Source organism: Phasianus colchicus, chromosome 29 (genome assembly GCF_987193195.1).
Source record: "Phasianus colchicus chromosome 29, bPhaCol1.hap1.1, whole genome shotgun sequence".
NCBI lineage: Eukaryota > Metazoa > Chordata > Aves > Galliformes > Phasianidae > Phasianus > Phasianus colchicus.
In genome coordinates this window covers 2,895,420-3,015,569 of record NC_143464.1, presented here as the reverse complement: position 1 = coordinate 3,015,569, position 120,150 = coordinate 2,895,420, and the positions used below count along the sequence as shown (strand labels likewise).

The 120,150-nt window shown below is 50.6% G+C and overlaps 11 protein-coding genes and 1 pseudogene across 11 annotated transcripts; 4 read left to right on the top strand and 8 right to left on the bottom strand.

The window, feature by feature from the left end:
* Window positions 1–7,503: 7,503 nt before the first annotated feature.
* LOC149914635 (olfactory receptor 14J1-like) lies at window positions 7,504–8,460 on the bottom strand. Its single transcript, XM_090126557.1, has one exon. It carries the CDS (start codon window positions 8,458–8,460, stop codon window positions 7,504–7,506), a length of 957 nt encoding a protein of 318 aa, XP_089982683.1.
* Window positions 8,461–14,929: 6,469 nt separating this feature from the next.
* LOC149914634 (olfactory receptor 14J1-like) lies at window positions 14,930–15,916 on the top strand. The gene has a single exon (XM_090126465.1). The coding sequence runs from the start codon at window positions 14,960–14,962 to the stop codon at window positions 15,914–15,916; it is 957 nt and encodes a 318-aa protein (XP_089982591.1). The 5' UTR covers window positions 14,930–14,959.
* Window positions 15,917–21,495: 5,579 nt separating this feature from the next.
* On the bottom strand, window positions 21,496–24,503 carry LOC149914633 (uncharacterized). Its single transcript, XM_090126464.1, has 5 exons — window positions 24,299–24,503; window positions 22,872–23,549; window positions 22,703–22,774; window positions 22,532–22,603; window positions 21,496–22,432 (listed from the first exon to the last, which is right to left on the bottom strand). The coding sequence occupies exons 1-5, from the start codon at window positions 24,501–24,503 to the stop codon at window positions 21,825–21,827; spliced, it is 1,635 nt and encodes a 544-aa protein (XP_089982590.1). The 3' UTR covers window positions 21,496–21,824.
* A 6,527-nt stretch (window positions 24,504–31,030) lies between these two features.
* Window positions 31,031–31,987, bottom strand: LOC149914632 (olfactory receptor 14C36-like). Its single transcript, XM_090126697.1, has one exon. The coding sequence runs from the start codon at window positions 31,985–31,987 to the stop codon at window positions 31,031–31,033; it is 957 nt and encodes a 318-aa protein (XP_089982823.1).
* A 6,922-nt stretch (window positions 31,988–38,909) lies between these two features.
* Window positions 38,910–40,167, top strand: LOC149914631 (olfactory receptor 14J1-like). The gene is made up of 2 exons (XM_090126463.1): window positions 38,910–39,803; window positions 40,129–40,167. Exons 1-2 carry the CDS (start codon window positions 38,910–38,912, stop codon window positions 40,165–40,167), a joined length of 933 nt encoding a protein of 310 aa, XP_089982589.1.
* Window positions 40,168–45,671: 5,504 nt separating this feature from the next.
* On the bottom strand, window positions 45,672–46,604 carry LOC149914630 (olfactory receptor 14J1-like). Its single transcript, XM_090126462.1, has one exon. It carries the CDS (start codon window positions 46,602–46,604, stop codon window positions 45,672–45,674), a length of 933 nt encoding a protein of 310 aa, XP_089982588.1.
* Window positions 46,605–55,989: 9,385 nt separating this feature from the next.
* LOC149914629 (olfactory receptor 14C36-like) lies at window positions 55,990–56,946 on the bottom strand. The gene has a single exon (XM_090126699.1). It carries the CDS (start codon window positions 56,944–56,946, stop codon window positions 55,990–55,992), a length of 957 nt encoding a protein of 318 aa, XP_089982825.1.
* A 6,872-nt stretch (window positions 56,947–63,818) lies between these two features.
* LOC149914628 (olfactory receptor 14J1-like) lies at window positions 63,819–64,781 on the top strand. The gene has a single exon (XM_031602827.2). The coding sequence runs from the start codon at window positions 63,819–63,821 to the stop codon at window positions 64,779–64,781; it is 963 nt and encodes a 320-aa protein (XP_031458687.2).
* Window positions 64,782–85,688: 20,907 nt separating this feature from the next.
* LOC149914627 (uncharacterized) lies at window positions 85,689–87,398 on the bottom strand (annotated as a pseudogene).
* A 4,281-nt stretch (window positions 87,399–91,679) lies between these two features.
* On the bottom strand, window positions 91,680–92,639 carry LOC149914626 (olfactory receptor 14C36-like). Its single transcript, XM_090126691.1, has one exon. It carries the CDS (start codon window positions 92,637–92,639, stop codon window positions 91,680–91,682), a length of 960 nt encoding a protein of 319 aa, XP_089982817.1.
* A 6,875-nt stretch (window positions 92,640–99,514) lies between these two features.
* On the top strand, window positions 99,515–100,432 carry LOC149914625 (olfactory receptor 14J1-like). Its single transcript, XM_090126710.1, has one exon. It carries the CDS (start codon window positions 99,515–99,517, stop codon window positions 100,430–100,432), a length of 918 nt encoding a protein of 305 aa, XP_089982836.1.
* A 5,765-nt stretch (window positions 100,433–106,197) lies between these two features.
* Window positions 106,198–107,154, bottom strand: LOC149914624 (olfactory receptor 14C36-like). The gene has a single exon (XM_090126701.1). It carries the CDS (start codon window positions 107,152–107,154, stop codon window positions 106,198–106,200), a length of 957 nt encoding a protein of 318 aa, XP_089982827.1.
* Between the last annotated feature and the right edge of the window lie 12,996 nt (window positions 107,155–120,150).

The window sequence follows — 120,150 nt, the reverse complement described above, 5'->3', positions numbered from 1 at the left end:
AAAACCAAGCTTTAATTGCTAGCATTATAGTATTGTATTTAACAATTCTTAAATACCCTCACTGCAGCCCAAAACAGAACGCTAATCCGTAATGCTTACCTGTACCCTAACACTGTCCTGAAAACCTTAGCAAAACACCAAGCCCTTTCACTAAACCTTTGCTTACTTGCTGCCCCAAAAGGTGACGTCTAACCCCTAATCCCTATCCTGAACACCCAACACCCACAGACCCTGCTCCTGCGCTCTGCCCTCTTGAACATCAACCCCTCCCCTAACCCTAAACTTTGGGTACTTGGCTCTTCAGGGAAGAGCAGGAATGGTGGAGTCTTAGAGCAAATCCATGTAATGCAGTGATGAATGTGAGGCGATGTCTGTACAGGAGGTGACGTGTGACTGATCAGCTTGAGGCCATAAGGAGGAGGTGGGTAGGAATGCGGCCATGAGCTCAGCTCTACCTCAGGACCTCATGGGCCTGCAGGTGGCACGAGGCTGTGAAGGTGGCTGTGAGGTCACTTCTGTGTGTGCAGTTGACAGGCCAGCCCCAGGAGCGTGTCCCAGAAAGGAATGGTGTGCTGCCTTCTGCCTGAAGCAGCTGGTGGTCAGCCCTTGACTTCTGGCTGGGATCTGTGCACACAGGATCACATATGCAGTGTCCCTGAGAGGCCGACAGAAAGTGCCAGGTTGTCGTGTTGACTGTGGGATTCTCTCTGCCTGAGCACCTGGCAGGGCCCATGGAGGAAGAAGGAGGTTTGTGTAAGGGATTGTGATGGCTCTTCTGTGTGAGGACACAGCTCCATAGCAGGAGGGACGTGACTTGGTCGTGTCTGTCCATGAAGCTGGCACGTGCCTTGGAAGATGATGGTGAGGTTCCATCTTCTCAATGGCTGACAGGCCACAAGAAAGCTGATGGGTGGCGTTTCCATGAGGAAGTGATTTCCAACATGATGGAGTTGACCTTGGTAGTGGAAATGAGCAAAGGGGGAAAAAACTCCCTCAAAGTGCAGCTTGAAAGCTCGAGACTGTGCATGAGGAGGAGGAAATGGTTATGATGTGGGGCCATGCTGAGGGATCACTCCATGGCTTTGTGTTTCAAGGGACGTTCAGAGGGGCTTGAGAGACATCAGTGACATGACTGCAGTGCCAGGGTCAGAGCGGAGCAGAGAGGAGAGGTGGGTGTCTGCAGACCACAGGGAAATAGGGGCTGGGCTGGAGCAGCATTGGAAATCCTGCAGAGAAGGCAGTGGGTGCTGGTGAGGATGGAAGGCCCAAAAGCAGTGAAATCTTTGTCCCCTTGGCCATGGTTTGTGAGGAGATTTATTATGGTTATGGTAATGGGGCCTCAATGCCTCCTTGCATCCCTGTGCAGAGGCTGGGAGGTGTCACACTGCTGTCCTTCACATGGAGTACAATCTGCCCCACCACACCAACCTCAGGATGAGCCCTGAGCTCATTCCCTCACATACGATGGATCTCCCCTCTGGGGTCTGGATGTCAGGCCTTGTCTTTCTTCATCAAACAAACCAGAAGATTTCTCAGCACAATGCTTTACCTAACTATAATCATTGCCTCCAATTCCCTGCTCTAACAAGTCCAAGGGAGGCTGTGTTGGTAATGTCCCTCAGTGGGCCCCATTAGTACGCCAAGATCCCTCCTCTTTTTCTTCCAACTTTACTTTCTCAAGTGCTTACAGCATTCTCCTCTCAGTACCTGAAGTTGATAGACCTGGCATCAAATGTACCATGCGTCTCTCTGAAGTGCAGAAAGTTGCAGTGAGCCATGTCTGTTTCATAATATGCTTAAAGTCAAGATTTATACAGCTAGGTGGAGAGGTTTCATAATGTAGTAAAGGAAGAAGATTTCAAAGGCCACCCAATAATTTATTTTTTTTTCTGATTTAAAGTAGTGCATCTTGTTGCTTTTGGAGCATCATTCACCAACTGATGTTGATCCAGAGAGTCTCCTAAGGAGAGCTGCATAGGCAGGAAAAGCAATTGCTTCAGGTCTGACTCAGTACGGACAACCTGACTGCTCACCTCCCCAGGCCTGACGTGTCTGCTGTATGCCACCTGGCACTTGCATCACTTTTCCCGACAGCAGAATTCTCCACTGAAGTCTGCAGCTGGATGTTACAGTTCCTTCAGACCACTCCTTTACCTGCTTTCCTTAGAGAACTGTCTGCGCACAGGCACAGGACAGGTTTCCAACTTTAAATCAAGCAACAATAAAATACAATACAACTTCCCTAAAAACAGAGCATGCTCCTCAGCCATATCCCACCAGTGTGGTTCACCTTCCCAATAGGAGAAGTACTTTACATAGGTAGATAGGAAATGATAAATGTTAATAGGAAACACATTAATTGAAGGATAAATGATAAGGAGCAAAACCCCACTGTGTGATCACAAGCATCCCACGCCATCTCCAGAGGCCTCAGAGGTCCTTTCTGGAACAGGCAGCTTTCCGATAGGACCTGCAGGAGACCAGAGCCCCCTCGAAACTGCAGCAGGAGGGCAAGTAGAGCATGTTCCTTCTCATCCATCCTCTAACTCAGAGCAATTCTCCATAGCCCTTCTTCACAGAATCACAGAATCACAGAGTCATAGGGGTTGGAAGGGACCTCCAGAGATCGTGGAGTCAACCCCCCTGCCAAAGCAGGTTCCCTACACCAGGTTGCACAGGTAGGCGTCCAGGCAGGTCTTGAATATCTCCAGAGAAGGAGACTCCACAACCTCCCTGGGCAGCCTGTTCCAGTGCTCTGTCACCTCGCCGTAAAGAAGTCCTTGTGCACATTGGTGCGGAACTTCCTATGCTCCAGCTTCTGGCCGTTTCCCCTCGTCCTGTCTCCACATACTACTGAAAAGAGTCTGGCCTCGACACTCTGCCTCCCACACCTTAGATATTTATAGACCTGGATCAGGTCCCCTCTCAGTCTTCTTTTCTCAAGGCTAAACAGACCCAGCTCACTCAACCTTTCTTCACAGGGGAGATGCTCCAGGCCCTTGGGGTCAGAATGGGGGATGTGGGCCATGTTGGAGTGCATGTATTGATTTCTTCCTGAGAGGGGACTGGGGTTCCCTGTGGTCCAAAGGTGGAGACGTGATCCATAACCCCACAGGACCCCATAACCCCATAGAACTCGGCGTGACCCCAAGGCTCCACGTGACCCATAGCCCTATGAGCACCATCAGCCCATATGAGGCTGTGGACAGTGATGGGTCAGTTCTTGGGTTCTTCAGGGTGTACTGTAGGGTGGCTGTAGGGCTGCTGTAGAACAGCAGTCTCTATCTGCCCCTGACCCTCATCTTACCTACATCTTGGGGGGCAAAATGGGGGTCAAAAGGGCAATGGGGGGCTATGGAGGGGGTCCCATGATCAGAGCAGATTCCCCACCAGCTGCGTGTGAGGGAACATCAGCCCCACTGAGCTGTGGGTGTGTCCCATAGCTGCCCCATAGCAGCCCCAGAGCCAACCTAGAGCAGCCCCAGAACAGCCCCATCACTGCCCACAGCCCGTGGCCAGCAGCAGTTCCACCACAGCGGTGTGTTGGGTAAAGGCAGCTCCTAGGTGTGGCTCTGCCCCATAGCTGCCCCAGAGTGCCCCTATAGCCCTCCCATAGGCGTCCTTTAACTGTCCCACAACCCTGTACGACTTACCCACATCCCAGCAGATCCCCCAGGTGCCTTTGGGATGTGCAAGAAACGCTCTCATCTGATGTTCCATTAGGCACAGTTCTCGGTGCAGCAGCAAAGCTCATTTCTTATTGCTCAGATGATTTCCAGCAGCACACAGCTGACACACACAGCCATGCTGACCACGGCAGGGTGCAGCTTCTTGTTGCAGAGTCCCATAGTGCTGGGTGACCGTGCAAAAGGGGAATCCCACCGCTGATGTTCTCCATCCTTCTCCTTCTGCACCACCATGCATTCCTTCCTCCTCGTGCTGCGCTGCCATCAGAGTTCTTTGTCCATTCCTGCTCCAACAGCCCCAATCTGGGATACCTTTTTTTTTGTAAGGAGTTCTGCTGTTTGTTCTGCAGCTGACTTGGATTTCTTCTCCCACTGTCTTGTGAAGGAGTTGATTTGCTTCAGTCCATCCCAGCTCCATTCCTGGTTCAAGTCTCCCTCATTGCCACGCAGCACTGCAGGTCCTGTCCCTTCCCCAGTCTCAGTGGGATCAGTTTGTTCTGTTCTCGTCCACTTAGAGGAACAGAAGCTACCAACCCACCAACCCTTGTGACAGGTATTTCCCTGCAGAAGCATTCCTGTCCTTCTTGTGGCCCCTTTATCCAGTTCCCAGTTCTCCAAACTGAGACGTATGGCTGCAACCCGCCCCATGTCTTCCTTGGGGCAACTCTGGGGCAGCCCCACTCTGAGGAAGGAGGAGATGCCTTTTCCCCACACACAGCTGGTTCTATGGCCACATGGGGTGAGGACACGGGGTCGTGGGTCACATGAGGGTCCTGGAGGGTCACAGGGTTATGGGGTTACGTCGGGTTATGGGGTGGCTCAGTGTTATGGGGTCAGATGAGATTGTGGGTCACAGTGATGGGGTCATATGGGATGGTAGGGGCATTTGGGGTGACATGGGGTTATGGGCCACATGGGGTTATATAGTCAAGGTGAGGTGGAGGCAAGGATCCCAGAGTTCTGGGGCCACATGTCAGGGGTTGCAGCGTGATGGGGGCAGGCAGGGTGAGGGAGTCACAGTGTGGTGTGGGGAGTATGGTTCACACAGGGCTGTGGGTCACGTGCAGCCATGGGGTCACACACATACAGGGTTATGTGGTCCTCTTGGGTTCTGGCTCATGTGGGGTTATGGCTCAGGGCCCCACCTTTGGGTCCAGGGACCCCCTGTACAGTCTCACAAAATAAGAAGTGCGCTCCAACACTGCCCCACATCCCCTCTTTTTACCCCAAAATGCTCCCCACATCCCCCCGTTCCCCCCGTGTCCCCATACAACTCCATACCCCTGTGTCCTACCTGCAGCCAACATCCTGCCTACTTGAGAGCAGCATTCTGCCCCCGCAGGCTGTGTTTTCATATCCAGCCCATGTCCCTATATCCCCCATAGCACCCCACAGAGCCCCAGATCTCCTCAAGGACTTTCTCAGACCCAGTACACCTCCCCCAAAGTCTGCCTGGTACCTCACAGAGCCCCACAGTCCCCAGCAGCACCCCATGTCCCCCACTGGGCTCACTTTCAACCCCCCTATTTCCTCCCTCACATCGTCCTTACCCATTCCAGCTCCCCCCAGGGATCTCACAGCCCCCCACAGTCCCTGACAGGACCCCCATCACCGTCCCAGGCCCCCCATAGCCCACCCAGGGCTCTGGTGCTGAACCCGGCGTCCTCGGGGAGCTGTGCCGCAGTGCTGCGCCCTGAGCCCTTGTGCAGTGCTGCAGATCCCAGGGCAGTGGGCGCTGCTCTGCATTTCCCGCCCGGCCCAGGAACGCCACCCCTGCGCTGTCTGTGAAAGTCTTGTCTTGGCTCCTGGCACATCTTCCATCTGCAGAGCACATGAGGAGTGTCCCTCAGACTGCGGCTCCGGGTTAACCCCGCAGCGTCCAAACGAGGAATCCCACAGCAACCCGCATCTCGGGATGGGGCTGCAGCTGTGCCCCAGTGCCTTCATTACAGGTGTCCTTGCACACGTGCGTGCGTTTGCACAAAGGGTGTGTGCGGGTGTGTGGATACACATGTGTGTGCATGCACAGGGGTGCAGCAGCTCTGCCTCAGAGCCTTGTGGGCCCGCAGGAGGCACGTGGCTGTGGAGGTGGCTGGGAGCGCACTGCTGGCTGCAGAGCTGCTGGGCGGTGACAGTTTGAAGGGTGAGCGGGGAAGGGGGCCCCTTCCATAGCATCACAGAATCACTCAGGCTGGAAAAGACCTTCAAGATCATCGAGTCCAACCTAACCATCCTACCCTAACTCTAACATCCCTCAGCTACATCACGTCCCTGAGCACCACATCCAAACTGTTTTTAAACACATCCAGGGATGGTGACTCTAAGACTCCACCATTCCTGCTCTGCCCTGAAGAGCCAAGTACCCAAAGTTTAGGGTTAGGGGAGGAGTTGAAGGTGAGGAGGGCAGAGCACAAGAGCAGGGTCTGTGGGTGTTGGGTGTTCAGGATAGGGATTAGGGGTTAGAACTCACCATTTGGGGGCAGAGATTAAGCAAAAGTTTAGTGAGAGGGCGTGGTGTTCTGCTGAATTTTTCAGAACACTGGGTACAGGTAAGCATTACGGATAGGTGTTTTGTTTTGGGCTGCAGGGAAGGCTAGAATTAAATACAATATTTTAATGCTACCAATTAAAGCTTGGTTTTAGCGTGAGTGGGAGAGTACTTGTGGGAATCTGAGCAGTCCATTCCTTGGGAATGTTCTTGGCAGCAACTTTTAAAGAAGCCCGGAGCCTTCAGGCACTGCCATGAGGAGATCTCCATTGACAATGGACTTGCTGTGGTGGAAACTGTGTGACACAAGTGCTCACTGCGTGTCCTTGCTTGTGTTTGCAGCCACACAGCAGCACTGTCACCAAGCCACAGGAGCTGCACGGCTAAGGGTCAATGGGGCTGAGTTTCAGCTCAACACACCACCACCACACCACTGAATTCTGTCTCTCATGCAACCCTGAGCCTTTTCTTGAAAAGTTTCTGTCTCACCTCTGTTGGCTGTTCCATTCCTGAGATGGAAGTGGCACCTGACTCAGGAAGGAGAAGGACACAGAGCTCTGCAGGAGGACCTGCACCACCTGCCCAGCAGCTCTGTGCTACCCCACAGTTGCACTTCCCACCTACAAATTCATGCTCCAGAATGTCTCCTGAGAGTCCTGGGCAACCTTTCCTGGGCTCTCATGTGTGCTTCAGCAACCCTAGGGCATCGTGGAGGCAGTGCCCACCTCTGTGTGGCAAATGGAAAGAAGACTGAAGGGAGACTTCAGGGAAAAGTTTAAGCCTCTGAGATGGAAACCCATATCCAAGACATTTTCATACACAAGGTCTCACAGGGACTGAGGAAGAGGGGATCTGACAACCAACGTGCAAACCAGGTGCTGCTGCTGGCCTGTCAGAGGCACTGACAGATGTGAGCCTGAAAGCACAGACCCCAGCCAGGCGCCAAGGGATGGCCCGTCAGCTATTGCAGGCTGCAGTCACCGCACAGTTTGATTAACAGCTGTATGCTTCGTGCTGGATTATGGGGTGCTGAGAACAGCTGACCCTGGCAGCTCCATAAATGTCCCACAGGAAGTGAGACAGAAAAAGTCATTGCATTCCCGATGTTTGGATAAGCTTCACAGAGATCCTGGTTTATAATGTACTCTGTGACTGGGCAACACTGCACAGGTACAAACAGAGTAGTACTTGATGTGGATAATGACATTTAAGTGAAAAACATTACAATAATTAAAACACAGAATAAAACATTCAATAAATTACACTTAGGAAACTAATACATAAACCAAGTAAGACAGTTTGATTCTGTTAAAATCTGTATTAAAACTCTTAGATAGAAAAAGGTGGGCAGTTCACTGCTTTCGAAACACATTTGGTCATCAGTTTCCGAAGAGCATCTTTGAGCTCCTGGTTCCTCATGCTGTAGATGAGGGGGTTCAGTGTTGGAGGCAGCACCGAGTACAGAAATGACACCACCAGGTCCAGAGATGGGGAGGAGATGGAGGGTGACTTCAAATAGGCAACCATGGCAGTGCTGAGAAAGAGGAAGACCACGGCCAGGTGAGGGAGGCACGTGGAGAAGGCTTTGTGCCGTCCCTGCTCAGAGGGCATCTTCAGCACAGCCCTGAAGATCTGCACATAGGACACAACAATGAATACAAAGCACCCAAAAAACACAAGGATACCAACCACAATAAGCCCAACTTCCCTGAGGTAGGCATCTGAGCAGGAGAGCTTGAGGATGTGGGGAATTTCACAGAAGAACTGATCCACAGCATTGCCTTGGCAGAGAGGCAGGGAAAATGTGCTGGCAGTGTGCAGCAAAGCATTGAGAACCCCAGTGCCCCAGGCAGCTGCTGCCATGGTGGCACAAGCTCTGCTGTCCATCAGGCTCCAATAGTGCAGGGGCTTGCAGATGGCAACGTAGCGGTCATAGGACATGATGGTGAGAATGCAATACTCTGCTGAAAAGAAAAAGAAAAAGAAAAAGACCTGTGCAGCACATCCTGTGTAAGAGATGTGCCTGGTGTCCCAGAGGGCATTGGCCATGGCTTTGGGGAGAGTGGTGGAGATGCAGCCCAGGTCGAGGAGGGCGAGGTTGAGGAGGAAGAAGTACATGGGGGTGTGCAGGCGGTGGTGGCAGGCTACGGCTGTGCTGATGAGGCCGTTGCCCAGGAGGGCAGCCAGGTAGATGCCCAGCAAGAGCCAGAAGTGCAGGAGCTGCAGCTGCCGCGTGTCTGCCAACGCCAGCAGGAGGAACTCGCTGATGGAGCTGCTGTTGGGCATCTGCAGTTCCTGGGCATGGAGTCCTGTGCGGAGTGCAGAAAATAATGACAGAAGTCAAGATAACTTGCAGACACTCTCCTCCTGCTATACTATAGAAATGTTTCTTTCTCTTTGAAAAATGTTCATTTAACTCCATAACTTCAATTTCCTTGCATGAGCTTTAGTGTACCTTAAGAAGTAGAAGCTGAAAGAGCTCTTACTTTCCTCTCATTTCCTAATCATATCTCAGCTTCCTAGATAATTTCCTCTTACACTCAATTTCCATCCCTCATATCTTTATGCTGTCTGCACTCACAGTGCCCATCCCTACCTCTTTTCTGCCCTTAAATTTCTGTTAGAGAAAGCTGTCTGTTTTCAGGATAAGAGCATTATTCATGTCAGCAGAAAACGATAGCAATTTCAGCTGAAAGCACTTTAGGAGAATGTTCATATAAGGGCAAATTGTGAATGGTACAATTCAGGATTCTCAGAGATGTGTTCATATTTCACATCTCCTTTCAGAATTCTGCCTCCAACTCATTCTCCTTCCCTAAGAACAGGTGTTGGAAAATCCCTGCCTTGTCTCTCCTCCTGCAAAGCACCCTTGGAAAAAAAAACACCCAGTGGTGCAGTGTAGCTGTTATCCCCCTGCCCCAGGCAGCAGCTGTAGCAGCAGAAGACCTCTGCCCTGCCCTGCCGTGGGACTCCTTCCCCCCACACGTCTCCCCGCAGCGCCCTGGGCAGCTCCCCGGGCAGGCTGAGTGCTGAGTGCTGAGTGCTGAGTGCTGAGTGCTGAGTGCTGAGTGCTGAGCCTGGCAGGCGGCAGAGTCAAAGCCTGCAGTGAGACTTACCTTGTCAAAGGCTGTGAGCAGTGCTCCTGCAGTGAACTCAACACCTGCTCAAACCATACACATCCTATAAGCTCTCTGCCCTTTCTCTCCTCTCCTCCTGTCACCTGCAGGCTGTGCTGTGCAGAAGAGCTGCTCCTGGGCACAGCTGTCTCTCTGCAGCGCTGCCCACTTGTAGGAGCTCCCTGAGTCCCAGGAGCCCAGCCCAGCCCAGCAGAGGATGTCATTTTCTCTTCCTCACTGCTCTCCCTGGAGATGCCTTTGGGGCTGCAGGGCTGGCAGCTCCTGATAGACAACAGGGTCATCTCTGCAAAACGTACTTTGAAGTCAGATGAATTAATCACCAGTAGCCAAGCTGATTTCGGAAGCATTGTTTGTCCTAACAGATTGTGTGTGCCGAGCAAAGCTGCCAATGCCCCATCTGGTGTCATGGTTTTATGATTCTTGTTATCAGTATTCCACATCATAACATCATGTAAAGCACCGGGAATGAAAGAGTTAATACTCCAGTTCTGTGGACGGACAACTTTCTGGATACCTGGTTCTCAGAAGAGAAGAAGAACCGCATATCCCAGGGGACTCTGAGTTCAGAGGGGAAGATAAGCCGTGGGAGGAAGACCTGGGATCTCTCACTTGCTCGCTGCCTGGCAGTGTGTGGCTGCGCGCCCCAGCCGTGCGCCTTCAGTTCAAAGTAAGGCTTTTGGTTTCAGACACTTGCTCTCTCATTATATTTCAGTTATTACCCTAAATTCCAATTTTATTTTATAACATTGTGTTATCTTACATTCCAGTATCATGTTTAGTAAAAATAAGTTTCCTTCTTCAATCATTGATGCTGTTTTTTATTATTTTTATTATTATAATTTTTTTTATATTTTATTTTATTTTATTTTATTTTATTTTATTTTATTTTATTTTATTTTATTTTATTTTTTGGCCAGTGGGACTGCCAAGCCTTCAGCCCTCTGTCACGGACACACATTGATCCAGATAACTCCGTAACAAGACAACACACTCAGTCATATGCTCTGCTTTTAGGACGGGTGTGTGGAGCCAAACGTTGGACCTGATGATCACTATGGGTCCTTCCCATTGTGGGTTGTCCTAGGATTCTGTGACAGTGGGTACAAGCACGGTGATGTTGGATCACTGTGCTGTCACAGTGGGTAGGAGTTCAGTGGCAGCACAGTCACGGTGTTGTCTCGGTAGTGTGGAGAGGGGTGATGTCATAATTACTGGGTTGTGGCAGTGGTCAGTATTGCAGTGATGTCAGAGTCACTGTGCTGGAAAGGGGAGACAAGCTCAGTGATTTCAGCTCCACTGTGTCGTCACAGCTGATATGAGCACAGTGGTGTTGCAGTGAGACAGGAGCTCTGCATGTGGGTGAGCATCAAACACGGCATCCCCAGAACCAAATGCTACCAGTGAGGAAATGGTGCCTCCACCTTGGGCCTGGGAGTTCAAAGTTCTGTTGTGATTGACTGCTTGTTCAGACTGAGCCCCTCTCACATCCCACATCCTGGCATGAGACACACTGCCCACATGGGACTTGGGCCTCACGGCATCCTTGCACCCCATGCAGAGTCTGGCAGCTGCTGTGCCCTGGTCTTTCATTTGACATCAGACAAACCTCCATCCCACTGCCCCAGGAAGGGCCCTGAGCCAGCAGGAGGGAGGGACACGATCTCCCTGCCAAGGCTCTGGGGATCAGGCCTTGGCCTTTCTGCTTCAGAAGACAAAGGAGGCTTTGCTCAGCATCACAGCCACCATCCCAGTGCCTTGGTCTGCCTGCAATCATGGCTTCCAATTATCTGCTCTAACAAGTCCCTGGGGAAGCTTGCTTGTCCATGGCCCTCAGTGGGGCCCATTAATACTCCAGGAAACTTCACTGTTCCTTCTGACTTTGTACTCTTGAGCACTTTGTGTAATCTTCTCTGTGCACTGGAGGTTGATGGACTCAGCAGCAAATGCCCCGTGGGGCCCATTACAACCTGAAGAGCCCTCCTGTGCCTTGTGCCTTCCTGTCATCTTCTTCAGCTGTTCAGAACTTGTGCAGCAAACTGGACAGGTACCTGGAGACATCTAAAAGAGGAAGAGAACAACAGGCATTAATGAAGTCTATTTATTTATTTATTTATAGTTGAGTTTAATCAAGAAGTTGCAGCAGCACTTGGCAATTGATATTGACCCAGGATGTTCCCTAATGAGATTTGTTCTGTCACTGTATGGACAAATGTCCTCCTCTGCTACCCCTCTCCATTTCTATTCACATTGGCTCCGTGGGACTTCCATCACTTTTCCTCCCATCACACTTCTCCTCTGCAGTCCCCAACTCAGTGTTAAAACTCCTTTGCACCAAATCCAACTGGCTTTTTCAAAGAATAAGCTGCACATGGATAATGAAAGATTTCTCTCTTTTTTTTTTTTTTTTTTTTTCCAACAAACAGTTGTAAACATGATGCAATTGAATGAACAATGGCATGCCTTGTCCAAGCCACATCTAATGAGGTTTGTCTTTCACAGAGAATAGTTGTACAAAAAATGAGTTCAGCAGAGAGAGGAAGGGATAGATATAATCACAGTTAAGGAGCAGATCAAAGAGTCCATCGGAGTTTGGACAGATGGAGCAAGTTCCAGAAATCTTCCTAAAGGTGACAGATCAGCCAGATAGTTCGGAGGTATCAGAGTGAACAAAGATCAAGGGATGGGAAATCTGGAGAGCAATGTCCAGATGGCCTGCTGAAAACATGCCCTGAACCATGGTCATTGATTTATAAGAGCTGGAGACACCTGGAGGATGAGGGACATCAAATACGCAGCAGGGTAGAGCAGCAGTGGACGCTGGGCATTGGTCACAGGGCATTGGCACTGGCACCACTGTCTGTCTCCCTGTACGTGAAGGCATCTATGTCCTGCAAACACAGTTCTGGAAAACACTGTATTTAAGAAAAAATAAAAACATAGAAGACCAAAGATCTTCTCAAAGACTTGTGTTTCCAACGTCAAAAGAGAGAGGACTCCTGAGGATACAAGTGAGAATCTTGTTAACTTATTTTCACTGATTTCTATCTTAGTCTTCAATTCTTTTTATTTCAATTTTACTGACATTAATGAACATCTTTAAGGCTTACAGCTTAGAAAAGAAGATCCATTTGTGTCTTGCACGGTGCCTGTTTCTCCCCAGAATTTCCCTGCCCAGAGCTGTCCGTGACATCTCTCAGTCTTTGTATAAATGGAGTTACACTGTGGTAATGAGCTTTTTTCTTCTTTCTCAGTTGTTGTTTTAGATGGTCCCATGCAGCACAGGACTCATCATGCCCTTCATGCCCTTCATGCCCTTCATGCCAGGTACCCTGCCCCATTCTACTGTTGGTACACACTGGCCACAGTGTTCCTTGAGCTGCCCATGTATTTCTACAAATCTTTATTGTGTTTGATATGCCTGGGCAGATTCAGCTGTGTTTGAACTTTGGCCTTCTTAAACACATCTCAGCAGGTACAATAGTGCAGACACTCTGCACTGCTCCCAGCTGACCACTTCTTGTTTACACTTCCTACATGCTTTCTTTCTGTACTGTACACCACAGACTTGAAGAAGAAGCCAAAGTGTGCTCTCCTGAAGTCCAAAGATGTGAGTTTGTCCTTTTCCCTCCCCTCAGACTCCTCAGCTCCACCATCCCATGGCCACTGCAGATCAGGTTCTCTTTGACCATCACATTCCCCATGGGTCCTTGCTGCTGGTGAGTATGAGATCTAGCAAAGCACCTCTCCTCTTCCGATCCTCTATGTCTTGGTCAAGAAGCTGCCGGCTGTGCTCTCCAGAGATTTTCTGGATGGTGCATGCCCTGCTGTGTTGTCCCTGCTGCAGATACTGCAGTGAAAAAGGCCCCCACCGGGGATAAGGGCCTGACAACATGAGGCTCCCATCTGTCTGCAGAGGGCACCTTCCACTTGCTCTTCCTGATCAGGAAGCCAGGAACAGACACTGTTGGTCTCCTCTGTTTGCCATTTCAATTTGCTCTGTCCTCTCTGCTCTGCCATCCCCAGGAAGAGCTCAGTGCACTCTCACAGAGAGCAGTCGCCCTTCCTTGTCTCCTCATCCATCCATCGTAAAGACTCTGTATCCCCTGGTGCTACAGTCCAGTTGTGGAAGCCATTTAACCACGTCCCTGTGGTCCAAACAAGAGCAACTCTACCAGCATTTCTAGCTCAGCATGTGTTGCTGTTCTCATTAGTGTAAAAACACATAAGACAACAAACCTACCCAGGATGGATCATTGGATTTAGTGCATCTATGTTATTTTTGTTCAGAAGGTGGCACACATGCGTTAGACCCATTGTAAGGCTCAGAGCTGTCCAAGCAGCACGGACTCTGCTAGGGCATGGCTTTCCTGAAGGCCCTGAGTTGCATTTGCAGCTGCATGTGAGTTTGCTGGACAACTAAGGAAATCAGCACAACACTAGGCTGCTTCTGATGCCATTCACATGGGTTTTCATCAGCTGAGGAATAAAGATGCATATTAGCTTTGCAGTGCCTTGTGATACAGAATGTGCAGCAGAAGGAGAACAAAGATCTGGCTCTTCTTTTGGGAGCCCAGCCATTTAGTCACCTGCAAAATTCTCCATGCTCCATGGAGACGGGTGAAAAAGACACTTTGAGATGCCATAAATGCAGGAAGTTTGTTCTCATTCAGGATTGCCACAAGTATTCCTAATCTTTCTCTGGTCTCATCTAGGGATGAGATGCCTGCACTGCTTCAGCTGGATCGCTGCCCTGCCCAGGGAAAGTCCACCCCTCCCTGTCCAGGTCTGTGTGCCCTTTTTGTTTTAGCAAACACTCTCTGGCAGGACTAACCACATGTATGCAATTGGTCACTGTCCAGTGGACATTTGGTGGTTAACGCAGCAGATTTCAGAGTACAATCATGATGCTGTTGTTTTTCAGGAGCTGTTGGCCACAGAGACCCAGGATCATCTCCGGGGGGATCAGTGGATAAAAATGAAATCCTCCGCTGCTGAGCTGTTCTGAGCTCCTGGGACACAGGGAGCTCCTACAAGTGGGCAGTGCTGCAGAGACACAGCTCTGACTAAGAGCAGCTCCCGTGTACTGTGCATCAGTACTAGGGGCACATTCTGCAGGTGACATGAAGATGGAAGAGAAAGGAGAGAGGGATTACAGGATATAAGGGGTGTGAGCGGGCTGCGACCTCACTGCAGGAGCATTGCCAGTCAGCTCCCCTTACTCTGCACTAAGCAGCAGTGAATCCCTTTGCCTCTCAGGTCTTACAGCTGTTCAGACTTCAGCAAACACTCCTTAGGCATACTGAGCAGGGTGAGAATTTGTAGGAAAAAGCAATCCCTATAATTCCAATTTTTGACCCACATATTTTTGGCATTAAGGTTCAGATGCCAACCAGCACTTCTGTACTAGAAGTGATTTTATCTGATACACTCTGAAAAGAAAGCCTGACCCCACACCATCACCACATTCCCATGTACCCATAGGGACAAGTCTGCTTATCTGCACAGAGATAAGTGCAGAGTCCCTCGTGGCAAACCGGACCCCATGAAATGTAGACCACATCAGGGAGCTGAATGAACCCTCCCCACATAGAAAGACTTGTCCTTGATTTATTCCTCCTTGAACAGGTACTGATGCCCAGAAGAACCAAATGCCCAACAGCAGCTCCACCAGCGAGTTCCTCCTGCTGGCGTTGGCAGACACGCGGCAGCTGCAGCTCCTGCACTTCTGGCTCTTGCTGGGCATCTACCTGGCTGCCCTCCTGGGCAACGGCCTCATCAGCACAGCCGTAGCCTGCCACCACCGCCTGCACACCCCCATGTACTTCTTCCTCCTCAACCTCGCCCTCCTCGACCTGGGCTGCATCTCCACCACTCTCCCCAAAGCCATGGCCAATGCCCTCTGGGACACCAGGCACATCTCCTACTCAGGATGTGCTGCACAGGTCTTTTTCTTTTTCTTTTTGTTTTCTGCAGAGTATTGCGTTCTCACCATCATGTCCTATGACCGCTACGTTGCCATCTGCAAGCCCCTGCACTACAGGACCTTGATGGACAGCAGAGCTTGTGCCACCATGGCAGCAGCTGCCTGGGGCACTGGGGTTCTCTATTCCCTGCTGCACACTGCCAATACATTTTCAATGCCTCTCTGCCAAGGCAATGCTGTGGATCAGTTCTTCTGTGAAGTCCCCCAGATCCTCAAGCTCTCATGCTCACACTCCTACCTCAGGGAATTTGGGTTTCTCCTTGTTAGTGTCTGTTTAGCCTTCGGGTGCTTTGTTTTCATTGTGCTGTCCTATGTGCAGATTTTCAGGTCCGTGTTGAGGATGTCCTCTGAGCAGGGACGGCACAAAGCCTTCTCCACGTGCCTCCCTCACCTGGCGGTGGTCTGCCTGTTTCTCAGCACAGGCATGGTTGCCTATTTGAAACCACCCTCCATCTCTTCCCCATCCCTGGACCTGGTGCTGTCATTTCTGTACTCGGTGGTGCCTCCAGCAGTGAACCCCCTCATCTACAGCATGAGGAACCAGGAGCTCAAGGATGCTCTTTGGAAACTGATGACCAAATGCGTTTCGAAAGCAGTGAACTACCCACATTTTTCTACCTAAGCATTGTAATGCAGATTTTAACGGAATACAACTGCCTTTTTTTTTTGGTTTGTATATTCATCTGCTAAGTGTAATTTATTGAAAGTTTTTTTGTGTGTGTTTTATGTATTCTAATGTTTTCTGCTGAAACATCACTATCCACATCCAGTAGTACTCAGTTTGTACCTATTCAGTGTTGCCCAGACACGCTGTACATGAGTGACCAGCATTTCTGTGAAGTTTAACAAAACAAAGGACATGTAATGGCTTCATTTCTCTTCCTTCCTATGAAACATTTCTGGAGCTGCTGGCGTAAACTGTTCTCAGAAACCCAAAATCCTACAGGAAGCATACAACTGTTAATCAAACTGTGCATGAAAATGCACAATGTTGTGCTAAGAGACAGAATTCAGTGGTGTGGTGGAGGTGTGTTGAGCTGAAACTCAATCCCATTGACCCTTAGCATTGCAGCTCCTGTGGCTTGGTGACAGTGCTGCTGTGTGGCTGCAAACACAAGCAAGGACACGCAGTAGGCAATTGTGTCAGACAGTTTCCACCACAGCAAGTCCATCGTTAGTGGAGATCTCCTCATGGCAGTGCCTGAAGGCTCCAGGCTTCTTTAAACGTTGCTGCCAAGAACATTCCCAAGGAACGGACTGCACAGATTCCCACACTTACTCTCCCACTCATTCTAAAACCAAGCTTTAGTTGCTAGCATTAAAATGTTATATTTAACGCTAGCCCAAACTGCAGCCCAAAACAAAACACCTATCTGTAATGCTTACCTGTACCCTAACACTGCCCTGAAAACCTTAGCAGAACACCAAACTCTCTCACTAAATCTTTGCATCATCTATGCCCCACAAGGTGACTTTTAACCCTTAATCCCTATCCTGAACTCCCAACACCCACAGACCCTGCTCCTGCGCTCTGCCCTCCTCACCTTCAACCCCTCCCCTAACCCTAAACTTTGGGTACTTGGTTATGCAGGGCAGAGCAGGTCATCCTGGATGACATGCTTGATCACATGAGGAAAGGGCGTGTGATCCGTGACAGCCAGCACAGCTTCACCAGAGGAAGGTCATGCTTGACCAATCTGGTGGCCTTTTATGATGGAGTGACAGCATCGGTGGACAAGGGAAAGGCGACCGATGTCATTTACCTGGACTTGAGCAAGGCCTTTGACATGGTCCCCCACCACATCCTTATCTCCAAACTGGAGGGATGTGGATTTGATGGATGGACCACTCAATGGATAAGAAACTGGTTGAAAGGCCGCAGACAGAGAGTGGTCATCAATGGCTCTATGTCCAGGTGGAGGCTGGTAACGAGCGGCGTCCCCCAGGGGTCTGTCTTGGGACCGGTGCTCTTTAACATCTTTATCAATGACATCGATGACGGAATTGAGTGCACCCTCAGCAAGTTTGCTGACGACACCAAGCTGAGTGGTGTGGTCGACACGGTTGAAGGAAGGGATGCCATTCAGAGGGACCTCGAGAGGCTAGAAAGGTGGGCCCGGGTGAACCTGATGAGGTTCAACACGGCAAAGTGCAGAGTTTTGCACTTGGGCCGGAGGAATCCCAAGCATCCCTACAGACTGGAAGGAGAGGTCCTTGAGAGCAGCCCTGTGGAGAAGGACCTGGGGGTCTTGGTAGACGAAAAACTTAACATGAGCCAGCAGTGTGCCCTTGCGGCTCGGAAGGCAAATGGGATCCTGGGCTCCATCAAAAGAGGGGTGGCCAGCAGGGACAGAGAGGTGATTGTTCCCCTCTACTCTGCTCTTATGAGGCCCCATCTGGAATACTGCGTCCAGGTCTGGAGCCCCCAGTACAAGAAAGACAGGGAGCTGTTGGAGAGGGTCCAGAGGAGGGCCACGAAGATGATCAGGGGACTGGAGCACCTCCCCTATGAGGACAGGTTGAGGGAGCTGGGCTTGTTCAGCCTGGAGAAAAGAAGGCTGCGGGGTGACCTCATTGCAGCCTTTCAGTACCTAAAGGGAGCCTACAAAGAGGAGGGGAATCAACTCTTTGAAAGGGTGAGTGACAGCAGGACAAGGGGAAATGGTTTTAAGCTGAGGGAAGGGAGATTTAGGTTGGACGTCAGGGGGAAATTCTTTACGGAGAGAGTGGTGAGGTACTGGAACAGGCTGCCCAGGGAGGTTGTGGATGCCCCGTCAATACCTGGAGGTGTTCAAAGCCAGATTGGATGGGGCATCCTGGGCAGTCTGGTCTAGCATTAGGTGGAATGGTTGGTGGCCCTGCATGTGGCAGGGGGGTTGGAGATTCATGATCCTTGAGGTCCCTTCCAACCCTGCCAATTCTGTGATTCTGTGAAGTGTCAGAGGAAGCTGAAGTTCCGAGGGCTCTCTCCGCAGGAACTTCCCCCACTCTTGGAAAGAGCTGGCTTCACTCTTCCTCAGACTGCCTCGATCCCCAGACTCTCCTTTTGGACAGGAATCCTGCAGAAAGTACCAACAAGCGACAAATGGTGAGGAAGAAGCATTCTCCCACCTTTCTTCTGCCACGCAATTCAGTCTCTTGAGGAGGGCGATGTCTGCAAATCAGCTGGCTGCAAGAGCTGCCCAACCCTAGCTCCAGCTTGTGTCTGACTGCATGGCTGGTGTCAGCAAGTGCTCTTCTGCATCTCCTCAGCAGCTCTGCACCCAGCCATCTGTGGGGCAGCAAGGCACGACTTGAACTCTACGATGTTTGTGCTCTCCTTCCTTGTCAGGGTCTGACATGAAGGCGGGGGCCCGGCAGCAACTGACCAGGGGAGGAATGACATTTCATCATCCTCACCAAAACGTGGGATGGAATCACAACAAGAACCCATTTCCCCTGGAAACAGCCGTGCTGAGGGGCACTGCTGGAGCTGGGAACTCCTCCCCAGCCCAGCCTTCCTGCTGAGACAGCTCCCGGCAAGCAGCCGGCACCAAACCCAGCTCACCTGGTCCCTGCTCAGCCGGAGCTGTGCCCAGCTCACACACACGCCGCAGCGGTGCTTCTGACGGGCTCTCACAGGTGATCTGCTCCAAGGAAGGCTCACAGCTCAGTCTGCGTGCAGCACGCTCACCAGAGCACCAGCTCTGCTCACCAGCTGTGGCACAAACGCTCCCAGCCCAGCAACCACTGTGACCTCAGCGAGTGCCCGCATCGCTTCTGTGCCTTCATCACAAGGGAAGGAAACGGACGCCTCCCAGATCCAGCTTTTGGGAAATAAACACTGGGGTCACCCAATGGGGTTATGTGCAGTAAAGTAACGGAGAAGCGAGGATGACTTTGTGCAGCCCAATAGAAACCAGGAAAGACCAATACGGCCTCGTGGTGGTCAGTGGAGTCCTAGGGAACCAGCAGCAGCACTAGGAATGCACATCTCTATGCCCCAGGGCCAGTGCTGGCCTTTGGCTGTGGCTTCAGGCCCTGGGGCTGATGTCGGCCTCCCGGGCTGTGGCTTCAGGCCCTGTGGCCAGTGCCGGCCTCGCTGGCTGTGGCTGTGGCTTTCGGTCCCTGGTCTGGTTCCAGCCTCTCGCGCTGTGTCTCTGGTCCCCAGGGCTGGTGCCGGCCTTTCTGGCTGTCGATGTGGCTTTAGGCCCCAGGGCTGCTGTCGGCCTCTGTGGCTGTAACTGTGGCTGCACAACCCAGGGCTGGTGCTGGCCTCTCGAGCTGCGGCTGTGGCTTCAGGCCCTTGGCCTGGCTCTGGTCAGCATGCCATGACTAAACCTTCCATGCTAAGACTTGTCTCTTGATAGGGATGTTCCCTTAACCTCACACCTTTAGCACAACACCTTCTGTTGAGATTCCCACCAGTGAAGAAGTATTAGTGCCACTCCTCGCTCCTTGCTGCTAGGACGGGCTGTTTGAAGACTGACGCACGTGCCGTGATTAGATCCCTCTTGCACGAATAAAGTGCTGAGCAAAAGGAACGTTTGGGCCAGGTGACCTCAGAAATCTGGCTGTTCTGGATGATGGCTGCTGATGGAAACAGGTATTCTTGTGGCTGTTCAGCTTTTAACGTGAGTCAGGTGTGCTGTAGCAAGAACCATTGGGCTCTAAAATGCCTTTAAACACGCACACTACCTATTTCTGTCCTGCATGCCATCTTTGCTGCTTTTTGGTGCAGGAGTTTTTAATAGCATGTATTGGGCTTGTTTGCTTGCGGAAGGAACATTATGTGTAGTTTTCACAGAGAACTTCTGTTATGATTTCTTTATGCTTTTAATTCTAAATATCAGGAGTGGTGCTGCAAGAAAGGGCCCTGCCAGTGCCAGTAAGTTCCTACCCAGCTCTGTGTGACAGACCCCACTGTGGAGGGAAGCGTAAAGGATGGCAGTTCAGAATCCTCTCTTGCCAGCCTGACGTGTTGGATTTTGAGCATATGAAGTGTGCTCTGTCTTTCTAAGGTGTTCCCTTCTGCTTTAAAGGAGAAGGCTGCAGGGTGATATTTCCCTTTTGTCTTGCAGATGCGCTCCTTGGCACAGACCTCTCTCGGCCTTCAGCATTGTTTCCTCGTGCCAGACTATTTTGCAGACTGTGGGTGTCCCAGATTCAGCCTTCTATTTCTCTAGTCTGACAAATATTTTATTTGGAGGAGGAAAGAAAGAATGTAGTTTAATGAGAATAACATCTGAGTGCTAGCGCAGTGAGGTGAATGAGGGCCACAGAGGCAACTTGGTGCTGCTGAAGCACTGCCCAGTGACGAGGTCGGGGGTAACACCTGCTGGCAGATGAGGATAATGCTTTTGGACCGAGTGAGGAGAGAATGAAACACGATGACTGAGCTGCCTGCAAAGAGCTGCTGGGGGAAGCTTGGTGCCAACTTTGTGTTTGACCTGATAACCTCCTGTGCATGTTCTACGTTTATCCCACTCTCCATCTTTCCCACAGCCACACACGGGGCTCTGGGCAGCGGACGCTTCCGTTGCTGGGGGTCCTGCTGCCACCTCGAGGTGCTGAGCCAAACTGCCACCTTCTGTGTGAAACATGAGGAAAAAACGCAATTCTGAACCCGCAGCACCTCAAAGTCCCTTCTAGAGCCCCCACCTACTGTCCTCAGCCCTCCGGTTTTCCCTGCTGTCCCTTAGAAGCCTCAGGAGTGCCAGCAGCACCTCATGCCTTAGGATGCCTGGTGGATTTCACGAAGATGCACTCATCTCCTGCATTGTGATCATTGGCAAAAATATTCAGTGGCGCTGACCCAAGCTGGGGGCTCAGTGGTGACATACAGGGAAACCTGCTGTGCTGCAGTGCGAGCCTCCGGTCCTGCTGCTGGGCACTGCTGGGTGCAGCCCGGCTCCGTCCTCTCTGCACCTCCCTGCAGGGTTTGATGGCTGTGCCCGGGATCCACCGAGCCTCCTCTTCTGCAGGCTGAGCCGCCCCAGCTCTCCCAGAATCCCACCCCAACCATTCCCCATCCTTACATTCTCAGGCAGTGCTGACTGAGGAAGAGAGGGGATTTTGGAGGGGTGGAATTGGGCCGGTGAGGGCAGGCCTGGGACACGGCCCTTTGTGCTGCCCCATCCTGCCCCATAGGTGTCTGCAGGGGGCCTTGGGGGGTTTTGGAGCTGCATGAACAACTGCAGGTGGAGACGTAGGAAAGTGAATGCAAAACATTTAATGATATAACGTAATGTAAAGTAAAATAATTGATCATAACTGAACAGAATCTAACAGGATTTAACATAATTTAACACAGTCCCACATCATCCTAGTCCAAGATGACAGTTGTGGACAGCCCAGGTTTGGAGGAGTAGGGCTGGGCCGGTGCTGGTGCCCCTGGAGCAAAGCTGCTGCTCTCTGTGTGCCACTGGGGCCGGCAAGGAGCCCAGGGCTACAGGTAGGCTTCTTTGTTGGCTATGGCCGTGCCTCCTGCTGCACCATGTGGGCCGGTTTCTGCGGATGCTCCCGCTCGTGCTGAGCCCACCCAGCTTCACCTAGCGCCGGCGTTTCTGTCCTGGAGCGTCCTGGCCCAGGGGCAGCTCCCTCTTTCTGGTTGGGACGCTGCCAGTGCGCTGCTCGTGCCCTCTGCTCTTGCCTTTCCCGGTGGTGCAGGCGGGCGCTGGGCACTCGGCCGGCTCGGTGCCATCCCCGTGGGGGTCGTCTGGCACGTGGCAGGAGATGCAGCCGGGTGGCAGCGCCAGGCGGGTGAGAACCACCCGGGGCTGCCTCTGCCGCGCCTCTTCCGTCAGATGCCCAAAGGGCAGTGACTCGGAGAGCTGCCCACAGCATGCTGGCTGCCTCCAGAACAGGTCGCTGATGGGCCTGGCATCAGCCTCTGCCTCTCCGCTGAGCTCCGTGCCGGCCCAGGGAAAGTCAGGGAGCGCTGTGATGAAAGGAGCGCTGTCGAGGCTGCTGGGGACAGCTGGGCTCGGTGGCTGCGTGGCATCGATCCACCGCAGCAGCTCTGCCCTTTCCTGGACGTTCAGTTCTGGCAGCAGCTCACTGTGACCATTTTCCACAGTCTCAGTGCAATCGGTCCCCTCTGCTTGGACATCAACGAGGTCCTGGTTCTGCTGGGGGATCTCCAGAGGGCTCGTCACTTCTGAAAAAGCAAGAACATCCCCCAGAATGATGATCACAGCATTCCCACAGCCACCCAATGCAGACACCCCCCCACCAGCTCTGCAGCCCCCAGACTCACCGTTGTTGACCCACGCCAGGAGGTCATCCATGTCCGGGATGTCGTCCGGGATCTCTGTGCTGGATGTCACTTCTGGAAAAGGGAAGAAAATCCCCACACGGGCAATTCCAGCTTTCCCACACCCGCTCAATGCAAACAGCTCCCTGCCAGCTCTGCTGCCCCCAAACTCACCGCTGTTCATCCACGTCAGGAGGTCATCGATGTCCATGGTGTCCTGCGAGACGTCTGCGTTCGTTGTCGCTGCTGGAAAAGCAAGAAAATCCCCAGTGGGGCAATGCCAGCTTTCCCACAGCCAGCCGGTGCGGACAGCCTGCCGCCCGCTCTGCAGCCCCAAACTCACCACCTGATTCCAGCGCTGCGGTGCTGCAGGTGAGCGGAGCCGTGGTGGGATGGGGGCACACGTCGGTGGGCGCTGGGTGCCCCTGGTCCTCCGTGAGCACCACGGCATCTCCAAAGGGCCCCACCGCCTGCTCCCAGCTGGCGGGCAGCGTGCAGGGCACGGGGAGCACCTGCTGCCGCACTGAAGGTGCTGGCAGAAGGACGGGGCTGCCGGAGGCCTGCAGCGGGCAGCTGCCTGTGGGCTGCGGGGGCTCCCCATGGAACACGGCCCCAGGCCACAGCCCCATCGGCTGCTGGGGCTGCGGCGTCCCTGCCAGCAGGGGATGTCCCCAGCAGTGGGCAGGGGCCGTGGGGGGAGCCATGCCTGGGTGCTGATCCCAGGGTAGCAGCTGCAGCAGCGGTAAGTGCTGCCCCCTGGGTGGCAGCTGAACCATGGCTGGAGGCAGCCCCCCAGGTGGGAGCTGCGCTCCCTGTCCCTGGACAACTGGTAGCCCAGGCCAGACGGAGGCCTGAGGCACCACGTGGGTGACACTGGGGACAGGGAGGGGTTGCGGTGACACCGGCACTGCTCCGCCAATGCTGGGCTGCATTGCAGCAGTGGCCGGTGGTGGCACAAGGGATCCAAAGAAAGCAGCGTCGGGTGTCGGAAGCACCGTCAGCGTCCCTGAAGGGATTCTCTCTGTGGGGAAATGCCCAAATGGGCGCCGGGCTGAGATCTGGGGCACTGGGATCACCCGGAGGGCCGCAGTGCCAGGAGCAGAGCAGCCTGCTGCCTTACCTGCCGCGGGAGCTCAAGAGTGGCAGCGGGGGGTTCCGTGACCGCTGAGGTCAGCCCCTCTCCCCTGAGCTCACAAGGATTCTCTGTGACACTGTCACAGGCATTGCTCTCTGCCTGCCCCGTCACCAACACTCGCTGTGGCTGCTCACTGTGGCCTTCCATTGTTTCAGTGGAGATGATAAACTTGATGGAAATGAACTTTTTACGTGTCGAGATGGTGATGGGACAAAGGGGAATGGTTTTAACATAAAGGGGGCAGATTTGGATTAGATGTCAGGGAAGTTCATCCCAGAGGCAGCCGAGGCCCTGGCACTGCTGCCCAGACAGGCCGTGGGTGCCCCAGCCCTGCAGCTGCACACAACTCAGCTCCCATTGCAGTGAAGGGAGACAAAGGGAGGGACGTGGCTGATGACGCTCAGACACGCGGTGGCATCGCAGGGCTGCAGTGCTCTGACTCTGCAAAGCCACCAAACTTCCACCTGCTGGCCGTCTCCCTTCACACATCCGCCTGTCACAGAAGCACAGGGGCTGGAAGGGACCTCTGCAGATGAGCGCAGTACAACCTTCCCCCAGAGCAGCTTCCCTGCAGCGCTTCCACAGGAGAGGCTGCCTGGAGCTGCGGAGCCCAGAACTGACCCAGAGCTCCATACGTGCCCAGCGCTTCCTGCGGCCCTCCACAGCCTCCCAGGGCCACCAGTCCTGCCCAGTGCCCCCACTGGGGCCAACACACCCGACGCTCAGTACGTGACCATCTCCTTCCCCGGGCACAAAGCAGGGCGACGGGGGCACTGGCGGCAGCAGCGAGGAGGAGCTGGAGGAGCCGCAGCTCTCGGCCCGCTGCAACCACCCCAACATCCCCCACTCCGCGCCTCCCTGCGGGGACCGACGGCCGTGCCCGGGATCCCCCCGAGCCTCCTCTTCTGCGGGCTGAGCCGCCCCGGCTCTCCCAGAATCCCAGCCCAGCCATTTCCCACGCGGTGCCGAGGACGGCAGGGGATGCGGGGGGAGCGACGGGGCCGGCGCTCGCATCCTATGACGCGGCCGTTCGCGCCGCCCCGTCCTCACCCGGCGCCGGGCGCGGGGACGGGGCGGGTTATCGGAGCCGCAGAAACGACCGCGGGCAGAAGCGCCGGGAAACGAAGCTCCGACGTTTAATCGACGAACGCGCAGAGCGATCAACGGAAACGACCGCGTTCCCGACCGGCTCCCGTCCGAACGGCGACTCCGGAGGACGGCTCGGCGCCGACGGGGGACGGACGGCCCCGCGCCGCCTTCCCCTGACCGCCCGGCGTCCCCCGGACGGGGCCGCAGCCGCGGCCGCCATTGGCGGAGAGCCCGCGCTCGGCCCGCCCCCGTCGCGCTGCCATTGGTCGGGCCGCGGAACGGGGCGGGCTCTGCGCGCGGGGTCCTTTCTGTGGGCGGTCGCGCGGTTTTTTGCGTCATCACCGCGCGCGACTCGGCTGGCCGCGGCCCGGCTGCCCGTGGCGATGCCTGTCGCCGCGCGCCCGCTCCGCTTCCACGGCCCCTGGGAGCGTGTGTATGCGCGTGTGTGCAGAACCGTGCACACGAGTGCAAAGAGGCACTCACACGCACCCCTCTGCATTCACACACGCGGGCACCGATGTGCACGCACCACCGACGAGCGTGCAGCCGTGTGCAAAACCACGCAGCCACGTGCAAAGACCCCGATGCTCCCAGCCGTGGTTATGCAGGCACACACGCGCGTGCAGACACGTGTGCAACGCAGCCCTTTTGCACGCTCACACGCAGATGCCGTCGAGGAAACATCCTCGTGCGCGTGCACGCGTGCAATCCCACCGCTCTGCACCGCCTTTGGCTGTCTGTCCGTCTGTCCGTCCCAGGGTACGTTTGGAGCTGACAGACAGGCTGTCTCAGGAGCAGAGGCGAGCAAACCACGCACCCAGAGCAGCACACGGCCCTGTGAGTTTCGTTCAGCACGCTCACACGGACACACACACAGGCACCCCTTGCAGGTGCTGGAAACATCCCAGTGATTTTTGTCAGGACGGGATCTCTGAGAAAAGCAGATTTTAGTCGCGATTGCAACGGCGGGCGTCCCACGGGCAGGAGCACCTCTGGACACAACACAACAGTCTGCATACCCTGTTCTTCCCCCCTTGCCTCCCCCGTTTCCCCGCTGGCTGGGTACTCCAGGTTCAGAATCGTATCAAAGGTTCACATTTGTTAATTACTGTTAATTTGTTTGTTATCTGGTGTCAGCCCTGAAGATGTCTCAACTCTTCTTGTTCATACTGATATGGTGATTTTCTTCAGAGTCCTTGTTAAACAAAGGGTACGGAGGGGACGTGCCCCATCTTCCTCAATACCTTCTTCAGGCACTCCCTGAGCCATGTAACAAATTGTCCTTTTAATTTGGGCAGGATACTCTTGCAGTGCGTGACATCTATTTTCAATGCTGGCTATACATAAGTTGTCACTGGCCTATCTGTATGTTTTAAATTATTTATTACCTCTAGCTTGCCTTGGATACTGTCTCCCACAACATCCTTATAACAAAGCTGAGGAAGTGTGGGATAGATGAGTGGACAGTGAGGTGGGTTGAGAACTGGCTGACTGGCAGAGCGCAGAGGGTCGTCGTTGGCGCTGCAGAGTCCGGTTGCAGACCTGTAACCAGCGGTGTTCCTCAGGGGTCGGTGCTGGGTCCGGTCTCATTCAACATCTTCATCCGTGACCTCGATGAGGGGACGGTGGCCACCCTCAGCAAGTTTGCTGATGATACGAAGTTGGGAGGATCGGCTGACACGCCTGAAGGCTGTGCTGCCATTCAGCGAGACCTGGACAGGCTGGAGAGCTGGGCAGTAAGAGACCAGATGAGGTTTAACAAAAGCAAGTGTCGAGTCTTGCATTTGGGGAGGAATAATCGCATGCACCGGTACAGGTTGGGGGATGAGCTGCTGGAGAGGAGCTCTGCAGAAAGGGACCTGGGTGTCCTGGTGGATGACAGTTTGGCCATAAGCCAGCAGTGTGCCCTTGTGGCCAAAAAGCCCAATGGCATTCTGGGGTGCATTAAAAAGAGCATGGCAAATGGGTCGAGGGAGGCGATCCTCCCTCTCTAATCTGCCCTGGTAAGGCCTCATCTGGAGTACTGTGTCCAGTTCTGGGCTCCCCAGTACAAGAAAGACTGGGATCGCTTGGAAAGAGTCCAGCGGAGGGCCAAAAAGATGGTGAAGGGCCTGGAGCATCTCCCCTGTGAAGAAAGGTTGAGTGAGCTGGGTCTGTTTAGCCTTGAGAAAAGAAGACTGAGAGGGGACCTGAATCAAGTCTATAAATATCTAAGGTGTGGGGGGCAGAGTGTCGAGGCCAGACTCTTTTCAGTAGTATGTGGAGACAGGACGAGGGGAAACGGCCAGAAACTGGAGCATAGGAAGTTCCGCACCAATGTGCACAAGGACTTCTTTACGGCGAGGTGACGGAGCACTGGAACAGGCTGCCCAGGGAGGTTGGTGGAGTCTCCTTCTCTGGAGATATTCAAGACCTGCCAGGACATCTACCTGTGCGACCTGGTGTAGGGAACCTGCTTTGGCAGGGGGGTTGACTCCATGATCTCTGGAGGTCCCTTCCAACCCCTACAACTCTGTGATTCTGTGACTCTGTGAAGAAGGGCTATGGAGAATTGCTCTGAGTTAAAGGATGGATGAGAAGGAACATGCTCTGCTTGCCCTCCTGCTGCAGTTTCGAGGGGGCTCTGGTCTCCTGCAGGTCCTATCGGAAAGCTGCCTGTTCCAGACAGGACCTCTGAGGCCTCTGGAGATGGCGTGGGATGCTTGTGATCACACAGTGGGGTTTTGCTCCTTATCATTTATCCTTTAATTAATGTGTTTCCTATTAACATTTATCATTTCCTATCTACCTATGTAAAGTACTTCTCCTATTGGGAAGGTGAACCACACTGGTGGGATATGGCTGAGGAGCGTGCTCTGTTTTTAGGGAAGTTGTATTGTATTTTATTGTTGCTTGTTTTAAAGTTGGAAACCTGTCCTGTGCCCGTGCGGAGACAGTTCTCTAAGGAAAGCAGGTAAAGGAATGGTCTGAAGGAAATGTAACATCCAGCTGCAGACTTCAGTGGAGAATTCTGCTGTCGGGAAAAGTGATGCAAGTGCCAGGTGGCATACAGCAGACACGTCAGGCCTGGGGAGGTGAGCAGTCAGGTTGTCCGTACTCTGTCAGACCTCAAGCAATTGCTTTTCCTGCCTATGCAGCTCTCCTTAGGAGACTCTCTGGATCAACATCAGTTGGTGAATGATGCTCCAAAAGCAACAAGATGCACTACTTTAAATCAGAAAAAAATATATATATATATTGGGTGCCCTTTGAAATCTTCTTCCTTTACTACATTATGAAACCTCTCCACCTAGCTGTATAAATCTCGACTTTAAGCATATTATGAAACAGACATGGCTCACTGCAACTTTCTGCACTTCAGAGAGACGCGTGGTACATTTGATGCCAGGTCTATCAACTTCAGGTACTGAGAGGAGAATGCTGTAAGCACTTGAGAAAGTAAAGTTGGAAGAAAAAGAGGAGGGATCTTGGCGTACTAATGGGGCCCACTGAGGGACATTACCAACACAGCCTCCCCTTGGACTTGTTAGAGCAGGGAATTGCAGGCAATGATTATAGTTAGGTAAAGCATTGTGCTGAGAAATCTTCTGGTTTGTTTGATGAAGAAAGACAAGGCCTGACATCCAGAGCCTGGAGGGGAGATCCATCGTATGTGAGGGAATGAGCTCAGGGCTCATCCTGGGGTTGGTGTGGTGGGGCAGATTGTACTCCATGTGAAGGACAGCAGTGTGACACCTCCCAGCCTCTGCACAGGGATGCAAGGAGGCATTGAGGCCCCATTACCATGACCATAATAAATCTCCTCACAAACCATGGCCAAGGGGACAAAGATTTCACTGCTTTTGGGCCTTCCATCCTCACCAGCACCCACTGCCTTCTCTGCAGGATTTCCAATGCTGCTCCAGCCCAGCCCCTATTTCCCTGTGGTCTGCAGACACCCACCTCTCCTCTCTGCCCCACTCTGACCCTGGCACTGCAGTCATGTCACTGATGTCTCTCAAGCCCCTCTGAACGCCCCTTGAAACACAAAGCCATGGAGTGATCCCCCAGCATGGCCCCACATCATAACCATTTCCTCCTTCTCATGCACAGTCTCGAGCTTTCAAGCTGCACTTTGAGGGAGTTTTTTCCCCCTTTGCTCATTTCCACTACCAAGGTCAACTCCATCATGTTGGAAATCACTTCCTCATGGAAACGCCACCCATCAGCTTTCTTGTGGCCTGTCAGCCATTGAGAAGAAGGAACCTCACCATCATCTTCCAAGGCACGTGCCAGCTTCATGGACAGACACGACCAAGTCACGTCCCTCCTGCTATCGAGTTGTGTCCTCACACAGAAGAGCCATCACAATCCCTTACACAAACCTCCTTCTTCCTCCATGGGCCCTGCCAGGTGCTCAGGCAGACAGGATCCCACTGGCAACACGTCAACCTGGCACTTTCTGTCGGCCTCTCAGGGACACTGCAGATGTGATCCTGTGTGCACAGATCCCAGCCAGAAGTCAAGGGCTGACCACCAGCTGCTTCAGGCAGAAGGCAGCACACCATTCCTTTCTGGGACACGCTCCTGGGGCTGGCCTGTCAACTGCACACACAGAAGTGACCTCACAGCCACCTTCACAGCCTCGTGCCACCTGCAGGCCCATGAGGGCCTGAGGTAGAGCTGAGCTCATGGCAGCATTCCTACCCACCTCCTCCTTATGGCCTCAAGCTGATCAGTCACACGTCACCTCCTGTACAGACATCGCCTCACATTCATCACTGCATTACATGGATTTGCTCTAAGACTCCACCAGTCCTGCTCTGCCCTGAAGGGCCAAGTACCCAAAGTTTAGGGTTAGGGGAGGGGTTGATGTTCAAGAGGGCAGAGCGCAGGAGCAGGGTCTGTGGGTGTTGGGTGTTCAGGATAGGGATTAAGGCTTAGAACTCACCATTTTGGGGCAGCAAGTAAGCAAAGGTTTAGTGAAAGGGCTTGGTGTTCTGCTAAAGTTTTCAGAACACTGGGTACAGGTAAGCATTACAGATAGGTGTTTTGTTTTGGGCTGCAGGGAAGGCTAGAGTTAAATACAATATTTTAATGCTAGCAATTAAAGCTTGGTTTTAGCATGAGTGGGAGAGTAAGGGTGGGAATCTGTGCAGTCCATTCCTTGGGAATGTTCTTGGCAGCAACTTTTAAAGAAGCCCAGAGCCTTCAGGCACTGCCATGAGGAGATCTCCATTAGCAATAGACTTGCTGTGGTGGAAACTGTCTGACAGAAGTGCCCACTGCGTGTCCTTGCTTGTATTTGCAGCCACACAGCAGCACTGTCACCAAGCCACAGGAGCTGCAAGGCTAAGGGGCTATGGGGCTGAGTTTCAGCTCAACACACCGCCAACACATCACTGAATTCTGTCTCTTAGAGCAACCCTGAGCCTTTTCTTGAAAAGTTTCTGTCTCACCTCTGTTGGCTGTTCCATTCCTGAGATGGAAGTGGCACCTGACTCAGGAAGGAGAAGGACACAGAGCTCTGCAGGAGGACCTGCACCACCTGCCCAGCAGCTCTGTGCTACCCCACAGTTGCACTTCCTACCTACAAATTCATGCTCCAGAATGTCTCCTGAGAGTCCTGGGCAACCTTTCCTGGGCTCTCATGTGTGCTTCAGCTACCCTCGGTCATCATGGAGGCAGTGCCCACCTCTGTGTGGCAAATGGAAAGAAGACTGAAGGGAGACTTCAGGGAAAAGTCTAAGCCTCTGAGATGAAAACCCATATCCAAGACATTTTCTTACACAAGGTCTCACAGGGACTGAGGAAGAGGGGATCTGACAACCAACGTGCAAACCAGGTGCTGCTGCTGGCCTGTCAGAGGCACTGACAGATGTGAGCCTGAAAGCACAGACCCCAGCCAGGCGCCAAGGGATGGCCCGTCAGCTATTGCAGGCTGCAGTCACCACACAGTTTGATTAACAGCTGTATGCTTCGTGCTGGATTATGGGGTGCTGAGAACAGCTGACCCCGAAAGCTCCATAAATGTCCCACAGGAAGTAAGACAGAAAAAGTCATTGCATTCCCGATGTTTGGATAAGCTTCACAGAGATCCTGGTTCCTTATGTACCCTGTGACTGGGCAACACTGCACAGGTACAAACAGAGTAGTACTTGATGTGGATAATGACATTTAAGTGAAAAACATTACAATAAATAAAACACAGAATAAAACATTCAATAAATTACACTTAGGAAACTAATACATAAACCAAGTAAGACAGTTTGATTCCGTTAAAATCTGTATTACAACTCTTAGATAGAAAAAGGTGGGCAGTTCACTGCTTTCGAAAAACATTTGGTCATCAGTTTCCGAAGAGCATCCTTGAGCTCCTGGTTCCTCATGCTGTAGATGAGGGGGTTCATTGCTGGAGGTATCACCGAGTACAGAAATGACACCACCAGGTCCAGGGATGGGAAGGAAATGGAGGGTGGCTTCAAATAGGCAACCATGGCAGTGCTGAGAAACAGGGAGACCACGGCCAGGTGAGGGAGGCACGTGGAGAAGGCTTTGTGCTGTCCCTGCTCAGAGGGCATCCTCAGCACGGCCCTGAAGATCTGCACATAGGACACAACAATGAATACAAAGCACCCAAAATACACAAGGATACCAACCACAATAAGCCCAACTTCCCTGAGGTAGGCATCTGAGCAGGAGAGCTTGAGGATCTGGGGAATTTCACAGAAGAATTGGTCCACAGCATTGCCTTGGCAGAGAGGCAGTGAAAATGTATTGGCAGTGTGCAGCAGGGAATAGAGAACCCCACTGCCCCAGGCAGCTGCTGCCATGGTGGCACAAGCTCTGCTGTCCATCAAGGTCCCGTAGTGCAGGGGCTTGCAGATGGCAACGTAGCGGTCATAGGACATGATGGTGAGAATGCAATACTCTGCGGAAAACAAAAACAAAAAGAAAAAGACTTGTGCAGCACATCCAGCGTAGGAGATGTGCCTGGTGTCCCAGAGGGCATTGGCCATGGCTTTGGGCAGAGTGGTGGAGATGCAGCCCAGGTCGAGGAGGGCGAGGTTGAGGAGGAAGAAGTACATGGGGGTGTGCAGGCGGTGGTGGCAGGCTACGGCTGTGCTGATGAGGCCGTTGCCCAGGAGGGCAGCCAGGTAGATGCCCAGCAAGAGCCAGAAGTGCAGGAGCTGCAGCTGCCGCGTGTCTGCCAACGCCAGCAGGAGGAACTCGCTGATGGAGCTGCTGTTGGGCATCTGCAGTTCCCGGGCATGGAGTCCTGTGCAGAGTGCAGAAAATAATGACAGAAGTCAAGATAACTTGCAGACACTCTCCTCCTGCTATACTATAGAAATGTTTCGTTCTCTTTGAAAAATGTTCATTTAACTCCATAACTTCAATTTCCTTGCATGAGCTTTAGTGTACCTTAAGAAGTAGAAGCTGAAAGAGCTCTTACTTTCCTCTCATTTCCTAATCATATCTCAGCTTCCTAGATAATTTCCTCTTACAATCAATTTCCATCCCTCATATCTTTATGCTGTCTGCACTCACAGTGCCCATCCCTACCTCTTTTCTGCACTTAAATTTCTGTTAGAGAAAGCTGTCTGTTTTCAGGATAAGAGCATTATTCATGTCAGCAGAAAACGATAGCAATTTCAGCTGAAAGCACTTTAGGAGAATGTTCATATAAGGGCAAATTGTGAATGGTACAATTCAGGATTCTCAGAGATGTGTTCATATTTCACATCTCCTTTCAGAATTCTGCCTCCAACTCATTCTCCTTCCCTAAGAACAGGTGTTGGAAAATCCCTGCCTTGTCTCTCCTCCTGCAAAGCACCCTTGGAAAAAAAACACCCAGTGGTGAGTGTAGCTGTTATCCCCCTGCCCCAGGCAGCAGCTGTAGCAGCAGAAGACCTCTGCCCTGCCCTGCCGTGGGACTCCTTCCCCCCACACATCTCCCTGCAGCGCCCTGGGCAGCTCCCCGGGCAGGCTGAGTGCTGAGTGCTGAGTGCTGAGTGCTGAGTGCTGAGTGCTGAGTGCTGAGCCTGGCAGGCGGCAGAGTCACAGCCTGCAGTGAGACTTACCTTGTCAAAGGCTGTGAGCAGTGCTCCTGCAGTGAACTCAACACCTGCTCAAACCATACACATCCTATAAGCTCTCTGCCCTTTCTCTCCTCTCCTCCTGTCACCTGCAGGCTGTGCTGTGCAGAAGAGCTGCTCCTGGGCACAGCTGTCTCTCTGCAGTGCTGCCCACTTGTAGGAGCTCCCTGAGTCCCAGGAGCCCAGCCCAGCCCAGCCCAGCAGAGGATGTCATTTTCTCTTCCTCACTGCTCTCCCTGGAGATGACTTGGGGGCTGCAGGGCTGGCAGCTCCCGATAGACAACAGGGTCATCTCTGCAAAACGTACTTTGAAGTCAGATGAATTAATCACCAGTAGCCAAGCTGATTTCGGAAGCATTGTTTGTCCTAACAGATTGTGTGTGCCGAGCAAAGCTGCCAATGCCCCATCTGGTGTCATGGTTTTATGATTCTTGTTATCAGTATTCCACATCATAACATCATGTAAAGCACCGGGAATTAAAGAGTTAATACTCCAGTTCTGTGGACGGACAACTTTCTGGATACCTGGTTCTCAGAAGAGAAGAAGAACCGCATATCCCAGGGGACTCTGAGTTCAGAGGGGAAGATAAGCCGTGGGAGGAAGACCTGGGATCTCTCACTTGCTCGCTGCCTGGCCGTGTGTGGCTGCGCGCCCCAGCCGTGCGCCTTCAGTTCAAAGTAAGGCTTTTGGTTTCAGACACTTGCTCTCTCATTATATTTCAGTTATTACCCTAAATTCCAATTTTATTTTATAACATTGTGTTATCTTACATTCCAGTATCATGTTTAGTAAAAATAAGTTTCCTTCTTCAATCATTGATGCTGTTTTTTATTATTTTTATTATTATAATTTTTTTTATATTTTATTTTATTTTATTTTGTTTTATTTTATTTTGTTTATTTTATTTTATTTTTTGGCCAGTGGGACTGCCAAGCCTTCAGCCCTCTGTCATGGACACACATTGATCCAGATAACTCCGTAACAAGACAACACACTCAGTCATATGCTCTGCTTTTAGGACGGGTGTGTGGAGCCAAACGTTGGACCTGGTGATCACTATGGGTCCTTCCCATTGTGGGTTGTCCTAGGATTCCATGACAAGCTGGATACAAGCACGGTGGGTTGAAATGACTGTGGTGTCACTGTGGGTAGGAGTTCAGTAACACAGTCACGATGTTCTCTCAAAAGTGTGGAGAGCAGTGCTGTCAGAATTACTGAGTTATGGCAGTGATCATTATTACAGTGATGTCAGAGTCACTGTGCTGGAAAGGGGAGACAAGCTCAGTGATTTCAGCTCCACTGTGTCGTCACAGCTGATATGAGCACAGTGGTGTTGCAGTCAGACAGGAGCTCTGCATGTGGGTGAGCATCAAACACGGCATCCCCAGAACCAAATGCTACCAGTGAGGAAATGGTGCCTCCACCTTGGGCCTGGGAGTTCAAAGTTCTGTTGTGATTGACTGCTTGTTCAGACTGGGCCCCTCTCACATCCCACATCCTGGCATGAGACACACTGCCCACATGGGACTTGGGCCTCACGGCATCCTTGCACCCCATGCAGAGTCTGGCAGCTGCTGTGCCCTGGTCTTTCATTTGACATCAGACAAACCTCCATCCCACTGCCCCAGGAAGGGCCCTGAGCCAGCACGAGGGACACGATCTCCCTGCCGAGGCTCTGGGGATCAGGGCTTGGCCTTTCTGCTTCAGAAGACAAAGGAGGCTTTGCTCAGCATCACAGCCACCATCCCAGTGCCTTGGTCTGCCTGCAATCATGGCTTCCAATTATCTGCTCTAACAAGTCCCTGGGGAAGCTGGCTTGTCCATGGCCCTCAGTGGGGCCCATTAATACTCCAAGAAACTTCACCTTTCCTTCTGACTTTGTCTTCTTGAGCACTTTGTGCAAACTCCTCTGTGCACTGGAGGTTGATGGACACTGCAGTAAATGTCCCCTGGGGCCCATTATAACCTGAAGAGCCCTCCTGTGCCTTGTGCCTTCCTGTCATCTTCTTCAGGTGTTCAGAACTTGTGCAGCAAACTGGACAGGTATCTGGAGACATCTAAAAGAGAAAGAGAACAACAGGCATTAATGAAGTCTATTTATTTATTTATTTATAGGTGAGTTTAAACAAGAATTTAAAGCAACACTTTGCAACTGATATTGACCCAGGATGTCCCCTAATGAGCTCTGCTCTGTCACTGTGTGGACAGATCCCCATCAGGCTTCCGTTTTCCTTGCTGGACAAGCCCAGCTCCATCAGTCTCTCCTCACATGTGAAGTGCTCCATCCCCAGTCACCTTGAGTGAACCTTCCCAAACTCACTTTGTCTTGCTCTCATCAGCCTTGTGTTGGGGATCTGAACTGTAGAGGCAATGCTCTGGATAATGCCTTCCCTCCATCTTCCACCCATTATCTTCTTCATATTAAAAAACTGGAAACTTGATTTCTTACCAGATTTCCAAATTCTGAAACAAGGAAGAATAGTTATTGATTACAGGAGATACTAACATTAAACATTTGGAAGGAATTCTTAACATTTCTAAGATCATGATTGTGAGGCATGGAACAGCTGTGGAACAGGTAGCCCAGAGAAGTGGTGGATGCCCCATCCCTGGCAAAGTTCAAGATGTCAAGGGCCCCAAGCATCCTCATGTACTGGATGACAGCGCTGCCCACAGCAAGGGAGCTGAAACTGGATGGTCTTTTAGGTCCTTCCGATCCAAGCCATTCAAGGATTCTGTGGTTCCTGTCAGTCTCGTCCAACTCAGAATCCTGTTTGCTTAGGTATTCCCTCATCACCTCTTTTTTCACCAAGGACACATCTGCCATACACCAACAATTCCCACCTGTCTCTGCCTCCTAGGATTCCAAGAAGACCAGACAAACTAATAAACCGTGAGGTCAGGAAGGAAATGAGTATCAGAGACTTTTCCATGTCCTGTCTCACCATGTTCCCTACACCATTCTACTGTGGGCCCACATTCTCGCTAGCCTTTCTTTTGTAGACTACATATTTCTACAAGCCCTTCTTGTCTGTGATATGCCTGGGCACATTCAATTGCAGTTGAACTCTGACTTTCCTAGACTCATCTCAGGAACACTGGACAAAGTCTCTGCATTGCTGCCAGGTGCTCACTTCTTGTTTCCATTTCCTGTACGCTTCCTTTCTGTGTTTGGGTTAGAGCAACACAATCAATTCACAATAATGCAGGGTTAGAGCAACACAATCAATTCGCAATAATGCAGGATTTCTGACATCTTAACTTGCCTTCCTCTTCCTCGGAATGGAAATATTCTGCTTGGAAGCCAAGTTGCTTAGATAGTTGCCACATTTTTTGACCCTATTCCCTCAGTGCCTTTCCCTGCTGCTCTGTACACCACAGACACTTGAAGAAGCCAAGGTGTGCTCTCCTGAAGCCCAAAGGTGTGAGCTTCTCATTTGCCCTCCCTTCAGATTCCTCAGCTCCACCATCCCATGGCCACTGCAGACCAGCTTCTCTTTCACATTCACATTCCCCATCAACCCTTCCTTGGCAGTATGAGATGCAGCAGAGCACCTCTGCTCTTTGGTTCCTCTATGGCTTGGTCAAGAAGCTGCCAGCTGTGCTCTCCAGGGTTCTTCTGGATGGTGCATGCCCTGCTCTGCTGTCCCTGCAGCAGACACTGCAGTGGAAAAAGCCCCCAAATGGGACAAGGGCCTGACAACACGAGGCTCCCATCTGCATGTAAAGGGCACCTTCCACTTGCTCTTCCTGATCAGGAAGCCAGGAACAGACACCGTTGGTCTCCTCTGTTTGCCATTGCCATTGCCATTCACTCTCACCTGGCTGCTCTGCCTCCCCCAAGATGAGCTCAGTGCACTCTCTGAAAGGGCAGTTGCCCTTCCTTGTCTCTTTTGGAAGCCATTTCACCACATCCCTGAGATCCAAACAAGACCTCCGGTCTGCAACTCTTCAAAGCTTTCTAGCCCAGCATGTGCTGGTGTTCTCATTAGTGAAAAAGCACAGAAGAAAACAACCTATTCAGGATGGGTCATTGGATTCAGTGCATCCATGGTATTTATGAAGATGGCACAAAGGCATTGGATCCACTGTGGGGCGTCAAGTTGACTAAGCAGCACAGACACTCCTGGATCTGTCTTTCCTGAAGGCCCTGTGCTGCATTTGCAGCTGCATGTGAGTGTGCTGGACAGCCTGGAGAACTGGCATGACATGACATGACGTGGCTGCTTCTGACACCGTTTACTTGAGAGCCCATAGAAAACTGAAGTGTTTTCTGTTAAACAATACAGATGTGTTAGCTCTGTCGTGCCTTGAGCTCCAGAATATTCAGCAGATGTAGAACAGAGAAAGATCTGCCTCTTCTTTGGAGAGCTCATCCATTTAGTCAGCTGCACACCTCTGCATGTTCCATGGAGAAAAGTGAAAAAAGACACACAAGTGCCATAAAATGCCATAAATGCAAGGGTCTGATATCATTTAGGATGGCCAAGAATATCTCCATCCCCTCTCTGGCCCTCAGCTGATGCTCAGGAAGGAAAGGAGGTGTCTAAGTCAGGGATTTCCCACGCACTTCCCAAGCACTAGCACACATCCAGGAGCACCCCAGGCACCTTGGTCATCACCCAGGGCCTGTGTGTGGGCAACTGACTCCCCGCTGAAGGACCAAGGACTCGGAGCAGGAGCTCACATGCAGGCAACTCCTTGTGCACATCTGAACTGAACCAGAGGAATCCCTGAAACTCCAGTTGGTCCGTGGGGAGCAGAATCTGATTTCAGCCCCAGAGTTTCCAACTAGCGATGAAATGCCTGCACTACCTCAGCTGGATCAGTGCCCTGCCCAGGGGAAGTCCACCCTTCCTGACCTTCTCAGTGTGTCCTTTTTGTTTCAGCAAACACTCTCTAATCATATGTCTGGAATTAGTCACTGTCCACTGGACGTCTGGTGGTTAACTAAGCAGATTTCAAAGTAAAGTCACGTCACTGTTGTTTTTCAGGAGCTGTTGGCCATGGATATGCAGGGACATCTCAAGGGAGATTACCTGGGGAAAAAAAAATCACATCCTCTGTTGCTGAGTTGGGCCAGGCTCCTGGGACACAGGAAGCTCCTACAAGGGGGCAGTGCTGCAGAGAGACAGCTGTGCCCAGGAGCAGCTCTTCTGCACAGCACAGCAGGGCTGGGGGCATGATCCGCAGGTGACATGAGGATAGAAGAGAGAGGAAGGAGAGTTACAGTCTATGTGGAGTGTGAGCAGGCTGTGAGCTCACTGAAGGAACACTGCTCACAGCCATAGACACGGTAAGTCTCTGGCTGCAGGCAGTGCTGCTGCTTTTACTGGAGGGAGCACTAAATCAGGGACTTCCCATTGCAGATCAGGATGCAGGGAGTCTGTGTTTCTTTATTATGAAAATGACTTGTTCCATATGAGGGCTTTCCCCCTCAGGGCAGGGGCCTTCAGCTGCCACAGCTTCTGCCTGGGGCAGGGGACTCACAGATTCACTGCATGCCAGAATGTTTCTAAGGACACTGTGCAAGAGGAGAGACAAGGCAGGGGAAGGGAGAGGACTGGAGGCAGAAATTTAGATGGGGCTGTTCACTTAGAACACATCTCTGAGACTCCTGATTCACACTATTCTCACTCATTCTGTGAACAGTCACACAATGTGCATTCAGCCTCTCCTCTCTTGAAGGATAGAACAAAATTACCATACTGTCGTATTCTCCAGACATGAATAATGAAATTAACCTGCAGTCGGGCAGCTTTCTCTAACAGAAATGTAATGGCACATAGGATGGGACTGGGTGCTTTAAAAGCAGTTGGGTTAAAGACAGGGAAAGAGATGAAAATATCCAGGGAGATGGGATAAGATTAAAAAATGAGAAAAATATATAAGCTGCATACTTGTCTTCTGCTTATGGAATGCTAAACTTCATGAAATTAAATTGAAGTTATGGAGCTAAATGAACATTGTGCAGAGAGAAAGAAAAAAAAAAAAATTATAGCAGAAGGAGTGCCTCTGAGAATGATCTTGACATTATCTTCTGCACTCTGCACAGGACTGCATGCCCAGGAACTGCAGATGCCCAACAGCAGCTCCATCAGCGAGTTCCTCCTGCTGGCGTTGGCAGACACGCGGCCGCTGCAGCTCCTGCACTTCTGGCTCTTGCTGGGCATCTACCTGGCTGCCCTCCTGGGCAACGGCCTCATCAGCACAGCCGTAGCCTGCCACCACCGCCTGCACACCCCCATGGACTTCTTCCTCCTCAACCTCGCCCTCCTCGACCTGGGCTGCATCTCCACCACTCTCCCCAAAGCCATGGCCAATGCCCTCCGGGACACCAGGCACATCTCCTATGCAGGATGTGTTGCCCAGACATTTCTGTTTGTCTTTCTGCTATCAGCAGATTATTCTCTTCTCACCATCATGTCCTATGACCGCTACGTTGCCATCTGCAAGCCCCTGCACTATGGGACCTTGATGGACAGCAGAGCTTGTGCCAGCATGGCAGCAGCTGCCTGGGGCACTGGGGTTCTCAATGCTTTGCTGCACACTGCCAGCACATTTTCTCTGCCTTTTTGCCAAGGCAATGCAGTGGATCAGTTCTTCTGTGAAATCCCCCACATCCTCAAGCTCTCCTGCTCAGATGCCTACCTCAGGGAAGTTGGGCTTATTGTGGTTGGTATTCTTGCCTTATTTGGGTGCTTTGTATTCATTGTTGTGTCCTATGTGCAGATCTTCAGGGCCGTGCTGAGGATGCCCTCTGAGCAGGGACAGCACAAAGCCTTCTCCACGTGCCTCCCTCACCTGGTCGTGGTCTCCCTGTTTCTCAGCACAGGCATGGTTGCCTACCTGAAGCTCCCCTCCATCTCCTCCCCATCCCTGGACCTGGTGGTGTCATTTCTGTACTCGGTGGTGCCTCCAGCAGTGAACCCCCTCATTTACAGCATGAGGAACCAGGAGCTCAAGAATGCGGTGAGGAAAATGATGCCCTGGTCACATTTTAGCAGGCATAAACTTCACATGTCTCAACAAGTGACTCAGTTTGTACAATAACATACTTACGTTCCTTACTGATTATAATATTTATTTATGTTTATCACTTCTTTTTTCTTTGCTGTTCATATATATGTGTGTGTGTGTAATTATCATTAGTGGTTATCACGGTCCTACACATATGTTTGGCTTCCTTCCACTTGTACTGAGGCATCACCGTGCTCTCTTTCTCCTGGAGCCCATAGGAACTCTGGCTCAGTGCTGACTTTCTCACAGCCTCCATGTTGCACCTCTGTGTCTGCAGGCAAATGAGATGCCAGCAGGCACCGTGGAGCTGATATAGGCTTGATTAGGAAATGGGATCAATGTATTAGCCGGTTGAACAATATATTACTTTAGCAGAAGGAATCAGTATGTGCTCGTCGTAAAACTTCTGTGTTTAGCTTTGACTGGTGTGTGAACAGCCCTGTTTTTATCAATGATCCTGTTTCACAGAAGCTCTGAAATCACTTTTTTGCCTCCACCAGGTGCAAGGACTTGTTCTTGGGTTTGATATACCTGTTGCACTTACACCAGACCAAGATAGAAAGTTGTTGATTGTGGCAAAACAGGCCCCCAAATTGGGGGGAAAGAGCTAAAAGGTGAGCCAGGGTGCACCGTGATGAAGAGGAAGATGAACTAAAGGGGAGGAAGTAGGTGCTGTGAGAAGGAGGACATGTGGTGTCAGGGGCTGTGCTGGGGGCCCATCTCTGCACCACTGCACGCATGCTGCCCCACACAGTGCCTGCACTGAGCTGCCAGGGGCTGCCTGTGGGGCGGTGGGGCCGGGCTGTCCTGCAAAGGGGAAGGCACACGGAGCCTCATGCTGCGGGGCTGGGACCCCAAAATCAGCCTGGAACTCAGCGCCCAGCTGCGCTGTGCTCACCTTGCCTGGCTCCCAGGTGCCCCCTGTGCTGCTCTGTCACTGCCCCTCTACAGGACAGGGGAGAGAACACATCTCAGCAATTCCTGGGTTGAGGCACAAAGCGTTTTATTCTTTCTTTGCTTAAAACCCAAAGACAACAAACTGTGTGTGTCAATGGCTACATATCAATACAGGGTTTTTTGTTGTTGTTGTTTGTTTGTTTTTTTCTGCACACTTGGGATCAGCTATTGAATTCTGCGTCCCTTTCACGTTAATATATTATTTGAAACTGCACCTAACCCACAACACATGTTACTGATATTCTATATAATATAAATTATTTCCAACACATACATCTGCTCACTGTTAGTTAGGATTTCACATCCTCTTCTTCCTTACCTATTTACTCTAATCCAAGTGATATGCCATGTTTCTATTTAATCTTTATTGTCTCATGTCCTGACTTTTTTTCCCTAATATTTAATAATAACTTCCCAAATTACCCCTGTGTACAAGTTGTTATTTCTGTTCTTGTTGTCAGACCCAGTCTGTTGTGTCACTGCAGCTCTGGTAATGATTCCTTTGCTGAACTCCAGACCATTCCAATAACAGCTCTCTGGGTACTGAAGGGAAGGTTGCTAAGTTACAGAAACACACTTATCTACCAGGTGCCACTTGTAAGCAAAGAATCAATCTAATAAACAATTTCTTCGTGTGTGCTGCAAAAAGATGTGTTTTACTATAACACAGCCTTAGTCCTAGGATCTACAATGCTTTCTTTAGCTCAATATTACAAGGATCTAAATGAGAAATCAGTATTTTCCCCACAGTTCAATACATGTCCTGGTTCTTTATGGTCAGAATGATAATGTGGATGCTTTGTCAGTACATCAGTTACACAGAGTGGTACAGAAATCTCCCTGCACTTTTGGAAGTCCTTTGGCATGGTCCCACATCACTTCCTTATCTCTGTGGAGAGATGTCTGAGATGGATTTGAAGGGTAGAGTGTTCATTGGATAAGAAATTGGTTGGAAGGTCGCAGCCAAAGGACTGTGGTAAATGGCTCTCTGGGAAATCGGCTCCACCGGGTGGAGGCTGATCACAAGTTATGTCCACAGGGGTCAGCCTTGGGACCAGAGCTGTTCAACGTCTATCAGTGGCATGGATGATGAGACAGAGAGCACCCTCAGCAAGTGTGCTGATGTCACCAAGCTGTGTGGTGCAGTTGGCATGACAGAATGAAGGGGTGCCATCCAGAGGGACCTGGCCAGGCTTGAAAAGTGGGCCCAAAGAAACAGCATGAGGTTCAACAAGATCAAATGCCAGTTTTTGCACTTGTGTCGGGACAATCCCAGGCATGAGGGTTGAATTCCTAGAGAGCAGCCCTGAGGGGAAGGACTTCAAGATGGTAGATGAAAAGCTGAACAGGAGCCAGAAGTGTGTGCTTGCAGCCTGAGAGGCCAACTGCACCCTGGGCTGCATCAACAGAGAGGTGGTCATCAGAGCAAGGGAGGGCACTGTCCTTCTCTACTCAGCCCTCAGAAGGCCCCATCTGGAGCATGATGTAAAGCTTTTAGAGAAGGTCCAGAGGAAAGCCACGAGGGTGATCAGAGGGCTGGAGGACCTCTCCTGGAAAGACAGGCTGAGGGAGATGGGAGAAGAAACAGCCTGGAGGAGAACACATTGCAGCCTTCCAGTACTCACCGAGAGCTCAGAAACAAGATGGAAATCAACTTTTAACATGGGCACATATCACAAGGTACAAATGTTTTAAATTACAAGAGTTGAGATTTAGATTAGAGACTGGGAGGATCTTTTCAGAGAGAGGGTGGTGAGGTCCTGGCTGTTGTGGTGTTGTGATTTTTTTTTATGTCAGTATTCCACACCAAAACATCATGTGAAGCAGTGGGAGTTAAAGAGTTAGCGTTCTGGTTCCACTTGCTGCTTTTTATGGGCATTTTGAGCATTCTGATGGGAGGGGAGGGGCAGAATTCCCTTGAGCACATGGTGTGAAGAGGAAGATAGGTGGAGATCCAGACCGCACCACAGTGGCTCTCCCTCAGGCCCCACTCAGTTTGCAGCAGAGAAGGGCATGTGCTTCCCTTGTACTATCGTGGGGACTCACACTTTGGGCACACTTTGGTTCAGTAGGATTTAGTAAATTACCATTCCTCCTCAGATCGTTGCTGTTGTGATCCATTTGTTAAACCCATCTACTAGCTCTCGGCCCTTCCACCTCTCTCAGAGTGCGTGGCCTCCCTGGGGCCTCCCTGCACCACCAGCATCACCAGAAAAGTCCCAGGTCTGGTTCGCTCCTCTGATTACTACCCATTCTTGATAGTTCAGGTAAGCAGTGATGAAATTGTTCAGGGAAGCCTGCGACCGATTCAAAAGGATTTCAGGGGTTAGGGCGAATGGCTGAGAGAGTGGCTTCACAAGTGGTATTTTTCTCTCTCCTTCTTCTGGGGTGGTGAGGGATGCAGAGCAGTCTAGGAAATGGCAGGCTTTGAATAAGTGGCAGAAAGGTTGGTGCCACCACAGAACTATGGGTTCGTTGCCCATGGGGAGGACGGAAGAGAAAACTGGATGTGAATTGAGAGCAAATCTAAAGAAATGTGTGTGTAAAAACCAGAGTGAAGTATGGGTAAAGCACGTAGAGAAGTGTGAATAAAGCTGGACTAAAGTGTGAATAAACTTGAAGTGTGAGCAAGACCAGGAGCAAAGTGTGGGTAGACCAGGAGTAGAGCGTGAGTACACCCGGAGCAGGGTGTCAGTAAAAATCGGAGAAAAGTTTGAGTAAACCCAGAGTGAAGTGTGAGTAAACTTGAAGAAATGTTTCAGTAAACGCTGAGGAAATGTGAGTAAAACACACACACACACAAAATGTGAATAAACTCAGAGTAATGTGTGAGAGAACTTGGAGTAAAGAGTGAGGTGGGCATTTCAAGGATCCCTGCATTACATTTGTGATACTGTTGTGTGGGGAGGTGCAGCAGAAGTCACCTTCACAAAAGGAGAGCGAATAATCCAAATTCTTCTGCAAGCTGGTTTTGCTATTAAGCGAGGCAAAGTGAATGGACCTGCCCAGGAGATTCAGTTCCTAGGTATAAAGTGGCAAGATGGGCGTCATCACATTCCAGCAGATGTGACCAACAACATCACTGCTATGTCTCCACCCACTAGCAAGAGAGAGACACAGTCTTTTCTGGGTGTAGTGGGCTTTTGGAGACTGCATGTTCCAAACTATGGCCTTATTGTGCACTTCCTTCATCAGGTGACGTGGATGAAAAATGACTTCACATTTCAAAAGCAGCAGGCTTTTGAACAGATTAAAGAGGACATAGCCCGTGCCATGGCCCTAGGGCCAGTATGGCTGGGACAGGATGTAAAGAACATCCTGTACACTGCTGCTGGAGAGAAAGGTCCCACTTGGAGTTTGTGGTAAAGATCCTCAGGAGAGACCCGAGGATGCTGCCTGGGATTTTGGAGGCGAGTATAATGAGGGTCCAAAGAGTGCTACACTGCAACTGAGAAGGAGATCTTAGCTGCATATGAGGGGATTCGGGCTGCTTCTGAAGTGGTCGGTACTGAAACACAGCTCCTCTGGCACCTCGACTGCCAGTGCTGAACTGGATGTTTAAACGAAAGGTTCCCTCCACCCATCATGCAACTGATGCCACTTGGAGTAAGTGGGTTGCACTGATTACACAACGAGCGCGGATGGGGAACCTCAGCTGATTTGCAACCCCTGGTTGGATAACAGTGAAACTGACACTCAGTGTCCAGACACAGGCATCAGTTTAATGTGAATCTGTGCACTACAGTTATCTGTAAGGTACTGGCACTTCTACACTTATTTCCATGTGCAGCTACACCTTGTGATGTTATAAGAAATCAAAGTAAGCCTTGTGTTACTTGACAACTTTGTGAGAGGAAAAGAAAGAAAAGGGAGTGACAGAGTTGGGGTGGGGGGGGTGGGGGGGGGGGGAAGACAGAGAAAGAGATCACAGGTCCTGGTTCCAGCTTTGATCCAGCAGAGAGAGGTGGGGGGTCCTTGACTTGTAAGCGTGCTTGTCCCATAGTTTTGAAGCAGTACAGTCTCCAAACAGGACCTCAAGGATCTCTCTGGTGTCCTTCTGTGGCTCCTAGGTTTACAGGTGTGCCATCCAGGGCTGTGAGTGAGGTGGCAATAAACAAGCCCATCAAAAACAAGTTTGCAGTCAGAACATCCTACAGCATGATGGGAACGTTTTGGGCAGAGCAAGGCTGTCTCATTTTTCACAGGATTCCCTCCTCCCCAAGTGTCCAGCCTTCAGTCTGTTGACATGGCAATGCTCTTCCAAGCCTTTGAGACAACTCCAGGCACACAGCAGGCAAAGTGTTTTTTGTTGGTCTGCTACGTAATGCAGGACCTGAGGGCTGACACAAGTGCAAGGAGAAAGGAGAACAGCGTGCAAAGGTGGTGCAAAGAGAGCAGCACTGAAAAGTGCACGTCCTGCTGCTGCCCATGGCCGTGGCTCCAGGGAAGCAGCAGCACAACTCCAAGGCAGCAGAGAGGGAGCGCCCAGCGGGCGGTGAGGGGCAGCCCCACAGACACCAGGGCTGCTGCAACGTGTGGCATTGGGCCCTTGGTTCCTGCAGCCCTCTGTGTGCAGGGCTGCTCTCTGAGATACAGATGATAATCTACATTTTATTTTTATTATTATTTTTTTAAATCTACTCAAACAGCCAAGTGCTTGAAGAATAGTAAAGATTTCAGGAGTAAGAAAAAAAAAATGCACATGGGAAATATAAATTAATAATATTATTTAAGTGGAGTAAAAACTATTGCAAGAATTAAAAAAATTAAAACCAAAAAAAAAATAAAAAAGAAATATTACATGATGCCATTCCCAGCTTTTTTTGAGTTTGTGGTAATCATGTGAAGATGATGAAGATATAATTAATGCTGAAAAAACATACATAGAAATAGTTTCTTGAGGACATCCTTGAGCTCGCGGTTCCTCATGCTGTAGATGAGGGGGTTGACTACAGGAGGTACCACTGTGTATAACAGTGCCAGCACCAGGTCCAGAAATGGGGAAGAAAGTGATGGGGGTTTCAGGTAGGCAAATGTGGCAGTGCTGAGAAACAGGGAGACCACGGCCAGGTGAGGGAGGCACGTGGAGAAGGCTTTGTGCCGTCCCTGCTCAGAGGGCATCCTCAGCACGGCCCTGAAGATCTGCACATAGGACACAACAATGGAAACAAAACATCCAAATAAGACAAGGACACTACACATAATAAGTCCAAATTCCCTGAGGTAGGACTGTGAGCAGGAGAGCTTGAGGATCTGGGCAATTTCACAGAAGAACTGATTGATGGCATTGCCTTGGCAGAGAGGCAGTGAAAATGTATTGGCAGTGTGCAGCAGGGAATAGAGAACCCCAGAGCCCCAGGCAGCTGCTGCCATGGTGGCACAAGCTCTGCTGTCCATCAAGGTCCCATAATGAAGCGGCTTGCAGATGGCAACGTAGCGGTCATAGGACATGATGGTGAGAATGAAATACTCTGCCGATATCAGAAAGACAAACAGAAAGGTCTGGGCAACACATCCAGCATAGGAGATGTGCCTGGTGTCCCAGAGGGCATTGGCCATGGCTTTGGGGAGAGTGGTGGAGATGCAGCCCAGGTCGAGGAGGGCGAGGTTGAGGAGGAAGAAGTACATGGGGGTGTGCAGGCGGTGGTGGCAGGCTACGGCTGTGCTGATGAGGCCGTTGCCCAGGAGGGCAGCCAGGTAGATGCCCAGCAAGAGCCAGAAGTGCAGGAGCTGCAGCTGCCGCGTGTCTGCCAACGCCAGCAGGAGGAACTCGCTGATGGAGCTGCTGTTGGGCATCTGCTGCCTCAAGGCATAGTCACCTGTTTGAGGAGGGAAAAAAGGGAAAATGTTACTCCAGATTTCTCCAAGCAAACCGTACTCAGTGACTTCTGAAACCTCCTACACTGCCTCCGTCCTTTCTGCAAGACCTCTCAACTCTGGCTGCTGCTGGCTGACGGTGCCACAGAGTACGAGGAACTCTGCTGCAGGCTGTGGATGAGTCAGCTCTGTTCTACAGCAATAAAACAATTTAAAAACAGAGTAATCTCAGATTAAAAACCTGAGGTATCAAGGAGCTTTCCACAAATTTCTCAAAACTGGACAGCAGAGCTCTGTCAATATATTTTCTTCAGTTGCCCCAGCATTCATGAAAAGTGTTTTTAAGGTAGAAATCCTTGATCACTGTGAGACACTTCAGGTGTCAGTGTCACTTTTGATGTCAGAGAGGCAAAGAGCATACCCTGCACTTCCAAATGATTGGTCCACCTGATCTGCTCTGTGTTTGCACCACTGGAGGATGGTCACACTCTAGGAGTTAACCTGACAAGACTCTGGTTGCCAGTAAGAGCAAAGGTTAGCTGTGCAGAACTCCAAGTCTCTCGTCTTCCTTACTGTACCAGAGGAAGATCTCAGCTCTCCCTTTCTCTCCTGGGACACTGCCGTCCAGCAGCATTTCCATGGCCTTAGCACTGAGGCATCTTCTCCATGGTGCTGCTGGAGAACACAGAGCTGCCGTGGCAGAGCTGCAATATTTTGCAGGGCTGACTTCAGCCCAGGAGGAACCACAGGAGCAGAGTCAAAAGCCCAGAACGTGGGGTGTCCTAGAAAGAGAGTCAGCTCATTCCTCGCCCTAAAGTCAGCATTTATCAGAGAGTTGAGCCCTTAATGCAACTCTTAATCAAGTTCTCATGCACTAGGAATGGATGCACAGGCTGACTGTGAAAACAGGCCAGGGGGTTGCTGTAGGGAAGCTATGTGCACTGCAGGGATGGCAGTGAGGTGCCCATTTTCCTCTCCCAGCCTTTGCAGTCAGCACTCTTCTCTCCCTCCCTGTCCATGTCTCTGCCGCCTGCAGCTGTCCCTGCCTGCAGCTGCTTCTCTGTCCCCACGTACCCTACCTGGGGCTCACAGGTACATTACAGACGCTGTGTGCACAGCTCTGCCCTGCCAACCCCTCTTGGCCCACGGGAATCTCAGTGTTTGCAGGTGCCAAGGGTCAGGTCACACACATCCTGGTGACACTGGACACAGGGCAATGGTGATTTGTATGGATGCAGGGGCAATAAAGAAATTTGCTGCGAGGCCTGGTAACTCTCAGTGTGATAGTATTGGAGTCTCAGTCTCTTCTCTGAAATCACAAACTCCATTCCCACAAGGCCAAGTGAAGAGAAAACAGAAAGCACAGGGTCAGGAAAGCCCACCCTGAAGCATAACAACTGCCTTATTCTCCCTCTTGCAAAGTGCCCTCAGAAGTGCCCTGGAGTTCTAAGCCTCTGCAACAGGGAGCAGCTGTGGCAGCAGAAGGCACATGCCCTGCCCTGCCCTGCTTCCCCCCACACATCTCCCCGCAGCGCTCTGGGCAGCTCCCCGGGCAGGCTGAGTGCTGAGTGCTGAGTGCTGAGTGCTGAGTGCTGAGTGCTGAGTGCTGAGTGCTGAGCCTGGCAGGCGGCAGAGTCCCTGGCCCGGCACACAGCCCCTGGGGCACAGCAGGGACCTGCTCTGCAGGACAGCCCTGGGCACCCGGCTGCAGCCCCGGCTGCACAGCCTGCAGCCGTCCTGGGACACGCAGCCCTCTGGGCTGTGCTCTGATGCTGCAGCATGGAAGCCCTCAACTAGAGTGGGTCCTTTTCACTGATAAAGAAACAGTGTCAGCTGCCTCATCTGCAATGGAATGTCCCAAATTTAGTGATCCTTGCAATAAAAGCCACTGCACTGCCTGTAATGAGAGACTTACCTTGTCAAGGGCTGTGAGAAATGCTCCTCCAGTGGACTCTCAGCCTGTTCAGATGCTATGCAGGCTGCAAGCTCTCCTGCTCCTTCTCTCTGTCACCTGCAGATCATGCTCCCAGTCCTGCTGTGTGCTGCACAGGAGCTGCTCCTGGGCACAGCTGTTTCACTGCAGCACTGACGACTTGTAGGAGCTCCCTCTGTCCCAGGAGCCCAGCACAGCTCAGCAGCAGATGATGCCATTTCTATCCAACCCACTGATCTCCCCTGAGATGTCCCTGGGTCTCCATGGCCAACAGCTCCTGAAAGACAACAGCACCGTGACTGTACTTTGAAATCTTTGTACTGTACTCTAAATTAACCACCAAACGTCCAGTGGACAGTGGCCAACTCCAGACATACTTAGTCCTACCAGAGTGTGATTGCTAAAACAAAAAGGGCACACAGACCAGGACGGGGAGGGGTGGACTAACCCTGGGCAGGGCACTGATACAGCTGAGGCAGTGCAAGCACCTCATCCCTACATGGAAACCCAGCAATGGAAATGGGATTCTGCTCCCCACGGACCAACAGGAGCTGGGATTCCTCTGGTTGAGTTCAGGCATGATCAAGGAGTTGCCTGCATGTGAGCTCCTGCTCTGAGTCCTTGGTCCTTCAACAGGGAGTCAGTTGCTCACACACAGGCCCTGGGTGATGACCAAGGTGCCTGGGGTGCTCCTGGATGTGTGCTAGTGCTTGGGAAGTGTGTGGGAAATCCCTGAGACAGACACCTCCTTCCTGAGCATCAGCTGAGAGCCAGAGAGGGGATGGAGATATACTTGGCCATCTTGTACGACAACAGACCCCTTTGTTTAGGGCACCTGAGTGTGCCTTTTTCACTTGTCTCCATGGAGCATGCAGTTATGCAGCTGGCAAAAGGGATGAGCTCTCAAAAGAAGAGGCAGATCATCGCTGTTCTCCATCTGCTGCCTGTTCTGGAGCTCAAGGCACTACAGAGCTGACACACATCTTTGTTCTTCATCTGATGAAACCTCAGTTTTCTATGGGCTCTCATGTGACTGGCCTCAGAAGTCATGGCAGTGTCCTGGGCTGTCCTGCACACTCACATGCAGCTGCAAATGCAGCACAGAGCCTTTAGGAAAGCCATGCCCTCAGAGTGTCTGTGCTGCTTGGACAACTCCAAGCCTCACAATGGGTCCGATGCCTGTGTGCCACCTTCTGAACACAAATACCATAGATGCGCTCCTCAGCCGTGCTAAATCTAATGATGTTTCCCAATTGGCATGTGTTTTGCACTGTTGAAAACACCCAAATATGATGAGGCGGAAATTTTTGTGCAGTTTCAGGCTTGAGCTCTTGTTTGGACCACAGAGACACAATTATATGGCTTCCACAACTGGACTGCAGCACAAGGGGGATACAGAGTCTTTACAGTGGATGGGTGAGGAGACAAGGAAGGACGACTGCCCTCTGTGAGAGTGCACTGAGCTCTTCCTGGGGATGGCAGGGCAGGTCAGAGCGAATGGAAATGGCAAAGAGAGGAACCACAGAATCACAGAATTACCAAGGTTGGATAAGACCTTCAAGATCATCCAGTCCAACCATCATCTATCACCAACAGTTCTCACTAAACCATGTCTCTCAACACAACATCCAAACGTTCCTTGAACACCTCCAGGGTTGGTGACTCCACCACCTCCCTGGGCAGCCCATTCCAGTGCCTGACCACTATTTCAGAATAGTACTATTTCCTAACGTCAGGCCTAAATCTCCCCTGGCACTGCTTGAAGCCATTCCCTCTAGTCCTATCACCAGTTACACGAGAGAAGAGGCCTTAGCCGAGCTCACTAGAACTTCCCTTCAGGTAGTTATAGAGAGCAATAATGACTCCCCTGAGCCTCCTCTTCTCCAGACTGAACAATCCCAGCTCCTTCAGCCTCTCCTCATCAGGCCTGTGCTCCAGACCCCTCACCAGCTTTGTCGATGAGGTCATCGAGCCCAACCCAGGACGTGCCATGCCATGGAAGTCCCTCACCTGCTCCCCAGCAGCACAGGCTCAGGGCCCAGCAGGGTGACACAGCACAGATCTGGTGACAGGTCACAGCTATGGGTTTAGCCGTGGATTTGATGATGCTGAATTAACAGTTGGATGACCTGAGAGGTCATTTCTAACCTCAATGATGCCATGATGCCATGATGGGGAGATCACTGCAGGGGGAGATCACAGCCTGAGAACTCAGACCTCATACATTTTACTTGTTCAGTGTTGTGCTGTTACAAAAGCCTGAGTATTTCTTTGTAGATGTCCTCAAACCAGCCAAGGGGTTTTCCTGAGGAGAACCTTTCACGTGGAATTGCTATCAAGTGTCATCCACCTGCTTTGTGTTTATCACAAAAACAGCCCGTTCCTCAACTCGGTCAATATTCCTCAGTGATGCAGCATGGGCAGTTCATTGGTTCTTTCCAAATTAACTCCAGAGCAGGAATAATGCCACGCTGTATTTAAATATAGTGAATAAGGCAGCACTGCTAAGCTCTGACAAAGATTGTGCAGAGCAGAATCAGCCCAAAGGAAGCTCTTCCAGCTGGCTGCTCTCTGGGCAATTTCCAAAGCAAACACTGAACTGCTGTTTTCAGAGAGGACCCACAACAGCTCTCTTATTTATGGGAAATGCCCCGTGAAGCTGTGACCAGCTGGCTGTTCTGTCGGATGGAGCACTTCACATTGGCTTATCATCTTTCCTTGAAGAATCCTTGAGCTGTTTGCAGTTCTAAGCCATTTATCAGTGCTCTATTATTTCCTTCCTTTCATCTGGATAAAACAAGCTTCACTTACAGCCGTGACAGGAGGCTGTATCATGATGACACAAAGCCCATAGGACACCTTTGTTCTGCTGAAGCTGAGGCACACAGCCCAGTGACTTCAGAACTTAATGCCAATTTTCACCCCCAGCCTTGGATTCCCTGCCTGGGTGTCCTCATGACAATCTCTCCTCATGGACAGAGGCAGCACTACTGCCATGTCAGACATGCGGCACAGATTTCTGGATGAAACGTGGGGACTTCTGAGGCTGGCTATTTAAGAGAGCAGAAAATACATGACACATCTCCTGACGTGACCTTAGGGGTCTCGGCCCTCCTAAATGATTCCATGATTCGATAATTCTATGGTACTGTGATTCTGTGGTTCTGTGCTTCCATGACTCATTGATTCTATGAGTCTGTGACTTCTGTGGTTCAGGTATTCCATGATTCTGAGATTCCATGATTCTAAAAGTCATGGTCTTCAGGTTTGGTAAGGAGGAAACGTGTCTGCCATAGCCTGTTATTCACTCCTGACCTCCTGCATGACCACAAAGGCACTGAGTGGACACTGCCAGCCTCCCTGTGCTTATGTGTCCCCATCACCCACCTGTCCCCACAGACTTCCAGGTCTGTGTCACAACCAGCTCCCATTTGGCCGCATGTCCCCATATCCCCATATCTTCATGATTTCCCCATATTGTCATGATATTCTCATGTTCCAATGATGCCCCCATATCTCCATGATGCTCCCATATCTTCGTGTCCCCATATCCCTATGTCTCCTTGCTTTCCAAATATCTCCCTAATTTCCTCACTGCCCACATCCCAGTTGCCCTCTCACCTTCCCCAAATGCTATATCCCCAGTTCCCCAAACTATCAGCCCAACAACTTGCATCACAGGACTCAAGAGAAGTCAGGGATGAATCCTTGGATAAAGCCTTGATATGGGGACGGTGGTCCTGGGGACAGAAAGGCTGGGGTGTGCTAGGTGCTGGTATCTGGGAGCTTTGGGCTCAATGCCATGGGGATCCCAGCACTCAATGTTCTTCCTCTGATCCCTGGTTGCCTCCTGTGCCCCGGGGCTGGGGCAGGGGATGGCTGCATGCCAGGTCAGTCTGTGCCAACGGAGCCTGCCAAACCCAGGGGCACTTGGGGGTTGTGGGAGGGACAGTGGGAGGATAAATGCAGCCCTTGCTTCCTGCAGCCTCACCCAGCTCCCAGAGCACAGAGGAAGATGAAGGCAGCTGCGCTCAGCCTCGTGATGCTCCTCGCTGCCCTGTGCTGCACAGTGGAAGCTCAGGTGAAGCATCCATGGGGGATGTGGGCTAGGGCTGGAGGGGATTGGCCATGGGGGTCCCTGATGCCAAGGTCTCTCTCACTCCCTCTCCTACTCCTCTCCCCACAGCCACTTGTGCAAGCACCGGAAGTTGTTGTGGTGAGTGCCCGGGCAGCCACACAGATTGTGTCCAAGGGTTGCCCTGCAGGGAGCTCCGCAGGGACAGGTGGAGTCTGCCCCTGCCTGGCAGAGGCCACCCCTCAACTTGGAACATCCAAATTCCTTCCATTTGCACTCTAGTCCCCTTTTCATTGGGTCCCCAAATGCCTTCTCTTTGGAGCTCCAAATGCCCTCTCTTTGGGTCCCCATATCCCATCCTTTTGGCACCAACAAATCTCCTTCCTTTGGCATCCCAATTCTCATCTGTTTAGGTCCCCAGTCCCCTCTCTTTCATTTTCCCCCATTCACCTCTCTTTGATATCCTCGTTCCTCTTCATTTGGTACTCCCAAGTCTCATCTCTTTGTCATCCCTATTCCCCATGATTTGGGCCCCCCAAGCTCCTGTCCTGTCCCTATGTCCTACCCCAACCCTGGGTTTCTCCATGCGCAGAAGTGCCGACAGAACTTGGCAGCCATGGGGTTGGGGGCAGCCCTAGGGCCAAACTGGGGGCTTGGGTGGGGACACCCAATCTCACAGTTCCCTCATGGCTGCCCCTTGGCTCTTCTTCCCCAGGAACCACCACCTGTCGTCGTTGACATTCCTGGTCCTGTAAGTTGAGGGGTGACCCTGGGATAAGAACGGGGGTGCGATGTGTTGCTGTCCTCTCTCTTTTCCTGGGACTTGGAGACACCCCTGGGCCCCAAGGCCTCTGTTTGGCTCCCTCCTGCAGCGGGCGATCAATGGGCAGGGGAAGGAGGCAATGGAGGGCAGTTGGGGCTGAGCAGGGTACAGGACCTTGCCTTGGCCATGGTATTCTAGTGCCCACAATGGGTCCCTGCGCCGTCAGGGCCTCTCAGTGTGTCCCATTTTCCTTGGTGTTCCCAGTGTGTTCCAGCATTTCCCATTGTCCCTCGTTGTGTCCCTACACCTCCTTTCTCCCCAGGTCGTGCTCAGCAGAGCAGAGGAGAATCCCCCACGTGAGAAACGCGCGGTCCTGGATCTGCATGTCTAGGTGAGCAGCACGGGGACACCTGCAACCCCACAGGGCACTTGGGGACCTTGGGTGTCCCGTAGCCCTGAGGACCAGGGATCAGGGGCTGGGGATGGATGGTATGGTGGGGACTGACTCTGGCCTGCTCCAGGGGGACCTGGGCACTGTCACCTCCATACCTTCCCTTGCACTCTATGGGGCAGTGCAGAGGAGGGGATTTGGAAGGGGCAAGCTCAGGCTGCCCTATGGATAGCCAAGGGTCAGCGTGCAGGTGGGACAGGAGCTGTGGCTGCTGTCCCAAGGGGACCCACATCCTGCCCTGGGCCTGTTGGCTGCTGCCAGCCCTTCTTCTCTTGCCCTAAGACCTTGGGAACAAACCCTGCAGGGACAAGGATTCTCCTCACCTCTGATGCCCTCTGACATCCTCTGATGACCTGCGCTGCCCTCTGACGACCAATGAAGACCCTGATGATTAATGACACCCTCTGATGATCAATAAATCCCTCAGCAAAGCTACACTCTGTGTCTGTGTCCTTGTTCTCATGCTCAGCAGGGACTGCTTGGACCTGTTCCTGCCCGGCAGCGGCCACCCTGAAGTGCTGGGAGGGGTCCCCAGCTCCATGCCATGCACACAGTGACCTACACCCCTGTGGGCTTCCACACTCTCTCATCATCTGCTCCAAAGTCCTGAAGGTTGGAGCTCCTCATGCTGCCATGCAGCCTCAATACCCTGCCTCTGTTTTCTCCCAGATCCTCCTTCCAGTTTGTCACAGAATTAACTAGATCAGTTTATGCCCGTGACAGGGGGCAGTAGGCCCCTGCCCTCCCCACCCCCCACCTGGGCCCACAAAATGGGAAGGAAGGGGGAAAAGGAAAAAAAACAGCGGCAACAATCTATGGAGGTAAACTTATTTTACTAACTATGATATCGGAATGCAAAATAATACAATATAATACAATCTAATTGAAATTGAGAGTAATAAATCAAATAAGATATGAGAGAGAGTTCCCGAGACCGAGTCAAACCCGAAAAAAGCTTGGAACGGCCAGGAAAGCACCTCCAGCACCCACTGCCAGGCAGTAAGAGACCGTCCCCCCCGGAAGGGTCAGATCCCGTGACTTCCGTAATGTATAGGGATAGGTACGTAGAATTAGAGCATTAACACTTCCAGTACATGATGTTTTGATGTGGAATATTGAAAATCAAATAAGCAAAAACCACAACCATGACAGCTTGGTTTTAGCATGAGTGGGAGAGTAAGTGTGGGAATCTGTGCAGTCCATTCCTTGGTAATGTTCTTGTCAGCAACAACACTGCCACCACACCACTGAATTCTGTCTCAGTGCAACCCTGAGCCTTTTCTTGAAAAGTTTCTGTCTCACCTCTGTTGGCTGTTCCATTCCTGAGATGGAAGTGGCACCTGACTCAGGAAGGAGAAGGACACAGAGCTCTGCAGGAGGACCTGCACCACCTGCCCAGCAGCTCTGCGCTACCCCACAGTTGCACTTCCTACCTACAAATTCATGCTCTAGAATGTCTCCTGAGAGTCCTGGGCAACCTTTCCTGGGCTCTCATGTGTGCTTCAGCTACCCTCGGTCATCGTGGAGGCAGTGCTCACCTCTGTGTGGCAAATGGAAAGAAGACTGAAGGGAGACTTCAGGGAAAATGTTAAGTCTCTGAGATGAGAACCCATAACCAAGACATTTCCTTACACAAGGCCTCACAGGAACTGAGGAAGAGGGGATCTGACAACTGACGTGCAAACCAGGTGCTGCTGCTGGCCTGTCAGAGGCACTGACAGATGTGAGCCTGAAAGCACAGACCCCAGCCAGGCGCCAAGGGATGGCCCGTCAGCTATTGCAGGCTGCAGTCACTGCACAGTTTGATTAACAGCTGTATGCTTCGTGCTGGATTATGGGGTGCTGAGAACAGCTGACCCTGGCAGCTCCGTAAATGTCCCACAAGAAGGAAGACAGACAAACTCATTGCATGCCTTTTGTTTTGATAAGATTCACAGAGATCCTGGTTCCTTATGTACTGTGTGACTGGGCAACACTGCATAGGTACAAACTGAGTAGTAATTGATGTGGATAATGACATTTAAGTGAAAAACATTACAATAAATAAAACACGGAATAAAACAATCAATAAATTACACTTAGAAAACTAATATATAAACCAAGTAAGACAGTTTGATTCTGTTAATATCTGTATTACAACTCTTAGATAAAAAAAGGTGGGCAGTTCACTGCTTTCGAAACACTTTTGGTCATCAGTTTCCAAAGAGCATCTTTGAGCTCCCGGTTCCTCATGCTGTAGATGAGGGGGTTCACTGCTGGAGGCAGCACCGAGTACAGAAATGACACCAACAGGTCCAGAGATGGGAAGGAAATGGAGGGTGGCTTCAAATAGGCAACCATGCCTGTGCTGAGAAACAGGGAGACCACGGCCAGGTGAGGGAGGCACGTGGAGAAGGCTTTGTGCCGTCCCTGCTCAGAGGGCATCCTCAGCACGGCCCTGAAGATCTGCACATAGGACACAAGAATGAATACAAAGCACCCAAAAAACACAAGGATACCAACCACAATAAGCACAACTTCCCTGAGGTTGGCATCTGAGCAGGAGAGCTTGAGGATGTGGGGAATTTCACAGAAGAACTGATCCACAGCATTGCCTTGGCAGAGAGGCAGGGAAAATGTATTGGCAGTGTGCAGCAGGGAATAGAGAACCCCAGAGCCCCAGGCAGCTGCTGCCATGGTGGCACAAGCTCTGCTGTCCATCAAGGTCCCGTAGTGCAGGGGCTTGCAGATGGCAACGTAGCGGTCATAGGACATGATGGTGAGAATGCAATACTCTGCTGAGATGAAGAAGAGAAAGAAAAAGAGCTGTGCAGCACATCCTGCGTAGGAGATGTGCCTGGTGTCCCAGAGGGCATTGGCCATGGCTTTGGGGAGAGTGGTGGAGATGCAGCCCAGGTCGAGGAGGGCGAGGTTGAGGAGGAAGAAGTACATGGGGGTGTGCAGGCGGTGGTGGCAGGCTACGGCTGTGCTGATGAGGCCGTTGCCCAGGAGGGCAGCCAGGTAGATGCCCAGCAAGAGCCAGAAGTGCAGGAGCTGCAGCTGCCGCGTGTCTGCCAACGCCAGCAGGAGGAACTCGCTGATGGAGCTGCTGTTGGGCATCTGCAGTTCCTGGGCATGGAGTCCTGTGCACAGTGCAGAAGATAATGTCAAGATCATTCTCAGAGGCACTCCTTCTGCTATAATTTTTTTTTTTTTCTTTCTCTCTGCACAATGTTCATTTAGCTCCATAACTTCAATTTAATTTCATGAAGTTTAGCATTCCATAAGCAGAAGACGAGTATGCAGCTTATAGATTTTTCTCATTTTTTAATCTTATCCCATCTCCCTGGATATTTTCATCTCTTTCCCTGTCTTTAACCCAACTGCTTTTAAAGCACCCAGTCCCATCCTATGTGCCATTACATTTCTGTTAGAGAAAGCTGCCCGACTGCAGGTTAATTTCATTATTCATGTCTGGAGAATACGACAGTATTGGAATTTTGTTCTATCCTTCAAGAGAGGAGAGGCTGAATGCACATTGTGTGACTGTTCACAGAATGAGTGAGAATAGTGTGAATCAGGAGTCTCAGAGATGTGTTCCAAGTGAACAGCCCATCTAGATTTCTGCCTCCAGTCCTTTCCCTTCCCCTGCCTTGTCTCTCCTCTTGCACAGTGTCCTTAGAAACATTCTGGCATGCAGTGAATCTGTGAGTCCCCCGCCCCAGGCAGAAGCTGTGGCAGCTGAAGGCCCCTGCCCTGAGGGGGGAAGCCCTCATATGGAACAAGTCATTTTCATAATAAAGAAACACAGACTCTCTGCATCCTGATCTGCAATGGGAAGTCCCTGATTTAGTGATCCCTCCAGTAAAAGCAGCAGCACTGCCTGCAGCCAGAGACTTACCGTGTCTATGGCTGTGAGCAGTGTTCCTTCCGTGAGCTCACAGCCTGCTCACACTCCACATAGACTGTAACTCTCCTTCCTCTCTCTTCTATCCTCATGTCACCTGCGGATCATGCCCCCAGCCCTGCTGTGCTGTGCAGAAGAGCTGCTCCTGGGCACAGCTGTCTCTCTGCAGCACTGCCCCCTTGTAGGAGCTTCCTGTGTCCCAGGAGCCTGGCCCAACTCAGCAACAGAGGGTGTGATTTTTTTTTCCCCAGGTAATCTCCCTTGAGATGTCCCTGCATCTCCATGGCCAACAGCACCTGAAAAACTACCGTGTCATGACTTTACTTTGAAATCTGCTTAGTTAACCACCAAACGCCCAGTGGACAGTGACTAATTCCAGACATGTGATTAGAGAGTTTTTGCTGAAACAAAAAGGACACACTGAGAAGGTCAGGAAGGGTGGACTTCCCCTGGGCAGGGCACTGATCCAGCTGAGGTAGTGCAGGCATTTCATCGCTAGTTGGAAACTCTGGGGCTGAAATCAGATTCTGCTCCCCACGGACCAACAGGAGTTTCAGGGATTCCTCTGGTTCAGTTCAGATGTGCACAAGGAGTTGCCTGCATGTGAGCTCCTGCTCCGAGTCCTTGGTCCTTCAGCGGGGAGTCAGTTGCCCACACACAGGCCCTGGGTGATGACCAAGGTGCCTGGGGTGCTCCTGGATGTGTGCTAGTGCTTGGGAAGTGCGTGGGAAATCCCTGACTTAGACACCTCCTTCCTGAGCATCAGCTGAGGGCCAGAGAGGGGATGGAGATATTCTTGGCCATCCTAAATGATATCAGACCCTTGCATTTATGGCAATTTATGGCACTTGTGTGTCTTTTTTCACTTTTCTCCATGGAGCATGCAGAGGTATGCAGCTGACTAAATGGATGAGCTCTCAAAAGAAGAGGCAGATCTTTCTCTGTTCTACATCTGCTGAATATTCGGGAGCTCAAGGCACGACAGAGCTGACACACATCTGTATCATTTAACAGAAAACACTTCAGTTTTCTATGGGCTCACAAGCAAACGGTGTCAGAAGCAGCCACGTCATGGCATGTCATGCCAGTTCTCCAGGCTGTCCAGCACACTCACATGCAGCTGCAAATGCAGCACAGGGCCTTCAGGAAAGACAGATCCAGGAGTGTCTGTGCGGCTTAGTCAACTTGACGCCCCACAGTGGATCCAATGCCTTTGTGCCATCTTCATAAAGACCATGGATGCACTGAATCCAATGACCCATCCTGAATAGGTTGTTTTCTTCTGTGCTTTTTCACTAATGAGAACACCAGCACATGCTGGGCTAGAAAGCTTTGAAGAGTTGCAGACCTGAGGTCTTGTTTGGATCTCAGGGATGTGGTGAAATGGCTTCCAAAAGAGACAAGGAAGGGCAACTGCCCTTTCAGAGAGTGCACTGAGCTCATCTTGGGGGAGGCAGAGCAGCCAGGTCAGAGTGAATGGCAATGGCAATGGCAAACAGAGGAGACCAACGGTGTCTGTTCCTGGCTTCCTGATCAGGAAGAGCAAGTGGAAGGTGCCCTTTACATGCAGATGGGAGCCTCGTGTTGTCAGGCCCTTGTCCCATTTGGGGGCTTTTTCCACTGCAGTATCTGCTGCAGGGACAGCAGAGCAGGGCATGCACCATCCAGAAGAACCCTGGAGAGCACAGCTGGCAGCTTCTTGACCAAGCCATAGAGGAACCAAAGAGCAGAGGTGCTCTGCTGCATCTCATACTGCCAAGGAAGGGTTGATGGGGAATGTGAATGTGAAAGAGAAGCTGGTCTGCAGTGGCCATGGGATGGTGGAGCTGAGGAATCTGAAGGGAGGGCTCACACCTTTGGGCTTCAGGAGAGCACACCTTGGCTTCTTCAAGTGTCTGTGGTGTACAGAACAGCAGGGAAAGGCACTGAGGGAATAGGGTCAAAAAATGTGGCAACTATCTAAGCAACTTGGCTTCCAAGCAGAATATTTCCATTCCGAGGAAGAGGAAGGCAAGTTAAGATGTCAGAAATCCTGCATTATTGTGAATTGATTGTGTTGCTCTAACCCAAACACAGAAAGGAAGCGTACAGGAAATGGAAACAAGAAGTGAGCACCTGGCAGCAATGCAGAGACTTTGTCCAGTGTTCCTGAGATGAGTCTAGGAAAGTCAGAGTTCAACTGCAATTGAATGTGCCCAGGCATATCACAGACAAGAAGGGCTTGTAGAAATATGTAGTCTACAAAAGAAAGGCTAGCGAGAATGTGGGCCCACAGTAGAATGGTGTAGGGAACATGGTGAGACAGGACATGGAAAAGTCTCTGATACTCATTTCCTTCCTGACCTCACGGTTTATTAGTTTGTCTGGTCTTCTTGGAATCCTAGGAGGCAGAGACAGGTGGGAATTGTTGGTGTATGGCAGATGTGTCCTTGGTGAAAAAAGAGGTGATCAGGGAATACCTAAGCAAACAGGATTCTGAGTTGGACGAGACTGACAGGAACCCCAGAATCCTTGAATGGCTTGGATCGGAAGGACCTAAAAGACCATCCAGTTTCAGCTCCCTTGCTGTGGGCAGCGCTGTCATCCAGTACATGAGGATGCTTGGGGCCCTTGACATCTTAAACTTTGCCAGGGATGGGGCATCCACCACTTCTCTGGGCTACCTGTTCCACAGCTGTTCCATGCCTCACAATCATGATCTTAGAAATGTTAAGAATTCCTTCCAAATGTTTAATGTTAGTATCTCCTGTAATTAATAACTATTCTTCCTTGTTTCAGAATTTGGAAATCTGGTAAGAAATCAAGTTTCCAGTTTTTTAATATGAAGAAGATAATGGGTGTATGATGGAGGGAAGGCATTATCCAGAGCATTGCCTCTACAGTTCAGATCCCCAACACAAGGCTGATGAGAGCAAGACAAAGTGAGTTTGGGAAGGTTCACTCAAGGTGACTGGGGATGGAGCACTTCACATGTGAGGAGAGACTGATGGAGCTGGGCTTGTCCAGCAAGGAAAACGGAAGCCTGATGGGGAGCTGTCCACACAGTGACAGAGTAGAGCTCATTAGGGGACATCCTGGGTCAATATCAGTTGCAAAGTGTTGCTTTAAATTCTTGTTTAAACTGAACCATAACTAACTAACTAAATAGACTTCATTAATGCCTGTTGTTCTCTTCCTCTTTTAGATGTCTCCAGATACCTGTCCAGTTTGCTGTACAAGTTCTGAACACCTGAAGAAGATGACAGGAAGGCACAAGGCACAGGAAAGCTCTTCAGGTTGTCATGGGCCCCAGGGGGCATTTGCTGCTGAGTCCATCACCTCCAGTGCAGAAAGAAGATTGCACGAAGTGCTCAAGAGTACAAAGTCAGAAGGAACAGTGAAGTTTCTTGGAGTAGTAATGGGCCCCACTGAGGGCCATGGACAAGCCAGCTTCCCCAGGGACTTGTTAGAGCAGATAATTGGAAGCCATGATTGCAGGCAGACCAAGGCACTGGGATGGTGGCTGTGATGCTGAGCAAAGCCTCCTTTGTCTTCTGAAGCAGAAAGGCCAAGGCCTGATCCCCAGAGCCTTGGCAGGGAGATCGTGTCCCTCCCTCGTGCTGGCTCAGGGCCCTTCCTGGGGCAGTGGGATGGAGGTTTGTCTGATGTCAAATGAAAGACCAGGGCACAGCAGCTGCCAGACTCTGCATGGGGTGCAAGGATGCCGTGAGGCCCAAGTCCCATGTGGGCAGTGTGTCTCATGCCAGGATGTGGGATGTGAGAGGGGCTCAGTCTGAACAAGCAGTCAATCACAACAGAACTTTGAACTCCCAGGCCCAAGGTGGAGGCACCATTTCCTCACTGGTAGCATTTGGTTCTGGGGATGCCATGTTTGATGCTCACCCACATGCAGAGCTCCTGTCTGACTGCAACACCACTGTGCTCATATCAGCTGTGACGACACAGTGGAGCTGAAATCACTGAGCTTGTCTCCCCTTTACAGCACAGTGACTCTGACATCACTGTAATAATGATCACTGCCATAACTCAGTAATTCTGACAGCACTGCTCCCAACACTTTTGAGAGAACATCGTGACTGTGTTACTGAACTCCTACCCACAGTGACACCACAGTCATTCCAACCCACCGTGCTTGTATCCAGCTTGTCATGGAATCCTAGCACAACCCACAATGGGAAGGACCCATAGTGATCATCAGGTCCAACGTTTGGCTCCACACACCCGTCCTAAAAGCAGAGCATATGACTGAGTGTGTTGTCTTGTTACGGAGTTATCTGGATCAATGTGTGTCCGTGACAGAGGGCTGAAGGCTTGGCAGTCCCACTGGCCAAAAAATAAAATAAAATAAAATAAAATAAAATAAAATAAAATAAAATAAAATATTAAGAAAATTATACTAATAAAAATATTAAAGAACAGCATCAATGATTGAAGAAGGAAACTTATTTTTACTAAACATGATACTGGAATGTAAGATAACACAATGTTATAAAATAAAATTGGAATTTAGGGTAATAACTCAAATATAATGAGAGAGCAAGTGTCTGAAACCAAAAGCCTTACTTTGAACTGAAGGCGCACGGCTGGGGCGCGCAGCCACACACTGCCAGGCAGCGAGCAAGTGAGAGATCCCAGGTCTTCCTCCCACGGCTTATCTTCCCCTCTGAACTCAGAGTCCCCTGGGATATGCGGTTCTTCTTCTCTTCTGAGAACCAGGTATCCAGAAAGTTGTCCGTCCACAGAACTGGAGTATTAACTCTTTCATTCCCGGTGCTTTACATGATGTTATGATGTGGAATACTGATAACAAGAATCATAAAACCATGACACCAGATGGGGCATTGGCAGCTTTGCTCAGCACACACAATCTGTTAGGACAAACAATGCTTCCGAAAACAGCTTGGCTACTGGTGATTAATTCATCTGACTTCAAAGTACGTTTTGCAGAGATGACCCTGTTGTCTATCAGGAGCTGCCAGCCCTGCAGCCCCCAAGGGCATCTCCAGGGAGAGCAGTGAGGAAGAGAAAATGACATCCTCTGCTGCTGAGCTGGGCTGGGCTCCTGGGACTCAGGGAGCTCCTACAAGTGGGCAGCGCTGCAGAGAGACAGCTGTGCCCAGGAGCAGCTCTTCTGCACAGCACAGCCTGCAGGTGACAGGAGGAGAGGAGAGAAAGGGCAGAGAGCTTATAGGATATGTATGGTTTGAGCAGGTGTTGAGTTCACTGCAGGAGCACTGCTCACAGCCTTTGACAAGGTAAGTCTCACTGCAGGCTTTGACTCTGCCGCCTGCCAGGCTCAGCACTCAGCACTCAGCACTCAGCACTCAGCACTCAGCACTCAGCACTCAGCCTGCCCGGGGAGCTGCCCAGGGCGCTGCGGGGAGATGTGTGGGGGGAAGGAGTCCCACGGCAGGGCAGGGCAGAGGTCTTCTGCTGCTACAGCTGCTGCCTGGGGCAGGGGGATAACAGCTACACTCACCACTGGGTGTTTTTTTTTCCAAGGGTGCTTTGCAGGAGGAGAGACAAGGCAGGGATTTTCCAACACCTGTTCTTAGGGAAGGAGAATGAGTTGGAGGCAGAATTCTGAAAGGAGATGTGAAATATGAACACATCTCTGAGAATCCTGAATTGTACCATTCACAATTTGCCCTTATATGAACATTCTCCTAAAGTGCTTTCAGCTGAAATTGCTATCGTTTTCTGCTGACATGAATAATGCTCTTATCCTGAAAACAGACAGCTTTCTCTAACAGAAATTTAAGGGCAGAAAAGAGGTAGGGATGGGCACTGTGAGTGCAGACAGCATAAAGATATGAGGGATGGAAATTGATTGTAAGAGGAAATTATCTAGGAAGCTGAGATATGATTAGGAAACGAGAGGAAAGTAAGAGCTCTTTCAGCTTCTACTTCTTAAGGTACACTAAAGCTCATGCAAGGAAATTGAAGTTATGGAGTTAAATGAACATTTTTCAAAGAAAGAAACATTTCTATAGCATTGCAGGAGGAGGAGAGTGTCTGCAAGTTATCTTGATTTCTGTCATTATTTTCTGCACTCTGCACAGGACTCCATGCCCAGGAACTGCAGATGCCCAACAGCAGCTCCATCAGCGAGTTCCTCCTGCTGGTGTTGGCAGACACGCAGCAGCTGCAGCTCCTGCACTTCTGGCTCTTGCTGGGCATCTACCTGGCTGCCCTCCTGGGCAGCGGCCTCATCAGCACAGCCGTAGCCTGCCACCACCGCCTGCACACCCCCATGTACTTCTTCCTCCTCAACCTCGCCCTCCTCGACCTGGGCTGCATCTCCACCACTCTCCCCAAAGCCATGGCCAATGCCCTCTGGGGCACCTGGCATATCTCCTACTCAGGATGTGCTGCACAGGTCTTTTGCTTTTTGTTTTTGTTTTCCGCAGAGTATTGCATTCTCACCATCATGTCCTATGACCGCTATGTTGCCATCTGCAAGCCCCTGCACTATGGGACCTTGATGGACAGCAGAGCTTGTGCCAGCATGGCAGCAGCTGCCTGGGGCACTGGGGTTCTCTATTCCCTGCTGCACACTGCCAATACATTTTCAATGCCACTCTGCCAAGGCAATGCCATCAACCAGTTCTTCTGTGAAATCCCCCAGATTCTCAAGCTCTCCTGCTCAGAATTAGACTACCTCAGGGAAATTGGTTTTATTATGTTTAGTGTTCTTGCCGTATTTGTGTGTTTTGTTTTCATTGTTATGTCCTATGTGCAGATCTTCAGGGCCGTGCTGAGGATGCCCTCTGAGCAGGGACGGCACAAAGCTTTCTCCACCTGCCTCCCTCACCTGGCCGTGGTCTCTCTCTTTGTCAGCACTGACTTTTTGGCCTACCTGAAGCCCCCCTCCATCTCCTCCCCATCCCTGGACCTGGTGGTGTCATTTTTGTACTCGGTGGTGCCTCCCACACTGAACCCCCTCATCTACAGCATGAGGAACCAGGAGCTCAAGGATGCAGTTCGGAAAATGATATCATGGACAAATTTCAGCAGGGATTGTCTTCTCATCTGTCTCAACAAATGACTCACAGCCTTTTCCGCAAGATGCCTATGTTATCACAGAGTCATTGAATGGCCTGTATTGAAAAGGATCACAATGATCATCTGGTTTCAACCCCCCTGCCACAGGCTGGGTTGCCAACCAGCAGACCAGGCTGCTCAGAGTCACATCCAGAGTGGCCTTGAATGCCTCCAAGATGGGGCATCCTCAACCTCCTTGGGCAAGCTCTTCCAGTGCCTCACCACCCTCTGAGTGATAAACTTCCTTTTAATATCTAACTTAAGCCTCCCCAGACTCCGTTTAAAACCATTGCCCCTTGTCCTATCAACATTCACCCTTGTACACAGTCGTTCTCCCTCCTGTTTATCCGCTCCCTTCAAGTATTGGAAGGCCACAATAAGGTCTCCCTGCAGCCTTCTCTTCTCCAAGCTAAACAAGCCCAGTTCCCTCAACCTTTCATCATAGGAGAGGTTCTCCAGCCTTCTTAGCACCTTAGTGGCCCTCCTCAGGACCCGCCCCAAGAGCTCCACGTCCTTCCTGTACTGGGGGCCCCAGGCGTGGATGCAGCACTGCAGATGGGGCCTCACAAGAGCTGAGTAGAGGGGGACAATCACCTCCCTCTCCCTGCTGGCCACCCCTTTTTTAATGCAGCTCAGAACACAGTTGGACTTCTGGGCTGCAAGCGCACACTGCTGGCTCGTGTCCACCTTCTCATCCACCAGGACCCCCAAGTCCTTCTCCGCAGGGCTGCTCTCAAGTGTTTCTTTGCCCAGTCTGTATAAACACCTTGCATTGCTCCAGCCAAAGTGCAGCACCTTGCGCTTAGCCTTCTTGAACCTCTTTAGGTTCACATGGTCGCACTTCTTCAGCCTGTCCAGGTCCCTCTGCATAGCTTCCCTTCCCTCCAATGGATCAACTGCACTGCTCAGCTTGGTGTCATTTTCAAACTTGCTGAGGGTGCACTCGATGCCATCATCTGTGTCACTGATGAAGATGTTGAAGAGCATCCATGTCAAGACTGACCCTTGAGGGACACCACCTTCTTTCTTCCTCACGTTATGTCATAAACCAGTGTCCTTCACTCTGACAGTGTTTGTATCAGCTCATGGATTAAATGAATTAGACCTCCTTTAGTTCTTTGAGTCACAATTCAATGCCTTCTGCTCTCCGCCTCTGTAGCAGATAAATTTTTACTCATCTGAGGACTGACCTGGTGGGTCTTTTCACACTGTTCCTTTTTCATGTCCATAGTTGGGTGGGGACGTTTTTCCAATGTGATGGGTTTCACCACAGTGACTGTGACCCATACTTGAGACTTTTGGGCAGAGCTTGACACCAATGACCCATAGTGGTTCACGGATGTTTGTGTTTATTGAGAATAAATCAGAGTTTCTTGGCTTCCCAGTGGCCATTTCAGCGCTGAGTCACCCCCAGGGCTCCACTGACTTGTCTGGGGGGCATTGAGTGCGCTGGGTTGGGCTGCAGCTACAGGGACAAAGACAACAGTTGGCAGTTACTTCCCGGAGACCCTCTTCCCAAGTTCCATCTGCAGCTTCCAGGGGCTCTGGTCTCCTGTAGGTCCTCTTGGAAAGCTGCCTGTCCCTGGGGCCTCCGGAGATGGCATGGGATGCTTGTGATCACATAGTGGAGCTTTGCTCCCCACTCATTTATCCTTCAATTAATCATAATCCTCACTCATTTATCCTTCAATTAATATGTGTTTCCTATTAATATTTATCGTTTCCTATCTACCTATGTAAAGTACTTATCCTTTTGGTTAGGCGAACCACGCTGGTGGGATATGGCTGAGGAGTATGCTCTGTTTTTAGGGAAGTTGTATTGTATTTTACTGTTGCTTGTTTCAAAGTAGGAAGCAACATCCTGTGCTTGTTGCAAACAGTTCTCTAAGAAAAGCAGGTGAAGGAATGGTGTAAAGGAACTGTAACATCCAGACTTCAGTGGAGAATTCTGCTGTCGGGAAAAGTGATGCAAGTGCCAGGTGGCATACAGCAGACACGTCAGGCCTGGGGAGGTGAGCAGTCAGGTTGTCCGTACTGAGTCAGACCTCAAGCAATTGCTTTTCCTGCCTATGCAGATCTCCTTAGGAGACTCTCTGGATCAACATCAATTGGAGAATCACAGAATCACAAAATGGCCTGGGTTTGAAGGGGCCTCAAGGATCGTGGATCTCCAACCCTCCTGCCACATGCAGGGCCACCAACCTCCACGTTTAATACCATCCCAGGATGCCCAGGGCCCCATCCAACCTGGCCTTGAACACCTCCAAGGATGAATGGGGCATCCACAGCCTCTCTGGGAAGTGCTCCAGCTCCTCACCACTCTCTCTGTAAAGAACTTCCCCCTGACAGCCAACCTAAATCTTCCCTCCCTCAACTTCAAACCATTTTCCTTTGTCCTGCTGTTACCTACCCCTTCAAAGAGTTGATTCCCCTCCTGCTTGTAGGCTCCCTTTAGGTACTGAAAGGCTGCAATGAGGTCACCCTGCAGCCTTCTTTTCTCCAGGCTGAACAAGCCCAGCTCCCTCAGCCTGTCTTAGTAGAGGAGGTGTTCCAACACCCTGATCATTTCCATGGCTCTCCTCTGGATCCTCTCCAACAGAATGATGCTCCAAAAGCAACAAGATGCACTACTTTAAAACACAAAACATTTTTATTGGGTGCCCTTTGAAGTCTTTTTTCTTTACTACATTATGAAACCTCTCCACCTAGATGTATAAATCTTGACTTCAAACACATTATGGAACAGACATGGCTCATTGCAACTTGCTGTACTTCAGAGAGACCCGTGGTACATTTGATGTCAGGTCTAAGAACCTCAGGTATTGAGTGGATAATGTTGTAAGCACTTGAGAAAGTAAAGTTGGAAGAAAAAGAGGAGGGATCTTGGCGTACTAATGGGGCCCACTGAGGGACATTACCAACACAGCCTCCCTTGGACTTGTTAGAGCAGGGAATTGGAGGCAATGATTATAGTTACGTAAAGCATTGTGCTGAGAAATCTTCTGGTTTGTTTGATGAAGAAAGACAAGGCCTGACATCCAGACCCCAGAGGGGAGATCCATCGTATGTGAGGGAATGAGCTCAGGGCTCATCCTGGGGTTGGTGTGGTGGGGCAGATTGTACTCCATGTGAAGGACAGCAGTGTGACACCTCCCAGTCTCTGCACAGGGATGCCAGGAGGCATTGAGGCCCCATTACCATAACCATAGCAAATCTCCTCACAAACCATGGCCAAGGGGACAAAGATTTCATTGCTTTTGGGCCCTCCATCCTCACCAGCACCCACTGCCTTCTCCTCTGCAGGATTTCCAATGCTGCTCCAGCCCAGCCCCTATTTCCCTGTGGTCTGCAGACACCCACATCTCCTCTCTGCCCCACTCTGACCCTGGCACTGCAGTCATGTCACTGATGTCTCTCAAGCCCCTCTGAACGTCCCTTGAAACACAAAGCCATGGAGTGATCCCCCAGCATGGCCCCACATCATAACCCTTCCAGTGACATTTCTTCCTCCTCATGCCCAGTCTCTAGTGTTCAAGCTGCACTGTGAGGGAGTTTTTTCCCCCCTTTGCTCATTTCCACTACCAAGGTCAACTCCATCATATTGGAAATCACTTCCTCATTGAAATGCCACTTATCATCTTTCTTGTGGCCTGTCAGCCATTGAGAAGAAGGAACCTCACCATCATCTTCCAAGGCACGTGCCAGCTTCATGGACAGACACAACCAAGTCACGTCCCTCCTGCTATCGAGTTGTGTCCTCAAACAGAAGAGCCATCACAATCCCTTACACAAACCTCCTTCTTCCTCCATGGGCCCTGCCAGGTGCTCAGGCAGACAGGATCCCACTGGCAACACGTGTTGCCGCTCTCTCTGCATCATTCGTTTTCCACCCCATAAGATGCTGCTTTGCCAGCGAAACCGACCCCTAACCAGGTCGGGGCCAAATGCTCACACAGACCCCAAGTATAGGTGAAGCAAAATGGCGTTTATTAAAATGTGGCAGGCACTTAAATATTCTTGTCCCGCTTTGTCTACACCCCTTGCATACACGCTGTCCTATTATGGGACAGCACCTGGCAAGCCCTGAGCATAGGGAACCTGACCCCGTCACACACCGTCTCCTCGCCACGCCTACTACATCTCCCCCTCCCTATGCTCAGTAATATCCCGTAACAGCGCGAACGCAAACGCTACAATTGTTCCCGATACCTGTGATACTCTATACTCTATGCATTGGTCCATAAGCTACTACACAATCCTTAGCAAGCAATTCTGAAAGCACATAATCACACACGGCAGAATAGCGGCAATACACACAATTACTAAGAGTGCTAATACTATGTCCTTAACGATCTTCGCAGTCCAACTCCCGAAGTTGCCAAACGTCTTCTTGAACCAGTCTCCGATGGGGTCGTCGTCCACCTGGATCCTCTCCGTATGGTCTCGCAGGGCTTTCAGCGCTTTATGGATGGATACGCTGTGGTTGCTAAGATTGAAGCAACACATTCCTTCTAGGTCTTCACATTCATGCCCCTGTGCCAGGAGCAAGAAGTCGATGGCTGTTCTGTTTTGCAGCACCGCATGCCGAATGCTGTTTGTGTCTTCTAGCATCGCATTCAATACTAATGTTGTTAAATTCGCCTGCTTAACTGACCAACATGCTAGATGTTCTATCTGAGCCAAGCTCTGTGCTGCAGCAACCCCAGGGTCGTTCAGAGATTTTATCAAACATGCCGTTTGGCTAGCTAGATTGGTGTTGTTACGGCAGCTGGAATGGTTTGTAGTGTACCTCGCAAAGGCTTCTAACGTGTATTGAGGGATGCCCATTAGGCAAGTGCAAAAGAGTGAGGTTGCCGATTGCAAGCTAAAGCAAAAGTCGTTTTGGCTCGTCTTATTTACCTAAGTAACCCGTAAATTCCCTGACAGTGACGAAAGGTGAATTCCCTCGCTCCCTGTGATAAAGCAATAACCACCACACACACTAAACATAGCATTTGCCTGTTAGAAACGCGTTTTCTCGTTGGCAGCAACGGTTGAGTTTCCTCCACGCTTCTCCCGGCCTTCTTTTGGGGTTCCTGGGCTGTCTCCTTCTTCGGCGTTCACAGGAGCCATACCTGCAAAACTCAGAGTCCCTCGTTACTGTTCTCTTTCATCAGATCTGGTTTGACCTTTCTCGCCGGGATCCACATGACACTTCCCGTATTGACATGTTTTACAGCAGCATACCCTCTACCCCATACTAGAATCCTCCATCCTGGCTCCCATATTCCTGCCTCCTTTCTTATTTTGACTAGAGGGCCTTCCTCTAGAATTCTGGGTTGCCAGTGCTTTTCTACTGGTGCCCTGCTGGCATCCCCTCTTTCATAGTGATTTAAGGCAAACTGAGCTTTGGCCAGTATCTCTCCTTGTCTTGCTATTGGGATTCTGTCGTTATATCCCTCCCCCTCCCCAAGAACATAGATCTTTTCTTTGAGGAGGCGGTTAGCCCTTTCAACAATGGCCTGCCCTTGTGAGTTTCCCGGAATACCCGTAGTATGCTGAATTCCCCAGGCCTCTAACCAATCCTTGGTGGACCGTGATGTAAAACATGAGCCGTTGTCCGTTTTAATTTGCACTGGCAAGCCGAGGACCGCAATAGCCACAGCCCAGTGGGCCTGGGCCGAGGTAGAATTAGCTTTTCCGTGTTGGGTAGCCACGATCATCGTGGAGGCTGTGTCAACAGTAACTGCCAACCACGACCGAGGTGACATTCGCGGCTCCCACGTAAAGTCCGTCTGCCATATCTGCAGCGGCCCTAAACCGCGGGGGTTGACCCCCGCCCCAATAGCAGGAGCTGAATTACAGTGAGGGCAGGCCTGCACCACATCCCTTGCAGCTGTAATGGAAATACCACAGGCTCGAGCGAGTGCCCGGGCGCCTATGTGAAGCGTGGAGTGGAGGTCTCTGGCCTTTCGGATCGTCAGGACACGGGACCCTGCAGCCGCATCTGCGGCTGCGTTGCCCTCTGAAAAGAATCCTGGTACATCCGAATGACTTCTTACATGTAAAATTGCTATAGGCTCTACTCGGGTGCACAAAGCATCTTCTAAGATAAGCGCTGCTTCCGTACTAGGGATGCCTTCTTGGCCCATTTTCAAAGCGAGCTTAGCTGCAAAAGCAGAATCTGTGACTATGTTACAGGGAAGGGAGGGCCAATAAACAATCGCCATCGCAACAGCCCTGACCTCGAGCATCTGAACGCTGGCGCCCGGATCTGTGAAGATTATGGAATCCCAGCGACCATTTGTTTCCCACACTACTGCCCCTTGCCCCGTTGATGATGATGCATCGGTAAACAGGGTAGGCCCTTCCACGGGCGAGTCTTGCACCCTGCACCGTAACGACAGCTGCAATGGTCTCGCCAGTTCGAAAATAGGGGGCGAGTCCGCAAATGTGAGGGAAGCTGACGTCCCTTCCAAAGCAAGCAAGATGGGCTCTGGGAGCGGTAAAGAATCACAAAATGATGTAGGGAGATAGATAATGGAAGGTTCTTGTCCAAAGGTTCTGACAGCCGTATGACGGCACTTACGAAGAAGCCTAGCCAATATTTCCAGCCAGGAGGAGTACGCACGCGTGGGCTGAACGGAAAAATGCCACCACAATGGTTGCGGTTTGGCTCCCAAGTCATGGCCTATAACAGCAGCCGCCCCACTCTCGCATTTACAGGCAGCTACTTCTAGCTCCCTTCCAGGATCATATCGAGACAGAGCCGAATGACAACAGGATTCTGTTATTTCCTTCCATGCCTCTGCCATTTCGGGCGTGATGGAACGCGCCTCGTTCGGATCTGAGCCCTTAAGCTGCTCATAAAATGGCTGCATGAGGCGAGGAGGGATCCCCAGTGCCCCTCAAACCCATTGTAGGGCTCCTACTAGCTTCTGCACATCCCATAGCGTGCGTATCCGGGGTTTGATGTCAACCCCGACTGGGTGGACAGTTTTGTCTCCCAGCTGATATCCTAAAAACTGGACCCCCGATCCTCTCTGGATCTTTTCAGCAGAAATAGTGAAGCCGGCTGATGTCAGGAGCGTCACCACTTGGGCTTCTAATGACTGGAGCCCCGATGGGGTCGGGGATGATAGCAGTAGATCATCCATATAGTGCAGCAGGAGGAACTGCCTAGGGGACTGTCGGACCGGACTCAGGACTCTGTCAATCACTATCTGACAGATCGTGGGAGAGCACGCCATCCCTTGTGGGAGCACTCGCCAGTGATACCGACGAGCCGGGCCTTGGTTATTACGGACAGGAACCGTAAAGGCAAAAGCCTCCCTATCTTGCTCAGCCAGGGGTATGGAGAAAAAGCAATCCTTCAAATCGATAACAACAACCCCCCAGCCTGCGGGCACGGCGGATAGTACGGGCGCACCCTGCTGAACTACACCAAAAGGCACTAACTGAGCGTTAACTGCGCACAAGTCGTGCAGCAAGCGATAGGATCCTGACCGCTTCTTTATCACAAATACAGGAGTGTTCCATTGACTAAGAGAGGGTTCTATATGACCTAAACGAAGCTCTTGCTGTACTAATGCGTGAAGCGCTACAAGCTTTTCCGTCGGTAAGGGCCACTGATCTACCCAGACAGGTCGCACTTCCTGTCTCCAGCGCAGTGGGATCGCATACTGCGCTGACAATTGGCAGATCGTGGCCCCCACTATAAATTTGTTATGCGTGCTGCCACACCCCGCAGAAAGTTCCTCCCCAAGAGGGTTCCCGGCACCTGCGCCACCAACGGGGTAAGCAGAACAGGCCTTTCCAGGGAACCATCCCTGTTGATTACGATAATCTCAATCTTCTGGGCGGACCTCCGGGTGGGTGTTGTTCCTCCCACTCCCGCTATCATCTGTGCCGCCCCTGTAGGCCATGTAGAGGGCCAATCGGATTCCGCAATAACCCGATGTGATAGAGAAAGCGCCCGTGTTTGTAGGGCTAACTATAAACGCGGCTGGATTCGCTAGGCCCTTTTCTTTCGCTTTCTCTTTAACTTTAGCCCAGTCAGTAACCGGGCCCCCCCCCGGCCGCGGGCTCCCCCGCCCCGCTCCGCCCACCACCCTATCGCGTTCTTCAAGGGGCGGTTCTGGCTGAGACGTTTTGTCCAAAGAAGGGCATAAAGACGGGACAGGGTAAGGTGGGGGCGGAGCTGTCGGCTCACACGACTGACTCGGCGACTCCTTCTTCTCCGTCTCTCCGCCTCCGCTCTCTGCCGTCGCCGCCATCTTGGCCTCGTCAGATCTATGAGAAAGCAAAGACCCGCTCCCGGCAGCCCCCGTCACGCTCCAGTCCTCCCCGAACCCTCCTTCTGCCTTTGCCGCTTTAAGAGCCCCAAGTATCAAGCCCCACGTTTTAAGCTCTGAGGCTTTTTGGTCAGACATGGCGCGCTGGCACAGCGCCGAAGTAAGTGAGTCCCACTTATTTGAATCGAGCACCTGTTGAGGGGAGTCCAGCTCACCCTCCTTTTCTAGCCGCGATAACACGGCCGCGATCTCCTTCTTAGAAGGAACGGTCTTACCGCAATAACTTTTACAAAAATATAAAAGTACCTTAATTACTTGATCCATAGTTACACACGCGACCTGCCAATACCCCACAGGTTCCACCGCAGTGTGTCTTCCGTAGGCGACCTGCCAACACCCCACAGGTTCCACCGCCTTACGGGCACGCCGGGCAGCTACTACTCACAGGGTAGATCACGTCGGGGTCACCACTTGTTGCCGCTCTCTCTGCATCATTCGTTTTCCACCCCATAAGATGCTGCTTTGCCAGCGAAACCGACCCCTAACCAGGTCGGGGCCAAATGCTCACACAGACCCCAAGTATAGGTGAAGCAAAATGGCGTTTATTAAAATGTAGCAGGCACTTAAATATTCTTGTCCCGCTTTGTCTACACCCCTTGCATACACGCTGTCCTATTATGGGACAGCACCTGGCAAGCCCTGAGCATAGGGAACCTGACCCCGTCACACACCGTCTCCTCGCCACGCCTACTACAAGAGGCAGCACTACTGCCATGTCAGACACGCGGCACAGATTTCCGGATGAAACGTGGGGACTTGTGAGGCAGGCTATTTAAGAGAGCAGAAAATACATGACACATCTCCTGACGTGACCTTAGGGGTCTCGGCCCTCCTAAATGATTCCATGATTCGATAATTCTATGGTACTGTGATTCTGTGGTTCTGTGCTTCCATGACTCATTGATTCTATGAGTCTGTGACTTCTGTGGTTCAGGTATTCCGTGATTCTGAGATTCCATGATTCTAAAAGTCATGGTCTTCAGGTTTGGTAAGGAGGAAACGTGTCTGCCATAGCCCAGGCCTGTTATTCACTCCTGACCTCCTGCATGATCACAAAGGCACTGAGTGGACACTGCCAGCCTCCCTGTGCTTATGTGTCCCCATCACCCACCTGTCCCCACAGACTTCCAGGTCCCTGTCACCAACCAGCTCCCATTTGGCTGCATGTCCCCATATCCCCATATCTTCATGATTTCCCCATATCGTCATGATATTCTTATGTTCCCATGATGCCCCCATATCTCTATGATGCTCCCATATCTTCGTGTCCCCATATCCCTATGTCTCCTTGCTTTCCAAATATCTCCCTAATTTCCTCACTGCCCACATCCCAGTTGCCCTCTCACCTCCCCCAAATGCTATATCCCCAGTTCCCCAAACTATCAGCCCAACAACTTGCATCACAGGACTCAAGAGAAGTCAGGGATGAATCCTTGGACAAAGCCTTGATATGGGGACGGTGGTCCTGGGGACAGAAAGGCTGGGGTGTGCTAGGTGCTGGTATCTGGGAGCTTTGGGCTCAATGCCATGGGGATCCCAGCACTCAATGTTCTTCCTCTGATCCCTGGTTGCCTCCTGTGCCCCGGGGCTGGGGCAGGGGATGGCTGCATGCCAGGTCAGTCTGTGCCAACGGAGCCTGCCAAACCCAGGGGCACTTGGGGGTTGTGGGAGGGACAGTGGGAGGATAAATGCAGCCCTTGCTTCCTGCAGCCTCACCCAGCTCCCAGAGCACAGAGGAAGATGAAGGCAGCTGCGCTCAGCCTCGTGATGCTCCTCGCTGCCCTGTGCTGCACAGTGGAAGCTCAGGTGAAGCATCCATGGGGGATGTGGGCTGGGGCTGGAGGGGATTGGCCATGGGGTTCCCTGATGCCAAGGTCTCTCTCACTCCCTCTCCTACTCCTCTCCCCACAGCCACTTGTGCAAGCACCGGAAGTTGTTGTGGTGAGTGCCCGGGCAGCCACACAGATTGTGTCCAAGGGTTGCCCTGCAGGGAGCTCCGCAGGGACAGGTGGAGTCTGCCCCTGCCTGGCAGAGGCCACCCCTCAACTTGGAACATCCAAATTCCTTCCATTTGCACTCTAGTCCCCTTTTCATTGGGTCCCCAAATGCCTTCTCTTTGGAGCTCCAAATGCCCTCTCTTTGGGTCCCCATATCCCGTGCTTTTGGCACCAACAAATCTCCTTCCTTTGGCATCCCAATTCTCATCTGTTTAGGTCCCCAGTCCCCTCTCTTTCATTTTCCCCCATTCACCTCTCTTTGATATCCTCGTTCCTCTTCATTTGGTACTCCCAAGTCTCATCTCTTTGCAATCCCTATTCCCCTCTCTAGGACCCCCCAAGCTCCTGTCCTGTCCCTATGTCCTACCCCAACCCTGGGTTTCTCCATGGGCAGAAGTGCAGACAGAACTTGGCAGCCACGGGGTTGGGGGCAGCCCTAGGGCCAAACTGGGGGCTTGGATGGGGACACCCAATCTCACAGTTCCCTCATGGCTGCCCCTTGGCTCTTCTTCCCCAGGAACCACCACCTGTCCTCGTTGAAATTCCTGGTCCTGTAAGTTGAGGGGTGACCCTGGGATAAGAACGGGGGTGCGATGTGTTGCTGTCCTCTCTGTTTTCCTGGGACTTGGAGACACCCCTGGGCCCCAAGGCCTCTGTTTGGCTCCCTCCTGCGGTGGGCGATCAATGGGCAGGGGAAGGAGGCAATGGAGGGCAGTTGGGGCTGAGCAGGCTACAGGACCTTGCCTTGGACACGGTGTTCTAGAACCCACAATGGGTCCCTGCGCCTTCAGGGCCTCTCAGTGTGTCCCATTTTCCTTGGTTTTCCCAGTGTGTTCCAGCATTTCCCATTGTCCCTCGGTGTGTCCCTACACCTCCTTTCTCCCCAGGTCGTGCTCAGCAGAGCAGAGGAGAATCCCCCACGTGAGAAACGCGCGGTCCTGGATCTGCATGTCTAGGTGAGCAGCACGGGGACACCTGCAACCCCACAGGGCACTTGGGGACCTTGGGTGTCCCGTAGCCCTGAGGACCAGGGATCAGGGGCTGGGGATGGATGGTATGGAGGGGACTGTCTCTGGCCTGCTCCAGGGGGACCTGGGCACTGTCACCTCCATACCTTCCCTTGCACTCTATGGGGCAGTGCAGAGGAGGGGATTTGGAAGGGGCAAGCTCAGGCTGCCCTATGGATAGCCAAGGGTCACCGTGCAGGTGGGACAGGAGCTGTGGCTGCTGTCCCAAGGGGACCCACATCCTGCCCTGGGCCTGTTGGCTGCTGCCAGCCCTTCTTCTCCTGCCCTAAGTCCTTGGGGACAAACCCTGCAGGGACAAGGATTCTCCTCACCTCTGATGCCCTCTGACATCCTCTGATGACCAAGGTTGCCCTCTGACGACCAATGGAGACCCAGATGATTAATGACACCCTCTGATGATCAATAAATCCCTCAGCAAAGCTACACTCTGTGTCTGTGTCCTTGTTCTCATGCTCAGCAGGGACTGCTTGGACCTGTTCCTGCCTGGCAGTGGCCACCCTGAAGTGCTGGGAGGGGTCCCCAGCTCCATGCCATGCACACAGTGACCTACAACCCTGTGGGCTTCCACACTCTCTCATCATCTGCTCCAAAGTCCTGAAGGATGGAGCTCCTCATGCTGCCATGCAGCCTCAATACCCTGCCTCTGTTTTCTCCCAGATCCTCCTTCCAGTTTCTCCAAACTCTTCACCCTTTGCTCTACCTCTGTATGGCCACAGTGCGATCACATCACTCTCCTTTAGCCCCCTCTTTTATTGCAGCTACCTGTCCCTCCTCTGGGTCTGCTTTATTCATCTTCCTTCAGTCCCCCTATCCCCTACCCTGCCACCTAAAACAAGGTCTGCATATCCACACCCATGGACTCCTCAAATATCCTGATGATCAGTGACGCCCTCTGATGACCAGTGACACCCGCTCTTGATTAATGAGGCCTTTGATGGTTAATGAACACCTCTGACAATCAATGGAACACTCTGACAACCAACAAAGCCTTCAGATGACCACAGTCATCTTCTGATGGCAAAATAAGCCCTCTGACGATCAGCAGATTGCTGCTTCACGCGCAGGGAAGGGAACAGTGGTAAAGAAAGATTCTGACATCATACTGGGAGATAGCATGGTTTGCTCATCATAGCATAATGGTTTGCTTCTGATTTAATCAGAGAATCTGGAGAGGAGAGAGGGGCTGCATCTGACTTCCCTGAGAGACACGACTGTAGTTGAAGAGATGAGGCAGGTGATAATCTGCAGACAAAGCAGTACTGCCTGATGTTGGTCAGGGTGAGCTCCTTCGACCAGTTTGATGACCAGGGGTCTGGAGATCATAGAATCCTAGAATCACCAAGGTTGGAAAAGACCTTCGAGATCATCCAGTCCAACCATCCACCCATCACCAACAGTTCTCACTCAACCATGTCCATCAAAACCACGTTTTCACATTCCTTACACACCTCCAGGGTCGGTGACTCCACCACCTCCCTGGGCTGCCCATTCCAGTGCCTGACCACCCTTTTGGTAATGTAGTATTTCCTAAAGTCCAGCCTGAATCTCCCTTGGAGCAACTTGAGGCCATTCCCTCTAGTCCTATCACCAGTTACATGAGAGTAGAGGCTGACTCCCAGCTCACTGCAACCTCCCTTCAGGTAGTTACAGTGAGCAATAAGGTCTTCTCTGAGCCTCCTCTTCTCCATGCCCAGATTCAGAGCTCCTGGTTAGATAACAGTGAAACACACCCGGTGTCCAGGTACAGTCATCAGCTTTAACGCTAATATGTGCACTACAATTATCTGCAGGCACACCGCAGGCAAAGTGTTTTTTGTTGGTCTGCAGGACCAGAGGGCTGACACACGTGCAAGGAGAAAGGAGAACAGCGTGCAAAGGTGGTGCAAAGAGAGCAGCACTGAAAAGAGCACGTCCTGCTGCTGCCCATGGCCGTGGCTCCAGGGAAGCAGCAGCACAACTCCAAGGCAGCAGAGAGGGAGCGCCCAGCGGGCGGTGAGGGGCAGCCCCACAGGCACCAGGGCTGCTGCAACGTGTGGCATTGGGCTCTTGGTTCCTGCAGCCCTCCTGTGTGCAGGGCTGCTCTCTGAGATACAGATGATAGTCTAATTTCATTCTTATTATTATTATTATTTTTAATCTACTCAAACAGCCATGTGCTTGAAGAATATTAAAGATTTCAGGAGTAAGAAAAAAAAACAAATGTACATGGGAAATATCAATTAATAATATTATTTAAGTGGAGTAAAAACTATTGCAAGAATTAAAAAAATTAAAACCAAAAAAAATAAAAAAGAAATATTACATGATGCCATTCCCAGCTTTTCTTGAGTTTGTGGTAATCATGTGAAGATGATGAAGATATAATTAATGCTGAAAAAACATACATAGAAATAGTTTCTTGAGGACAACCTTGAGCTCCCGGTTCCTCATGCTGTAGATGAGGGGGTTCACTACAGGAGGTACCACTGTGTATAACAGTGCCAGCACCAGGTCCAGAAATGGGGAAGAAAGTGATGGGGGTTTCAGGTAGGCAAATGTGGCAGTGCTGAGAAACAGGGAGACCACGGCCAGGTGAGGGAGGCACGTGGAGAAGGCTTTGTGCCGTCCCTGCTCAGAGGGCATCCTCAGCACGGCCCTGAAGATCTGCACATAGGACAGCACAACGAAAACAAAACAAGCAAGAAAGATTAAGGCACTAAATATGATAAGCCCAACTTCTCTGAGGTAAGAACCAGAGCAGGAGAGCTTGAGGATCTGGGGGATTTCACAGAAGAACTGATTGATGGCATTGCCTTGGCAGAGAGGCAGGGAAAATGTGTTGGCAGTGTGCAGCAGGGAATAGAGAACCCCAGTGCCTGGTGTCCCAGAGGGCATTGGCCATGGCTTTGGGGAGAGTGGTGGAGATGCAGCCCAGGTCGAGGAGGGCGAGGTTGAGGAGGAAGAAGTACATGGGGGTGTGCAGGCGGTGGTGGCAGGCTACGGCTGTGCTGATGAGGCCGTTGCCCAGGAGGGCAGCCAGGTAGATGCCCAGCAAGAGCCAGAAGTGCAGGAGCTGCAGCTGCCGCGTGTCTGCCAACGCCAGCAGGAGGAACTCGCTGATGGAGCTGCTGTTGGGCATCTGCTGCCTCAAGGCATAGTCACCTGTTTGAGGAGGGAAAAAAGGGAAAATGTTACTCCAGATTTCTCCAAGCAAACCGTACTCAGTGACTTCTGAAACCTCCTACACTGCCTCCGTCCTTTCTGCAAGACCTCTCAACTCTGGCTGCTGCTGGCTGACGGTGCCACAGAGTACGAGGAACTCTGCTGCAGGCTGTGGATGAGTCAGCTCTGTTCTACAGCAATAAAACAATTTAAAAACAGAGTAATCTCAGATTAAAAACCTGAGGTATCAAGGAGCTTTCCACAAATTTCTCAAAACTGGACAGCAGAGCTCTGTCAATATATTTTCTTCAGTTGCCCCAGCATTCATGAAAAGTGTTTTTAAGGTAGAAATCCTTGATCACTGTGAGACACTTCAGGTGTCAGTGTCACTTTTGATGTCAGAGAGGCAAAGAGCATACCCTGCACTTCCAAATGATTGGTCCACCTGATCTGCTCTGTGTTTGCACCACTGGAGGATGGTCACACTCTAGGAGTTAACCTGACAAGACTCTGGTTGCCAGTAAGAGCAAAGGTTAGCTGTGCAGAACTCCAAGTCTCTCGTCTTCCTTACTGTACCAGAGGAAGATCTCAGCTCTCCCTTTCTCTCCTGGGACACTGCCGTCCAGCAGCATTTCCATGGCCTTAGCACTGAGGCATCTTCTCCATGGTGCTGCTGGAGAACACAGAGCTGCCGTGGCAGAGCTGCAATATTTTGCAGGGCTGACTTCAGCCCAGGAGGAACCACAGGAGCAGAGTCAAAAGCCCAGAACGTGGGGTGTCCTAGAAAGAGAGTCAGCTCATTCCTCGCCCTAAAGTCAGCATTTATCAGAGAGTTGAGCCCTTAATGCAACTCTTAATCAAGTTCTCATGCACTAGGAATGGATGCACAGGCTGACTGTGAAAACAGGCCAGGGGGTTGCTGTAGGGAAGCTATGTGCACTGCAGGGATGGCAGTGAGGTGCCCATTTTCCTCTCCCAGCCTTTGCAGTCAGCACTCTTCTCTCCCTCCCTGTCCATGTCTCTGCCGCCTGCAGCTGTCCCTGCCTGCAGCTGCTTCTCTGTCCCCACGTACCCTACCTGGGGCTCACAGGTACATTACAGACGCTGTGTGCACAGCTCTGCCCTGCCAACCCCTCTTGGCCCACGGGAATCTCAGTGTTTGCAGGTGCCAAGGGTCAGGTCACACACATCCTGGTGACACTGGACACAGGGCAATGGTGATTTGTATGGATGCAGGGGCAATAAAGAAATTTGCTGCGAGGCCTGGTAACTCTCAGTGTGATAGTATTGGAGTCTCAGTCTCTTCTCTGAAATCACAAACTCCATTCCCACAAGGCCAAGTGAAGAGAAAACAGAAAGCACAGGGTCAGGAAAGCCCACCCTGAAGCATAACAACTGCCTTATTCTCCCTCTTGCAAAGTGCCCTCAGAAGTGCCCTGGAGTTCTAAGCCCCTGCAACAGGGAGCAGCTGTGGCAGCAGAAGGCCCCTGCCCTGCCCTGCCCTGCTTCCCCCCACACGTCTCCCTGCAGCGTCCTGGGCAGCTCCCCGGGCAGGCTGAGTGCTGAGTGCTGAGTGCTGAGTGCTGAGTGCTGAGTGCTGAGTGCTGAGTGCTGAGCCTGGCAGGCGGCAGAGTCCCTGCCCCGGCACACAGCCCCTGGGGCACAGCAGGGACCTGCTCTGCAGGACAGCCCTGGGCACCCGGCTGCAGCCCCGGCTGCACAGCCTGCAGCCGTCCTGGGACACGCAGCCCTCAGGGCTGTGCTCTGATGCTGCAGCACAGAAGCCCTCAGCTGGAGCAGGTCTTTTTCCATGATAAAGAAACAGAGTTTGCAGCCTGATCTGCAATGGGATGTCACCAGCATAGTGATCCCCGCAGAAAAAGCCACAACATTGCCTGCAATGAGAAATTACCTTGTCAAGGGCTGTGAGAAATGCTCCTCCAGTGGACTCTCAGCCTGTTAAGATGCCATGCAGGCTGCAAGCTCTCCCCCTCCTTCTCTCTGTCACCTGCAGATCATGCTCCCAGTCCTGCTGTGTGCTGCACAGGAGCTGCTCCTGGGCACAGCTGTTTCACTGCAGCACTGACGACTTGTAGGAGCTCCCTCTGTCCCAGGAGCCCAGCACAGCTCAGCAGCAGATGATGCCATTTCTATCCAACCCACTGATCTCCCCTGAGATGTCCCTGGGTCTCCATGGCCAACAGCTCCTGAAAGACAACAGCACCATGACTGTACTTTGAAATCTTTGTACTGTACTCTAAATTAACCACCAAACGTCCAGTGGACAGTGGCCAACTCCAGACATACTTAGTCCTACCAGAGTGTGATTGCTAAAACAAAAAGGGCACACAGACCAGGACAGGGAGTGGTGGACTAACCCTGGGCAGGGCAGTGATACAGCTGAGGCAGTGCAAGCACCTCATCCCTACATGGAAACCCAGCAATGGAAATGGGATTCTGCTCCCCACAGACCAACAGGAGCTAGGATTCCTCTGATTGAGTTCAGGCATGCACAAGGAGTTGCCTGCATGTGAGCTCCTGCTCTGAGTCCTTGGTCCTTCAGCAGGGAGTCAGTTGCTCACACACAGACCCTGGGTGATGACCAAGGTGCCTGGGGTGCTCCTGGATGTGTGCTAGTGCTTGGGAAGTGTGTGGGAAATCCCTGAGACAGACACCTCCTTCCTGAGCATCAGCTGAGAGCCAGAGAGGGGATGGAGATATACTTGGCCATCTTGTACGACAACAGACCCCTTTGTTTAGGGCACCTGAGTGTGCCTTTTTCACTTGTCTCCATGGAGCATGCAGTTATGCAGCTGGCGAAAGGGATGAGCTCTCAAAAGAAGAGGCAGATCTTCCTCTGTTCTCCATCTGCTGCCTGTTCTGGAGCTCAAGGCACTACAGAGCTGACACACATCTTTGTTCTTCATCTGATGAAACCTCAGTTTTCTATGGGCTCCCATGTGACGGGCCTCAGAAGTCATGGCAGTGTCCCGGGCTGTCCTGCACACTCACATGCAGCTGCAAATGCAGCACAGAGCCTTTAGGAAAGCCATGCCCTCAGAGTGTCTGTGCTGCTTGGACAACTCCAAGCCTCACAATGGGTCCGATGCCTGTGTGCCACCTTCTGAACACAAATACCATAGATGCGCTCCTCAGCCATGCTAAATCTAATGATGTTTCCCAATTGGCATGTGTTTTGCACTGTTGAAAACACCCAAATATGATGAGCCGGAAATTTTTGTGCAGTTTCAGGCTTGAGCTCTTGTTTGGACCACAGAGACACAATTATATGGCTTCCACAACTGGACTGCAGCACAAGGGGGATACAGAGTCTTTACAGTGGATGGGTGAGGAGACAAGGAAGGACGACTGCCCTCTGTGAGAGTGCACTGAGCTCTTCCTGGGGATGGCAGAGCAGGTCAGAGCGAATGGAAATGGCAAAGAGAGGAACCACAGAATCACAGAATTACCAAGGTTGGATAAGACCTTCAAGATCATCCAGTCCAACCATCATCTATCACCAACAGTTCTCACTAAACCGTGTCTCTCAACACAACATCCAAACGTTCCTTGAACACCTCCAGGGTTGGTGACTCCACCACCTCCCTGGGCAGCCCATTCCAGTGCCTGACCACTATTTCAGAATAGTACTATTTCCTAACGTCAGGCCTAAATCTCCCCTGGCACTGCTTGAAGCCATTCCCTCTAGTCCTATCACCAGTTACACGAGAGAAGAGGCCTTAGCCCAGCTCACTACAACTTCCCTTCAGGTAGTTATAGAGAGCAATAATGTCTCCCCTGAGCCTCCTCTTCTCCAGACTGAACGATCCCAGCTCCTTCAGTCTCTCCTCATCAGGCCTGTGCTCCAGACCCCTCCAGACCGGCTTTGTCGCCCTTCTTTGAACCCGCTCCAGAGCCTCAATGTCTTTCTTGCAGCGAGGGGCCCAAAACTGGACCCAGTACTCAAGGTGCAGCCTCACCAGAGCCCTCCATGAACCCATGCTGACTAACTATGGTTATCTATGGAGACTCGATCTTGCTGTGGTGAGCCTTAAACAATGGGTAAAATTAGATTAGAGCTTATTTTTCCTGTTGTGGTTTGCAAAAGGCTTTAGTGAGCCTTAGGCAGCGGGTAAAATTTAACCCCCTTCCATCAGTCAGTCTCTCCACATTTCCCCCATTTTCTTTTTGGACTAGGAAAGAGGCATTCCATTTTGCTTCAACAAGATTTGCAAGTGCTTTTTGCAGGCAGCGAAAAAGGCACGGTAAAACAAGCAGTAGTACTAATATTACAAGCGCAATAGTTATTAATTATTGCAGCAGGGATGTTAGCCACGGCCCCAGACTCCACCCCTTCAACCAGTCATCAAGCCCAAACCCTGTATTTACTTGAAAGAGGGTTGTCAGGGTCTGCATGATTTGTAGCTGTGCATGAATGGAACGGGAATGGTTGGAGAGATTCATGCAGCACATACCATCCAACTCTTCACATCCATGCCCTTGTGCAAGCAACAGAAAGTCTATGGCAGCTCGATTTTGAAGGGTGGCATGGTGGATTGAGTCAATGTCCACTAGCAGGTCTGACAATGCTCGTGATGTTGCATTAGTTTGTTTAGCCAACCAGCATCCTAGCTTATTCAGATCTGCTAGGGCCTTTGCAGCGGCAACACCAGGGGCAAGGAGAGAGGCAAAAACCCGTTCTGATACAGACCAAAAATCCACATTGTCTTTGCATTCTGGTGTGAATGCATGAATTGCTCACCTTAATCTACGGTGTTCTCTATGTAATTGTAGGATCATAGAGGTATTTGGAGTTAGTAAGGTTAGACGACCTAAAGTGCATGGTCCTCCCACCAACTTTGAGGGAATTCCGGACCAAGCCCTGTCCCCACAAATAAGAAATATCCCATGAGGCAGTGAGATAGGAGTGTTGGATGATAGAGATCCCTTTGGGTTCGTGTAATTACACCATGCCGTTGCGGTTTGGTATACAGGATGGCTGGCATTAACAGTGATTGGGTATGAATAATTGGCGCCCGATTTGCCCGGACTGGCACGGTATACACTTGTCCAATTAAAGTAGACACACCAGTCAGCATCCACTGTGCCCAGTATCTCTAATTCCTGGGGCTCTAGATTAGCAGTTGGAAAATAGGGCACCACCTGGTCCCAGGTATCTGCATATGATTGATTTGATAGCTTGAAGCCGGAAGTTGCATTCGGGTATGGGGGGTCATCCACGGGTAGACCTACCAGACAGGTGGAGAAAGGGTTACCAGGGGACGAAAGCACTAGGCAGAAGGCTTCTTGCCCTGTCTTGTTAGCTATTGTAACCCAAATGTTCTGCTTAGGCTGTGGGGGTACCCAGATTGTATATACGAATTGCGTTGTAACGCCCAGCAGCACGACCACGGCCTGCATTTTTAACTGCTGCCGTAGGGTGCCGTGTAGGCTGACCGCACTGCGTCTCTATGATGTGTGACTGATAAAGGGCCTGGGCCCTTGCAACCAGGTGGGTGAGCTCCCAGCGGAGGTGGGCGAGGGCCCGCTGCTCCGCACTTTCAAAAATTCTTACTGCAGAGAATAGGGGCTCCCCTGTGTAGTGCTCCAAAGCTCGCACGGGGGTGTCTCCTTGCCAATGCGCTTCACAACCACCACACCATAAAGCCCGTAACTGTGTCTGATGTACCCAGCTGATTCTGTTACAGCCCCCGCAATTTAAGAAAAACCACGCCCCACAACCCCAAGCAGCACTACAGTTCCAACAGCAGTGATGATTTGGACCCAGATTATGATACTCTACAAGAGCTTCAAGTAGTATTATTCCTTGCTCATGCGTCTGAACGTTCACCGATCTTGGCCCAAGGATGTGGCGCAGGAATTCCCGGTGCGGCCGGACCAGTAGCTCCAAAGGCAGCGGTAGGTTCCTGACGCTCTCCAGCTTGTGGTGCTGTGGCTGGTTTAGTCCAACGTGCAGGAATCCACTCCGGGCCTGTGTCTAGCAGTCCCATCAAAGTAACGTTATGATCCTTGTAGGATATTTTACACAACTTTCTGGGACGGGATGCAAGATCCCTGGTGAGTAGGGTCAGTCCTCCAGTGGAACCGAAGCTTCCTTGGTCCCTTGGCAGACAGCTCACCGGCGTTAGTCCTTTTGATAACTGTGGTAGCGGGACGAGTTGAACCAATCGTTGACCTTTCTGTATCTTTATCGGTGGGTATAGAGTATATACCATTATCACGATTTCTCCTTGGAAATCAGCATCAAACACCCCAGGTAATACGAATAACCCCATCATGCTTGCAGATGATCTTCCTAACAAAAGTCCTCCTGTTTCTCGGCCCTGGATGACAACAGGACCAAATACCCCAGTGGGCACTCGATGGGGCTGGCTTGTCAGCATAGTGACATCTACTGAGGCTGCCAGGTCCAAACCGAGGCTCCCTCTGGTGGCTGGTTGGAGCTGCTGTTGGTGGGGGTTGTCGATGCTGCAGCGGCCATTTGTGTCCGGGCGCGGCCGCTGCTCGCGCTGCTCCTCCCGTTTCCTGACTTCCGACGGCAGGCTGTGGCGTTATGCGTGTTGGACTGACACTTGCCACACCAAATCCCAGTTGCTCGGCACTCACGACAAATGTGTCCCGTACTTCCACAGCGAAAGCACTTCATGCGGGAACTGTCGGAGGAGCGAGGGACTGCCGTGGCTGCCGCTTGGAGGGGCGCAAGGGCTGCTAACACCTGTGAGTGTGCTGATTGTGACTGACTCTGAAAAACCCTTGCCTGTTCTCTCAGCCCTTCCCCTAACGACTGCAAAGCATTGACTAACAGGGCTTGCGATCCCGTCGGGATAGAAGCAGCCTTCTCTAACAGGTCTGGAAGCGTCCAATCCCCAGGCATAGTGTTAACAAGGGATCGGGTTGAAGAATTACCATTCTGCAATACACATTGTCTAAGCAGAGCTCCCTGCATGTACTTGGACACATTAGCCCTTTTTATGGCCTCCATAATCTTGTCCACAAAGTCACCTAACGGCTCATCCCGTCCTTGTTTTACGCCCATATACATAGGTGTACCTCCAGGGGCTTTTATCTTATTCATGGCTCTCCTGGCTGTATCCATACTTTCCCGACAAATATCAGGGCCAGCAAGTGCCTGTGCCTCCGCCCGTACCCATTGACCAATACCCAATAGATGATCAACTGTGACCCCTGCTAGCGGATCCCCAGGACCCCTTTGCACTGTGGTGGATATTGTAGCCTCATGCTGCCAGTGGGCGTTAAACAAGAGCAGCTGATGGGGGTATATATTAGCCTAGCTACTGCCTTAATATCTGCAGGCAGGAGAGTATTTGCACTAAAGATGTAGTCTAGCATTTGTTTAACTGGCTCACTAGTCACCCCATAAGACCCTACTGTGGCGCACAACTGAGAGAGCATTTTCCAATCCAAATTATGGATTGTAGCGTTCATCCCCCCTTGTGGTGAGGGCGTATATACCACCGGGAACGCCAGCTGCTCCGTTGCCACCTGTAAGAGGTCAGCATCGCCCTCCTCCATTCCCTGTTTGGCTAACATGGACCACATCTCCCACCTTCCCCGAACTATAGCCTCTGCCAGGTCTGACTCGGCCCCTGGGACAAGTTCGGAGTTCCGTGGCACCTGCACAGAGACTTGAGGGGGGATACGCCGAGGTTCCTCCCCTGCAGCAGATGCAGAGCTGCTAGTGTCCGGGGAATCGCATGGGGGCACTGAGGGCTTAGATACGGGTGGCGGTATAGTTAGCACCGTAGAGGAAGGAGGAGGGGGGGTGTAATGGCTGAGCCCATAATCAAGGTTTTGCTGCTGCCCTCTTCTCGGCCTGGGACATCAACAACTCATTATGAACCGCTTTCCATAACTTAGTCATCTTTTTTGCTGGCTTATCCTCATCTAAAACTAACTCCCACAATTTATCCCCATAACGTCTCCACTCTCCCAAAGTGTGTACTGAATGGGGGTTCGTAAAAAAACCATAAGAAACTGCATGGCTTAACAATACAGGGAGATCCTTTTCTAAATCTATTCCCTTAAACTGCCGCTTCCTCAAGAAGACGGTAAATAATTCATATGCTGCTTGCCTGTCCATACTCACGTCGGTACCGTTGCAGACCTCCAAGCTTCAGCAGCACGTATCGGCCGAGTCCCACCGCTGTGGTCACTCGGGGCGTGGAGTTCCACAAAAATTTTTTCTCTGTCGCGTCCGTCTAGCTGCGGGACCCGAACCCCACGTAGTCCCTCTCTCTTAGCGTGGTGTCCGGACGTCGGGGTCACCATTTGTCGGAGAAAGGACCACAGGAGACAAGTCTCATGCTATCATGATCAACAGGTCTCAAATTTATTAAGTATATCGTGGCTATTTATACATGAAGTAATTAGCTCATACATATTGCAAAAGCGAGGCTCATGATTGGAAATTCCTCTAATACCCTTGAAGTGGCATTTGTCTGCTTTATTGTTAAGCACTACTCTATTTATACATGTTAACAGAGCATTCTGCAAAACACTCCTTAACCGTTCACACAGGTGCTTAGCCAATCAGAGCCATGAGATGTTCTTTCTTCTTCTGAAGGTGTCCTTGGTTCTCATGCCGCTTATCTTGCTCCGCAGCTGCTGCTCTGTGCAGCCCCACGACTCCAGAGCTGCTGCTCTGAACAGTTTTTCCTTACGTTCCCACACCAGAGGAGCTGTGTTTCAGTACCGACCACTTCAGAAGCAGCCCGAATCCCCTCATATGCAGCTAAGATCTCCTTCTCAGTTGCAGTGTCGCACTCTTTGGACCCTCTTTATACTCGCCTCCAAAATCCCAGGCATCATCCTCGGGTCTCGCCTGAGGATCTTTACCACAAACTCCAAGTGGGACCTTTCTCTCCAGCAGCAGTGTACAGGATGTTCTTTACATCCTGTCCCAGCCATACTGGCCCTAGGGCCATGGCACGGGCTATGTCCTCTTCAATCTGTTCAAAAGCCTGCTGCTTTTGAAATGTAAAGTCATTTTTCATCCGCGTCACCTGATGAAGGAAGTGCACAATAAGGCTATAGTTTGGAACATGCAGTCTCCAAAAGCCCACTACACCCAGAAAAGACTGTGTCTCTCTCTTGCTAGTGGGTGGAGACATAGCAGTGATGTTGTTGGTCACATCTGCTGGAATGTGATGACGCCCATCTTACCACTTTATACCTAGGAACTGAATCTCCTGGGCAGGTCCATTCACTTTGCCTCGCTTAATAGCAAAACCAGCTTGCAGAAGAATTTGGATTATTTGCTCTCCTTTTGTGAAGATGACTTCTGCTGCACCTCCCCACACAACAGTATCACAAATGTAATGCAGGGATCCTTGAAATGCCCACCTCACTCTTTACTCCAAGTTCTCTCACACATTACTCTGGGTTAATTCACATTTTGTGTGTGTGTGTGTTTTACTCACACTTTCCTCAGCGTTTACTGAAACATTTCTTCAAGTTTACTCACACTTCACTCTGGGTTTACTCAAACTTTTCTCCGATTTTTACTGACACCCTGCTCCGGGTGTACTCACGCTCTACTCCTGGTCTACCCACACTTTGCTCCTGGTCTTTCTCACACTTCAAGTTTATTCACACTTTAGTCCAGCTTTATTCACACTTCTCTACGTGCTTTACCCATACTTCACTCTGGTTTTTACACACACATTTCTTTAGATTTGCTCTCAATTCACATCCAGTTTTCTCTTCCGTCCTCCCCATGGGCAAAGAACCCAGAGTTCTGTGGTGGCACCAACCTTTCTGCCACTTATTCAAAGCCTGCCATTTCCTAGACTGCTCTGCATCCCTCACCACCCCAGAAGAAGGAGAGAGAAAAATACCACTTGTGAAGCCACTCCTTCAGCCATTCGCCCTAGCCCCTGAAATCCTTTTGCATAGGTCGCAGGCTTCCCTGAACAATTTCATCACTGCTTACCTGAACTATCAAGAATGGGTAGTAATCAGAGGAGCGAACCAGACCTGGCACTTTTCTGGTGATGCTGGTGGTGCAGGGAGGCCCCAGGGAGGCCACGCACTCTGGGAGAGGTGGAAGGGCCGAGAGCTAGTAGATGGGTTTAACAAATGGATCACAACAGCAACGATCTGAGGAAGAATGGTAATTTACTAAATCCTACTGAACCAAAGTGTGCCCAAAGTGTGAGTCCCCACGATAGTACAAGGGAAGCACATGCCCTTCTCTGCTGCAAACTGAGTGGGGCCTGAGGGAGAGCCACTGTGGTGCGGTCCAGATCTCCACCTATCTTCCTCTTCACAGCATGTGCTCCAGGGAATTCTGCCCCTCCCCTCCCATCAGAATGCTCAAAATGCCCATAAAAGGCAGCAAGTGGAACCAGAACGCTAACTCTTTAACTCCCACTGCTTCACATGATGTTTTGGTGTGGAATACTGACATTAAAAAAAATCACAACACCACAACAGCCAGGACCTCACCACCCTCTCGCTGAAAAGATCCTCCCAGTCTCTAATCTAAATCTCAACTCTTGTAATTTAAAACATTTGTACCTTGTGATATCTGCCCATGTTAAAAGTTGATTTCCATCGTGTTTCTGAGCTCTCGGTGAGTACTGGAAGGCTGCAATGTGTTCTCCTCCAGGCTGTTTCTTCTCCCATCTCCCTCAGCCTGTCTTTCCAGGAGAGGTCCTCCAGCCCTCTGATCACCCTCGTGGCTTTCCTCTGGACCTTCTCTAAAAGCTTTACATCATGCTCCAGATGGGGCCTTCTGAGGGCTGAGTAGAGAAGGACAGTGCCCTCCCTTGCTCTGATGACCACCTCTCTGTTGATGCAGCCCAGGGTGCAGTTGGCCTCTCAGGCTGCAAGCACACACTGCTGGCTCCTGTTAAGGTTTTCATCTACCATCTTGAAGTCCTTCCCCTCAGGGCTGCTCTCTAGGAATTCAACCCTCATGCCTGGGATTGTCCCGACACAAGTGCAAAAACTGGCATTTGATCTTGTTGAACCTCATGCTGTTTCTTTGGGCCCACTTTTCAAGCCTGGCCAGGTCCCTCTGGATGGCACCCCTTCATTCTGTCATGCCAACTGCACCACACAGCTTGGTGACATCAGCACACTTGCTGAGGGTGCTCTCTGTCTCATCATCCATGCCTCTGATAGACGTTGAACAGCTCTGGTCCCAAGGCTGACCCCTGTGGACATAACTTGTGATCAGCCTCCACCTGGTGGAGCCGATTTCCCAGAGAGCCATTTACCACAGTCCTTTGGCTGCGACCTTCCAACCAATTTCTTATCCAATGAACACTCTGCCCTTCAAATCCATCTCAGACATCTCTCCACAGAGATAAGGAAGTGATGTGGGACCATGCCAAAGGACTTCCAAAAGTCCAGGGAGATTTCTGTACCACTCTGTGTAACTGATGTACTGACAAAGCATCCACATTATCATTCTGACCATAAAGAACCAGGACATGTATTGAACTGTGGGGAAAATACTGATTTCTCATTTAGATCCTTGTAATATTGAGCTAAAGAAAGCATTGTAGATCCTAGGACTAAGGCTGTGTTATAGTAAACACACATCTTTTTGCAGCACACACGAAGAAATTGTTTATTAGATTGATTCTTTGCTTACAAGTGGCACCTGGTAGATAAGTGTGTTTCTGTAACTTAGCAACCTTCCCTTCAGTACCCAGAGAGCTGTTATTGGAATGGTCTGGAGTTCAGCAAAGGAATCATTACCAGAGCTGCAGTGACACAATGACTGGGTCTGACAACAAGAACAGAAATAACAACTTGTACACAGGGGTAATTTGGGAAGTTATTATTAAATATTAGGGAAAAAAAGTCAGGACATGAGACAATAAAGATTAAATAGAAACATGGCATATCACTTGGATTAGAGTAAATAGGTAAGGAAGAAGAGGATGTGAAATCCTAACTAACAGTGAGCAGATGTATGTGTTGGAAATAATTTATATTATATTGAATAACAGTAACATGTGTTGTGGGTTAGGTGCAGTTTCAAATAATATATTAACTAATAATTAATAAATAATATATCAATTACATTGATCCCATTTGCTAATCAAGCCTATATCAGCTCCACGGTGCCCACTGGCATCTCATTTGCCTGCAGACACAGAGGTGGAACATGGAGGCTGTGAGAAAGGCAGCACTGAGCCAGAGTTCCTATGGGCTCCAGGAGAAAGAGAGCACGGTGATGCCTCAGTACAAGTAGAAGGAAGCCAAACATATGTGTAGGACCATGGTAACCACTAATGATAATTACACACACACACATATATATGAACAGCAAAGAAAAATGAAGTGATAAACATAAATAAATATTATAATCAGTAAGGAACATAAGTTTGTTATTGCACAGACTGAGTCACTTGTTGAGACAGATGTGAAGTTTATGCCTGCTGAAAAGTGACCAGGGCATCATTTTCCTCACCGCGTTCTTGAGCTCCTGGTTCCTCATGCTGTAAATGAGGGGGTTCACTGCTGGAGGCACCACCGAGTACAGAAATGACACCACCAGCTCCAAGGATCGGGTGGAGATGCAGGGGAGCTTCAGGTAGGCAACCATGACTGTGCTGACAAAGAGGGAGACCACGGCCAGGTGAGGGAGGCACGTGGAGAAGGCTTTGTGCTGTCCCTGCTCAGAGGGCATCCTCAGCACGGCCCTGAAGATCTGCACATAGGAGAAAAGAATGAAAACAAAACACCCAGATGCTAAAGAGGCACTGATCACAAGAAGCCAAATCTCTTTGAGGTAGGAGTGTGAGCAGGAGAGCTTGAGGATGTGGGGTATTTCACAGAAGAACTGGTCCACTGCATTGCCTTGGCAGAGAGGCAGTGAAAATGTGCTGGCAGTGTGCAGCAAAGCATTGAGAACCCCAGTGCCCCAGGCAGCTGCTGCCATGGTGGCACAAGCTCTGCTGTCCATCAAGGTCCCGTAGTGCAGGGGCTTGCAGATGGCAACATAGCGGTCATAGGACATGATGGTGAGAATGCAATACTCTGATGAGATGAAGAAGAAAAAGAAAAAGACCTGTGCAGCACATCCAGCGTAGGAGATGGTCCTGGTGTCCCAGAGGGCATTGGCCATGGCTTTGGGGAGAGTGGTGGAGATGCAGCCCAGGTCGAGGAGGGCGAGGTTGAGGAGGAAGAAGTACATGGGGGTGTGCAGGCGGTGGTGGCAGGCTACGGCTGTGCTGATGAGGCCGTTGCCCAGGAGGGCAGCCAGGTAGATGCCCAGCAAGAGCCAGAAGTGCAGGAGCTGCAGCTGCCGCGTGTCTGCCAACGCCAGCAGGAGGAACTCGCTGATGGAGCTGCTGTTGGGCATCTGCAGTTCCTGGGCATGCAGTCCTGTGCAGAGTGCAGAAGATAATGTCAAGATCATTCTCAGAGGCACTCCTTCTGCTATAATTTTTTTTTTTTTTTCTTTCTCTCTGCACAATGTTCATTTAGCTCCATAACTTCAATTTAATTTCATGAAGTTTAGCATTCCATAAGCAGAAGACGAGTATGCAGCTTATATATTTTTCTCATTTTTTAATCTTATCCCATCTCCCTGGATATTTTCATCTCTTTCCCTGTCTTTAACCCAACTGCTTTTAAAGCACCCAGTCCCATCCTATGTGCCATTACATTTCTGTTAGAGAAAGCTGCCCGACTGCAGGTTAATTTCATTATTCATGTCTGGAGAATACGACAGTATGGTAATTTTGTTCTATCCTTCAAGAGAGGAGAGGCTGAATGCACATTGTGTGACTGGTCACAGAATGAGTGAGAATAGTGTGAATCAGGAGTCTCAGGGATGTGTTCTAAGTGAACAGCCCCATCTAGATTTCTGCCTCCAGTCCTCTCCCTTCCCCTGCCTTGTCTCTCCTCTTGCACAGTGTCCTTAGAAACATGCTGGCATGCAGTGAATCTGTGAGTCCCCTGCCCCAGGCAGAAGCTGTGGCAGCTGAAGGCCCCTGCCCTGAGGGGGGAAGCCCTCATATGGAGCAAGTCATTTTCATCATAAAGAAACACAGACTCTCTGCATCCTGATCTGCAATGGGAAGTCCCTGATTTAGTGATCCCTCCAGTAAAAGCAGCAGCACTGCCTGCAGCCAGAGACTTACCGTGTCTATGGCTGTGAGCAGTGTTCCTTCAGTGAGCTCACAGCCTGCTCACACTCCACACAGACTGTAACTCTCCTTCCTCTCTCTTCTATCCTCATGTCACCTGCGGATCATGCCCCCAGCCCTGCTGTGCTGTGCAGAAGAGCTGCTCCTGGGCACAGCTGTCTCTCTGCAGCACTGCCCCCTTGTAGGAGCTTCCTGTGTCCCAGGAGCCTGGCCCAACTCAGCAACAGAGGATGTGATTTTTTTTTCCCCAGGTAATCTCCCTTGAGATGTCCCTGCATCTCCATGGCCAACAGCTCCTGAAAAACAACCGTGTCATGACTTTACTTTGAAATCTGCTTAGTTAACCACCAAACGTCCAGTGGACAGTGACTAATTCCAGACATATGATTAGAGAGTGTTTGCTGAAACAAAAAGGACACACTGAGAAGGTCAGGAAGGATGGACTTCCCCTGGGCAGGGCACTGATCCAGCTGAGGCAGTGCAGGCATTTCATCGCTAGTTGGAAACTCTGGGGCTGAAATCAGATTCTGCTCCCCACGGACCAACAGGAGTTTCAGGGATTCCTCTGGTTCAGTTCAGATGTGCACAAGGAGTTGCCTGCATGTGAGCTCCTGCTCCGAGTCCTTGGTCCTTCAGCGGGGAGTCAGTTGCCCACACACAGGCCCTGGGTGATGACCAAGGTGCCTGGGGTGCTCCTGGATGTGTGCTAGTGCTTGGGAAGTGCGTGGGAAATCCCTGACTTGGACACCTCCTTTCCTTCCTGAGCATCAGCTGAGGGCCAGAGAGGGGATGGAGATATTCTTGGCCATCCTAAATGATATCAGACCCTTGCATTGATGGCAATTTATGGCACTTGTGTGTCTTTTTTCACTTTTCTCCATGGAGCATGCAGAGGTGTGCAGCTGACTAAATGGATGAGCTCTCAAAAGAAGAGGCAGATCTTCCTCTGTTCTACATCTGCTGAATATTCTGGAGCTCAAGGCACGACAGAGCTGACACACATCTGTATTGTTTAACAGAAAACACTTCAGTTTTCTATGGGCTCTCAAGCAAACGGTGTCAGAAGCAGCCACGTCATGTCATGTCATGCCAGTTCTCCAGGCTGTCCAGCACATTCATATGCAGCTGCAAATGCAGCACAGGGCCTTCAGGAAAGACATATCCAGGAGTGTCTGTGCTGCTTAGTCAACTTGATGCCCCACAGTGGATCCAATGCCTTTGTGCCATCTTCATAAAGACCATGGATGCACTGAATCCAATGACCCATCCTGAATAGGTTGTTTTCTTCTGTGCTTTTTCACTATTGAGAACACCAGCACATGCTGGGCTCGAAAGCTTTGAAGAGTTGCAGACCTGAGGTCTTGTTTGGATCTCAGGGATGTGGTGAAATGGCTTCCAAAAGAGACAAGGAAGGGCAACTGCCCTTTCAGAGAGTGCACTGAGCTCATCTTGGGGGAGGCAGAGCAGCCAGGTCAGAGTGAATGGCAATGGCAATGGCAAACAGAGGAGACCAACGGTGTCTGTTCCTGGCTTCCTGATCAGGAAGAGCAAGTGGAAGGTGCCCTTTACGTGCAGATGGGAGCCTCGTTTTGTCAGGCCCTTGTCCCATTTGGGGGCTTTTTCCACTGCAGTGTCTGCTGCAGGGACAGCAGAGCAGGGCATGCACCATCCAGAAGAACCCTGGAGAGCACAGCTGGCAGCTTCTTGACCAAGCCATAGAGGAACCAAAGAGCAGAGGTGCTCTGCTGCATCTCATACTGCCAAGGAAGGGTTGATGGGGAATGTGAATGTGAAAGAGAAGCTGGTCTGCAGTGGCCATGGGATGGTGGAGCTGAGGAATCTGAAGGGAGGGCAAATGAGAAGCTCACACCTTTGGGCTTCAGGAGAGCACACCTTGGCTTCTTCAAGTGTCTGTGGTGTACAGAACAGCAGGGAAAGGCACTGAGGGAATAGGGTCAAAAAATGTGGCAACTATCTAAGCAACTTGGCTTCCAAGCAGAATATTTCCATTCCGAGGAAGAGGAAGGCAAGTTAAGATGTCAGAAATCCTGCATTATTGTGAATTGATTGTGTTGCTGTAACCCAAACACAGAAAGGAAGCGTACAGGAAATGGAAACAAGAAGTGGCAGCAATGCAGAGACTTTGTCCAGTGTTCCTGAGATGAGTCTAGGAAAGTCAGAGTTCAACTGCAATTGAATGTGCCCAGGCATATCACAGACAAGAAGGGCTTGTAGAAATATGTAGTCTACAAAAGAAAGGCTAATGAGAATGTGGGCCCACAGTAGAATGGTGTAGGGAACATGGTGAGACAGGACATGGAAAAGTCTCTGATACTCATTTCCTTCCTGACCTCACAGTTTATTAGTTTGTCTGGTCTTCTTGGAATCCTAGGAGGCAGAGACAGGTGGGAATTGTTGGTGCATGGCAGATGTGTCCTTGGTGAAAAAAGAGGTGATCAGGGAATACCTAGGCAAACAGGATTCTGAGTTGGACGAGACTGACAGGAACCACAGAATCCTTGAATGGCTTGGATCGGAAGGACCTAAAAGACCATCCAGTTTCAGCTCCCTTGCTGTGGGCAGCGCTGTCATCCAGTACATGAGGATGCTTGGGGCCCTTGACATCTTGAACTTTGCCAGGGATGGGGCATCCACCACTTCTCTGGGCTACCTGTTCCACAGCTGTTCCATGCCTCACAATCATGATCTTAGAAATGTTAAGAATTCCTTCCAAATGTTTAATGTTAGTATCTCCTGTAATCAATAACTATTCTTCCTTGTTTCAGAATTTGGAAATCTGGTAAGAAATCAAGTTTCCAGTTTTTTAATATGAAGAAGATAATGGGTGGAAGATGGAGGGAAGGCATTATCCAGAGCATTGCCTCTACAGTTCAGATCCCCAACACAAGGCTGATGAGAGCAAGACAAAGTGAGTTTGGGAAAGTTCACTCAAGGTGACTGGGGATTGAGTACTTCACATGTGAGGAGAGACTGATGGAGCTGGGCTTGTCCAGCAAGGAAAACGGAAGCCTGATGGGGATCTGTCCACACAGTGACAGAGCAGAGCTCATTAGGGGACATCCTGGGTCAATATCAGTTGCAAAGTGTTGCTTTAAATTCTTGTTTAAACTGAACAATAACTAACTAACTAAATAGACTTCATTAATGCCTGTTTTCTCTTCCTCTTTTAGATGTCTCCAGATACCTGTCCAGTTTGCTGTACAAGTTCTGAACACCTGAAGAAGATGACAGGAAGGCACAAGGCACAGGAGGGCTCTTCAGGTTGTAATGGGCCCCAGGGGACATTTGCTGCAGTGTCCATCACCTCCAGTGCAGAAATAAGATTGCACAAAGTGCTCAAGAGTACAAAGTCAGAAGGAACAGTGAAGTTTCTTGGAGTATTAATGGGCCCCACTGAGGGCCATGGACAAGCCAGCTTCCCCAGGGACTTGTAAGAGCAGATAATTGGAAGCCATGATTGCAGGCAGACTAAGGCACTGGGATGGTGGCTGTGATGCTGAGCAAAGCCTCCTTTGTCTTGTGAAGCAGAAAGGCCAAGGCCTGATCCCCAGAGCCTTGGCAGGGAGATCGTGTCCCTCCCTCCTGCTGGCTCAGGGCCCTTCCTGGGGCAGTGGGATGGAGGTTTGTCTGATGTCAAATGAAAGACCAGGGCACAGCAGCTGCCAGACTCTGCATGGGGTGCAAGGATGCCGTGAGGCCCAAGTCCCATGTGGGCAGTGTGTCTCATGCCAGGATGTGGGATGTGAGAGGGGCTCAGTCTGAACAAGCAGTCAATCACAACAGAACTTTGAACTCCCAGGCCCAAGGTGGAGGCACCATTTCCTCACTGGTAGCATTTGGTTCTGGGGATGCCGTGTTTGATGCTCACCCACATGCAGAGCTCCTGTCTGACTGCAACACCACTGTGCTCATATCAGCTGTGACGACACAGTGGAGCTGAAATCACTGAGCTTGTCTCCCCTTTACAGCACAGTGACTCTGACATCACTGTAATAATGATCACTGCCATAACTCAGTAATTCTGACAGCACTGCTCCCAACACTTTTGAGAGAACATCGTGACTGTGTTACTGAACTCCTACCCACAGTGACACCACAGTCATTCCAACCCACCGTGCTTGTATCCAGCTTGTCATGGAATCCTAGGACAACCCACAATGGGAAGGACCCATAGTGATCATCAGGTCCAACGTTTGGCTCCACACACCCGTCCTAAAAGCAGAGCATATGACTGAGTGTGTTGTCTTGTTACGGAGTTATCTGGATCAATGTGTGTCCGTGACAGAGGGCTGAAGGCTTGGCAGTCCCACTGGCCAAAAAATAAAATAAAATAAAATAAAATAAAATAAAATAAAATATTAAGAAAATTATACTAATAAAAATATTAAAGAACAGCATCAATGATTGAAGAAGGAAACTTATTTTTACTAAACATGATACTGGAATGTAAGATAACACAATGTTATAAAATAAAATTGGAATTTAGGGTAATAACTCAAATATAATGAGAGAGCAAGTGTCTGAAACCAAAAGCCTTACTTTGAACTGAAGGCGCACGGCTGGGGCGCGCAGCCACACACTGCCAGGCAGCGAGCAAGTGAGAGATCCCAGGTCTTCCTCCCACGGCTTATCTTCCCCTCTGAACTCAGAGTCCCCTGGGATATGCGGTTCTTCTTCTCTTCTGAGAACCAGGTATCCAGAAAGTTGTCCGTCCACAGAACTGGAGTATTAACTCTTTCATTCCCGGTGCTTTACATGATGTTATGATGTGGAATACTGATAACAAGAATCATAAAACCATGACACCAGATGGGGCATTGGCAGCTTTGCTTGGCACACACAATCTGTTAGGACAAACAATGCTTCCGAAATCAGCTTGGCTACTGGTGATTAATTCATCTGACTTCAAAGTACGTTTTGCAGAGATGACCCTGTTGTCTATCAGGAGCTGCCAGCCCTGCAGCCCCAAGGGCATCTCCAGGGAGAGCAGTGAGGAAGAGAAAATGACATCCTGGGCTGGGCTGGGCCGGGCTGGGCTCCTGGGACTCAGGGAGCTCCTACAAGTGGGCAGCGCTGCAGAGAGACAGCTGTGCCCAGGAGCAGCTCTTCTGCACAGCACAGCCTGCAGGTGACAGGAGGAGAGGAGAGAAAGGAGAGAGGGATTGTAGGATGTGTATGGTGTGAGCAGGTGTTGAGTTCACTGCAGGAGCACTGCTCACAGCCTTTGACAAGGTAAGTCTCACTGCAGGCTTTGACTCTGCCGCCTGCCAGGCTCAGCACTCAGCACTCAGCACTCAGCACTCAGCACTCAGCACTCAGCACTCAGCCTGCCCGGGGAGCTGCCCAGGGCGCTGCGGGGAGATGTGTGGGGGGAAGGAGTCCCACGGCAGGGCAGGGCAGAGGTCTGCTGCTGCTACAGCTGCTGCCTGGGGCAGGGGGATAACAGCTACACTCACCACTGGGTGTTTTTTTTTCCAAGGGTGCTTTGCAGGAGGAGAGACAAGGCAGGGATTTTCCAACACCTGTTCTTAGGGAAGGAGAATGAGTTGGAGGCAGAATTCTGAAAGGAGATGTGAAATATGAACACATCTCTGAGAATCCTGAATTGTACCATTCACAATTTGCCCTTATATGAACATTCTCCTAAAGTGCTTTCAGCTGAAATTGCTATCGTTTTCTGCTGACATGAATAATGCTCTTATCCTGAAAACAGACAGCTTTCTCTAACAGAAATTTAAGGGCAGAAAAGAGCTAGGGATGGGCACTGTGAGTGCAGACAGCATAAAGATATGAGGGATGGAAATTGATTGTAAGAGGAAATTATCTAGGAAGCTGAGATATGATTAGGAAATGAGAGGAAAGTAAGAGCTCTTTCAGCTTCTACTTCTTAAGGTACACTAAAGCTCATGCAAGGAAATTGAAGTTATGGAGTTAAATGAACATTTTTCAAAGAGAAAGAAACATTTCTATAGCATTGCAGGAGGAGGAGAGTGTCTGCAAGTTATCTTGACTTCTGTCATTATTTTCTGCACTCTGCACAGGACTCCATGCCCAGGAACTGCAGATGCCCAACAGCAGCTCCATCAGCGAGTTCCTCCTGCTGGTGTTGGCAGACACGCGGCAGCTGCAGCTCCTGCACTTCTGGCTCTTGCTGGGCATCTACCTGGCTGCCCTCCTGGGCAACGGCCTCATCAGCACAGCCGTAGCCTGCCACCACCGCCTGCACACCCCCATGTACTTCTTCCTCCTCAACCTCGCCCTCCTCGACCTGGGCTGCATCTCCACCACTCTCCCCAAAGCCATGGCCAATGCCCTCTGGGGCACCTGGCATATCTCCTACTCAGGATGTGCTGCACAGGTCTTTTGCTTTTTGTTTTTGTTTTCCGCAGAGTATTGCATTCTCACCATCATGTCCTATGACCGCTATGTTGCCATCTGCAAGCCCCTGCACTACGGGACCTTGATGGACAGCAGAGCTTGTGCCAGCATGGCAGCAGCTGCCTGGGGCACTGGGGTTCTCTATTCCCTGCTGCACACTGCCAATACATTTTCAATGCCACTCTGCCAAGGCAATGCCATCAACCAGTTCTTCTGTGAAATCCCCCAGATTCTCAAGCTCTCCTGCTCAGAATTAGACTACCTCAGGGAAATTGGTTTTATTATGTTTAGTGTTCTTGCCGTATTTGTGTGTTTTGTTTTCATTGTTATGTCCTATGTGCAGATCTTCAGGGCCGTGCTGAGGATGCCCTCTGAGCAGGGACGGCACAAAGCTTTCTCCACCTGCCTCCCTCACCTGGCCGTGGTCTCTCTCTTTGTCAGCACTGACTTTTTGGCCTACCTGAAGCCCCCCTCCATCTCCTCCCCATCCCTGGACCTGGTGGTGTCATTTTTGTACTCGGTGGTGCCTCCCACACTGAACCCCCTCATCTACAGCATGAGGAACCAGGAGCTCAAGGATGCAGTGTGGAAAATGATATCATGAACAAATTTCAGCAGGGATTGTCTTCTCATCTGTCTCAACAAATGACTCACAGCCTTTTCCGCAAGATGCCTATGTTATCACAGAGTCATTGAATGGCCTGTATTGAAAAGGATCACAATGATCATCTGGTTTCAACCCCCCTGCCACAGGCAGGGTTGCCAACCAGCAGACCAGGCTGCTCAGAGTCACATCCAGAGTGGCCTTGAATGCCTCCAAGATGGGGCATCCTCAACCTCCTTGGGCAAGCTGTTCCAGTGCCTCACCACCCTCTGAGTGATAAACTTCCTTTTAATATCTAACTTAAGCCTCCCCAGACTCCGTTTAAAACCATTGCCCCTTGTCCTATCAGCATTCACCCTCGTACACAGTCGTTCTCCCTCCTGTTTATCCGCTCCCTTCAAGTATTGGAAGGCCACAATAAGGTCTCCCTGCAGCCTTCTCTTCTCCAAGCTAAACAAGCCCAGTTCCCTCAACCTTTCATCATAGGAGAGGTTCTCCAGCCTTCTTAGCACCTTAGTGGCCCTCCTCAGGACCCGCCCCAAGAGCTCCACGTCCTTCCTGTACTGGGGGCCCCAGGCGTGGATGCAGCACTGCAGATGGGGCCTCACAAGAGCTGAGTAGAGGGGGACAATCACCTCCCTCTCCCTGCTGGCCACCCCTTTTTTAATGCAGCTCAGAACACAGTTGGACTTCTGGGCTGCAAGCGCACACTGCTGGCTCGTGTCCACCTTCTCATCCACCAGGACCCCCAAGTCCTTCTCCCGCAGGGCTGCTCTCAAGTGTTTCTTTGCCCAGTCTGTATAAACACCTTGCATTGCTCCAGCCAAAGTGCAGCACCTTGCACTTAGCCTTCTTGAATCTCTTTAGGTTCACATGGTCGCACTTCTTCAGCCTGTCCAGGTCCCTCTGCATAGCTTCCCTTCCCTCCAATGGATCAACTGCACTGCTCAGCTTGGTGTCATTTTCAAACTTGCTGAGGGTGCACTCGATGCCATCATCTGTGTCACTGATGAAGATGCTGAAGAGCATCCATGTCAAGACTGACCCTTGAGGGACACCACCTTCTTTCTTCCTCACGTTATGTCATAAACCAGTGTCCTTCACTCTGACAGTGTTTGTATCAGCTCATGGATTAAATGAATTAGACCTCCTTTAGTTCTTTGAGTCACAATTCAATGCCTTCTGCTCTCCGCCTCTGTAGCAGATAAATTTTTACTCATCTGAGGACTGACCTGGTGGGTCTTTTCACACTGTTCCTTTTTCATGTCCATAGTTGGGTGGGGACGTTTTTCCAATGTGATGGGTTTCACCACAGTGACTGTGACCCATACTTGAGACTTTTGGGCAGAGCTTGACACCAATGACCCATAGTGGTTCACGGATGTTTGTGTTTATTGAGAATAAATCAGAGTTTCTTGGCTTCCCAGTGGCCATTTCAGCGCTGAGTCACCCCCAGGGCTCCACTGACTTGTCTGGGGGGCATTGAGTGCGCTGGGTTGGGCTGCAGCTACAGGGACAAAGACAACAGTTGGCAGTTACTTCCCGGAGACCCTCTTCCCAAGTTCCATCTGCAGCTTCCAGGGGCTCTGGTCTCCTGTAGGTCCTCTTGGAAAGCTGCCTGTCCCTGGGGCCTCCGGAGATGGCATGGGATGCTTGTGATCACATAGTGGAGCTTTGCTCCCCACTCATTTATCCTTCAATTAATCATAATCCTCACTCATTTATCCTTCAATTAATATGTGTTTCCTATTAATATTTATCGTTTCCTATCTACCTATGTAAAGTACTTATCCTTTTGGTTAGGCGAACCACGCTGGTGGGATATGGCTGAGGAGTATGCTCTGTTTTTAGGGAAGTTGTATTGTATTTTACTGTTGCTTGTTTCAAAGTAGGAAGCAACATCCTGTGCTTGTTGCAAACAGTTCTCTAAGAAAAGCAGGTGAAGGAATGGTGTAAAGGAACTGTAACATCCAGACTTCAGTGGAGAATTCTGCTGTCGGGAAAAGTGATGCAAGTGCCAGGTGGCATACAGCAGACACGTCAGGCCTGGGGAGGTGAGCAGTCAGGTTGTCCGTACTGAGTCAGACCTCAAGCAATTGCTTTTCCTGCCTATGCAGATCTCCTTAGGAGACTCTCTGGATCAACATCAATTGGAGAATCACAGAATCACAAAATGGCCTGGGTTTGAAGGGGCCTCAAGGATCGTGGATCTCCAACCCTCCTGCCACATGCAGGGCCACCAACCTCCACGTTTAATACCATCCCAGGATGCCCAGGGCCCCATCCAACCTGGCCTTGAACACCTCCAAGGATGAATGGGGCATCCACAGCCTCTCTGGGCACTGCTCCAGCACCTCACCACTCTCTCTGTAAAGAACTTCCCCCTGACAGCCAACCTAAATCTTCCCTCCCTCAACTTCAAACCATTTTCCTTTGTCCTGCTGTTACCTACCCCTTCAAAGAGTTGATTCCCCTCCTGCTTGTAGGCTCCCTTTAGGTACTGAAAGGCTGCAATGAGGTCACCCTGCAGCCTTCTTTTCTCCAGGCTGAACAAGCCCAGCTCCCTCAGCCTGTCTTAGTAGAGGAGGTGTTCCAACACCCTGATCATTTCCATGGCTCTCCTCTGGATCCTCTCCAACAGAATGATGCTCCAAAAGCAACAAGATGCACTACTTTAAAACACAAAACATTTTTATTGGGTGCCCTTTGAAGTCTTTTTTCTTTACTACATTATGAAACCTCTCCAACTATCTGTATAAATCTTGACTTCAAACACATTATGGAACAGACATGGCTCATTGCAACTTGCTGTACTTCAGAGAGACCCGTGGTACATTTGATGTCAGGTCTAAGAACCTCAGGTATTGAGTGGATAATGTTGTAAGCACTTGAGAAAGTAAAGTTGGAAGAAAAAGAGGAGGGATCTTGGCGTAGTAATGGGGCCCACTGAGGGACATTACCAACACAGCCTCCCCTTGGACTTGTTAGAGCAGGGAATTGGAGGTAATGATTAAAGTTACGTAAAGTATTGTGCTGAGAAACCTCTTCGTTTGTTTGATGAAGAAAGACCAAGGCCTGACATCCAGACCCTGGAGGGGAGATCCATCGTATGTGAGGGAATGAGCTCAGGGCTCATCCTGGGGTTGGTGTGGTGGGGCAGATTGTACTCCATGTGAAGGACAGCAGTGTGACACCTCCCAGTCTCTGCACAGAGATTCAAGGAGGCATTAAGGACCCATTACCATAAGCATAGCAAATCTCCTCACAAACCATGGCCAAGGGGACAAAGATTTCATTGCTTTTGGGCCCTCCATCCTCACCAGCACCCACTGCCTTCTCCTCTGCAGGATTTCCTATGCTGCTCCAGCCCAGCCCCTATTTCCCTGCGGTCTGCAGACACCCACCTCTCCTCTCTGCCCCACTCTGACCCTGGCACTGCAGTCATGTCACTGATGTCTCTCAAGCCCCTCTGAACGTCCCTTGAGACACAAAGCCATGGAGTGATCCCTCAGCATGGCCCCACATCATAACCCTTCCAGGGACATTTCTTCCTCCTCATGCCCAGTCTCTAGTGTTCAAGCTGCACTGTGAGGGAGTTTTTTCCCCCCTTTGCTCATTTCCACTACCAAGGTCAACTCCATCATGTTGGAAATCACTTCCGCATGGAAACACCACCCATCAGCTTTCTTGTGGCCTGTCAGCCGTTGAGAAGAAGGAACCTCACCATCATCTTCCAAGGCACGTGCCAGCTTCATGGACAGACACAACCAAGTCACATCCCTCCTGCTATCGAGTTGTGTCCTCACACAGAAGAGCCATCACAATCCCTTACACAAACCTCCTTCTTCCTCCATGGGCCCTGCCAGGTGCTCAGGCAGAGAGGATCCCACAGGCAACACGGCAACCTGGCACTTTCTGTCGGCCTCTCAGGGACACTGCAGATGTGATCCTGTGTGCACAGATCCCAGCCAGAAGTCAAGGGCTGACCACCAGCTGCTTCAGGCAGAAGGCAGCACACCATTCCTTTCTGGGACACGCTCCTGGGGCTGGCCTGTCAACTGCACACACAGAAGTGACCTCACAGCCACCTTCACAGCCTCGTGCCACCTGAAGGCCCATGAGGGCCTGAGGTAGAGCTGAGCTCATGGCAGCATTCCTACCCACCTCCTCCTTATGGCCTCAAGCTGATCAGTCACACGTCACCTCCTGTACAGACATCGCCTCACATTCATCACTGCATTACATGGATTTGCTCTAAGACTCCACCATTCCTGCTCTGCCCTGAAGGGCCAAGTACCCAAGTTTAGGGTTAGGGGAGGGGTTGATGTTCAAGAGGGCAGAGCACAGGAGCAGGGTCTGTGGGTGTTGGGTGTTCAGGATAGGGATTAAGGGTTAGACGTCACCTTTTGGGGCAGCAAGTAAGCAAAGGTTTAGTGAGAGGGCTTGGTGTTCTGCTAAGGTTTTCAGGACAGTGTTAGGGTACAGGTAAGCATTACGGATTAGCGTTCTGTTTTGGGCTGCAGTGAGGGTATTTAACATTTGTTAAATACAATACTATAATGCTAGCAATTAAAGCTTGGTTTTAGCATGAGTGGGAGAGTAAGTGTGGGAATCTGTGCAGTCCATTCCTTGGGAATGTTCTTGGCAGCAACTTTTAAAGAAGCCCTGAGCCTTCAGGCACTGCCATGAGGAGATCTCCATTAACGATGGACTTGCTGTGGTGGAATCAGTCTGTGTGACAGAAGTGCCCACTGTGTGTCCTTGCTTGTGTTTGCAGCCACACAGCAGCACTGTCACCAAGCCACAGGAGCTGCACGGCTAAGGGGCTATGGGGCTGAGTTTCAGCTCAACACACCGCCAACACATCACTGAATTCTGTCTCTCAGTGCAACCCTGAGCCTTTTCTTGAAAAGTTTCTGTCTCACCTCTGTTGGCTGTTCCATTCCTGAGATGGAAGTGGCACCTGACTCAGGAAGGAGAAGGACACAGAGCTCTGCAGGAGGACCTGCACCACCTGCCCAGCAGCTCTGTGCTACCCCACAGTTGCACTTCCTACCTACAAATTCATGCTCCAGAATGTCTCCTGAGAGTCCTGGGCAACCTTTCCTGGGCTCTCATGTGTGCTTCAGCTACCCTTGGTCATCGTGGAGGCAGTGCCCACCTCTGTGTGGCAAATGAAAAGAAGTCTTTAGGGAGACTTTAGGGAAAAGTTTAAGCTTCTGAGATGAAAACCCATATCCAAGACATTTTCTTACACAAGGTCTCACAGGGACTGAGGAAGAGGGGATCTGACAACCAACGTGCAAACCAGGTGCTGCTGCTGGCCTGTCAGAGGCACTGACAGATGTGAGCCTGAAAGCACAGACCCCAGCCAGGCGCCAAGGGATGGCCCGTCAGCTATGGCAGGCTGCAGTCACCGCACAGTTTGATTAACAGCTGTATGCTTTGTGCTGGATTATGGGGTGCTGAGAACAGCTGACCCTGGCAGCTCCATAAATGTCCCACAGGAAGTAAGACAGAAAAAGTCATTGCATGCCTTTTGTTTTGATAAGTTTCACAGAGATCCTGGTTCCTTATGTACCCTGTGACTGGGCAACACTGCACAGGTACAAACAGAGTACTACTTGATGTGCATAATGACATTTAAGTGAAAAACATTAGAATATACAAAATACAGAATAAAACATTCAATAAATTACATTTAGGAAACTAATACATAAACCAAGTAAGACAGTTTGATTCCGTAAAAATCTGTATTACAACTCTTAGATAGAAAAAGGTGGGCAGTTCACTGCTTTCAAAACACTTTTGGTCATCAGTTTCGGCAGAGCATCTTTGAGCTCCTGGTTCCTCATGCTGTAGATGAGGGGGTTCACTGCTGGAGGCACCACCGAGTACAGAAATGACACCACCAGGTCCAGGGATGGGAAGGAGATGGAGGGGGGCTTCAAATAAGCAACCATGCCTGTGCTGAGAAACAGGGAGACCACGGCCAGGTGAGGGAGGCATGTGGAGAAGGCTTTGTGCCGTCCCTGCTCAGAGGGCATCCTCAGCACGGCCCTGAAGATCTGCATATATGATCCAGCAATGAATACAAAGCACCCAAACTCCAAAGGGACACAAAATACAATAAGCCCAACTTCCCTGAGGTAGGAGTGTGAGCAGGAGAGCTTAAGGATGTGGGGGATTTCACAAAAAAACTGGATGATGGCATTGCCTTGGCAGAGAGGCAGGGAAAATGTATTGGCAGTGTGCAGCAGGGAATAGAGAACCCCAGTGCCCCAGGCAGCTGCTGCCATGGTGGCACAAGCTCTGCTGTCCATCAAGGTCCCGTAGTGCAGGGGCTTGCAGATGGCAACGTAGCGGTCATAGGACATGATGGTGAGAATGCAATACTCTGCTGAGGTGAAGAAGAGAAAGAAAAAGACCTGTGCAGCACATCCTGCGTAGGAGATGTGCCTGGTGTCCCAGAGGGCATTGGCCATGGCTTTGGGGAGAGTGGTGGAGATGCAGCCCAGGTCGAGGAGGGCGAGGTTGAGGAGGAAGAAGTACATGGGGGTGTGCAGGCGGTGGTGGCAGGCTACGGCTGTGCTGATGAGGCCGTTGCCCAGGAGGGCAGCCAGGTAGATGCCCAGCAAGAGCCAGAAGTGCAGGAGCTGCAGCTGCCGCGTGTCTGCCAACGCCAGCAGGAGGAACTCGCTGATGGAGCTGCTGTTGGGCATCTGGTACTTCTGGGCACCAGGACCTGTTCAAGGAGGATAAAAGTCAAGGACAAGTCTTTCCATGTGGGCTGTGTTCATTCATCTCCATGATGTGATCTACATTTCATGAGGTCAAATTTGCCATGAGGGTCTCTGCACTTTTAATCTCAATGAAGCAGACTTGTCCCAATGGTTACATGGAACCATGGTGATGGTGTGGAGTCAAACTTTACTTTCAGAATGTATCAGATAAAATCACTTCTAATGCAGAAGTGCTGGTTGGCATCTGAATGTTAATGCCAAAAATATGTGGATAAAAAATAGAAGTTCTAGGGATCACTTTTTCCTACAAATTATCATCCTGCTCACCATGCCTAAGGAGTGTTTGCTGAAGTCTGAACAGCTGTAAGACCTGAGAGGCAAAGGGATTCACTGCTGCTTAGTGCAGGGCAAGGGGAGCTGACTGGGTTTCTTTCCAATTGCTCTGAGCTTGACTACTTAGCAGACGCAAGACGATTGCATTCCCATAAAGTTCTGAAGTCAGACCCAGCTCTGAAAACAGGAGTCCTCTGCCCATCACTGTGTATTCACCCTTTCTCAATGTACTTCAGCAGTGCCTCATCACCACACATCTTGCAAATGACCCCTAACACTGATTTCACCAACCCCACAGCATTTGCATATTGCATCTCTCTGCTTCTTCCCTGCACTTTGATCGCCTGACTAGGGGAAATATTTGCATCCTGAAGGTCAGCTCACGGCTCTGAAGGGCACCTCAGGGAGATGTGTCCTACTGATGGCATCTCATTAAGGGAAAGCCAGCTCCTTCCCAGCCTCACAGACTGCATTGCCCACAGCCCCAGGCAGTGGCTCTCAGCCCCTGTGCACTGCAGAGGGTGATGGACACGTGCCTGGGGAGATGCTGCTCTGCTCTGCTGGAGCTCTGCCTGCACAGGAGGTGGTTCACGCATCGGACCCCATGGCCATGTGGGCAGAAACGTTTCTAGGTGGGAGCTTGCTCAGAGGAAGGTCCCTGCACTGAAGGGGGTAATTCCCTGATCATATCTCTGTGGTCTGCAGATTTTCATCCTGAGGGCTGTTTTCCTGTCATTTCCCAGACTGAGCATACAGACACAAGCCCAAACTCGCTGCATTCCTATTTGCTGTCCAGAACCCACCCTGTTTGTTTATTTTTTAAGTGAAAAAGGGAACTTAAGAGAGCTCCCATGGCTTTATTGAAAGAATATATACGTTAAAGGAAAGCAGAGAGGTAAAATGCATTCAGGATTCTCTCTTGATGTGCCCTCAGAGCTGTGCACTGATGCTGCAGCAGGGAAGCCCTCTGCTGTAACAGCTCTTATTCCATGATAAAGAAACACAGAGTGTATGCAGCCTGATCTGCACTGGGATGTGCCAGATCTGGTGATCCCTGCTGGAAAATTGTTTGCATTACCTATAGTGAGAGACTTACCTTGTCAGTGGCTGAAAGCAATGCTCCTGCAGTGAGGTCGCAGCCCGCTCACACCCCTTATATCCTGTAATCCCTCTCTCCTTTCTCTTCCATCTTCATGTCACCTGCCGAATGTGCCCCTTGTGCTGAGGCAGAGTACACGGGAGCTGCTCTTAGTCAGAGCTGTGTCTCTGCAGCACTGCCCACTTGTAGGAGCTCCCTGTGTCCCAGGGGCCCAGCCCAGCTTAGCAGCAGAGGATTTCATTTCTATCCTCCCAATCATCTCCCTGGAGATGACCCTGGGTCTCCGTGGCCAAAAGCTCCTGAAAGACAACAGTGTCATGATTGTACTCTGAAATATGCTGAATTAACCACCAAATGCCCACTGGACAAGGACTAATTCCAGACATACTGTTGTTAGTCCTTCATTGAGTGTTGCTGTAACGAAAAGAACACACAGCATGGACAGGGATGGGTAGACTTGCCCTGGGCAGGGCAGTGATCCTGCTGAGGCGGTGCTGGCATCTCATCCCTAGATGGAATCCCTATGGCGGAAATAGGTTTGAGATTTCTCTGGTTCAGTTTAGATGTGCACAAGGAGTTGCCTGCATGTGAGCTCCTGCTCTGAGTCCTTGGTCTTCCAGTGGAGAGTCAGTTGCTCACACACAGACTCTGGGTGATGACCAAGGTGCCTGGGGTGCTCCTGGATGTGTGCTAGTGCTTGGGAAGTGCTTGGGAAATCCCTGAGATGGACACCTCCTTCCTGAGCATCAGATGAGGGCAAGAGAGGGGTTAGAGCTATTCTTGGCCATCCTAACTGACAGCAGACCACTGCGTTTAGGGCACTGGAGTATGTCTTTTTTACTCATCTCCAAGGAGCATGCAGAGTTATTCAGCTGACTAAATGGATGAGCTCTCAAAAGAAGAGGCACATCTTCCTCTGTTCTCCATCTGCTGCCTATTCTGGAGCTCAAGGCACTACAGAGCTGACACACATCTGTGTTCTTCACCTGAAGAAGCCTCAGTTTTCTATGTGCTCTCATGTGAATGACATCAGAAGCAGCCTAGTGTCATACCAGTTCCCTGGGCTGTCCAGCACACTCACATGCAGCTGCAAATGCAGCACAGGGCCTTCAGGAAAGCCATGCCCAGGAGTGTCCATGCTGCTTGGACAACTTGGCGCCCCACAGTGGGTCCCATGATTATGTGCCGCCTTCATAGATACCATGGATGCACTGAATCCAATAATGCCTCCTGAACAGGACGATTTCTTATATGGTTTTACACAAATGAGAACACCAATATGTGCTGGGCTAGAAAGCTTTGTACACTTGCAGGTCTGAGTTCTTGCTTGGATCACAGGGACGTGGTTTAATGGCTTCCACAACTGGACTGTAGCACAAGTCTTTATGATAGATGGATGAGGAGACAAGGAAGGGCAACTGCTCTCTGTGGGAGTGCACTGAGCTCTTCCTGGGGATGGCAGAGCAGCCAGGTCAGAGTGAATGGCAATGGCAAACCGAGGAGACCAGCAGTGTCTGTTCCTGGCTTCCTGATCAGGAAGAGCAAGTGGAAGGTGCCCTCTGCAGACAGATGGGAGCCTGATGTTGTCAGGCCCTTGTCCCCTTTGGGGGCCTTTTTCACTCCAGTATCTGCTGCAGGGACGGCACAGCAGGGCATACAAGATCCAGGATATCCTTGGACAGCGCAGCTGACAGTTTCTTCGCCAAACCTCAGAGGAACCAAAGAGGAGAGGTGCTCTGCTGCATCTCATACTCACCGGCAAGGAAGGGCTGGTGGAGAAGTTGAAGGTCAAAGTGAACCTGGTCTGCAGTGGCCATGGGATGGTGGAGCTGAGGAGTCTGAAGGGAGGGCAAAAGTCAACCTCACATCTTTGGGTTTCAGGAGAGCACACCTTGGCTTCTTCAAGTGTCTGTGGTGTACGGTACAGAAAGAAAGCAGATATAGGAATTGGAAACAAGAAGTGGTCAGCTGGGAGCAATGCAGAGTGTTTGTCCTAGTGCACCTGCTGAGATTAATTTAGAAAGTCTAAAGCTCACACAGAATTGAACCTGCCCAGACATATCAAAGACAGAAGGGCTTTCAGAAATTTATACACAGCAAAAGGAAAGCTAGGGTGAATGTGAGCTCACAGTGAAATGGGGCATGCTACCTGGCATGAAGGGCGTGAAGCGTCCTGTGCTGCATGTGACCTTCTAAAACAAGGTCTGAGAACGTGAGAAGATCTCAGTACCACAGTGTGACCCAGATAGTGGGAACACTGAGAGCTGCCATGGACAATTCTCGGCAGGGAAGTTCTGGGGAGCGCCAGGCTCTGTTCAAAACACAGATGGATTTTCTTTTATTTTTGAAGCTGTAAGTCTGAAAGATGTTCATGTCAATAAAACTGAAGCAATTGAACTGAATTGAATGGATTGAAGACCAAGACAGAAATCAGTGAAAATGAGTTAACACACCTCTCAAGTTCTGAAATACTCATGAGATCAGTTTTTTTTTTTAAGTTGAAAATTCAAGTCTTTCAGGGGATTTTGTGTCCTTTCTATCTTATTCCAAAAAGAACAACATTTTGCAGAACTGTGTTAGCAGGAAACACAAGCCTTCAGGTACAGGGACACAGACTGTGTTTCATTGTTCATCATGAAGGAATTCTGTCTGTTGGAAAAAAGAGAAATCTTTCATTGCCCATGTGCAGCTGGTTCTCTGAGGAATTGGTGCCAGTGCCAATGCCCTGTGACCGATGCCCAGCATCCACCGCTGCTCTACCCTGCTGTGTATTTGATGTCCCTCATCCTCCAGGTGTCTCCAGCTCTCCAAAATCAATGACCATGGTTCAGGGCAAGTTTTCTGCAGGCCATCTGGACACATGCTCTTCCCACTGCTCTACAAATTTTTCCTTCCCTTGCTCTTTGTTCACTCAGATACCTCCCAGTTATCTGGCTGATCTGTGAACTTCAGGGAGATTATTGGAAATTGCTCCATCTCTGCAAAGTCTGATGGACTCTTTGATCAACTCCTTAACTGTCTATCTATGTCTTCCTATCTCTGCCTAACATATTTCTTGTACAGATATTCCCAGTAAAAGACAAACCTCATTAGGTGTGGTTTGGACAAGGCATGCAGTTGATTACATTGTTCTACTGTTCATTCAATTGCATGATGTTTACAGCTGATGGCAAAAAAAAAAAAAAAAAAAAAAAATTGTCATTTCCCATGTGCAGCTGGTTCACTGAGGAAAGCCAGTGGGAGTTGGTGCAAATGAGGTTTAACACCGAGTGGAGGAATGCAGAGAAGTGTGATGTGAGAAAAACTGATGCAAGTCCCATAGGGCCAATGGGAGTAGAAATGGGGTGGAGTAGCTGGGGAGGACATTTGTCCACACAGTGATGGGGCAAAGCTCATTAGGGGACATCCTGGGTCAATATAATTTACAAAGTGCTGCTGCAACTTCTTGTTTAAACCCAACTATAAATAAATAAATAAATAGTCTTCATAAATGCCCATCATTGTCTTCCTCTTTAAGCACTTTCGAGATACCTCTCCAGTTTGCTGTACAAGTTCTGAACACCTGAAGAAAATGACAGGAAGGCACAAGGCACAGGAGGGATCTTCAGGTTGTAATGGGCCCCACGGGACTTTTGCTGCTGAGTCCATCCACCTCCAGTGCTGAGAGAAGATTGCAAGAAGTGCTCAAGAAGCCAAAATCAGAAGGAACAGTAAAGTTTCCTGGAGTATTAATGGGCCCCACTGAGGGCCATTATCAAGCAAGCTTCCCCAGGGACTTGTTAGAGCAGATAATTGGAAGCCATGATTGCAGGCAGACCAAGGCACTGGGATGGTGGCTGTGATGCTGAGCAAAGCCTCCTTTGTCTTCTGAAGCAGAAAGGCCAAGCCCTGATGCCCAGAGCCTTGGCAGGGAGATCGTGTCCCTCCTGCTGGCTCAGGGCCCTTCCTGGGGCAGTGGGATGGAGGTTTGTCTGATGTCAAATGAAAGACCAGGGCACAGCAGCTGCCAGACTCTGCATGGGGTGCAAGGATGCCGTGAGGCCCAAGTCCCATGTGGGCAGTGTGTCTCAGCAGAGGATGAGGCATGTGAGAAGGGCCCAGTCTGAACAAGCAGTCAGTCACAATGAAACCTTGAACTCCAGATCTCTCACCTCTTCTGCCCTCCTTTGGACAGTCTCCAATAGTTTTATGTCCTTTATTTTCTTTGTGTTCTGTGGTGCCCAGTAGTGCTCCCAGTGCTCCAGGTGAGGCTGCAGCAGTGCAGAGCAGAATGGGACAATCCTTCCTGCACACAGCTGGCGTTGCCATACTCAATGCACCCAGAGGACAGCTGGCCTTCCTTGATGCCTGGGCACACTGCTGACTCATGTTTGATTTGATGTTGACCAGGACACCCAGCCCCTTTTATTGGGACTGCTCTCCAGTATCCCATTCTCCAGTCAGTGACTATCTTCAGTGTTGCCCCTACCCAGTTGCAGAATCTGGCACTTGTTCTTGTTATAATTCATGTGCATTTTATGTTTACCCAGTTCTCTAACTTGTCCACATCTCCCTGAAAGTCTTCTCTACCCTCAGTAGAGGAAACAGCTGTACCCAGCTTTGTCTCATCAGCAAATGTACTCAAAGCATTTTCTAGTCCTGCATGCAAGTCATTGAGGAAACCTTATAGAGAAGTGGCCCTCAAGTGGAGCCCTGGGGAACCCTGATAGCGAACGTCCACCAGCCTGAGGGAACCTCATTTAATTTAACCCTTTAGAGCCAGACCCATCGGCCAACTGCTCATCCATCACATTATGTTTCTGTTTAGCCCTGTGCAGGAAAATTTGTCTGGAAGAATTAAGTAATAGTATCAAAAACTACGGTGAAATCTTCAATGGTAACATCAGCTGGCTTCCTTTGGTCAACTAGATGTGTGATCTTGTCATAAAAGGACATTAAGTTTAATAAGACCTTCCTCTAGTGAATTTGTGTTGGCTGTGACCAATGACAGAATTGTCCTTCAGGTGTTTCTCAGTAACTCCCAGCATCTTTTTTTCCATAATAATACCAGGAACAGAAGTGAGACTGACAGCTCTGTAATTGCCTGTGTCCTCTTTCTTGCTCTTGTTTAAAACTGGAACGTTTGCCAGTTTCCTGTCAGCTGGGAACTCCAGAATTTGCCACAGATGGAACAGAGAGGAAGATCTGGCTCTTGTGTTCTGAGCTCATCCATTTGGGCAGCAGAATGACACGACATGCTCCATGGGGACAGGTGCAAAAGGCACAGTGGGTGCCCCAAGCACAGGGCTGTGGTGGCATTTAGGATGGCCAGGAATACCTCCCTTCTGGCCCTCAGCTGATGCTCAGGAAGGAGCTGTCTGTCTCACAGATTTTCCACCACAGTTTACAAGCACGAGCACACAGCTAGGATCACCCCAGGCACCTTGGTCATCCCTGAGTGTGTGTGTGTGAGCAGTGCAGTCCCTGTTGAATACAGAGCAAGGATTCAGATGAGGGGCTCACACACAGACACCTCACTGTGCACACCTGAACTCAGCTAAGGGGATTCTAGGTCCCATGATCCTGTGAGGAACAGAATCCCATTTCAGCTCCAGGGTTTGCATCTGAAGATGAAATGCCTAAACTTAGTGTTAGGGTGAGATGGCCTGATAGAAACAGGACAAGGGGAAATAGCTTTAAATTTAAAAGGGGACTGAGGTTAGATGTTAAGAAGACAGTTTTTTACACACAGGCACTGGAAAATGTTGCCAAAAGAAGCTGTGGATGACCCATCTTTGGAGGCATTCAAGGTCAGAATGGATGAGATTCTGGGCAGCCTGAATGTGTGTGTTTGGCAACTCTGGCCAAGGCTAGGGACCAGAACTGGGTGATCTTCAAAGTCCCCTCCAGCCAAAACTTTTCTATGGTTCTGTAATGTTACGACTGCATTTACAAGTCATGAATGGAGCATTTCCAGATTTGCCATTTGTTTCTCTCATGATAAAATTTCTTCTTGTAGGAACAACTGTGCTTTCGGAATCCAGTGGATGTTTTGATTAATTGAGCTGACTTTGAAGTACATTCTGTAGCTATGACCCTACTGCGTTGCAGGAGCTCTCAGTTCAGGAGGGCCATGGATACCTCCAGGGAGAGAAGGAAATCACATTCTCTGCTGCTGAGCTGGGTTGGGCTCCTGGGACACAGGGAGCTTATAGTAGTGGGCAGCACAGCAGAGAGACAGCTGTGCCCAGGAGCAGCTCCTGTGCAGCACAGAGCTGGACTGGGGACATGATCTGCAGGTGACTGGGACAGAAGGAAAGAGCTTACAGGCTGTGAGGTACGTTTGCAGGCTGTGAGATCACTGAAGGAGCATTGCTCACAACCCTTGACAAGGTAATTTCTCATTGCAGGCAATGTTGTGGCTTTTTCTGCGGGGATCACTATGCTGGTGACATCCCATTGCAGATCAGGCTGCAAACTCTGTTTCTTTATCATGGAAAAAGACCTGCTCCAGCTGAGGGCTTCTGTGCTGCAGCATCAGAGCACAGCCCTGAGGGCTGCGTGTCCCAGGACGGCTGCAGGCTGTGCAGCCGGGGCTGCAGCCGGGTGCCCAGGGCTGTCCTGCAGAGCAGGTCCCTGCTGTGCCCCAGGGGCTGTGTGCCGGGCCAGGGACTCTGCCGCCTGCCAGGCTCAGCACTCAGCACTCAGCACTCAGCACTCAGCACTCAGCACTCAGCACTCAGCCTGCCCGGGGAGCTGCCCAGGGAGCTGTGGGGAGATGTGTGGGGGGAAGGAGCCCCCCGGCAGGGCAGGGCAGGGCAGGGGCCTTCTGCTGCCACAGCTGCTGCCTGGGCAGGGCGATCACAGCTACACTGCACTGTAGGCTGTTTCCAAAGGCACTTTGCAAGAGGAGTAAGAAGGCAGGGATTTTCCATTTTCTGTACATAGGAAAGGGGAAGTGTTTTAGACAGAAATCTGAAAGGAGCTGTGGAATATGAGCACTGAGAATCCTGAATTGTACATTTCTCATTCTGCTGTTATATGAATCATGTCCTCAAGTGCTTTCAGTTTGTCCTCTCCCAAAGGACAGCACCAGCTGAAATTTTCGTAATTCTCTGCAGACGGGAACAATGCACTTTGTCTGCAAACAGGCAGCTTTCTCTAAGAGAACTTTGAATGCAGAGAACTTGAGATGGGCACTCTGTGTGCAGACAGGTAAAGACATGAGACATGGAAATGGCTTGTAAAATATCCAGGCAGCTGAGATATGATCAGAGAATGACAGGAAATAAGAGCCCCATAAACTTCTACTTATTAAGGTACGGTGAAGCTCATTAAAATAAACTCCCGTAATGGAGTTAAATGAACATTATCCATCGACATAGAAAAACTTCTGTATAGCAGTGGGAAGAGCGTTTGTGCGAATGGTCTTGACTCGTCATTATCTTCTGTACTCTGCACAGGACTCCATGCCCAGGAACTGCAGATGCCCAACAGCAGCTCCATCAGCGAGTTCCTCCTGCTGGCGTTGGCAGACACGCGGCAGCTGCAGCTCCTGCACTTCTGGCTCTTGCTGGGCATCTACCTGGCTGCCCTCCTGGGCAACGGCCTCATCAGCACAGCCGTAGCCTGCCACCACTGCCTGCACACCCCCATGTACTTCTTCCTCCTCAACCTCGCCCTCCTCGACCTGGGCTGCATCTCCACCACTCTCCCCAAAGCCATGGCCAATGCCCTCTGGGACACCAGGCACATCTCCTACGCAGGATGTGCTGCACAGGTCTTTTGCTTTTTGCTTTTGTTATCAGCAGAGTATTGCATTCTCACCATCATGTCCTATGACCGCTATGTTGCCATCTGCAAGCCCCTGCACTACGGGACCTTGATGGACAGCAGAGCTTGTGCCAGCATGGCAGCAGCTGCCTGGGGCACTGGGGTTCTCTATTCCCTGCTGCACACTGCCAATACATTTTCCCTGCCTCTCTGCCAAGGCAATGCCATCAATCAGTTCTTCTGTGAAGTCCCCCAGATCCTCAAGCTCTCCTGCTCACAGTCCTACCTCAGGGAAGTTGGACTTATTATGTGTAGTGTCCTTGTCTTATTTGGATGTTTTGTTTTCATTGTTGTGTCCTATGTGCAGATCTTCAGGGCCGTGCTGAGGATGCCCTCTGAGCAGGGACGGCACAAAGCCTTCTCCACGTGCCTCCCTCACCTGGCCGTTCTCTCCCTGTTTCTCAGCACTTCCACTTTTTCCCATCTGAGGCCCCCATCACTTTCCTCCCCATCCCTGGACCTGGTGGTGTCATTTCTGTACTCGGTGGTGCCTCCAATGCTGAACCCCCTCATCTACAGCATGAGGAACCAGGAGCTCAAGGCTGTCCTCAGGAAGTTATTTATATATATGTTTTTTCAGCATTGATTATATATTCATCATCTTCACATAAGTACCACAAACTCAAGAAAAGCCGGGAATGGCATCATGCAATATTTCCATTCTTTTTCCTTGATTATTTTTTAATTCTTATGATAGTTTTTACTTCACATAAATAATATTATTAACCTATATTTCCCATGTACTTTTTTTTTCCCTTACTTCTGAAATCTTTACTATTCTTCAAGCACTAGGCTGTTTGAGTAGATTTAAAAATAAATAAATAAATAAATAAAAATTAGATTATCATCTGTATCTCAGAGATCAGCCCTGCACACAGGAGGGCTGCAGGAACCAAGAGCCCAATGCCACACGTTGCAGCAGCCCTGGTGTCTGTGGGGCTGCCCCTCACCGCCCGCTGGGCGCTCCCTCTCTGCTGCCTTGGAGTTGTGCTGCTGCTTCCCTGGAGCCACGGCCATGGGCAGCAGCAGGACGTGCTCTTTTCAGTGCTGCTCTCTTTGCACCACCTTTGCACGCTGTTCTCCTTTCTCCTTGCACTTGTGTCAGCCCTCTGGTCCTGCAGACCAACAAAAAACACTTTGCCTGCGGTGTGCCTGCAGATAATTGTAGTGCACATATTAGCATTAAAGCTGATGACTGTACCTGGACACTGAGTGTGTTTCACTGTTATCTAACCAAGAGCTGTGAATCTGGGCACCCCTCCCTCCCTTCGTGTGTGGGGTGTGACATGTTCCCTAATGACAATCCTCAAGGCAGGGGCAGAAGGATGGATGCCTCTCCCAAAGCTGGACTCAGCAATTCACTCACAGGGCTGCTCTCTGTAAAGACCCATTGCTTTGATGGGATTCTCCATTGGGACTGAGGGGACAGCTTCACAGTCCCACGGTAACCTGAGAGGCATGAACGTCTGACCTTTTGGCTTGCAGGGTGTCATAGAGCTGCCTAGATCAATCTGTGCCTGTGACAGGGGGCAGCAGGCCTGTAGGCCCCCTGGACCCAAAATGGGAAGGGAATAGGGGAAGGGAAGCGATATGGGAGCTGGGCCCCAAAACAGAACTGCTGCAACAGTCTAAGGAGGAAAACTTAATTTTACTAAATATGATATCAGAATGCAAGATAACACAATATATAATACAATCTAATTGAAATTGAGGGGAATAAATCACATAAAATAAGAGAGTCTCTGAAATTGAACATTCCACTTTGAACTGAAGGCGCAAGGCTGGGGAGCACCACAACACTGCCAGGCAGCGGGAGAGGGAGAGATCCTGTGACTTCCTCCCATGACTTATCTTCCTCTCTGAATGCACAATCCCCTGGGAAATGCAGTTCTTCTTCTCTTCTGAGAACCAAGTATCCAGAAAGTTGTCAGTCCACGGAACTGGAGCATAAACTCTTTAATTACCTGTGCTTTACATGATGTTACAATGTGGAATACTGATAACATGAATCATAAAAGCATGATATTCCACCCCTTACTCTACATCACTACATCATGCTTAATATATCTACATATATACAAAAAGAATAATTAAAATGCATTACAGACATGTCTATATACATATATACACATGGAATTACTGACTGCATTCCGAACATCAAATTCCCTTCTGGTACACATTGAACATCCCCATCTTTCTCCATCACCCACCAGGTGGACCCTGGTCTCTGTGCAAAATCAGTTCCACAGAGGAGAGGTTTGCCCTTTCCAGAGGCTGGAAGGACCCAAACTCTTTTCCCACCATGCACTTGACATGTACTACAGGGACGTTATCTCCCTCTACGGTGTGTAGGGAGCTGGATTGGGTAGGACCATCACGATTGATAGATCCTCTGGTATTGACTAACCAGGGGGCTTCTGCCAAATGCTTCTCCCAGTGCTTAAATGTTCCGCCACCCATTGCTTTCAGCATAGTTTTTAACAACCCATTGTAGCATTCAATTTTACCAGAGGCTGGTGCATGGTAGGGAATATGGTAAATCCACTCAATGCCATGATCTTTGGCCCAAGTGTTTACAAGAGAATTTTTGAAATGAGTCCCATTATCTGACTCAATACTTTTTGGGGTGCCATGTCGCCACAGGACTTGTTTCTCAAGACCAATATGGTGTTTCGGGCGGTAGCATGGGGTACTGCATATGTTTCAAGCCACCCAGTGGTCGCCTCCACCATGGTAAGCACATATCACTTACCATTGCGAATCAACCTTGCCACAGCTCCCCATATTTATTCTTTTGCCATTGCTCTTCCTCCCAGAGAGTTTTTATCCTCTTGGCTTGTTTAATTGTGGCACATGTTTCACAGCCATGAATAACCTGTGCAATAGCATCCATAGTTAAGTCCACCCCTCGGACTCCAGCCCTCTCATATGTTGGATCCCTTCCTTGGTGGCCCGAGGTCTCACGGGCTTTCCGAGATAGAAATAATTCACCCTTGTTTTCTGCCAGTCCAGGTCTTTTTGAGCCATCTCAATTTTGGCAGCTCAATCTACCTGATGGTTTTTTTGTTGTTCTTCAAGTAGCCCAACTCTTGGGCACATGAGCATCTACATGGTGCACCTTCACGACCACATCCTTTATTTGGGCAATATGTCTTTGCCCAAGCAATGTCTTTGCACACTTCAGCAGCCCAAGTAGGTTTAGCCCTCTGTTGCCAGTTACGTAGGAATGGAATGTTGTTTCTGCATTAGATATTTAAAAGGGGAAATCAACCTGAAGAAGTAGAGCACAGTGTATTTGTATTTTGTAACTTGTCCTTAGAAATAGCTGATGTGAAAAAGTAGAAATACCATCTATGTATTTAGAAATATAGTTGCTGAATTGTGTGATTAATTCTTGCTTGCAAAACTGCCATAGTTTTTAAATGTTCCAAATAGAGTAGGTACAGTATTATGGACTAGAAAGCATATAGTAGGGCTGTTCTGTTTGGATAAGAGACCCTCAGCAAAAGAAAAACAGACTTAACAAACATCAAAAAAGCCAGGGCCTCCATGCAAGGCTGGATTGCCTTGCTCTGTGGGTAGGTTGAGATGCAACAGCAGGCATCGAGATACTCCCCCTGAATACTTGAGCATTGGGAAGATTGTGAAGCCGAAGTACTCAGCCAATTTGCAACCAGGGGAGAAAGAGGTAAGCGTCAAGGCTGAAGCCAATGGGATGAGGTTCAACAAGA

Bases quoted from the DNA above. Each gene is read 5' to 3' on its own strand.
- LOC149914635 (XM_090126557.1), bottom strand. From the start codon at position 8,460: ATGCCCAACAGCAGCTCCATCAGCGAGTTCCTCCTGCTGGCGTTGGCA.
- LOC149914634 (XM_090126465.1), top strand. From the start codon at position 14,960: ATGCCCAACAGCAGCTCCACCAGCGAGTTCCTCCTGCTGGCGTTGGCA.
- LOC149914633 (XM_090126464.1), bottom strand. From the start codon at position 24,503: ATGTTGGGGTGGTTGCAGCGGGCCGAGAGCTGCGGCTCCTCCAGCTCC. The intron at 22,604-22,702 runs GTGAGTTTGGGG...TCCCTTTTCCAG, and splicing joins CCTGACGTGGATGAACAGCG to AAGTGACATCCAGCACAGAG. The intron at 22,433-22,531 runs GTGAGTCTGGGG...TTGCTTTTTCAG, and splicing joins CCTGGCGTGGGTCAACAACG to AAGTGACGAGCCCTCTGGAG.
- LOC149914632 (XM_090126697.1), bottom strand. From the start codon at position 31,987: ATGCCCAACAGCAGCTCCATCAGCGAGTTCCTCCTGCTGGCGTTGGCA.
- LOC149914631 (XM_090126463.1), top strand. From the start codon at position 38,910: ATGCCCAACAGCAGCTCCATCAGCGAGTTCCTCCTGCTGGCGTTGGCA. The intron at 39,804-40,128 runs GTGAGGAAAATG...CTGTGTCTGCAG, and splicing joins ACCAGGAGCTCAAGAATGCG to GCAAATGAGATGCCAGCAGG.
- LOC149914630 (XM_090126462.1), bottom strand. From the start codon at position 46,604: ATGCCCAACAGCAGCTCCATCAGCGAGTTCCTCCTGCTGGCGTTGGCA.
- LOC149914629 (XM_090126699.1), bottom strand. From the start codon at position 56,946: ATGCCCAACAGCAGCTCCATCAGCGAGTTCCTCCTGCTGGCGTTGGCA.
- LOC149914628 (XM_031602827.2), top strand. From the start codon at position 63,819: ATGCCCAACAGCAGCTCCATCAGCGAGTTCCTCCTGCTGGTGTTGGCA.
- LOC149914626 (XM_090126691.1), bottom strand. From the start codon at position 92,639: ATGCCCAACAGCAGCTCCATCAGCGAGTTCCTCCTGCTGGCGTTGGCA.
- LOC149914625 (XM_090126710.1), top strand. From the start codon at position 99,515: ATGCCCAACAGCAGCTCCATCAGCGAGTTCCTCCTGCTGGTGTTGGCA.
- LOC149914624 (XM_090126701.1), bottom strand. From the start codon at position 107,154: ATGCCCAACAGCAGCTCCATCAGCGAGTTCCTCCTGCTGGCGTTGGCA.